Raw genomic sequence first — 144,179 nt, forward strand, 5'->3', positions numbered from 1 at the left:
ATGTTCAAGCACAGATCTTATGTCAGATGGTTTGTCATAGTCAATACTTTTAATACTTGCAAACTATAGAAACAAAATGTGGTAAGGACTCATTTACTTATATATTAAAAATGGGTGAATGGTCTGTATTCCCACCACAACAGTGCAAAATCTCAAAAGCATGAAGGATGATGAAGCAATCTCTATTCATCATGGCTTGCCAAAGCTTACTATAAAGAGATTGTTTCACTTTAAAGGATTGTTTGACAATCTTTCCTCATTGGGATACTCTTAATGTTAGGCAATGAATTAGCCAGCATAATTGCCAGCATTAATGCAATAAGTGTTAAAGAAACACTCCACGCTACATAACCACTGCAGTGCACTGTGGAGGTTAAGGTATCAGGATTGCCCAGGACCTTGACAATGCAAGTTGACAAACCATTTGCCACCTCCTCCATGAGAGCCAGAAGCTCTTCACATTGAGTGGAGCGTGGCAGTGCAGGGTTCTGCTCATTGGCTAAACGTCATGAGCCAACACTCTCAGCCAATTAGTTTTCTCTGCACAGCAATGTTTAGTTTAGGAGAGCTAATAGAAGTTTTTTTAGTTTTAATACCTACATGGATGGCACCATAACCTTTAGAGCACAATGTAGTGGGTATGGTGCTTGGAGTGTTCCTTCTATTAATTCATAGACTGTGGTATTTTCTTGTTGGATATACATATTAGAACATACCTATTTATATTTTGATTTAATAACTATTCTTTTTATATTTTTTTCTAAACACTATACTAAGTATCGTGACTGATCGATTAGTAGTGCATGTGTTTTTTTTCATGTATAGAGTAGGTAACAGTATTATTATACACGTGTTGTGCTTTAAATGGTGATTCTGATTCTTAGCCTCTCACATCCAAAGATAATGCATTGACATCATATATATATATATATATATATATATATATATATATATATATATATATATATATATATTTGTGTTAAGGGCTCATGATAGTACAGAAGATACAAACACTGATAAGTGTAGGATGGTATTAAAAGAGCAAGTCGGTTGTGGTGTGCCGGAACCGACGATGAGGTAGGCCTGTAAATAAAGAGGGCCCACCAAGAAGAAATGTAAAGAGAAAAGGAGTTAATAATGAGGAGTGGGTGGGAGGGTGATGCAGCGCTGACCTCGAACGATATGGAGCCAGGTAAGGGGTGTCCCTTAAGTAGGGAAGAGGTGTGTCATACGCCCCTCCCACAATTACAGGCCAAAAGGCCTTAATACTTGTGTTAAGGGCTCATGATAGTACAGAAGATACAAACACTGATAAGTGTAGGATGGTATTAAAAGAGCAAGTCGGTTGTGGTGTGCCGGAACCGACGATGAGGTAGGCCTGTAAATAAAGAGGGCAAAAGTAGAATATCACATTTATTACATACCAGCAATATACATACTTTAACCAGACATGTCTTGAAAGGCATTTCTTACTTCTTGTACCGGGTTAGGTATGTATCTAGAGTAAGCTGATGATTTCCAGCGCCCTAGTGACTTGATAACATGAACTGGAATGTTTGCACTGGATGCTGTGGAGGCCGCTCCTATGCGGAAGGAGTGGCCCGAATAATTAGCTGATTTGAGGCCCAGCTGTGTAAGTAAAGACCTGACGTGTGTCATAAAGGTGGTGGTAGTGAGTACCGAACCTTGTAGACTGAAAGTGGTTGAGATGGTGGTTCGTTGTTATGCTGGGTATATGAGTCCAGTAGTTTGACGGGGCTCCACCTGTTGTGAGTAGGATAGTACTTAACCTCTACTGAAAGTGCATGTTGACTGGTTTTGGAGTGAGGCAGAGTCAAGATATAATAGTCCATGTGTTTTGTTAAGTGTGAATGAAGTAGGATGTGAGTGGACTGTGTTGTGCTGATGGCGGTAAATTCTATTGGTCTCAAGAAACCATAAACAAGGCTACGTATATGGCGGTTTTAACGATGAGGTTTGTGTTGTTGGCAAAGGGTTTAAATCTAGTGAATTGTATAAGTCTTTAAAAATATGGAAATCTATGGGTAGCCTCTGGGCCGTACGTGGGGGTTTGGATCTCTGAATACCCCTTGGGATGTTCTTAATTGGTAGGAGGACACTTGATTTGTCTGGTTGTAAAGTTAGCATGTGATGTTGGATGCCTGTCAGATATGGTTTGATTGTGTTGTATGATAGTTTGAGTTTGAGGTGGCAAAAAGAAGCAAAGCCCAACCAGGATGTCATGATGAAAGGTTGTAAGATGTTGTGTTCAGAAAGGAATCTTTAAATCAAATGAAAGCTCTATCGTAAGTTTCCCGGGTATTAGTAGACAGTGCTAATTGGGACAATGTTCTGCTATGTTGCATAATAGCATCTAGTCCATTACTAGATGGTGGAATAGTGGGGTGTTCGTGGCTGTGAGTGCGGCTGACGGGAGTATTTGACGAAAAGCCTGGAAATTAAAGCGAGACAAATTGTCAGCAGCAGTGTTACATACACCTGGAACATGAACAAGAGAAAATTATGACATGCAGCCAGCCAAGTGAGTTTCCTCAAGAATCTCATAATAGTCAGTGATTTGGATCGGCCTTGTTTATAATGTGACAAGTTACTTGGTTGTCTGAGTAGCAACGTACAGACGATCCTGCCCATAAATGCACCCATGCCACAGCAACCGTCACGATGGGATATATCTCAAACAGAGCTGAGGTAGTGGAAAAACCCTCCAGGTCCTGAACTTCTGAAGGCCAGCTGCCCCAAAGCCATTCGTTCCTGAACAATTGCTGCAAAACCTGTGGTAGACGCCGCGTCTGACCAAATGGTAAGTGAGGAGTCAGACAATTTTGGAAGGAACATGCTTTTACCATTCAAGGTGGTTAAAAATTTTCTCCACATAATTACGCCTGCCGTGGCTTGGGTATCCAGGGGTGACCTGCGTCCATCATGTCTAAAAGTGGGAAATATGTAAAGGAGTTGTGAGATGAAAGCCCGGCCTTGAGGTATGATGCGAATGGCAAAATTCAGTGACCCAAGCAGAGACTGTAATTCTTGCGGTTGCAAGTACCGAGTTGTATGTAGAGATTATGTTGATCAGAATGTTTTCTACCTTGGGCATGGCAGGCTAGCTTGCATGGTGGCTGAGTCTAGTATGATACCCAGGAATGTGATGAAGGTATCTGGTCCTTCAGTCTTGGTGGAGGAGACTGGGACACCCACCTGTTCGAATAGACTGATGGTTTCTTTTAGGCTACTGGGAGGGGAAATATTCTCCTCGACCAGTAAGAAATCATCCAGATAATGTATAACTGTAGGGCATCTGGCTATATTTAATAAAACCAGCATAGGGTTTCGGCGAATACGTCGAAAATGGCCGGACTACTTTGGAACCTAAATGTTAAACGTGAGCAAAGTAGTAGTTCCCTGCCCACTTGATACCATGCAGGTGACACAGTGTAGGGTGGATAGGCAGTAACTTGAAAGCATTGTGATATCAGTCTTACTGAGCCATGCTCCGGCCCCTGCCTGCATGATAGCCGTAATGGCGTGATCTATGGTGGAATATTGCAGTGAAAATTCCTCAGAGGGTATGAGGGAGTTCAGACTAGGAGTGGCAGAGGTGTGAGGTGTTGATAGATCAATGATAAGTCTCTGTTTGTGAGAAGATTTCCCCGTGACAATACCGATGGGGTGTGTCCGCTATGTGGTGAACGGAGGGGACTGGAAGGGCCCCCATAGGAAGTCCTCTGCCACTTCCTGGCTATGAGTGTCTCCACCGCTGTAGGGTTTGTTGTGCGGATTGTAAATTAGGACATTCCAGGATTCCGGAAGGCATGTGTATGAGGCCTGTGTGAATCCTTCTGATAGACCCGAGATAATGAATTCCACCAAATGTCTAGATGGATGATGTGGCAGTAATATCGTAAGTACAGAAATGTTTATTGATGTTAAGTATAGTTTTGTATAGTATAGTTTTTATAGTTGCTGGAGGGGTCGCAGCGGCCGACCCAGCCATGGTAAGGGGTGTAGTGACCGATTCCCCAGGGGTGATACTGGCAGGCTAACTAGGCCTGAAAGGCGAAAAATTAATCTTGTTTTGTGACAGGTGAGGCCCTGCTAGTTGCCAAGTGGCTATGAGAGGCTCTGTCTATGAGTTGGCGCAAGGGGTTATTGAGGCCACCCGTCGTAGTGGCAGGAATCGTAGGCCTCTCAGTGATAGTAAAAGAAAACAGGGGGAGGGAGTGACAGGTGAGGCCCTCTCTATAATATTGCGAGGCGGCTAACTCACGTGTGGCCCGATGGCGTTTGCCTCCGAAACGTTGAGGCGGGGTGTTGGCCTCGCGGACCACTAAACGATAGGCAGAAATGCCAAGAAGGGAGGTACCTATTTGGGCCTATACCCCTAACTTGCCAGTACTCTATGGCCTAGAAGAATGAAACATATGTGAACTACAACGTGAGCAGGCTTACGTACCTGGTAGTATGTATGAAGTTTTGAGATTCGACAGGTATGAAAACCTGGATAAACCTAAAAAGGGATAGAGTGAGAATGGATCTTGTGAGACCTGTGTAATCTGTATAGGCTGGGATTAGGGCTTCTAGCAGTATGTGTGGGAGGTGTAAAATCTATGAGTATGATAGTGACATGACTGCCCATGCTTGGTGACAAGCGTTACGCTGAGTCCGATACCTGGCAGCAGGGGATTGGCCGTGTAATGTGTATATATGGAAGGTGATCAGATGATATGCATGTCACTAAACTGATCTGGGAATGCAAGGGACTTTTAATGTGAAGTGACAATATGCAGAATCATAAATGTTGCTGTAAAGTGACGTATGAATGTATGAACCAGAACGTGTGATTCAAAAACCGAAAGTCTTGTGAGACGTATATGCCGTGTTCTTGAATACTCGTGTTACGTCGTCTGAGTATGTCAAGAAAAGGCCTGAGTTTGTAAATGCCATGTGAAAGGACAATCTATGCAGAAAATGTTGTAACGTGACGTATGAGTGGTTGAACCAATGCGTGTGATTCAACCCGAAACCCTCTGTGGAAGGTAGGACCGTGTTCTTATATACTCGTGGTATATCGTATGAGCATGATAAGAAATGGCCTGAATAGTTAGTGCCATGTAATCGTAATGTACATGGTTGTAAAAACATCATATCTCCATTATACTCTTTGAAAATAGGACCGTGTCCTTGAACTCATGGTATGTCGTACGAGCATGACAGAAAAAGGAGCCGTAATGTAGGCTAACCATAACAGTAATATACATGTAATATCTGCATTGTAAAATAAAATAACTATTATTATTAAAACCATATATATATATATATATAATAAGCAAACTGAAACAAAATAGACAACCTAAGATCGTGTAAAATAAGTATTTGAAAGTTTAACCGATTACTGTGCAGGAAACGTATGATTGCTTGGATCAGTACGTGTGATTCAACCCGAGTATGCATGAAAAGGAATTAAATCCTTGTGTCATGGTTAACAACAAAGAAATGAGGCCTGTAACGTAGGCTAATTTAATTGTAATGAAATGGATAATTATATTACAAAAAAAAAAAACTCCAGTAAGCGTGGGAGTCCAATGTCTATACAGAAATGTTGAGCTGGTTTCATACCCTTGATGTAATAAGTGATACCTTAAAAATAGCATGAAAATGGTCTGTCTATTTAACCAAGCAACTTTTTAACCAAATGTAAATACATGAAATGATGAAATGTAACTCATGAAAAAGATCTATGTGAATACATAGCAGAATAACCGAATCTTAGTATGAAGGGAAACAGAAGTTAGCATGAATAGCTTAACCGTATGCATTTTAATGCAAACAGCAATCGTGCATAGAATATACTATGAATAAGTGCCGACCAGAAAACACAAACCGAAATGACAATCATTTAAATGAAGCAAGGTTGGTTTTTACATGTAATGCAATAATGTCTGAGAAGCCTGTAGTACACTGAATGACCGGTAGGGGTCAGTGTGTAGGCGAAAATGCAGTGGTTCGATGGTTTGTACATGAAATGCAATAATGTCTGAGAAGCCTGTAGTACACCGAATGACCGGTAGGGGTCAGTGTGTAGGCGAAAATGCAGTGGTTCGTTGGTTTGTACATGAAATGCGATAATGTCTAAGAAGCCTGTAGTACACCCAAAGACCGGTAGGGGGTTTAAACGAATGATATGCATGAACATGCAATGGTTTTAGAACAGACTTAGACAAAATGCAGCCGTAAAGTGAGGACCTGACCCGTGCATGGTGCCGTGGGACTGATGCCTGGCATAACGGGTAGGTTGACTTACAGTTTGTGAGTCACTTGGACACCATCCACGGCGATGGATTGAAGAAAGAAGGTGGTAGGCCGGAAAAGCCTGTGGCTGGATTCCTGACACAGTTCTGCTTAAAAAACCTCATGGAGTAATCAGGTAAAATGGCGTCTGGATGACCCGGAAGTGGAAATGATGCAGCGCTGACCTCGAACGATATGGAGCCAGGTAAGGGGTGTCCCTTAAGTAGGGAAGAGGTGTGTCATACGCCCCTCCCACAATTACAGGCCAAAAGGCCTTAATACATATATATATATATATATATATATATATAAGATCTAAAAGAATGGGCCATTCTCTCTATGGTGGCTTAAAAAGGACGGCAAACACAAAATAGGGCCTCTACAAAAACAAAACAAGAATGACCAGAATCAAACAGGTAGGTTGTGCCTAAAATGAGCCCAATTGTTTTTTTAATCCTAATATGCAATACATACATTTGCAATCAAAATTATTCAACCCCAACCTGGCTAGCCCAGTTCTCCACAATACGTTATACGATACGTATTTGCAAGTTAGCACGTTACTTCACACATCTAATAATAAATGGAGGAAGCCTGTAGTCCTGTCTATTTAGCCAGTTATATATGCAGTAAGCTATGAGATTCACCACATAAAACCTGCCTCGGCTCGCTTACCTATCTATTAGACGGGACTACCAAGCATGTTTATTGGTGTAACCAATGTTACACCTTGTATGCTATTATAATGTTTGCTTTGGCTGTCGTGGCATTGCAAGCCTGTTTGCACAACCTTGGACACCAAAAATAAATAAATAAATAAATAAATGATTTAACCCCCATTGAAAATCACGTTTATTGTCAAAAGTTACAGACTTTCAGCTATTTGCAATGAACTAATCAAACAAAAACAATTGAAATAGCTCAACACAACGAATGCTTTAGTTGTTTTCCCAAAATTCAACTGAAAATGCAACTTATAGCCTTTTCTATTACATAAAATACATCTTACCTATTGTGTCATTACCCCACTTCCCTTAGAACGCAAGCTTGTTTGAGCAGGGCCCTTCTGTTCCTATACATCCAACGTGTTTTGTTGTGTGTACTTGTTTGTTTGTCCACCTCATTGTACAGTGCTGCAGAATTTGTTAGCGCTTTATAAATAATACATTGGTCACACTGTGCAATATTGGATTTGAAAAGACGTTCTGCCCCAAAATAACAAGCAGAGGAGCAATTAGAGGAACACTCCAATGGAAACATTTTATGAACAATTTAGTAGGTATGCATTTTATTGTGCAGTTTTTCATTAGGGTATAGCTAAGAACAGATTGCAAAAGCTGCAGCTCTCTTGTCTGAAACCTTTGCAAGCCCTCCTTTTTTTCCCCAGCCCAGACTTTCTAAGATTGTCCAGTCACAGACTTCCCAATGCAGATGAGTGTGAAGTCTTTGCAAGGCAGATTCTCTGGGCAATTGCATGACTCTTGAGTTTAGCTCCACTGAGCTAAACAAACCAGGAAGTAACATAACGGGTTGTCTGATTGACAGCCAGGGTGATGTAGCAATGTTAATTTCTATTGAAATCTGCACTTTTTGAGGACACACTCTTCACACAGAAAGCACTTCAGCAAGTTTAAGTGCTTTAGGTGTGCAGAGTGTCCCTTTAATATAAAAATATAAAAATGACAGAGATCTTGTCATTTAGGAATGGTATTATTTTTCCCAAAAATATCTTTCATAGTATATGAATTTTTAGGGATAAGATTAGTGTGTTAGGCTTGAATTCCTAGTGTCTTATGTCTGCCTGAGATGAGTGTGTGTTAAAATCATAGGCTACTATTTCCAACTCTGTATATCAGCTGCCATTTGGCAATGTAAGTAACATCCATCTTGTATGTTGGACTGTGCATTACAGAAAATAATGCATGCATGACATCACCCACTGTGCAGTAAAGGGTTTGAAAAAAAAAAAGAGCACTGAGATAATGGGGACGATCATGTAATAAATAGAGGAATGAGGCATGTATAAAAGGAGCAACCCAATCACCATAACCACTACAGGTCATTCTAGTGGTTATGCTGCCAGTAGTGACCTGGCATCCTCCTATTGTAAGTATGCAGACAGTTTTTTGACTTCTTACTGTAGCACGCTACTTACAATGGGTGGAACCATGACACTCCTGGCACCTTAATCACTATGACAAACTGTAGAGGATATTGTGCTTGGAGTTTTATTTCAAAGAAACCCTATAGTGTGAGAAATAATAATACCAATCCCTCATACCATACTGTTAAAATAACTATTTAGGTCCCCAGTCCCATTAGAGTGCATTGGAAAGGTGATTTTTCTCACCTTTACTCATATGCAGTGCTGGTCTTGCTGCGGATGGCCTGGCTCTACCTCCATGGCTGAGATCATCAATCTTGATGATCTCAGCCAATCCAATGCTTACCCATAGGAAAGCATTGGGAGCTATTGCTCATTCACAGCAAAATGACACCCTGCACCAATCGCATTGCCTCATAGAGATGCATTAAATCAATGCATCTGTATGGGGAACAATCAGCGCCTCCATGCAGAGTGTCTGATTGCCACTAAAGGTGTTACTAGACAGAAATGTAAACACTGCCTTTCTCTTACAGTGCAAGGACATTCTATAGATACCACAACCACTACATTAAGTTTCAGTACATTAAGGAAATAGAATGGCATTGAGGGATTTGGAGAGCTCCTCATTAATCATGAATGTCCCACTGATGTCTTAAAATTTGGGGCTCTGCACTATAAAGTGTCAGGCACACTGTGTATTGTGTTTTCTCATGCACTCATATGATTAGTACTGTATGGTATTCGAATGTTATTTTGCCATCAGTAGCTGTAGGCAGACAAAGAGAATCTAATAGGTGCTACTCACAATGACTCCTATTTACTGCCAAATGAGAATAAGTAGATTCTTTGACAGAAGCTTGCTGTTAGAAAGATAATATTCTGTCTGTCTACACAGTGCGTCAGACTTTCTAACTTACCACATTGAAATCAAGAGCATAAAAAGTAGACGTTTTGTGAGAGAAACTTGGAACACTTCAGCCATATCCCTCAAGATGTTGAGGTCTTATTTGCCAAGAATGTGCAATATGCATTTCTCAGAATTATATGACCACAAAGTTGACATTTTATGGGCAATGCAGTAGCTGATGTTTTACTGCAGTCAAATTGTATAAATTGAACATGGAATTCTCCGTAAACAATTAACCGTACAATGTGTCTTTAGGAAACATTGTGTTTCTTGTTATGAATTTACCCTGAAGTGTTGTTATATAAAAAAAAAAACAGTGAAATCTATTGTCAGACTGTTAATTTATAAATATTTTTTTAATTTTTGTTTTTCATTTTGACAACACGTGTATAGTACAGATTCCTGGCAACTTTTGGCAAGTACAAACAAATAGCTTTTTTTTTAGCACACAAAACTCATAGATGTCGGTGCGGTTGTTCCAACTCACGTGGAGCATGGAATATAGACATCTGACAGTTGGAGGATATTGGAATTGAAGTGTGTTCCATCATACAGTGTATCCCTAGAACCATAAGTATAAAGGAACATTCACAGAGATCTGTACATGACTAAAACACACACACTCTGTTTTCCACAATGAGAAACCTGCTTGTCATGATCAGTGTTTCATCTCAGTAAGGAACAGAATGGACGCTGTGTATTGTAGGTGAGGAGGAAACAGAGGTGTTTGCATTCCTAATTTATTAAATCTTGTCAGTAAAGTAACATACAAAATCACTAGCTGTGAGGTTAGTTAAAGGTGGGGTTGCAGTGGGTCAAAGAAGAGAGATACAGCTATGAAAAAGATGTTTGGGATCATGAGAGTAGGTGGAGGTTACAGAAGTAAAATACTCTTGCTTGGAGATTGTACCGTGAAATTGTAATGTAGAAAGTCAGCTGTGTGCAGTGTGGGAACATCGTTGGAGATTGAGGGTCAGCTTGCTGTGCCAGGGTTGAAGGCAGTGCCGGATTAACAAAGGGGCTGATAGAGCTGCAGCTCCAGGCCCAAGCTCATAGAATAGGCCCATTGATTTACTTTTAGGGTTGCCATGTATTTCTCAGGTATTTCTTAGGGTTGCCAGGTATTTCTCAGAAGTATTTCTCAGGTATTTGAGGCTGCCTAGTCGGTGCTGGTATTGCAGTAATACTGGCAATATAAATGTCAGTCTCAGTATAAACTAAGATTAAATGCAATACTGGCACCGGCCAGTAGGGGTCGCTGTGTGTGTGTGGAGAGAGGCAGGGATAGGAAGTTACAGCATCTCCCTCCCTGCCTCTTGCCAACAGCTGAGGTAAGGCTGCAGGGAGATATGGGGACACAGACACTAGGGGGCACTGAGACACTAGGGAGACCTGGGGACACATACACTAGGGAAAATGGTGAGAGACTTGGGGACACTGGGAGACATAGGGACATTTGGTGACACTAAGGCACTAGGGGACACTTGGAGACCTGGGAAAACTGTGAGACTTGGGGACACTGAGACATTGGGACACTGAGAGACATGGGGACACTGAGATACTGGGGAACATGGGGACCCTGAGATACTAGGGACACAGTGGTCCCATGGCCCCTAGTCTCTGTGTCCCCATGTCTCCCATCCAGTGTCCCTAGTGTATCAGTGTCCCCATGACTCCCATCCAGTGTCCGTAGTGTCTCAGTGTCCCCATGTCTCCCATCCAGTGTCCCTGGTGTCTCTGTGTCCCCATGTCTCCCAGTGTCCCTGGTGTCTCTCAATGTCCCTAGTGTCTGTGTCCCTAATCTCCCAGAGTCCCCTAGTCTCTGTGTCCCCTAGTCTCTGTGTCCCCTAGTCTCTGTGTCCCAATAGCTCAGTGTCCCAATGTCTCACAGTGTCCCAATGTCTCTAAGTGTCCCCTAGTGACATGGGGACACTGGGAGACATGGTGACACAGACACTAGGGGGCACTGAGAGACATGGGGACACAGGGAGACATGGGGACACTGGGTGACTTTGAGACCTTGAAGACACGGGGCACTCCCAGTGTCCCCATGTCTCCCAGCCAGTGACCCTAGTATCCCAGTGTCCCCATGTCTCCCAGTGTCCCTGGTGTCTCTAAGTGTCCATAGTGTGCCAATGTCCCTAGTGTTTCAGTGTTTCCTAGTCTCCCAAAGTCCCCTTGTCTCTCAGTGTCTCAGTGTTCCAATTTCTCCCAGTGTCCCCATTTCTCCCATGGTCTGTGTTCCCTAGTATAAAAAAAATCTCAGGCACTCACTATGATAGATTTAAGCAGGTTTATTGGACACTGCAACGTCGACCTGTACCCAGGTCTTTATCAAATCGTCGATGTCCCCTATGTATCACAGTGTCCCCTATGTATCACAGTGTCCCCTATGTATCACAGTGTCTCAGTGCCCTGTGTCTCCCAGTGTCCCTGGTGTCTCTCAGTGTCCGTAGCATCTCAGATTTAGGCAGGTTTATTGGACACCGCAAAGCTTTGACCTTTACCCAGGTCTTTAGCAAGTCTCCAGTGGCTGGTGGTTAGAGTGAGCTGTAGTTGGTACAGCCATTTCTAGAGTGGTAGACAGTGGAGAGGGATTTGAGAGAGGAGAAAATGGAGACCGTAGAGAGGAAGAAAAGTGAGGCAGATCCAAGGAACTTAGATTTTTGATAGCCCAAGGTGAGCTAAATGCAATATATTAAGTGAGGGTCACATTGATAGTCCAAGTTAGAAGATGCTGTTGATCAATACATGCATGCCTTTTAACAGAAGCAATTTCCTCTAAACATCTAGTTGGCTTCACAATGGAATTGGGTTAGTACCTGGATCAATGAGCTGTCTATGAAGTCTATATCATGTTTTATAACAATGAATGCCTTACCAATTTAATGGCATCTATGGATTTTGCCAGCACAGCCTCTCGTTAGAGAACTCCTTCTATTTGTTGATTTTACTGTAAAGAAACCTTTGAACTGCTGTTGCTGAAATGTCTCATTGAGAATGCATTTGGAATGTGTGCGATTGTGCACACTCAAGTCTTACTCCTACTGACCTCATTTTATCACTGTAGGAAGCTGGAATGTAAGTGTTGTAGAAGTGTTTTTGTAAGAAATGCTGCTTAGAACTCGCAAAGACTGGTCCGCGTACAACCGTGAAAAAAATGGTCAGGAAACAAAGTGTACTCTATAAAATATAAAGATGGTCTTTTGGGAAAACCAACGTGCAGAATAATCTTGTGTAAATATCATCACATCTATCTGAGAAGCATGCCAAACCGCATTTCTTATAACCTAATAAAACAAAGTACATTTTTGCCTGAATCAAAATGGTACATATGATAGACTGTTGGACGATGAGTCCTCATTACCAATGAACAACTATCCTTGCTAACTATCCGAACTAACTATGCAGTTCTGGCAAGTAAACATTGATGTATGGCTTGTAGAGGTAAGTCATTTTTAATACCTGGTTAGTAGCATAGTACTTGCAATTTTAAGTCATGGTTAAAGCAATCAAAATCAAATTATTAGTTTTTTCTTTTTCTTTATTCCATGTTTTTGTTTTTGTTTTTATATAAATATCAGACTGTGTAGGGTGTTACACTTTGGATAAGTTGTCTTTAAGGTATGGTTGGACATACATATGGTTGGTAAGATATGGTTGGATATAGCTAATTTCTGGTATACAAGTTGTGTGTATTGTGTGTTCTTCTGTATCTTTTTGATTGTTCCTACAAAACAATCAAACTAACACACTGAGTCCTTATATATTGTAGTTTAAAAGCAGTCCCATCTCAATATTTGGATACAGTGTCATAATAACCAGAGGGCTGACATGTGAGTTAAGCTCTAATGCCTTTCTGCAGCTACAAGTTAAATTCCAAAACAGTATCCAGAGGGGATGCAGGTCTTGAGGACAGGAGGTCTACAGTTAGGTCAAGCAGTAGAGATTGGAAGCCAAGTAAACAGTTTAAAGGAACACATTAGGCACCCAGACCACTTCATCTCTTGTAGGTAGTCTGGGTGCTGTGTCTCAGTTAGACACGTGCGATTCGTTTCATTCCAAATTTAAATTCGGATGCCGAATTGCCAAAGTCTCGGATTGCCGAACCGAACCAAATGCCGAAGTGCCGAATTTCTGAAAAGTGGCAAAACAGGAGAGAGAGATTAGATGCAATACTGTCACCGGCCAGTCTAATTGCAGTTGCCTGCCTGCCAGCGTGTGTGTCAGGCTCACAGCGTATACTTTGCCCACTTGCCCAGTGCCACCACTCATATCTGGTGTAACAGTAGTGTACATTAAAAAAAAATAGAAATTTGACTGTGAAATAATAGCAGTCAGTTTCCTTCACACGTGTGCGTTTCAGGGCCTGCCAGGGCACAGTGTCACACCAGTGCAACTCATATCTGGTGTAACAGTAGTGTACATTTAAAAAAAAAAACTCGAAATTTGACTGTGAAATAATAGCAGTCAGTTTCCTTCACACGTGTGCGTTTCAGGGCCTGCCAGGGCACAGTGTCACACCAGTGCAACTCATATCTGGTGTAACAGTAGTGTACACTTAAAAAAAAAAAAACTCAAAATTTGACTGTGAAATAATAGCAGTCAGTTTCCTTCACACGTGTGCGTTTCAGGGCCTGCCAGGGCACAGTGTCACACCAGTGCAACTCATATCTGGTGTAACAGTAGAGTACATTTAAAAAAAAAACCTCGAAATTTGACTGTGAAATAATAGCAGTCAGTTTCCTTCACACGTGTGCGTTTCAGGGCCTGCCAGGGCACAGTGTCACACCAGTGCAACTCATATCTGGTGTAACAGTAGTGTACATTTATAAAAAAACAACACTTTTTTGACTGTGAAATAATAGCAGTCAGTTTCCTTCACACGTGTGCGTTTCAGGGCCTGCCAGGGCACAGTGTCACACCAGTGCAACACATATCTGGTGTAACAGTAGTGTACATTTATAAAAAAACAACACTTTTTTGACTGTGAAATAATAGCAGTCAGTTTCCTTCACACGTGTGCGTTTCAGGGCCTGCCAGGGCACAGTGTCACACCAGTGCAACTCATATCTGGTGTAACAGTAGTGTACATTTAAAAAAAAAAAACTCGAAATTTGACTGTGAAATAATAGCAGTCAGTTTCCTTCACGCGTGTGCGTTTCAGGGCCTGCCAGGGCACAGTGTCACACCAGTGCAACTCATATCTGGTGTAACAGTAGTGTACATTTAAAAAAAAACCTCGAAATTTGACTGTGAAATAATAGCAGTCAGTTTCCTTCACACGTGTGCGTTTCAGGGCCTGCCAGGGCACAGTGTCACACCAGTGCAACTCATATCTGGTGTAACAGTAGTGTACATTTAAAAAAAAACCTCGAAATTTGACTGTGAAATAATAGCAGTCAGTTTCCTTCACACGTGTGCGTTTCAGGGCCTGCCAGGGCACAGTGTCACACCAGTGCAACTCATATCTGGTGTAACAGTAGTGTACATTTAAAAAAAAACAACACTTTTTTGACTGTGAAATAATAGCAGTCAGTTTCCTTCACACGTGTGCGTTTCAGGGCCTGCCAGGGCACAGTGTCACACCAGTGCAACTCATATCTGGTGTAACAGTAGTGTACATTTAAAAAAAAAAAACTCAAAATTTGACTGTGAAATAATAGCAGTCAGTTTCCTTCACGCGTGTGCGTTTCAGGGCCTGCCAGGGCACAGTGTCACACCAGTGCAACTCATATCTGGTGTAACAGTAGTGTACATTTAAAAAAAAAAACTCGAAATTTGACTGTGAAATAATAGCAGTCAGTTTCCTTCACACGTGTGCGTTTCAGGGCCTGCCAGGGCACAGTGTCACACCAGTGCAACTCATATCTGGTGTAACAGTAGTGTACACTTAAAAAAAAACAAAAACTCGAAATTTGACTGTGAAATAATAGCAGTCAGTTTCCTTCACGCGTGTGCGTTTCAGGGCCTGCCAGGGCACAGTGTCACACCAGTACAACTCATATCTGGTGTAACAGTAGTGTACATTTAAGAAAAAAATAAATTTTGACTGTAATAGATTGAATAGCAGTTAGTTGTCTGCAAGCGTGTGTGTCAGGCCTACAGCGTCTACTCTGCCAACTTCTGCCAGTGCACAGTGCCACTCATATCTGTTGTCACAGTAGCTTGCACGCATAGTACCACTAATCGAAAATAAAATGACAGGCAGAGGCAGGCCACCCTGCAGGGGTCGCTGTGGTCGTGGTGCTGTGATTCCCTTTGGCCCTAGAATAATGCCCAGTGTTCAGAGGCCACGTACCCTGAACTCGAAAAGTTCTGAGGACATAGTTGACTGGCTAACACAGGACACCCAATCTTCTACAGCTTCCGCTCGGAACCTTGACGCACCATCGTCCTCCAGCTTAGCTTCGGGCACCTCTCAAGTTACCACTCGCCCGCCTGCCGCCACCACCACAGTCGCTTCACTTGATCTGTCAGAGGAGTTATTTACACATCAGTTGGAAGAAATGAGTGATGCGCAACCATTATTGCCAGAGGATGTAGATAACAGGGATATTGCTCAGTCAGGCAGCATTACACACATGGACGTACGGTGTGATGATGATGATGTTGTACCCGCTGCTGCTTCCTTTGCTGAGTTGTCAGATACAAGTGAAGCGGTTAATGATGACGATGCGTCCGTGGACGTCATGTAGGTACCCGCTAGAAGAGAAGAAGAACAGGGGGGAAGTTCAGATGGGGAAACAGAGAGGAGGAGGAGACGAGTTGGAAGCAGGGGGAGGTCGTCGCAAGGAGCTAGTGGCACAGTCAGACAGCATGCATCGGCACCCGGGGTCAGCCAGACAGCACGCCAATCAACGCATGTTGTTGCCACCACCAGAATGCCGTCATTGCAGAGCTCAGCAGTGTGGCATTTTTTTTGTGTGTCTGCCTCTGACAACAGCGATGCCATTTGCAACCTGTGCCAAAAGAAACTGAGTCGTGGGAAGTCCAACACCCACCTAGGTACAACTGCTTTGCGAAGGCACATGATCGCACATCACAAACACCTATGGGATCAACACATGAGTACAAGCAGCACACAAACTCAGAGCCGCCATCCTCCTCCTGGTCCAGCATCTTCAGCCACGTCAACCACTGCTGTCCTCCTTGCCCCCTCTCAACCATCCGCCACTCCGTCTCTCGGCTTGAGCAGTTCCTGCTCATCTGCCCACAGCCAGGTGTCTGTCAAGGACATGTTTGAGCGTAAGAAGCCAATGTCACAAAGTCACCCCCTTGCCCGGCATCTGACAGCTGCTTTGTCTGAACTCTTTGCCCGACAGCTTTTACCATACAAGCTGGTGGAGTCTGAGGCGTTTTGGGACACTGCAGTGGAAGGTACCCGGCTGAAATTTCTTTGCACAAAAGGCAATCCCCAACCTGTACTCAATTGTGCAAAAGGAAGTAATGGCATGTCTGGCGCACAGTGTTGGGGCAAGGGTCCATCTGACCACTGATACCTGGTCTGCAAAGCATGGTCAGGGTAGGTATATCACTTACACTGCGCATTGGGTAAACCTGCTGACGGCTGCCGAGCATGGAATGTGTGGCTCTGCAGAGGAGTTGGTGACACCGCCACGACTTGCAGGCAGGCCTGCTGCCACCTCCTCTACTCCTCCTACTCCATCCTCTTCCATAACCTCCTCGGCTGAGTCCTCTTCTGCTGCTGCGTCTTGCTCCACATCAACGGCACCCCCCCAGCTCCCCAGGTACTATTCCACATCCCGGATAGGGCAGTGTTACGCCGTCTTGGGGTTGACTTGCCTGAAAGCAGAGAGTCACACCGGACCAGCACTCCTGTCCGCCCTGAACGCACAGGTGGATCAGTGGCTGACTCCGCACCAACTGGCAAAGTGGTTTGTGACAACGGAAGAAATTTGTCGGCGGCATTGAATTTGGGCAAGTTGACACATGTGCCGTGCATGGCACATGTGTGTAATCTGATCGTACAATGCTTTGTGCATAAGTACCCAGGCTTACAGGACATCTTGAAGCAGGCCAGGAAGGTGTTTGGCCATTTCAGGCTTTCCTACACGGCCATGGTGCACTTTTCAGATATCCAGTGGCGAAACAACATGCCAGTGAGGTGCTTGATTTGCGACAGCCCGACACGTTTGAATTCAACACTCCTAATGTTCGACCACCTGCTCCAACAAGAAAAAGCCGTTAACGACTATTTGTATGACCGGGGTGCTAGGACAGCCTCTGCGGAGCTGGGAATTTTTTTGCCACGTTACTGGATACTCATGCGCAATGCCTGTAGGCTCATGCATCCTTTTGAGGAGGTGACAAACCTAGTCAGTCGCACCGAAGGCACCATCAGCGACATCATACCATTTGTTTTCTTCCTGGAACGTGCCCTGCGAAGAGTGCTGGATCAGGCCGTAGATGAGCGTGAAGATGAAGAGTTGTGGTCACCATCACCACCTGAAACAGCCTTATCAGCATCACTTGCTGGACCTGCGGCAACACTGGAAGAGGATTGTGAGGAAGAGGAGTCAGAGGAGGAATGTGGCTTTGAGGAGGAGGAGGAGGAAGACCAACCACAACAGGCATCCCAGGGTGCTCGTTGTCATCTATCTGGTACCCGTGGTGTTGTACGTGGCTGGGGGGAAGAACATACCTTCAGTGAGATCACTGAGGATGAGGAACGGGACGACATGAGTAGCTCGGCATCCAACCTTGTGCAAATGGGGTCTTTCATGCTGTCTTTCATGCTGTCGTGCCTGTTGAGGGACCCTCGTATAAAAAGGCTGAAGGAGAACGACATGTACTTGGTGTCCACGCTACTAGACCCCCGGTATAAGCAGAAAGTGCCTGAAATGTTACAGAATTACCGCAAGTCGGAAAGGATGCAGCAGTCCCTCCGAGAACGACTCGACCAACAGGTAGCAGACTACCTCACCTTAACTGCAGATATCGACACTCTGAGGAGTGATGAACCTCTTGACTACTGGGTGTGCAGGCTTGACCTGTGGCCTGAGCTATCCCAATTTGCGATAGAACTTCTGGCCTGCCCTGCTTCAAGTGTCCTGTCAGAAAGGACCTTCAGTGCAGCAGGAGGTTTTGTCACTGAGAAGAGAAGTTGCCTAGGTCAAAAAAGTCTAGATTACCTCACCTTTATTAAGATGAATGAGGGATGGATCCCAAAGGGACTGGCAGTGGGTGATACATTCCACTAAAAAAGGCCTGATGAGGGGGACGTAACAGGGATTAAACTGATAATAATAGTACTACTTAACACACCACTCCTATCTGGTGGCACATTAGATTGAACGCGCAGTGCCCCAAATTTGAAGTAGAAGGACCAACCAAGCATCTTTTTCCATCTCCCGGTTCCTAAAATCGATGCCATATACACGTCCCCTGATAGGGGACGTAACAGGGATTAAACTGATAGGAATAGTACTACTTAACACACCTTATAATAACACAGAGAGGCAATGCAGAGAGAGGAGTCTGAAGAAGAGGAGTCGGAGGAAGGTGGCTTTGAGGAGGTGGAAGACCAAACACAGCAGGCGTCCCAGGGGGCTTGTTGTCACCTTTCGGGGACCCTTGGTTTTGTACGTGGCTGGGTGGAGGAAGAGACCTTCAATGACATCAGTGAGGACAAGGACGGGACATGGCTAGCTTGGTATCCAACCTTGTGCAAATGGGGAGTTTGCGGTTGTGCAAATGGACTGTTTGCGGTTGTTTGCGGTGCGTTAAACGAGGAGTTTGGTCTGTCACTGTGAAGCGGGCATACCCTTACACTACCTGATCGATACAACATCATACCTGATGTTTTAAAGCACGTTATTCCAAACAATTTAGGAATGTTAGGTGATTCATGCCCTTTATGGATTAAAACCAGACTCTGCATCAACTATGTAATTTTCCATGGGAGTTTTGCCATGGATCCCCCTCCGGCATGCCACAGTCCAGGTGTTAGTCCCATTGAAACAACTTTTCCATCACTATTGTGGCCAGAAAGAGTCCCTGTGGGTTTTAAAATTCACCTGCCTATTGAATTCTATGCCGGTTCGCCCGTTTGCGAACATTTGCGGAAATTTGCGTTCGCCGTTCGCGAACGAAAAATTTTATGTTCGCGACATCTCTAGTTTTAATATATCTCACTTAGAAACATATGTTACAAATCACACTCAGTAGTAGTTTATCTCTGCTTAGACCCTGGAGGAAAGTCAAATAAGTATCAGTTTTAGTTCATACTTTTTTGACAGATTTAATTTCCTATAATATACTAATGTGTTTTTGCACCTATGGAACTGTTTATATTTGTTTGTGTTTCTGAGGGGGTGATATTCTCATAAGCACCCTGTTTACTATACACTGGTGTGTTTACAGGTTTTCATCTTCTGTGGAACTGTTTATTTTGTTCCTGTGGGGTCAATATTCTAAATAACACCTATAGTTAAAGGGAAACTCCAGTGCCAGGAAAACAATCCATTTTCCTGGCACTGCAGGTCTCCTCTCCCTCCCACCACCCATCCCCGGTTGCTTACTTACCAGAGGCAGCGACATGTCCCACGTCGCTGCTTCTTCCTCCGCCGCCGCTCCTCCTCTGCATTTTGTCGGCCGGTGGGCAAGACTTATCCCGCCCACCGGCTGGGGAGACCTAATGCGCATGCACGGCAATGCACATTAGAGCTCCCCATAGGAAAGCATTGAAAATGCTTTTCAATGCTTTCCTATGGGGAATTGAGCAACGCTGGAGGTCCTCACACAGCGTGAGGACGCCCAACGACGCTCTAGCACAGGTTTTCTGTGCTATGAAGCAGGAAGTGCCCTCTAGTGGCTTTGTAGTAGACAGCCACTCAAGGTAGAGTTAACCCTGCAAGGTAATTATTGCAGTTTATAAAAACCTGCAATAATTACACTTGCAGGGTTAAGGGTAGTGGGAGTTGGCACCCAGACCACTCCAATGGGCAGAAGTGGTCTGGGTGCCTGGAGTGTCCCTTTACCTATATACCTGCATGCACTGGTCTTCTTGTGTTCAGTGCAATTTGTTTGGTGGTGGGAATGGCTGGTTGGCTATTGTAATTACTTATAATGCTACATATTGTGCAATTGTTTGGAGGTCAGTTATCTTGAGAAAGAACCCTATGAGGTCTGACATTGAAAGTGAAAGTAGATTTGAAATAAGTCCTACAATATATTAATTATGCAGGCCGTTTACTGGCATTATCTTTTTTTCCTTTGTTTGTCAGTATGCCTATGAGTAAAAAATACTGTTAAGGGACTTTTTGTTCCTGTTCTGTAAGTAAATTATGTTCCCCCTTTGAAGTTTATTTAGGAAAACTCATTGTTAAAAAAACAAACAAAAAAAATCTTATTTTTTGCATGTAATCATAAAAAGTGCAGTTATTAAATTTTGCAGAAATACCTTCTGAGCCATAACAACATAACTTTCATTAGGTTCTACAGCTGATAAAGATATACCTCTTTTTTCCCAGCATTTACTTCCTTTTTAATGTTCAGCATTGTCCAGCCAAATGGTTCTCACAGAACAGTATTGTGAACAAATGTCCAGTCCAAAGCTTCTAACAGACATGGGTGGCTTTATTGCGATTTAGGGATCCATATATAAAAAAAAAAATTCCTACTTTTAAAGCTGTGTTAGTTAGTGCCGTTTTTACGTGTCCATTAACATGATAGTTTGCAATATAAAGCTGAACTAACATTTTAGCAGGATCAGCCAACCAGTAATTGAGGTGATTGGAGTTATATTCTGTATGTATATAAGCTGTTTAGCAAGTGGCTGCACCTCTATTTTATCATGTGTATAGTTTAACTTCATATTTACCAAAAGTTTAACTTCCACCAGCCTCCAAGAAACCAAAATTTCTCTCAGCATGATGGGAGTTGTAGCCTTAAAGGAGAACATATATTCTTACAGTCAGGTTGATGGGACATACATTTTCACCAGTCCCTTGGTTTTTTTTTTCCCCCTCCACATAGGAAAATATAGGTAAAAAAAACAGAAGCATTTATATTTATTTATCAGGGAGTTTATTACATTTCCTTAAGCGTCAGACAGCAGGAGCTATTGACACTGTATGTGTAACTCACCCAGTCACCAACCCTGACCAAGGCTCCTCGGGTTAGCATGCTGAGTGTGCAGACATTAGATGCAAAGGTTGCACAAAACCAATATAGCCTGCTAGGCAGAATAAGTATGAGTGAGTATTCTAGCTTGCTGATTGACAACCTAGAGAGGCCACATTTTTAAAATGAAAGGGTGCTGGGACATGGTCTTTGCATTATAATCACTTTAAAAAGATAAGGTAGTTATAGTGCCTCTAAGCGGATTTTGTTCTTAGTGCTTCAGAGTGTGGTCTGGCTTGTTCAGTGTATAGTTTTGTTTTATTTTTATATTTTGTAAATCTTTATTTAGGTTGTGCATAGGTTAAGAAGCAGATTTGCACTGCCACAACAGCTGGTGCAATCAGAACATTAGACAGAGTTATACATTAATGTGGCTTCATACACAATGCACTTTTTTATAGAAGAGTAAACAATAAGCTAGAGATACAGGTCTAGGCTGACATTACCAAACATTCCTACAGAAGGTTAACTAGATTCTAGACTGATGATAGGAAAAACAAAAAGTATACCTTGACTATTGTAGAAGATTCACTAAATTTAGAGTATTTCCCCCGGGAGGCCCCCACCCAATGGCAAGACATCGGAGGGAGACTGTGAGTGGCAAGAGGCATGTACACAACTGAGTAGGGTGAAGGTGGAAGCGAGCAGATGCTGCTTATCCTATGCCCTCCATGGGCAGAGCACAGTCCTGTATCCAGGTGCAATGCTGCAGGCCTGGCTGTCTTGAGTGGGGGTTGGAGGAAGAGATGGATCCGCTTGCTGCCTCTCTGACTCTCCGATGGCGTCTCTGCCAGGTTGGGACCAGGCGCGTTGTGCCGTCTACCCTCCCAACTGTGGATACCACTGCTGGCGTTTTGCAGGGTCCAGCAGCGTGTTGATTTGGGGCAAGCCGTCGTGCCATACTGCGCTTCATTGGAGCGTGCTTTCTTTTCCGATGGCATGCCGGAGCCCTCCCCCCGTGAGGAGCTGCTTTTCCTTGAGGGAGTTCCTGGTTTAAGAGGGTGCTCGGCTGTGGCGGAGTAGGCTGCTGCAGCTTGCTTTCCAGTTGCTGCCAAAAGTGGAGGAAGTGCATGTCCAGTCGGGTGAGTCTCTTGCTGTAAGCATCGCTGGAGACTGGGTGGCATCTTGGGTATGTCACTGATAGTCAGTGTTTCTGCACGTGTTAGGCTGCTCTTGTTCTGGCCCAGCTTGGGCTTTAGTGTGCTGTTGAGAGATGTAATTGTTGGGCTTGTGGAGGAGCTCGTTTGAGACACATCTAGCCTCCATGGCAGTCAGCCCTCCCCCCCCCCCCCCTGTTTTATTTTTTAAAACATTATGACGGTGTATTCAGGTTGATTGACTGACAGGGGTGTAACAGGGTTAATTCAGAAAAGTGTCCATTTCTATAGACTTTTGCACTTTTTGTAGATTTAAAAAAAAAGAGAAAACAATCTCCACACATAAAGCACTTCAACAGCTAAAGTGCTATAGGTGTTTTTTTTTTATCGGTTTTAATCGTAAAGGAACACTACAAACATTTAATTATTTCCCTAAAGCATGCACAATTCGACAGACATACAACAGTACCCATATTGTTATATTTTTATTTTTTATAATTTTTCTTTATTTCTATATACTTGTGGGCAGATTTTGGTATTTTCACAAAATATTACAATCCAGAGTTTAGAGATTAACACTGCCCCCCTACTAATCTGGATGCATTGAGTTCTGTAAATTTTTTGTTTTGTGATAGAATTGGTGAAAATTTACCCCTGAGATTGGGCTGAGCTGAAAAATGACTTCTGTTTAAAAACGTGGTACTATATTTAAAATGTGTCACATTCATAACATTATTTGCTTTTTGGGTGGTGAAATATAAATTGAAGGCTGCATCATTTTTCAAGAATAAAAATAGAAAAAACTTTATCATGCTCTGATCTCATCCGAAAATTTGGATTTTTTTCTTTTTGTATTCCTATTGCATTACTACCCTAAACTATGCAAGAGACGTTTAAACGCTAAGTTAAATATAAAAATGACTATGGTTATAAAAAATGTCCATTTAAAAAAAAAAATGAATAACTTTTAACCGCAGCTAGTTTAGCTTTTTTTACTTGTGTGTTAATGGAATTTAAACCATTAATCATGGGTCATAGTGCCTATCCATAGCATATGACTGTTGACATAATTCTCAGCACAATCACACACACACAGGGTTGTTCGCTAAAGTGAATTTTAAATTTAAGACCAAAGTAGCTGAAATTAAACTGTAACTGACTTGGAAAATGTTTCCAGTTCTGCTATTTTGGCCTTAAATTTAAAATTCACTTTGGATTCCCACTAATTCTCAATTTAGTGAATAACACTGACTTTTGTTTAATTCTTCACCAGAATGTTGTTACGAATGTTTTATACGGTAAGATAGTCAGATCTGTTGCCATACAATCACTGGAACTGCTCCTTTAAGTACAAATGTCCATATTATATTTTGTTTGAGTCAGATTGACTTGAAAGTGCCCGGTTGGTGATAAGGCAAAACAATATGAACACTTAACAGACTAGCATGATATCCAATCTTCGGCTGTCAACTTGGTGCTGTTAGCTATCAGGGAGTGTGCATTACCCTCTTTAGGAAACAAACTTAAAATGACATTGTCAAGGTACAACTTTGCCATTGATAATGGAAAATCTGCTGATTATGTGCAGTGTAATCTGCTCTCTGGAGGAATTGCCTTAAGAACCAACAATATTATAATAACATATCTCCCAAAATATTTTTTTTTTTTTAAAATGAATCTCAATATGCATTTGCGACAGAAAATGCTTTTAGAAAAAATAATAAAGATGTCAATTGATTTTTAATAAACTATATGCACTTGGAAATCAACAGTTTCAAATACAGCAAATATAGCCTTCTCTCATTTCCTTTTTTATATATAGAACAAAGAGTTTTTTTTTTTTTTTTTTTAAACCTATGGAAAGGAAATTTCACCTACAGCAGTAGGAGAGGATTCTTTACAGTACAAACAATAAAGATATCAAATTCATGGTTTAGAGAAGTTGTGCTATCAAATTCAATAGATGCCTTTAAAAGGCATAATTAATGTAACGTATACTATGTATTAAAAATAATCTAATTGATCCAAAACAATAGATAATTGACAGTTTTTAGTAAAGTTTTTTTTCTTAAGAATAGAGCTTAAATCAGTGTAATTGTTTAGCATTTTTTAAACCCCAGCCGGCATGCATTTATAACGTCATTCTAAATTTATTTTGATTTAAATATATATGTATATTAATATCAATATACAGAACAAATTTAAACCACTTTATAATTTTTTTTAATTTCATTTGTTTTAAATTTGTTTTTCATTTTTTCAATTGATTTATTATTTTATTTTATATATATATATAGAGAGAGGAGAACACCTGGGTTAGTTTCTTTATTGATTATGATGGTATATATGGTAATTTTGTGTACGGTATTTTGTTGTCTTGTTGTCTTTTTGACCCTGAGGAAGGTCCTGAGCGGGGACCGAAACGGTCGTTATTTTTAATATTACCTAATAAATGTTCATTTTAAAGTCCGGAGAGCAGCCTTACTTGTTGGATTCTTTATCTATTGGAGCTCTGGTGATGCGCCCGGCATTGGATCATTTTTAAAGTGTGAGTGCAGGGGATTATTGTATATATATATATATATATATATATATATATATATATATATATATATAATTAATATTTTTTTTAAAACACTTAATGGTGTATGTGTGTTTATGTGCATGTAAAAGTACTTAGATCATATAAATATATATATTTTTTTATAGTATTTCTTTAGAATTCTTTTGACATGGCCACTTTTATTATTGAAATAAAAAACAACTGGAAAGGGGAACGTGTCTTTAGTGCATTTATTTTTGTAAGTTAAAAGTTCATTCCTTTCTCTTTTCTTAATGTAGAAACACTGTAGAAATATTAAAAAATATATATACTTAAACCACCCAGTGTCTAAACATTTTATTAAACATAACAGTGACCCAAATTTTTTTTTAAATGTATAGGTATCAAAAAGTGTATATTTCCATGGAGAGGAGGAAATATTAAAAAGATTTTAGTTAAAACAGAAATGGAATGGGTATATAATTTACAAACTTTAACCCCTTGTTGTCTGAATGCAGACTTCGATCTGTTTAACTTTTATAATTTTTAAAACAGTTTTTATGCTCTCTCATCTCATTATATATTTTATTCCTCTTTCTTATTATTACTTTTAAATGTTACTTATTATTGTTTTTATTGTACTCATGTCACATATGTTTACTGTATTTCCATGAATCCTTTTCTTTCTTTTTAACATACTATTCCACTTTATCCCACTAGATGGCCACTGCCATTATCCCCATTCCCTTCCTAAGATGGCCTTTACATGCAGCCATAACTCCCTCTGCCCTCCCAAATATGTCCGTCATTTGCGGCTTTTCTATCTCTCATACAGATGGGTATTCTAGTACAATGATCTCCTCTATATGGCCATTGCCATATGCAACCACCCCACTCCATTTTATATTTTATGACCTTTCTAATATGGCCACCGCCATTTGACACTTTTGACCTTCTAAATATGGCTAACAGCACTTCGGCCGCCGACCTCAATATGGCCAACAGCACTCGCAGCCAATCTCTCTATCACTTGCCGATGATTGGCACTTAGAGAATGAAAGACACTCCCCTTTGTGTCGGCATTTACACGACTACATTTCCCATATATCATTGTGATCAATGACGCGTCCGTGTCATGTGACTAGTTTTCTACACTATTTTTACTCGCTCTAACCCTTGGTTTTTAATGCAATTTATGTTATTTAGCTCCTGTATTATCCAGAGATTGGTATACAATGTCTTTTATGTATTTTTTAAATGTACATAATATGTTGAATTTTGATTGGAAAGTGCAGATTTTAATGCCAAATTTAATACTCAATTATCTTTAATTGAGTAGCCAGGTTGAATGTTTTTACTCCATTTGAAAAAGCCTGCAAAGCTGAAACGCGTTATGAACATTTAATATTATGTATTTTATCTCATTAAAGGTTTTTTGTTCACTTTTCTGTGCTAATTATCTTTGTTATATGCACTTTTATCTATTTTTACTTCCTGGCATTTTTTGATTTTGTACTTCAAGCAATCGCAAGGTGGGGATAATACCACCAACGCCGAGTTCATAGAGCAGTTTGCCTGCTCTATCTTTGTGTGTATAATTGTATTTCCTTTAATTGGAAATCATTTTATATTATTGAGAGCACTATCTGTTGCCTTTTGTATTCCTTTCCCGAGTATGTGGATGTGGTGGACACTTGCTGCATATCCTTTAAAGCGGGGGTTATACCGCTGTACGCCCTTACCGCTAGAGCTGGCTATAGCTCTTCCTAATGTGATTGTTCCACCGCTATTTCATACTTTTATCTGATTGAATCCAACAAGCTGCACTATCACCTGTCCCTGTCTCTTGTTTTCTATATCATCTTGGTGTGGACTTGGACACTTGCTGTATATCCTTTAAAGCAGGGATTATACCGCTGTATGCCCTTACTGCTAGAGCTGGCTATAGCTCTCTGTAATGTGTGTTCAATCGCTTTTTTTTTCTCTCACTTACATCTGACTGTACTTAACAAGCTGCACTATTATCTACCCCTGTCTCTTGTCTTCTATATTACCTACGGCCAAGTTGAATTGAGGTCAATACATCCTATCAAGCACTGACTTTGATTCTTGAATTTTAAGGACTTATAGTGTAATAAACTTTTTTTTTTTACACTAGGCCTCTGTTCTAGATACATTTGTATCATTTTATTACTGTTATTTACCTGTGGCGCAGCCCTTTCCTTTTTTTTTTGTCTTTCTGTGATTTTTGTCAAAGGGTTTCTGAGGGATTCCCTTTGTTGGGGCCGCTGCCTTCCCATTTTCTGTGGGTTTAATTAGCGCTGACTTACTGTTCTGTATTTTAGATTATATGTTAAACAGTAAATTATTTTATAGAGTGACAACGTAGTGTGACAACGTAGTGTGACAACGTATTCCACAGTACTAAACAATTAAGTTCATGGTTGATTTGACTTTATAAAGCGACAACGTGCATTAAAGTGTACAAATGTTGCTGCATTTTTAGAATCCAGAGCCAAGAACATATTAACGTTATTTGAAAGAACTGAATTCCTTCAATAACTCCCATAGTTTCCAGACCAATAATGCAATGAGATCCACTTGAACCAGCAGGAATGTTTTCTTTTTTAATTCCCCCACAGCTCTTTTCCCCCTAATTATTATAAAGAAAAATTATATCTGGTTTAGACAAGGAAGGTATCAGTTTGTGGCAACAGCAAACATTCACAATGTGGCAGAAGAATGCTGCTGAGCTGTATTTCGTGGTCACAAAATGAGAAAAAAAAAACGTGTTTGCTTTTAATGCTATGACAGTGTCTGTGCAATTCTCATGCCATAAATATTTGAAAAATGCTCCATAAATATTAGCCCTCGACCTACTCAAACAACATAAAATATCAGTTAAAGAATAATTTTTTGGATTTTAAACTTCCCGTTTCTTTTTTTCAATAGAATATATCCCTTTACCCCCCACAACAACTGGACATGTCACTTCTATGGAATTTACACCATTGAATAAACATTGAAAATCCCCTTAAACTTGTATTAATCTTTTTATGCAATGCTGTTAGGAATGGTGATACCCTAACACGCAAACCTTAAGGAAACCGCAAACGAACACGCACTGGTCCACAGAGTAGCCAGGTTAGTGCCTAAAACAGATAAATGGAATGTTTGCAAGCAGACAGAGAATAAATGAGACAGGCCGAGGTCTAGGATAACAGAGAAACAGAGAATCGATAGTGAGGCCAAGGTCAGGATAACAGCAAGAATGGTCGCACAAGCCGAAGTCAGAAAACAGTAAATCCAATAAACCGTATAAATACACTCTTGGGTAACAAGAACCATGACAGGGCAAGGAAATAGGGGCAACTAGGAAGTGTGCATCAAAACTGTTTTGGCAGCACGAGAGGGACTTACACGATACTAGGCAGGTAATTAAAATGTTGTGGCTGATTAGTGTATATGAGTCGATATTCTATAGGCTCTAGTAAATGTGAGTGTGATAATTTGTAATTTTACAACTTCAGACTTTTTGATGCCATATTGCACTATTTCCACTTTTCTAATTATTTTTGAGTACTATGAAACATTGATACTCCTCAAACATTAAGGTGTGTTTTTTTTAAGCACATAATTTGAAGTGTTATCTATAGTGTACTACTGTAGTATCCTGTACTTGCAGCTAAATGTATTAATTAATAATCTGGCTGTTAGGATTTGAATGGCAAAATTGTAAATTGTAAATCACAACTGTTTCTTGTCCTCTCCCACTCCTCCCCCCATACTTGCCACTCCTAGCTGTAAATACCTTGATATAACTTCATCTCTACTCCCTCCCTAGGGCCATTTCCCATACCATCTTTGCTGCAAGCCTCCTCAATTCTACACGGCTCCTCCAGCTGTTTAAAATTCTCACGTGGGTGAGACGTGGGTTGAAGACGCAGATGTGAGGGGGAACACACATAATGATAGATGGGATGGGAAGCATAAGTGGGCGACAGGAGGGTTATGAAAAAAAGAGTGGAGGTCAGAATGGGGTGAAAGTGGGGATGTAACAGAGAAACCGGAGTGGTAAGAATGTTGAGACACAGAAGGATAAGAGTCCATTCAAAATAACACACACTTGCAACGTTCATAAATGCATATCTGCAATCGAACTGCATTCACAAGCTTTAATATATACAAATAAGGGAGAGTGTGTTTTAAGGAACACTAGAGTCACCTAAATTACTTTAGCTAAATAAAGCAGTTTTAGTGTATAGATCATTCCCTTGCAATTCCACTGCTCAATTCACTGTCATTTAGGAGTTAAATCACTTTGTTCCTGTTCATGCAGCCCTAACCATGGTCTAGCAAGCTATTAACATAGCAGGGGATAAGAAAATCTTAATAAAACAGAACTTGCAATAAAGGAAGCCTAAATAGGGCTCTCTTTACAGGAAGTGTTTACATAGTTACATAGTTACATAGTTAGATAGCTGAAAAGAGACTTGCGTCCATCAAGTTCAGCCTTCCTCACATTTGTTTTTTGATGTTGATCCAAAAGGCAAAAAAAAAAAAAACAACCCCAGTTTGAAGCACAATTTTGCAACAAGCTAGGACAAAAAATTCCTTCTTGACCCCAGAATGGCAGTCAGATTTATCCTTGAATCAAGCAGTTATTACCCTACATTGAAAGATTATATCCTTGAATATTCTGTCTTTGCAAGTATGCATCTAGTAGCTGTTTGAACATCTGTATGGACTCTGATAAAACCACTTCTTCAGGCAGAGAATTCCACATCCTGATTGTTCTTACAGTAAAAAAAACCTTTCCTTTGCCTTAGACGAAATCTTCTTTCTTCCAGTCTAAACGCATGGCCTCGTGTCCTATGTAAAGTCCTGTTTGTGAATAGATTTCCACACAATGGTTTGTATTGGCCCCGAATATATTTGTATAATGTTATCATATCCCCTCTCAGGCGACGTTTTTCTAAACTAAATAGGTTTAAATTTGTTAACCTTTCTTCATAGCTGATATGTTCCATTCCTTTTATTAATTTTGTAGCCCGCCTCTGCACTTTTTCTAGTGCCATGATATCCTTCTTTAGAACAGGTGCCCAAAATTGCACAGCATATTCAATATGTGGTCTTACCAGTGATTTATAGAGAGGCAAAATGATATTCTCGTCCCGAGAATGAATGCCCTTTTTCATGCATGACAATACCTTACTGGCCACTGCTGATTGACATTGCACATTGTTGCATAGTTTGTTGTCTGTAACAATTCCTAAGTCCTTTTCATGTGTTGTTATCCCTAATTCACTTCCATTAAGGGTATACGTTGCTTGTGTATTCTTTACGCCGAAGTGCATAACTTTGCATTTTTCAACATTAAATTTCATCTGCCATTTGAGTGCCCAGTCCTCCAGTCTATCTAAATCCTTCTGCAGCAAAGTAATATCTTGCTCACATTGTATTATTTTACAAAGTTTTGTGTCATCTGCAAACACTGAAACATGACTTTCAATGCTGTCTTCAAGATCATTTATAAAAATGTTAAATAGAAGGGGTCCCAGAACAGACCCCTGAGGGACACCACTTGCCACCTCTGTCCAGCTTGAAAATTTACCATTAACGACAACTCTTTGTATTCTGTTTTTAAGCCAATGTTCTACCCAAGAACAAGCATTTTCATCGAGACCGATTTCCTTGAGTTTGAACACTAATCTTTTGTGTGGAACTGTATCAAATGCCTTGGCAAAATCCAAATAGATCACATAGTTTATGGAAGGTTGTGCAAGTCACATGCAGGGAGGTGTGACTAGGGTTCATAAACAAAGGGATTTAACTCCTAAATGGCATGTTCTATACACCAAAACTGCTTCTTTAAGCTAACGTTGTTCAGGTGACTATAGTGTCCCTTTAAATAATGGGACAAAAACATTAAAAAGTTGAATTTGCCTGTCACATGTCACAATAAATTGTAACATGTAAGGGTTGGGAGTGCACATACACAAATCTACTGTAGATGCCAAAAGCTCTAATTACACATCTGCCTGGATGGTCGTTATTTTTGGACTGCCGTACAGCCATCGTCAATATTCCTCTAGTCGTATTGGTCATTACCCTGTATGACCCAGCAGGACAAAATTGGTGGCACACTTACAGATATTTTCATATTCTTTAATCATGGTAATCACTTGAATTATGAGTCCTTTCAGTAAAGCGGTTAAACAGGTGGCTTAATACTGTGTGGTTACAGAAGAAATTACATCATTACCATAACCCAACATTTAATCCTTAAAACCACATGGCTTGTCTTTTCTTCATGAAATGATTGTTTTGACCTCACATAGGTCCTTGAGTCATGTGTAACTAATAGACATCACAGGGCAGTGGGTAAAAGTGCAAATCTGGATTAACCTTTAGAGGTTTTCTAAAATTGTCTCTGGTGCCGTTTCCAGGCTGCTAAATATTTGAATGCAGCCTGTGACCATCTCTCCCAGAATAGAGAAGTAGAGAAGTATCTAAATCCCAGGCATGCCTATTAAAGGTCCTGGATTGGTGGTGGCCTGGTCAGACTCTGGTCTACAATCACATCTTCAGTTGCTGTGAATACAGCTGTGTATTTCTATAGGAGTGTGTATTTCTCTGTGTACTGGAAGGCATAGCTGTGTGCTCGTGTATATGGGAATGTGTAGCCATGTGGGACAGTAAGGATCAGTAAGCCACTGGCCCCTAAAGTAAATTGACTTTGACACTGCAGTTTTAAACCCAGGAATACCCAAAATCTGCATAAATAAGAATTTAATGTAGGGCATTTTCATTAGCTTGTTCTGTGTGTTTTCTAAAATCAAAGCGTTACAGAGAAAACCACAATCCTGTATACAGGGCTTAGTTTATGAGGTGCAACACAAAAACTTTCAGCACAGATCTTCCAGTGTTAGGGCCAAGTTCTAAGTATATTCTACAGCTATGAAGATCAATCATATCATACGATATAGATCATGTGAACATCCTTGTCATGTATTATTCAAATATGCACTTTTTACTCACATTTGCAATGAATAATAACATAGCTGCTCTTAACTTGCTGTGCTGTGGTGGTTATGGTGCCATGAGTGCCCTGGCAACCCCCTCCCCAATCGTAAATGAAACCATTTTAGAATTGTGTTTGACTTCTCTCCAAGGGTCCACCGGGCACAACCTCCAGACCTCAAACAGGCAGAGGTTCTGTCTGAGATAAGCATGGCAGTGTAGATCACTCAACTCATTGGCTGAGAGTGATCATCTCGATCTGACAGATAGCTATTCACTGCAGAGCTTTGCTCAGTAGAGTGAATGGGAGTTCCTAAGCAGGAGCTAACAGCTCTCTGAAGATTTCGGTGGAGGCAGGGAACTGCGCCTTATGTACCCCATGGAGTCATACTGAGCATTTTGTTAAAAAGTAGGTCCTGTTAGTCTATACTGATACGTATAACCAGCTCTTGTAATTTTGCAAAGCACACTTGTCAAGAGAGCTATATAACAACTATGCATGTTCGGGTGTTCCCACCAAGTTGTGCATCTAGAAGAGATACAGAAGAGGGATCTCCTCTGCATAAAACACACAGCAACTCCAGATGATGATGTTCGCTTCTGAAATTTCTTGCTAGGAACCACATGGAATTGCATTATTTTAATCTACAAAACGACAGATGACCAGCTTGGTATTTAGTAATGGATTAATCTCCTGAGGTTACTGATGGGTTGTGTCTTTTGTGTCATATCTGTAAGTTATATGCGAATAGAATATGTTGCGAAAACATAATATTCAGAGATATAAATTTGAATGCTGGTTAATAGCTTCTTGATGTAAGGTGAGATCTGACTGCAATTCTGGGGTCAAAAAGGAGTTTTTTTTTCCAAATTTGTTGTAAAATTGGAAGCGCTTCAGACTGGGTTTTTATTTTTTCTTTTGGATCAACAGCAAAAATAAATGTGAGAAAGGCTAAACTTGATGGACGCATGTCTCTTTTCAGCTATTTAACTATATTATTTCATACATGTCACCGGAAATAAGATAGTTCTGTTTGGATATCCAAATAAGAACTATTCATTGGGCAAGCTGCTAAGATTTATCTGATCAGTGTCCGTTACACTTTTCTTTTGCTTCTAATGAATATTCATTTAACAGCCAGAAACAAACTATACAAATTTGAGTAGTGGAGACATATGTAATGTATTTGAATGCTTTTTCAGATTGGAATAGATCAATTCAGATCATGGATTTCTTTTCTTTAATTTTATAGAATATTTTCTGTACTTTTCTATTCATCTTTTTTCCCCTTAATTTATTTTTTCTTTCATATTTACAGATCCCTGTATTATCTTGTCACATCCTGTTTGACTGCTGAAGTATTCTTTGATGTCTAATATGTGTCTGTATTGTATATTTAATAGGCTCTTTTCTAACATTAGAGGAAAGTACCTGTAGGTTCGAGTTACTTTCTTTTCTAGACATATTAAAATTTAGGACCCATGATGGTACGATGACTCATATCTATTAATACAAACTACGATGTTGAGTTGTTGCTTTGGCTAACTCAATTGACATTGCTAATTTTAAATGTCAATTACTCACTCTATTCGTTGCCATGTTAATAGATAATCGTTTGCTATTAAATTAAAAAAAAATCAGTGGGAAAGCTAGGAGATTCCCACACTATCGTTTGCTTTACAAGGTCATTATTCTGTAATGCAAATTTCAGATCTTTATAAAGCAAATATTTTAGATGTGTCATAAACTTGCTGACAAAGAGGTATTATTCAGCACGATGTATACTCCTAGCGCTGCAAATATTTTCGGCAGACTGTGAATAAAAATAAATTTTTAATGATTATATGCATTGCAGAAATAGATGCTAACCACTAAACCTTTTTGAGTTTTACATATTAGATGAGTATAATTTGATTCACCATTACATTGTGTTTTTTTGGTGAAGGTATATAGAGTGAACTTTACAAGACTAGGCAACATGGGAGGGAGTTATATCATGTACAATCATGAGAGTTGTAGTTCAGCAACATCTAGAGTGCCAGAGTTTGGAGAACCCTGCTGTAAAGAACCACTCCAAACACCTACCATAGCCATGAAGTTCTTTTAGCTAAGCGTCTAGCATACCCCAGGTAAGAAGTCAAGCTGTTCTAAAATAGTTTGAGACCATGATAACCACAACTGTGCACTGTAGTGGTTATGGAGCTTGGAGTGTTCCTTTAATTGTATTGTGGATCTAAAAATGTGTGTTCTGTTTGTCCTACAGGCATGCACCTACATCCTGGATTGGCATATTATCTGACTATGTTTATCACTGGGTGCTTAAGACAGACACAATTTCTCTTACGCGACCTTCAACGATTCAGTGTGTCAGGACAGTTAAGTAGTAGGTAAGCAGCTAATAACAGCTCCAGGTCCATAACAAATGTGTCTGCCTTTGCAGATCGTGTGATGATGCTTGTTGAGTACACATAAAAAGGCCAGTAAATTGATAGCCTTCCCTTCGGTTGGTCCTCTTTGTGGTTCTACCTCTATTATTATTATTGGCATTTATTTAATGCCAAGATATTCAGCAGTGCTTTACCATTTTAATGAGTGGACGTAACCAAAAACAAACACACTATTACAAGTGTTAACATGGAACAAGTGGTTATTAAGGACCTTGCTCAAGCAAAATCACATTCTAGAAGAGGTGAGGTATAAAAAAAAGGAAAGAGGAAGAGTAACAGGGAGGTAGGATCAGCAAGTGACCGTGTGGGAAGCAGTAGCCACTAATTATAGCCTTCATTTAATATTTTAGGATAAACATTTAAAAATATTTAATATTTTAGATTAGTGTTTTTTAAAAAAAAAATGTTTTTAAAGGTTTATCCAAAAATGTTATGTAATTTGAACAGCTTATTCAAAAATATAAAAATAAAAGCCATTGTTAGGGGGGATGATGTGCTGACATGCAGACGTGCTGATGTTGCGTGCGTTGTGAGTAGGGGACTGACTCAGGGAGTGGAATGGCGGATACATTAGTCTCAGGCTACACGCTGCATGATGCATGCATAGCGGCATGATCAAATTGACCAAGTGAACGACATTGAAAGTTGTCAGTTAGTGTTGCGGTGTGTTGTAGAGTGGGACTAGAATAGCACAGGGGAGAGATGAGCCAAGAATTTGTGGACGGCGATCCCCAGTAAGTCCGTGAGATGTTGGTGCCGGGGTGGACGCCAAGAACGGCAGAGTGCGGCTGGACCCGCAGCTGATTGTGGCATAAATCAGAAAACAACTATAAGATAAGCAAAATAATTATTATTTTCCTGCAGTATTTAATAATTACAACTGACCTACTTAGATCATATTGTGTATCTTGCTGACTTAAAAAAAAGTGTGAAGTTTCAAGTAGGTGTGGGGGGTGCAAATAAAGTAAAGGATTGAGAATAAAGGGGGAGATTAAACAAAGAGAAAGGGAAGAGTTAAAAAGAAAAAGGAAAGAAGTGAAAGGTAAAGACAAGAAGGAAAAAAGAAAGAAAGAAAAGGAGGCTGACATGGCTACAAAAAAACAGCAAAGAACAAAAATTAACCTCCAAAAAAAAAAAAAAAAGATCCTAAACAGGATAAGAGTCTCTCCACTTACTTCTCTGCCCACACTAAAGATTTAAGAGAGAGATCTACCAGAGAATCATAGTCTAACTTAGATATGTCACTAATGGACATGAGAAAATAAAATAAGGAAGTTACGGTTAAAGTCTTTAATGCCAGTCTACAGAATATTCTCAAAAAAATTAAGAAGGAAAGATTTTCACTTGAAATTAAGCAAGACATTAAAAATGATATAATGAAATTGACCAACAAGATGTAAATTATGGAAGATCTCGTCCGAAATATGGATTTTAAAATAAGATCTCTAAAAGATGGATCTATAAGAATGACAACAAAAATATCTTACCTTGAAAACAAAATAAATGATTTTAAAGACCGTTCTCGCAGGAAAAATTTAAGATTTCCAAATTTTAAAGAAACAGCCAAACAAGAAGATCTGAGGCAAATATTGAATGATTATTTTAAATCCCTGGGTCTCACCTTTAATGGCTACGATGAGAAAATTGACAGATCTATAGGTTAAATAAACCACTTACCTTGAGACATTGTCTGTTTCCATTCCTACGAATTCAAGGTTGTCATAAAAGTTGTCATAAAACAAAAGATCTAAAAGAAAATTGTTTGCACCTGAAATTGCCATCCTCAAAAAACACAATATAATATTTTGATTGTTTCCCTACCAAGTTGATCATTATAATCGATGGTAAAATGGAAATTTGAATACCCAGAAAAAATAAAGGAATGGATTATTAATGAGAAGTTAGACTAAAGAATTCTAATCAAATGAATAAGAGGGATTAGGCGATAAGAAAATGGTTAATTGCTGGGGAAAAGAGTTTTTTGTTTTTTTATTAATGCAAATTAAAATTTAGACTTAATAAGCCGCACTCCCTTGTAAATATGTGTGTCACTATATTGATATATATATATATATTGATAGCTAAAACAATTTACTTTCACGATTTACACAAATGTGATAAAATCTCTAAGAGAATATTTATCTGAGGTTACTAAAGTATAACAGTATCACTATAAATAACATAAGATAAAGTAATTGGGTAAAGAGATGGGCAAATTATAAAGAAGGAATAAATAGTATAGATTAATAATACTCATTATTTGTATACATTTTTTCACCAGATTTGGGTTATAATGTAAATTGAAATAGCCATCACTTTTCTGTAAATATGTGCTGCACTATTCCATCGATAGTTAAAACATCCTAATTTCACGAATTACATAAATGTCACAAAATCTCCAAGATAATATATATTAGAGGTCATTAAGTATAACAGTATCACGACAAATACACAAGATAATGAAAATGGGTGTAAAGACGGGCAAGTAATCAATAAGGTATAAATTGTATAGATTAATTATACTCACCATTTGTATACATATATATTTTTTATTTTTTTTCTCCTCTATTACTCTAGAGTTTATAATCTTTGGTCTTAAAATAATCTTAAAAGAAATCATAATTAAAATGCAAATCCACTCCCTGAGTCCCACCCCTCTTTGTGTGGAAATTTCACAGAGATTCCTAAATCATCCTATGAGACAATTAAGAATACCATGGACTTCGTTCCCTGATAAAATATTAATGTTTAATGTGTGTGGAGTAAATATATCTCCTCCTGTGTTTTTTGTTGTTTTTATATGTGTATTAAGTTATGTGATCGGTCCAAGATTAATAAATCGTAATTTAAAAACTAAAGAGAGGAACCCGATGGAAATGAAAAATACAATCAGATATATTGATGCTCAAAATAATGTCAATTAATGCACAAGGCTTAAACACCCAGAGGAAAAGACAAATGATATATGATTCCTTTATCGGAGAAAAAAATCCAGATTGGTTTCATCCAAGAGACACATTGGAAACGGTCTAAACCTCAGAAATGGTGGGGAAATAAGTTCAAATCTATTTATCAGGCATCCATAGAAAATAATAAAAAACGTGGAGTTGCGATTGTTTTCGATGTTAAAGGAACACTATAGGGTCAGGAACGCAAACGTGTATTCCTGACCCTATAGTGCTTAACCCGCTATTTAGGTGGCTTGCCCCCCCTTAACTCCCTTAAAAGGAATTTAAAACTCACCTTATTTCCAGCGCTGCGACCCCATTGGTGACATCAGAATACCAAGTTTCAAGTTGAAGAAGTAGAAAGAGAAGTAGATAGATTAGATGCATTTAAAACCCCTGGCCCGGACAGGTTTAGTAATTATTACTACAAAACTATGAAAAAGGAAATAGTTATACCCATTAACTGCTTTGTTTAATGAGATGGCGAGCAGTTCTAAAGCTCCTAAAGAATTACTGCAAGGTAATCTTTTACCTATATTGAAACCAAAGATGAAACCGATGTGAGTAATTATAGACCTATTTCTCTGATAAATGTGGACATTAAATTATACGCATCAATTTTAGCAGCAAGAATAAAACTTATAATCGATAAAATAATCCATCCTGACCAAGTAGTTTTCATTCCAGGAAGATGTACCAGGAAAACTGTACCAGGTGAATTCTAGCTGTTCTGGAACAATCAGGTCATCTTAACCTTCCAAATTTTCTTGATATAGTTTTACATTTCTTCAGATTTAAGGGATGGATTGTGGGGATATTTATGGGATAATAATAGTAAACAGTTGAGAATTGCCCACTATTTCAATTCTCAGATCCCAAAGATCGTTATCGTGTAAGTGAAATGTATTCCATATAAATAAAATCACAATTTGTTATAAAAATAGATACAATTTATTGTGACAATTTAAATAATAATAATAAGTAACATGCGTGACAATAATCAATGAATATTCAGTATAACATGAGTATGCAATACAATATGGTAATGTAAAAACATCTCCCAATGGCTAACACAGTCTTAATTGTCAAGACAATGATTTATGATGGGCTTCACAGAGACAAAGAAAAGGTTTCACACAGTTTGCAGCATAAAGCCATAAAACTTTAGCTGACAGTTAAAATAACCTTTTAACAACTTTTAATGCTGGCTAGACCTCCTAAGTAATTAAGACCTATTCTCATGTGATTTTAAATAAAATAACATTTAAACCAGTTTAGTCATTTCAAACCATTAGTCATTTCCTGGAACCATCCAATAAGAGAAATCTACCATGTTCTATAAGCAGAATTTTAACTTGCCTAAACAGATATTTTATCTTATTTTAGAGCAAATCAATACACCTGGATAAATATCACGATATGCTAACATGTGATATGTCACATAAATACATAATTATTCATTTCTATCTGCAGAATAGAAAGTTTAATAATATATTTATTTAGTAACTAAGATTTCTAAATATTGAAATCTTATCGTGATCTATCCAGTCATATATCATGCTATTAGAACATTTTAATTAATTTAGATTAATTAAATGAAACCAGTATATTTACCAGTTGAGTAGATATTTTCATTAGATTAGTAGGTAGTCTCAGGAACTTGTTTGGATTTCTTGCTCTGACTCTGCTTTTCTTTCTTAGCCTGCGATCCTGACTGCCTCCTTTGCATACCCTTTGCTTGCTCTGCATTCCTCACCTACCTCTCTCTTCCCTTTGTCTTAACTTTTAAAGGAAAAATTCACTAGGTGATAGACCAAAAGGGACACTGGAGGTGTGGTTACCTTCCAGATAACAATTTAAGTATTTGGTCTATAGAGGGCAGTCTTGTCCCACTAAACATACCTATCCAGGAAAGAGTTAACTTTTCCTGGTGGCTATTTTGACGTAATTTACCTTATCTTTATAGTTGTCTATAATTTAAGTTTACTGTCAGATCAGAGAGTTTCTTTGAAATTTCTTCAGACTATGTGTGGCGAAACCGACCTCGCCACGTGTCCTTGGAGGGGGCTGATTGCCCGCCTCTTGCCTTTGGACTATGGACCAGACTTTATGGGAATGTGATACCCCAGATAGCCATACCATGGAGCCTATTCATATAATGAAAGACTATGGGAAAGACTTTAGCTCCATGGCAATTGTACTGTGTGAGTAGGATCTGCGCGCTATTCGGTAGTTTTGTGCGTGCAGATCCCAGCTATCTGGGGATAGGTGAAATGTCTGTGTGTTATGTGTAAATGTGACTTTATGTATTTTAAAGTGTTTTATGTTGTTTTGCAACCATGTGGTTAATGGAGTCTGCCTTTAGTCCTGGGTAATTGGATTACTTCTCCAATTAACTCCAGGGCAGAAGGGAGGAAACCAGGGTGCATTGTGGGGATGTTTTTCTGCCAGCCAGAAAGGAACAAAAGATACTTTTAGTAACTTTTGAACCCCTGGTCGGATTCATGCCATTTTTTAATATGTTGTTCCCCTGAATGGATTGATTGTGGATATGTATTTTTATGTGAATGTGATGTATGGTTTTAAAGTTATGAAAGTTGTGTAAAAGTATATTTTACACTGTATGCATAATGGGATTATGTGTCACACTAAGGGGAGGGGATGTGTGGGAGGTAACATCTATGTCATTGGTTCTTTTATGCCTCCCCCTGGGTGTGGCCTGTATGTGTGAGTTGGAAATAAAAGCCAGGCTGGATGAGCCAGTCCCGAGTTCCTGTTTTAACCTCAAAGTGATGTGTCGTCTCATTATTGGGGGAAGGATTTATTGTATGCTGTTCCAGTTGACTGCTAGGGGTACAAGCCTATTCGTATGGTTCCTATTCAATGGTCTACAGCATTCATACGCTTGGGAGAATTTAAAGGTTTTCTTGGATTCGGTGATTATGGTGTCTGCCAGAGTGCTTGGAGCCCTCAGGAAGCACTAGGAGCATCCATTAACGGAGGTACCAAGTCGGGGTGCCAGGCGATCCGTTACATTGGTGGCAGCGGTGGGATGGCGTCCTAGTGTGAGGTAAAGCAGCTCGGAGACACAGTTCATTTGGATTTACAAATTGAGGGCAACGCTAGCAGTCGTGCAGCGCCCCTGGGAGCAGACAAGTATGGAAGGTTCTGGCTCTGGAGATGATTGGCTGGCCGAGGTGAGGCAGCGAGTGGCCGAGTATGGGGATGATATACCCATGGAGACACGCCGGGTGATCTGGAACCAGGTCATGGCCGAGCGAAACACAAGGCTGGACCGAGAATTCCGGTTGGCAAAAGAGAGGAAGTATGCTCAGCAGCAGGAGCGTTACAGCAGCCGGGTAGAGGCTGCATCCGAGGAGGTTAGCCGTCTTTCCCTGAGGCGGCGGGAGGAACTCGAAGTGGGGGTCCTCATAGACTGGTCCTGTGAGGAACCACAACAGGCAGGTAGAGATGGGACCAAGGTCACTCCACCGGGATGCTGGGCAGCCGGCCCAGATCCCCAGCAGCAGCCAGAGTTGCCAGGTGGGGAAGCAGGTGGCCCTTACTCACAAATGTTGAGGGGCCTCAAGGATTGGTCCTGGGAAGACCCACAGATGGCAGGTGGAGATGGGACTGCGGTCTCTCTACCGGCCCTACAGGGATGCTGGGCAGTCGGCCCAGATCCCCAGCGGCAGTGTGCGTTACAGGGAGCTGAAGGTGCCGTTCTTGCTCCCCAGCGGCAGTCTACGGTGCAGGGAGAGGAGCCTGTTATCCCCTCTCCCCAGCGGTTGAAGGTGTGTAAGGGAGAGGAGTTTGTTATTCCCTCTCCCCAGCGGCAGCACAGCTCACCAAGGGGAGACAGTAAGCCCCTCACCAGGGCAGATGGGACCGTGGTCTCTGCGCCCTGCCTACAGGGAGTACAGAGGGTCAGCCCTGCTCCCCAGCGGCTGAAAGTGTGTAAGGGAGAGGAGTTTGTTACCCCCTCTCCCCAGCGGCAGCTTAGCACACCAAGGGGAGACAGTAAGCCCCACACCAGCGCAGATGGGACCGTGGTCTCTGCGCCCAAGCTACAGGGAGCTGAGGGGGCCGTCCTCCCTCCCCAGCGGCAGTGTGATTTGTTGGGAATTGGGAGCCCAGTCTCCATTCCCCAGCGGCAGTGTGAATTGCAGGGAATTGGGAGCCCAGTCTCCATTCCCCAGCGGCAGGCTGAGTTACAGGGGGCAGAGGTAGTTGGTCCTACCCCCCAGCAGCAGCGTGATTTTTTGGGAATAGAGAGCCCAGTCTCCGTTCCCCAGCAGCAGGACACTGCATTGGGAGGAGAGACAGTCGGTCTCCCTCCACAAAGACTGAAAGTATGCCTGGGAGAGGAGATTGTTACCTCCTCTCCCCAGCGGCAGAGTGTTCTAATGGGAGAGGAGCTGGCTACCACCTCTCCCCAGCGGCAGCTTAATGTACCAGGGGGAGACTGTAAGCCCCACAACTGTGCAGATGGGACTGTGGTCTCTGCACCTACAGCACAGGGTGTAAGGACAGTCAGTCCTGTCCCCCAGCAACAAGGCTGCTTAGCCAAAGGGGAGACAGTCGGTCTCCCCCACCAACAGCAGAGCTGCGCAGCTAAAGGGGAGACAGTCGGTCTCCAGCAACCAGGCTCCAACCAGACTACTCCCGTGGTAGTGCTGGCAACAGGACAGAGTACCGCTGGTCTCTGCCCCCTCAGCAACCTACCAAGGCAGCCTACCAGTCCCCCACACAGCCGTGGTGAGGCACCTGAACCTGGACAAGATTCTCCCTCACCCAGGTGTAGTAACTGTTTATTGTGGGTGGGCTGCTCTGCTGTTTCTGTCTTGTGGGTGGGCTGCTGGACTAACAAGGGCACTGACCGGCAGGAGGTCAAGTACCCTGTTAGTCTGGGGGGTAAAGGGGAGAAGTGTGGCGAAACCGACCTCGCCACGTGTCCTTGGAGGGGGCTGATTGCCCGCCTCTTGCCTTTGGACTATGGACCAGACTTTATGGGAATGTGATACCCCAGATAGCCATACCATGGAGCCTATTCATATAATGAAAGACTATGGGAAAGACTTTAGCTCCATGGCAATTGTACTGTGTGAGTAGGATCTGCGCGCTATTCGGTAGTTTTGTGCGTGCAGATCCCAGCTATCTGGGGATAGGTGAAATGTCTGTGTGTTATGTGTAAATGTGACTTTATGTATTTTAAAGTGTTTTATGTTGTTTTGCAACCATGTGGTTAATGGAGTCTGCCTTTAGTCCTGGGTAATTGGATTACTTCTCCAATTAACTCCAGGGCAGAAGGGAGGAAACCAGGGTGCATTGTGGGGATGTTTTTTCTGCCAGCCAGAAAGGAACAAAAGATACTTTTAGTAACTTTTGAACCCCTGGTCGGATTCATGCCATTTTTTAATATGTTGTTCCCCTGAATGGATTGATTGTGGATATGTATTTTTATGTGAATGTGATGTATGGTTTTAAAGTTATGAAAGTTGTGTAAAAGTATATTTTACACTGTATGCATAATGGGATTATGTGTCACACTAAGGGGAGGGGATGTGTGGGAGGTAACATCTATGTCATTGGTTCTTTTATGCCTCCCCCTGGGTGTGGCCTGTATGTGTGAGTTGGAAATAAAAGCCAGGCTGGATGAGCCAGTCCCGAGTTCCTGTTTTAACCTCAAAGTGATGTGTCGTCTCATTATTGGGGGAAGGATTTATTGTATGCTGTTCCAGTTGACTGCTAGGGGTACAAGCCTATTCGTATGGTTCCTATTCAATGGTCTACAGCATTCATACGCTTGGGAGAATTTAAAGGTTTTCTTGGATTCGGTGATTATGGTGTCTGCCAGAGTGCTTGGAGCCCTCAGGAAGCACTAGGAGCATCCATTAACGAAGGTACCAAGTCGGGGTGCCAGGCGATCCGTTACACTATGTGTCTGGCAAATTCGGCTATAATTTCTAATATGACAGTTATAACTAAGTATGACCCCTAAACTTACAATGGGATCTTATACAATATCGAAAGTAAAATTAAATTATTTAATCTTCTCTGTCACAAATGTCTGGGTTTTAGAATTAATTATATTCCATTAGCATTTAGCTAACAGTCTGTCCATCCCCCATTCGCATCTCTTATCAACAGGTTTGTATATACAATACATTCCTTAGCTTCTGGCAAAGTGGTTAGTTTTACAGAAGGGATAGAAATCTTGTGTCTTTTGTTAACTTGAAAATAACAAAATGGAGTCTGCTCTGTTCAGAGTGACTGACAATATGTCTGCCAATATAAATACCCTGACAGGATTCACAATGCTATTATGGCATTGTACTCAGAGCCTACGGCTAGAACAGTAGGTGCTAATATTTCTGCAAAATGGTTTGACCTACACAATGGAACTAGGCAGGGGTGCCCCTGCCCCTCCTTCTTTATGTTTTATCGATAGAGCCTTTGGCCATTAATAAGCAAATACAATTATAAAAGGATTTTCTACTAAAAAGACAGAATCAAAAATCTCCCTTTATGCTGTTGCTATTTTGCTGTCATTAACATCTCCAGAATTGTCTCTTCCCTGGTTGATCCATGAAATAGATAAATATAGTGAAGTGTCAAATAATAAATTAAATGTATAAAAATTAATTGCTTTAATTAAAAATATAATTAATGCTATCATCAAAGATCTTATGGAAAAATATAATTTTACCTGGATATCAAATTAGTTTAAATATCTAGGAGTAACAATTTCAGCCCAGATTGAGAAATGTTATTTTGCCAACATAATTAGTCATGTATATAAGTTGCAAGCCGATACTTCAAAAAATTAAATATGGTGTATAATTGAATCTGAAGCAGTAGAAAAGGATAGACTTGAATTATATGTATCATTTAATAGTGGTAAAAAAGACACGGATCAAATATATAACAAATCATTAATGCTATCCCAGACTATTCAGGCTTGGGATGTATAAAAAAAAACATTTGAAATTAACACAAAAAAATAGCTAAAACCTGTCGACCAATTACTTTATAATATAATATCCAATATATCTTTTTGAAGAACTGGTCTAAAAAGGAACTGCGAATAGTCGACATTATACAGGAAGATCAAATACTGCTCTTTGCAGAAATCATGTTTAAATTCCAACTTCCTAATAAAGAGCCTTTTTACTTTTTTTTTACTAATAAAATTTATTTTAAGTAAGTCCTTATTGAGGAATTTGAATACAATTACGAATCTAACAGAAACAATATTCTCATATAAAAAAGTTAAAAACGTGACATCGAAAGCTAACAAACTAATAGTTTCCCTTGATAATAAACCTTTAAAGATTTTAAATAAATAGAAAAATGAATTATATTTGGAAATAACTGAAATTAATGGTGCCGTTCATTCAAAGCCATACAAGAAAACAGTCATTGAATAAACTCAGTTGAATGTCGATTTAAGATAATGTATAATTGGTACCCGACGCCCTATAAAATAATTCAAGATGTACCCAAATCAAATATCTATTTGTTGGCGATGTGGTGGTTTAGATGGTTAATTTTTACATATTTGGTGGCACTGCAAAATGGTTAAACCATTATGGGCTTGGGCGTATTGTTTGTTCAAATCTATAGTAAATCTAGACTTAAAATTGAAACCAGAAGTGGCTTTATTACATCTCAAGTGGGATTTAGCACCAACTCCTTTAACCCCTGAAGGACACATGACATGATTCCCTTTTATTCCAGAAGTTTGGTCCTGAAGGAGTTAAGGTGTTTAGCTATGCATTGTTTATTAGCAACCAAAATCATAATAGGTAGATATTGGAAATCAAGTCTTCCTTTTAAAAAAAAAAAAAAAACTCTTATCAGATCAATTAACATATCAGCTACGTATGGAGAGAGATTTATCTAGTTCCATTTTGTACTCATATAATAAGCTAAAGAACTATGGTAACTAAGTGGTAAAAAAAATATATAATTTTCTTGTTCAAGAATTGTACATATCCTTGAAAATGTTTTCTTAATGAGAGTGTGTAAATATATATTTTAACAGTCTCTGCTTCATAAGCCTTTTTATAAAAAAACAAAAAAGGAAAGAGAATTGCGCCCTAATAACAAACTAGATAAGCATGATATCCTTGGTCTGATCATGTTTTTTGTTTATTTGTAATTTTGTTCTTTTGTGATATGTGTGTGTGATGATTTTAAAAAAACACTGTATAGTTGTGGAATGGAAATATGTATTAGGAGATTTTGTCTTATAATGTATTCAATTCTATAGTGTTGTCTGTGTACCATATGTATGTTTGTAACCTTTTGAAAAAATGTAAAAAAGCTCATTAAAGAATAATTATAAATTTAAAAAATAAATAAAAATAAAAGCCATTGTTAGAGAAGGGGGCAGAAGGCTTAAGTAAGGAGAATTACCCATAGAGACAATAGACTAGCCCGTAGAGATGCATTTTAATTGATTTCTTAAAGGATTGAAAACTTGGGAAGAATCTGATGGGGGGAGGTAGGTTGTTCTATGATCTACACTTGAGAAATCCTGTAGAAGAATGCTGTATAGAAGGTGGGAAGATAATAATCGGGAGAAGAAAAAGAGGCAACCAATGATACATTTAAAAAAATATTCTGTAATAGTGTAACATGAATTTGTAGTGTATTAGGTTTAACATTGTGCAAGAATTCTTCCAGCAATGTTCAGCCAAGCAAAAGTATATTTGTAGTAAACCGGTTTAAACTAGTAATTAAAAAGTGTGAAAATTTATGTGAAGTGATAAAATGTTTAGGAATTTTAAAGAGTATATTTCATAAATCATATTGTGTCTTCTGTTGTGTGTCAACTAGTTTGTTTATGCTGACCTCTGTGCTTCCGATTCTGCTTCCTTGACTTCTGACCATGGCTTTTTATATATATTATAAAAGATTCTGGTAAAGATTGATCGATTGTTATCTTTACATTTACTTGTACAATTCAGCCATGTTTTTAATCATCTATTAACAGATATCTAGAAATTGCAACTGTGGTGCTGCAAAATCTTTACTTTTTAATGGTTTCTTTCAGATTAGAGTAAACCTCTAACTCTATCTAAACTGTTTGCGTAATAGAAAATAATAAATATTTTTCATTATTAAGCCCTTATGCTATAATTTTGTGACGCTCCCAATTATCTAGTTAACAAAAAAAATATTTTAACAGTAAAACCATTTATACTGTCTGGAAATATTAGACTTATCTTAAATTATGCACAATTTTCTAGCCCCCACAATATATCTTCCTTGAAATGAATTAAGCTCCCTGGCTTCATTCTCACTTATCGTTCTAACACATTTCTTATTTCCAAAAATCTAAATGTCTTTCGGGAAATGTATTTGAGACAGCTGATTATCATCTTAAATTACGTTTATCCATGGCTGTGTTTTCTCCTTGATATAACTGGACCAACACCAAAATTTATGGAGCAAGCTTAATCCCAGTTAATTTAGCAAGCAGTTCACAAGGATTTGGCAGTTCTATGTACAGTGGAGAGCCAGCAATAGTTCTGCTCTAGAACATTGTGTGGGATTCTAAAGGATTCCCTATTTTATTCCACTGAGATTAAGTTGTATGTTGACACAATAAAGCACATTCCTGAGATACAAACATTAATTTGCATTTCTAGTCAATATCTTAAGGAAATTAAAATACTTTTCTGGAAGCGAAGAAAAAAACAAGGTTTATTTATTCCACCAGGGGAACATCAAAATTAATATAGTTCTTAAAGTACTGCTTCACTTGACAAATACAAGCCCCATAATTAGTGTTTGTGTTTTGTTTCCATAAAAATAACTCTGAAAAGATCTGATGAGCTTATCTACTGGCCCTGAAAGTTGAATACCATTTTGTTGAATTAAGAGGTATATTTTTACTTTGAGGTCCTATCCTCTTATTAATGGGTTCACATTGCAATCCATATAACCCTAAATAATCAACATGCTCTAGATATTAATCAAACACCTTTCAGAACATGCAATTGAGGACACTAACCTCACCATAAAAAACAAGTTCCACAACTAGTCCCGTTACACATTTATGGAAGAAACTGCCCAACATAATAAACAGAAGAAAACAAAATGTAATCAAATAAACTTCAACGAATGCCAAAATATGACAAACGATGATCACATTACTGGATAAAGTTTACCATATTTTCCTACTATGTGTGACAATATATTACTGTTGGCTTTAAAATGAACTCTATGTTTATTAGAAAATAAGGTCAAACCTAACACTCTCTTTAAGGTCACTTTATAAAAATATATAGCCTGTAGGAATGTTCATCAATTAGGTGTCCAACTGTTCTCTTCTGTTCAGAGCCTTTTATTGGGGCCATTCCTCAAGTTAACGCTTCGATCCCTCTTGTTTTAAAGCCTGGTATGAAGGAAATATTGTTTCAGTCTGAGACATTAAAAAAAATGGTAAACCAAGGAGAAATAACATCAACAAAAAAAGCAAACATGATCAAGACCACACAGATTTTCGGGGGCCAGATATTGTTTATCATGTAAACTGAATTTGTAGTATGTGTACTTCTGGTTACTTGGGCTATAATTTGAATATTTGATATAATTTATCATTATATTAATACATGAAATTGTATCAGACCTAATAAATATTTACTTTTCTGCCATTTCAAATCGTAGTATAACCATTTGATATGATGAAATATGTTTGGTTATTCTTAATGCAAGGATCTTAAACTTTGCTGCCCCATACCCTCTACATGTCTTAATTATCTTGAAACTAGAAATGTCCAACTCCAAGCAGGTAAAGTAAAATAATAGGATAAGTGGCTATTGTTGGACATAAGGTCAGAATAACATTCCCTCTGTCAAAACACACAGTGGGACAGGTGCATGACAGAAACAAAGATAGACTTGCACGTATTCCATAATTCTTTCATACCCTAAGGCCATCTCCCAGTCTCAGTCAACCCTCAATGGCACCTCTCAGGAATGCAGAACACTTGTTTTTCTTTTGGAACAATTCAAAAGTTCATGTAGGCATGGCATGGGGTAATTTAAAAAAAAATGTGAGTATAGCAAGGAACCATATTGTGCTCACAATTGCAACAATGCTTTGTGTATTATTTACATTTTATGTTATCTTTCTAATATATTACTTTATGGGATGCTGGCTATCTACATAATATAGTAATTATACTGTAATCTAACTACAAGTGCCCTGCTGTATGTTGTTGTTGTTTTTTTTTTACTTTTACATTCTTTATTTTTAATGCATAAAAAAGTAGTTACAGACTTTATTTGGGATGCCATGACAGCATATACAAACTATATAAAGGCGTGACATGTACTTTAACCCCTTAAGGACCAAACTTCTGGAATAAAAGGGAATCATGACATGTCATGTGTCCTTAAGGGGGTTAAAAAAAATAATAATAGGAAGAAATAGACGAGTGAAGGAAACAATAATAATGAGAAAAGTAAGACAACCTTCTGATCATTTAGCTTATGCCCACCAAAGGTAGGGTGCAGTCCCAGGTAATATGGTGAGTAGACAGGCTGAGTGACTCAGACGTGGGCAACACAGCATCCATAAGATAGGGCATCTCCTGTGACACCCTCTGTTCTCCTCTCCCTGCTTTATCCCGTTTGAGGGTCCCTTCGCTGGCTTTGTGAGCACCTAGCCCCAATGCAGACCTGCAATCCTTGCCCCTCAGGCACTGCCTTCTCAGCAACCTGCATGCATTCCTAGAGCCTGACCGAAACCTGCCCCCACTGTATGTGTTTTAAAGGTGTTTTACTTACCTTTACTCTTTCGCCACACTGCTTTAATTGTTGTCACCCCGCCTCCTCAGCTGACATAATCAAATTGATGATCTCAGCCAATCTAATTCTTCTCTATAGCTAGGTCAGTGCTTATGAGTGGCAAAATGCTGTGCTGCACTGATCAAGTGGTTTCTATGAGACCAAATGATTGAAAAACTGAGGTTGACTCAGTTAACAGGTCCATGTAAGCATGCTGTACATTCAAAATGGCAGTGTTTTACATAGCAGGGTTAGACCACTTCTTTGCAAGTAAGTGGTCTGGGTGTCTTTAGTGGTCCTTCATTTACAATCATGGCTTAACTATTCTCACTATAAAAAAAATGTTTCTATGTACCCTGGTCTGAGAAAGTATATCATTCTTGGATGAAGTTGATGCAATAATACCATGATGTCTCGAAGGAAGGCTTTCATTAGCCATACCAGACCAGTCTTTCTGATATTATCCTAAATAATTAGAAAGAAGGATGTGTCACATAAACCACTTTCATTAGGTCAGTGATTCCACTCTCAAAGAAGCTGTTCATTGTTGTAATTTATATTGTTTCTGGATAACATGATCGCTGGTCCTCTGAAATATTACAATTTTTTATTTATTTTCTTGAGACTATAGTTTCATTATAACTTCCTGATGTTATAGTTTACTGTGCTCTACTTGTTACAATTCCTTTTTTTTTCCCAATTGCTGCTTCAGATCTGCAGTGATATTTACCAAAGTGAAAATTGTGGGGAATTCAAAGTGACTTGAAAATTTAAGGCCAAAGCTGAAGCATAGCTGAAGAATTTTTCCATTTCAGCGATTTTGGTCTTACATTTAAAATTCACTTTGAATTTCCACTTTAGTATAACCCTGGAAATTTGAGGAGTAGCACTGCCTTGGTGCTGTTGCCCGCTTTGCCTCCCACGATGATGTCACAGGAGGTGTAGCGGCAATATAATTTATCAAATGTCATGGAACATTCAGTTACAAATTCTAGAATTTAGTATAATGATCATATTCTTTCCACCCTATCACTAATGCATGAAGTGTTAATCAGAAGAAAACATCAGGTTTTTATTGTTTCCAAATAACACTTTATTAAAAGTGCTTTAAAAAGTTGTAAACACAAATAGCTTGAGAGTACAACAACATGTTGTTTAATGATGAAGTCATGCTGTTTTTCCAAGGATTTTGCTGTTATTGTCCATATTTCCATCTAGCATTGTTTCAGAGACACCGCACTATGTTAGAAGGTTTGGCACACTTTAATCCTAATTTTAAAAATATGTTTCGATACTATTTTTATTTTTATCCCCCATTTTGAGGGTGTTGGCATACTTGACTCCAATCCCTATTGAAATATTATTATTTTTAATTTTCTAGTCCATTCACTACTAGAGAATGTGCACAAGGAAAAAAACATTTTTTAATTCGCTCATGTTTGAATTTTGTGAACATTCTGAAAATATTGATTCAGATGAATGGAAATTTGCTAATTTCTGCGTTTCGAACATTATTATTACAACATCTTTATTTTGGTATTCTTAGTAGTAACCAAAATGATGTAATTCTGTTCCATTTTCCATCAATTGAGAAATGTGGACGCTTCGACGAAATTGGATTTTGAACGAAACAAATTGCCCACGTCTATTCACTTTTAAGAAATATAGTGAGCGCTCAACTCCAGGTAGGTAATCCCCTGTGTTATAAACATGCACTATTTAAAGCAGGGTGCTAGAATGGGTCAAAAACCTTGTAACCATATCAAGATTATACATACAAATAAAAGAAACCCACAGCACACCATTTCATGCAAAATATTTATTCAATTAGATACAATATATCATGTTATAAGTATACAGTCAAACGTTCAATAAAGATAAAGTGCAAATCATCTACACCTTAATCCACATAAATAAAGTGCAACAAGGTTACATTTAGAAACTGTATACTGGCTGGAGACAAACATACCCCAACGTTTCAGACACATGTCTATTCACAAACAGGTTTTTTTTTTTTTTTTTTTTAAATAGGATATTTAAATGAAACATGGAATGTATAGAAAACATATTAATGTATGAAAAATTAAAAAAAAATGTTTTATTCAAATTGTTGATACATAAAAAAAAATAACATTTTGGATATTTGCACATATCTTTTTAATCTATTCATCCACGTTACAGATTTATAGGTAGATACTATTCAGTATTTGTGTAGTACTATGCTATGCAGGATTTGTACTGTATAGTATTCATTTTAACACACATAGTAATAGTTTACAATATTTTTTTAATAAATCATGAATTACAGAAACGGTGAGTGAACAAAGTATGATGTTCAAATAGCTAATATTTTAAATTCATCATACAAACCATGTTATAGAAGGTTTAGTAGGTTTGACAAAAGTGATACAAAATCCTGCTAGTGTATATGGGTAAAAAAAATTTTGTTTACTTCATCTTCCTAAAAACACCACCAGAATGCAAAATAAGTATCCCTGCATTTTGGATTAAAGGGACACTCCAAGCACAAAAACAACTTTGGCTTAATTAAGTAGTCATGGTGCATACATTATGCCCCTGCATTGTCACTACTTAAATATCTGCTATTTTTTAAAATCTATATTTAAATGAGTTTGTTAATGCAGCCCTGGTCACATCTCCTCTATATGTGACCTACACAGTCTCCCTTCAAAAATCCTGTAAAGAGATATCTAATGTTTAAACGTTCTTTATCGCCCATTCTGTTTTATTTAGAATTCATCTCCTGCTCTAATAATAGCCTGCCAGAGCCTCCTGTGCATGATTAAAGTTAAATTAACAAAGCAGGAGATAAACACTAAATCAAAACACACAGTGCTCTCACATCTGATCAAAAAATGAATAGTTTCATGTAGGCTGTATCAGTCACAGACAGAGGAGGTGTGGCTAGGACTGCATAAACAGAAAGTAAAGTGATTTACCTTTTAATTGGCAGAGACATGAGCAGTAAGACTGCAGAGGCATGATCTATACACTAAAACTGCCTCATTAAGCTAAAGTTGTTTTGGTGCTTTGAGTATTCCTTTAATGTCCATATAGGCATAGTAACATCAAATATTATTTTCTACATAGATTATCACAAGTTGCTATTGCAGCCTGCATTGATCCCCCAATCCCCCTCCCCCAGCGGATACAAAAATGAATCCATGAAGTTCAATTAATAAACAATGGTGTACTATATTACAATCCAGCATCTGTAACCAATCGATAATATTTTCTGACTGTCATCAGTAGAATCATGAGGCCGTTTTCAAACTATTCCCAATCCTAATGTTTAATTTTCTTGCCAAAGTGTGAAAATATCGACTTCTAACCTGGCCTGCTTTGTGACTTGCTCATTAATCTCACAATGTCAAGCCCGATAGGCCTATACTGCAAGGTTAATGACAAAAGAAAACCTGGCACTTCAATTACATTATAGATTGAAGGTTACAACAACCAAATACATTGACGTGGCAAAATAGGTAACAGGTATGTTATTATTAATATTATCTATATAGCGCCATCATATTCTGTAGTGCTCTACAATGGTTGGACTAACAGACATGTAATTGTAACCAGACAACTGGACGTACAGGAACAGAGAGGTGGAGGGCCCTGCTCAATGAGCTTACATTCTAGAGGTATATCAACCTATTTTCTTCCATAAGGACACTGCACTGTGTGTGTTTTTTTGTGTGTTTTTTAAAGGCATCTGAATTAACTTTTCAACAATCCTGCCCATGTGTTAATGTTATGTTATCAATTTTGCTATAAAAACAGTGCCCTATGCTATAACTCCCACTAGTATTGGCTGGTAACAATGGCTATTGTATTCATCATCCCAAATATATAATATGGTGTCCAAAATCCTTATGCACATTTAAGTAACTGGAGGTTTTTGTATAAACTTTGTTTTATATGACCCTAAGTTTTGCATACTGATTAGAATGTCTATACAATATTTTATAAATGTACTCTCTAGCAAAAACCGCATTAAGCATACTTTCTTTCCATTTGCCAGGTTCTCTCTCACTAGCAGAGACCCTCCAAGTCCTCATACGTTCTCCTTTACAGGATATGTATTGCATGGAGGTAATCTCACACTATTGGATTCTGTGCCATACTCAAAGCACGCATTAAGAAATACACAAAAAAAAAAATTCAGCTTTATTCCAAATAATTACGAGTGAAAAAATACACAGCAGGAATGTGGAATTTGTATCACCCGAAGCCCGTGACATGCAGTTCTGGGTGCCGGGCAGGCAGTTTTTTTGGCATGCCTCGAATAAGTGACAGAGCTATTAGAACGAGAACATTGTTTTGGGGCATGACGTAAGAGCGCTATCCTCTTAGCGCTTGCAGACTGCAGTAGATGCCGAATCTGCAGGTTCTTTTGCTCTACTGATTCAGCATATTGCGAACTCCCAGCATGCATGTAAGTGCTGGAACTGCAAGTAGCAAAAAACCAAAGTTGTGATCTGGGACATGTGCTCCATGTATTGCAGCCCAAATTGATTAAAGGGTTGGCTACATATAGCCAGCAGACACATATTATGTACAGTGAGCACACACCTAACGCATTGCACCCAGCCGAAACACAACACACACACTTTAGGGGAGGAGAGAGAGAGCTACACAATAAATTCAGATTTTTTTGCAAAGTAAATCAGAACGGAAAAAAAATAGCCTGTAGTGATTATAACTGAGTTGGAATATTTTTTCCAGATCAGCTATTTTGGCCTTCGTTATTTCTTTCAGAATTAATCTGGGAAAATGTTAATAACCCGGCCAATATCCACACTATCCAAGTCTGAACAGGGTTCCCAAACTTTCTAATTTTAAATGTTGTGTCAGGACAGGTAGATTGGACTGCCACTTTAATTTTTTTAAATGTCCACACCCCTCCACAGTGATTGCAAAAAAATAAAACAATAAACAAAGGGGTGACAGGAAACAAGTAGTTGTTTCACATACACAGAGATACTTATTCAACAATAATGAGAGACCAGATAAATAGCCACAACTGAGCTTTAGAGCTTACAATAATCAACAAAAAAACGTTTTTGCAAAATTTAGAAATTGTAATAATGACTCCAATACATTTACCTTCCTGTATAAGCCACTCTGGGTATACTTGCTAACTTTTACCGAGTTTGTTAAATGTTATTGATTTAAGAAAAAGCTGTGCTTGTGTGAGGTAAAGAAGGATATTTTGTTGTCGATACCTGCATAGTTACACTGGGATACATTTTTAGACATTAAATGGTACGGGGGATAAATACACAGATCTTGTGGTGTTACAGGGGAATGTACTCTGCAAATATTAGAATGTAGGTGTTTGTGTTGCTAATGATGTGTCACTGCGTAGGTTTTTGTATTTACAACTTGAGTTAGGAGGAAGTAAAGGTGGTTCTGCAGATGCTTAGCTAAGCATAAACAGATGTGTGAAAAGATTGTACTTGAGTCAACCTAGATTGCTATGTACCAGGTCTGTAGCTACGGAAATTGTTGAAAGTTACTGAAATGTTTTATGTATGGCCAAGCTAGACACAGTTTCTACAGGATCAGTCCAGGTTATTCTGTACGGCCCATCAGTTTAAACACAAGCCTTATTCCATCTCTGCCCCTATCGTCACATCTGTCATTTGTTAACAATCTAAACGTAATGCTTGCAAGCATACATCAGTCAACGTAATACTTTCGCTTTACCCTAATGAAGTAATAATGTATCTACATTTTCAGTTTCTTTATGCCGAACCAAATATGCCGTTGTGCGTTTGCAATGTTTTTCTCCGTTTTCATGTACTACAATAACACTGCTGTGTTTCCAGTTATTGAATCCTGATGTAGCGAAGGGAGATTCTGTCTTAGAAAATAGGCGATATACAAACCAGTGTGAACGACCTTGGGATGGTGAATAGAATAGCCATTCACTTTGATAAATACCTTGTCTGAGAATACTCTCCTCCTCTGAATGTGTTTAAAAGGTTGCTGTTATGATTCTGACATGATGTTGGGCCATTACGAATCCAGTAATCCACTGTGTTAGTATTGCTAATATCCCATACCCCCGAATCTGTCTTGGATCACAAATCCCCTTACTGTTACAGATTTGGGCATTTCCTCTAAAGTGTATTTGTCAGGGAAAAATAATGTATCATCTTACACCAAGCCAATAATAGCACGCTCAGTATAAATCAGTATACTAATGATTGTACCTCCCTGTAGCATCGAGAAATCTATTTCGTAGGTGGATTATTTGTTTCTGGCAATCCCTAATTGAGTGAAAGAGTCACCCACTTGTGTAAGATAGCTAGGACCATCAGATGTGCTGGACACTTGTTTGCTGGCCACACCTGTATCACAGAGTAGTATGTAGGGGCAGGCTGAATCTCCGTTTGGCCTGCCTCCAACGAGTAAAAAGGATGGTGCCTAGGGAGGGGCTGGCTTTGTTAGTCTAACTGGAACACCCAATCTTGAATGTAGAGGGGTTGTGATCGATTTAGTCACATACCTCCTATATATAAGTATAACTATGGCACAATGAAGTATGTATTAACTCTCACTTTGTCACACATCTATTAAATTAAAAAGCAACCTGTATTTATCTCACAGTAGATTATTCATATATTGCATTTGTTATATAGAAATAATTCACAAAGCCTTCCCTTCAATTGGGAAGGAGCATATCCACTAAAAGGTCACTGGACATCATTACCAAAATAATGAGTTGCCCACAGGATCAACATGTGTCCTATGTGTCCTCAACAAAAAAAGTACGAAATGTTAAGATGCAACCAAAGTTGCATTCTCCATGTGAAAAAAAAGATAGATTCTCCCAGTATTCTCTAAGCAGAAACACCTACTCAGGGCAGGAGAACAGGTGATTTTCCAGGGAACAGCTGGAGTAGCTCAAGAATCTTAATGGAACCATAAGATTTCCAAATGAATAGTAACAACTGTGTGATCAATGTCCGGAATTTGTTGTTGTCTGCCAGGAGTTCGCCCTCCTCCAACATGGACAATGTCGAACCGGAAGTGACGCAGCCTGATTAAGACAGGCATGTGGCATGTCTTTCAGATATATTTGTGAACCTTTTTAAATGTGAGTAGCTTCTGTATCACAAAGATTATATAAGGGGAAAAAAGTAATTTACAACAAAACCGATCGAAAAACATCATTTACTTATGTGTGTTTTTCATTTAATTGTTTGTAGATTAATTCGTCAATATAATATATATGTATATTATGAAAATACAGCAGTATTAATTTAAAAAAAACATTGTAACATTGGATCTTCTGATTAGCTTAAAATGTAAAAAGATCAGTGCAAAGTATCATACATAGCTCTCACAAGAATTTCATAATTTCAATAATGTGACTCCGATGTAGTCAACACAACTGTATAGACATACTCCTAATATAGTCAATAGACTGGTGAATATTAAAACTAAGTTGACCATGAAGGGCATTGCGTTAAAATGTTATTAGACACTGAAGTCAAATACTGAACTGATGGTTATGAGTAAATATTAGTAAGGAGGGGAGCAGTGAAAGCAGGTTGGAAACAAAATATCTCTAGAATCCAGCTCGAAGGTAAAAAGAAAGCTAAGTTAAGCGAAGAGGGGTAACGAGATAAAAGAGGCGGAAAAAGTGGGCAAAAGTGCAATCTCAAGGCGGACGTTGTGGGGGAGGCAAACACTATTTAAGGCACTATATACTGTTGTATACTTAATGAAATATTCCAGAGAGGGACAGATCACTGTTGCAGATGCAGGGTGGAGTAGGGGAAATCTATTTTCGAAATGTTCCAATTTTCTTTTGTTGTTTCTATATTATTTTTTTTATTTTTATTTTTTTTAATTCTTTATTTTTGTTTGTGTACGATAAAAGAACAATTGGTCTGTTACGCCACAATAGCTGCAAGAGACCATTTAACAACAAGTTATAACATGGCATAAAGATTGTTGTGCACAATTTTTAAAGTATAATACAAGTTTAAAACATGGCATGTCATAGGGTGAAAAACCGAAGAGTTACTTATGGCTTACGCGTCCTTAAAATCAATCTATTGCAATGTGGTAGCTTACAAGCGATGGGCCAGTGTGCAGCGATTTGTGTAAGCTAAAAACGTATAGGTGGCAGCAATTTTAATATTAATCCTAGGGAGTTTTGTGGGCTGCCTGTCTATAGGGGGTAAAGTATAAGCTCTGCGGGTGTTGCAGAACCAAGGCAGCATACCTGGCTTTGATCTTAGTTGTACATGAGTATGTCGAGCTAGAGATCATTTGATCTTGAGTGAGGCTATATAGGGGCTATGAGCTCCTGTAGGAGCAATCTGCAGGGACTCACAAGGCCCAATGTATGTATACAGGCGAGGGTCCTACAAGTTATGAAAAGCGAACATAAGATAAAATAATGAAAAAAACATTGACAAGACAAAATTTGCCAAAGAGGCAATGTGAGACCACTACAAGGACCTAGATAGCTTTGCGCCTCGGTGTCCGGCACGGTAGTGTCAGGACGGAGGGGGTTTGGACCGCTGGACCAGCATCAGAATGCTTGTTAAGAGGGTCTATATTTCACACAGCATTACATCCCAACAATAAACGAGTATAACGATTAAAACATTATGAAATAGGACCAAAGCTCAGGGTCTGTAGTGCCCGTGGCTATTGGCAATGTGAGTGGTGAGGTTTAGGCATATGGCCGCCCCTTTGAAAGCGTTGTCTGGTGGGCTTGGTTCAGTCATTAGTTGTCAGTTTTGGCAGTATATGTCCTGCAACTGTAGGCTGTCTTCTTTCCATCTCGTTGTGTTTTTACGTCACATCTATGACCAGTCGATTGGTAACGGGGAGAGTTAGTAAATGGCATGCGTTACAGGTCAAGTTCACTGCACTGTTTATGAAATACGCTTTAACAACAAGTTATACATGCTCGTGAGATGTGTGGTTGCTGGACATAGGCTAAAACATAAGCGAAAACATTCCAGGGCAGGCTAAGATGGGGGAGCTGATATGTGTCCAGCTGATGTGCCTCTGATGTAATACTAGTCAGAGCTAAACAATTATGCAGTATACGTTAAACATTTTAGGGTCCCCGTTTTTAGAGAGTTAATCTCGAACATCAGAAACATTCGTGTGGTTAACATAAAATTAAGCCGAAGCTATGTAATTATCAAGGCAATAGCAGTATGCAAGCAGATATTACTTATCTCACGGGTGGCACATAGAGAGTGGCACATAGAGAGCATGCAATAGGAGGCATAATAGGTAACTTAAGAGGAGTGAAGTCCTGACTGTTGGGAATATCGGAGATTTGTTCCATATCGAAAGTCAGGAGGAATAAGAAGCAGAAAAGCGTCCGGTTGGTATGTGGACTGTATGGCAAGTTCCCTCTTGTACAAAGAGGTGGACGGTCCTTGAGTCCTTGCGGTGTAGGCATCTTCATCCCATGCCCTCCTGAGGGTGTGTTGAGTCCTGAAACCAAGGTGGGAAAGGTGGTGGAGTTGGAAGGTACCCAAATAGTCCCCCAAGGCGGGTGTCTCCGCGTCCATGGTGCCGGGCATTATCGTTGGTATAACTTGTGCGTATAACATCGCAAGATAACTTTTAAACGCAAGTGAAACAGAGTTAAGTTCAGCAGGTGCCCCCCGTCGAGGGCGCTCAGGTAGGGGCCGCAATCCGTGAAGCGCGGGCCGTTTCTTTTGGTACAAAAGTCACTGCCGTGGCCGGATTCCATTCGTGGGTCGTGGATGGCATGCGAGGTTGTTGTAGGGAGTCTGGAGGGAGGCCCAGAGGGCCGAGGTGTGCCGTCGCCTCCTGCAAGTTCGTGATAAGGTACGTTTTATCGTTCTGGGTTACCTGAAGCTTGTGTGGGGAGCGCCAGTGGTAAGTTATGTTGTGTGCGCGTAGCAAAACGGTAAAAGGCCTCAGGGTTGTGCGCCAAGCCACAGTCCCCCTGGAGAGATCGGCATATAGCGAGAGGGCCATATCTTCGAAGGTGAGGGGTGTGACACCCCTGGCGGCCGCCATCACTGCCATCTTGTCTTGTCTTTTTTGAAATTTGACGATTAAGTCTCTGGGTGCTGCTTGAGGGGCTGTGGGTGGCTTTGCGCATCTAAACATGCCGTCCAGCACCACTCCTTTAGCCTGTTTCGGCGGGAGTAGTTTGCCAATTAGGAGTCGCATGAGGTGGGGGAGTTCGGACTCCGGTACCGTTTCCGCAATGCCTCTTATTTTCAAGTTTTGGGCGCGGCGTGAGTCTTCTATTGCCGCCATATGCTGTTCCAGTTGCAGGTGTTTTGTTTGTAATGTTTTTACCTCCTGTTGGAGCGTGGCAACGAGCCCCGAGTGGTTGCGGCAGTCCTGTTCCACTGTGTTCAAGCGGTGCGTTAGGCCTTGAATACTTTTTTTCATGTCGGCCATGTCTGACTGTAGATTGCCGCGAAGCTCGGCCAGCAGCTTCCTCATTTCTGCCTTGGTGACCGGGGCAGAGTCTGGCTTTGGTTGAAGCTGCGGCGGGCTGCGCATTGCAGGCGGGCATGTTTCTGCAGGATCAGAGAGATCTTCGTCGGAGTCGTCTATGCCCTCCATGTAGGCGTCTAAGTCCGGCTCCAGAGCGCCACGTGCTCGCCGCCATAGATCCCCTATGCTAGCACCCGGCCGGGGCACGTCAGATTTTGGTTTTTTGTTTTTTCTGCCCATTAGATTGTTGTCCGCAATAGTAGGCTTGCCTTGATGGCCCTTTGGGGTGTAAATTATTTGGATTTTGCTCGTTTTAAGTTTGTAGATCACAGAGCTCTCATGAGATGCGACCAGTCAGTTCGCGCTGTTGGCTCCGCCCCCCGTTGTTTCTATATTATTAACTATTGTAAATTATTAATCTAGAATAGCTTTTATCAATTACAATTTAATATTTATTTATAAAATATTGTACCAGGATGGATACATTGACATTTCTCTTGTTTTTTTAAGTATTTTAGAAGTACAATATTATCAAATATCAATTATATTTATTAACATCTTTTATAAATTAACATTTAAAATAAAACTATCTATCTGTTTGTGTAAATCTTTGACAGTATATCTAATTACCATACTTAGACAGAAAAAAATAAAATTCTAAAGCCAAACGGCATATCATCTACTTAAATACTGTCAATTTTAAGAGTGGCAACCTTGCTCTCCGGGTGACAATCCGGTTTCAGTTACAATACTAAATTTAAACTACTGGCATTTTTTAGTGATGAAGTTGTGAGAATAGTGAATACAGTATTGAATTCCAAGTGTGGATAAATATGTTGAATGGACTGCAATCTGACTGTAGCCATGCTCTTTCTTATCTGAAAAAAAAAACTCTATGGGCTGGAATGTACTGCATGGTAATACAATAGAGAGCTGTGAAGAGATCTGCATATAATTCTTTGCTTTTATCTGTCATCCTATTCCTTATACAGCAGTAGTGTTACAGATGAGCTGATGGTGTCACCTTTCTGGAAGATGGCATGAATTTATCTGCTTCCCACAGGGATCTAATTCACATGTTGTAGATGACTTTGTAAGTAAAAAAAAAAGAAGGTATTTTAGAAGGCTTGTGGTAATGACAGCAAAACACAGTTTGGCACCTTTTTACCTATAATTAGAGAAATATGTATAGGTCACAAATATAGAGCACGTATAGGGTCATCTGTAGAAGAAAGTTTATGCAAATAAATTATTAAGCAGAACTAGAGGCAGATTGAATAGTAGAAAAGATTGAGGTAGGAGTTGAGAGAGGAAATTATCGGAATTTCCACAATGAAAGATTATTTATAGGGGATAAAATAATATGAGCATAGAAATGTTTTTAGAGCAAGGATCTACGAAAGTCTAACACCACCAATAGCACATTCTGAACCATTCGAAATGCTCTATTACAAATGTAGGACTGTGTTTTGGGAGCTTGCTCAGTTTTTCCAGATAAATTATACAATTATTTAAGTGATTAAGAAAGAGGCAATCTGCTTTAAATCTTGTACTGAAGATGCTTGTGGATGTTCCAGAAATGTTTGATGATGTTTGTTGATCCATGAACCTGGTTTTTGAAGAGGCAATGGAATTTGTTTGACTTCATACTGGTGTTCAATAAATAATTCTAAAGACATTATCCTCCCAGGAGAATTAGCACATTATAAGGGAATAGTGTTTGCATCAAGTTGCATAGTTGGTTCTATCAAAAGAAGCACTCACTCCTTGGTTGTTCTTTGACTATGTAATGTAATCTTCGGACATAATGATTTTAACAATATTGCTTCTGATATCTTAATGGACCCACATTACATCAGCAGTTTGTAATAGACATTGTTAACTGAGGCATACCTTGGATTTTTCCAAATTTTAAAGCTATTTCAATGTAGAAAATGGGGTGAAATTATGACCTAACAAATCTTCTTTTCACTGTTTAGGATTCCAATGTATTTTTTTTCTTAGAACAGGTAGCACATCTTTATCCACCGGTCTTGGAGAGAAGCAGATGCACAATCTCTATCTTTAGGTACATTTCAGCTTAGTGAAGATCACAAACTTGATTTTTTTATTGAGACAGTATTTATATAAAGGATGCTGAAGCCATTCATTTATGTTTCTTTTGATGCTATAATTTCATGGTCTTTAATTACTATACTTTGTCTGAAGTTGCTCACTTTTATTATTTGTCCATTTAAGGAATAGATTGTCCTAATAGTGAAGATTTTTTTCTCTGGTCAGAAAAACAAATTACCCATTGCAGGTTTGGCGACAGGTACACTTGCTATTTAGGCACAAATTAGTTGGGTTCTTTGTAAGCTTCTTCATTACTTTTAAATACATTGACAAAATTGTAATGTAACACCATATGAAAGGTTACATTTTATAGTATTTTTCTCACATCAATAATTTGTAGCCATAGTTGTCATTTGTACTTAGCATAGCCATAGCCCCCAGCATTTTAGACCTCCATCTCTGTGACAGACCCATCTGTCTTTTAAATACTTTTATTCCTCCTTGGTTCGTCTGTTTGTTCGGTTAATTGCCTGTCCGTGCACCCTGTTCGTTTATATCCCTAACTACCGAATGAACTGCCGAACGACCGGCCACCCAGCATGGAAGTGTGCTGCTAGTTAACCTCTTGGCCTCAATAGAATGTTGTGGTTAACTGCAGACATGTTCTAATTGATAAGGGTAGGCTGGGTGGTCGTCGTTCTTATGCCGAACACGAGGCGGCGGCCATCTTGGGCTTACGAATGCCCAGCGGTGTTCGTCAAGAATCTTATGGAACTAAAAACGGACACTGAATTACACAAACACCGCTGAAGCTGCCTACCTCCTCCCTACGATGGATTATGTATACGAACGCCATCCTGTTCGGTAGTTTTAATTCACTAATGGACTCCCCTCAGATAGCTATCCCATAGCCTATTCATATACCGAAAGACTATGTGCACAACATTGGCTCCTGTCACGGTAATATACCCCAACACGCAGGAATAGTCCAGATAGTCAAGAGACAAGAAAACAAGATTCGTCTTACCGGACCTTAGAATGGCCGGACTTAGACGAGTACAAGAAAAGACAGAGTCCAGAACAAGCCGAGGTCAAGGGAACGGAGAGACAGCGTAAAGTAGAACGAGCCAGGGACTGGTACACAGGTGAGCAAACCGGCGGATAGACAAGCAAGGATAAAGAGAGAACGGAGTCAGGAACAAAGCCAAGGTCAAGCACCAAAAAACCAACTGAACGATACAAGCACTAAAGGGAACTGAACAGAAACCACGATAGGGCAAGGTACAAAGGAAACAGGTGAGTATAAATACCCTAGTGTTCACTTTGATTGGCCCCTGTCATATCCACGCCCCCAAAACGTGAGTGTATGGGGAACGTGGCATGACAGGGGCCAATGGGAGACTGATTCTAATTTTGTCTCCCACTGTCCCTTTAGGAGCGCGTTGCGTGTCTCTGGCACTGCGCGCTCTTAGTGTCAGGCGGGACACGTGACCGCTTCTCGCGGTCACTGCCCGCCTTCCTGAACACGTCGTCGGACGAGCCGCGCGCGGCTCGTGCAGGAGCAGGACCGCGCGCGGCGAGAAGAGAGGACCCCGGCCAGCCCCTGGAGAGGGTAAGTACTGCTACAGCTCCATGGCGATTGGACTATGTGTATGGGATCTGAGCGCCATTCGGCAATAATGTGCCCTCAGATCCAAGCTATCTGAGGATATGTTGAACCCATATATTTTCTTCATTTATTGTAATGTTATATAATTTTATGTATTTTCTCCCCCACGTGTAAAATGGAGTTTTGCCTCTATCCTGGGAGATAATTGAGTTACTTCCCAATGATCTCCAGGATAGAGAGGAGGCTTCTCGACAGCAAAAGGGGAGTGTTTATAGCCAAAGTATTTCTATTGGCTACTGTATCATATTTGTCCCAGTTTTCCACCAGGTCCCCTAGGGGAGTGTCCACCTGGTGGAATACCGCATAAATACCGGGCAGGTAGCCCAGATTAAACAGATCTCTGCTTAACCCTCAATACAGAGCTTGGTCTCGTACTTGGGGGTATTGGATTCGTATGGTTTACTCGTTCGGCTGTTTGGTTCGTGAAGGATTTGCATGGTTCCTGTTCAGCTAATTGGAGCTTTCGTTAGCTGCTTCTCTATTCAGAAAGGGAACATCTTCCGCGGTATTAACCCCTCTTATACCGGGGTGTACCGTAACAATCTCTTTATCTGATTTAATAATGCTGGATTAACATCTTTGCATTATGAACATCAATTCAGTCAAAGTGGATAACCTAGAGAGGCTTAGAAAACTGAGCTAGCCTGGGTTGTATGGAATTGACTTTAATATTGTGAAAGTAGACGTTTAGCTAAACAAAGTGACTGTAAATGGGGCATTCATTGGCAGAGATGTTGCTAGCGTGGGCATTAGGGCATTAGTCTTAAATATGGGGTTATTTAGCACTAGATCCCTACAGGTGATGGAGGGACTGTAGGCAATCAGCACTTTGTTTTCTTTTTACATAAGGCAGCTGATTCTCAAGCATAGCGCTACTCCAGGTTTTTAAGAAGGATGGGAAGATCTCTTTCGGTGACAGTCAGAAGGGGGGTGCTGGGCAGGGGGCTTCCCTGTACAACTTCAAGCCTGTACATGGCTTGACAGGATTGCATTATGTGCCTTTTAATGGAATGTTTTTCTTTACAGCTATTTTTCACATTGAAATTCAGGCTTATGTAGTTTCAAGGTTTGCTGCTAGGGTGCAGCTTTAGAATAAAGACCGTTGAGTTTTGCTTTGGGCTCAAGCCCCATGTGTTTTTGTTAGCTAGCAATGTCCGTGGGTACTTGTGAAAACCATTAATTTTATCAAACCAATCTGAAACAGGAGACAGCATCTAGTGTCCTCTTTGCAAAATAACCAATACGTGTTATCATTATGTTCCTTACAGTGCCATTCTAACGACTAGAAGTCAGTGAAGCAGTTTAAAGCTAGATGTAAACAGACAGGGGCCTAGAAACCAGTTATTTATTGTGTCTCAAACTTACTTAACCTTCCTTCTCTATTAGACCAAATAAAAGTGTTATGTAGCCCCTGGCGAATTGTTAAAATGTACACTCTGGTAAAATATAAGACAAGGAGTTAGCTGTTCATGCGTAAACTTGTTCTCTCTCACAAATTAACTCGGATTTTCTAATATGTCTTTCGTGTGGCTCTGATTTATAGAACAAACCTTTCGGGTTAATTCCTCAACCTTCTGATGCTTCAGGATTATTTCCTCACTTTTCAACAAAACTGTTTCAATATTTGTTTCTTAAAGGCAATATTATTGTGAACACCTTTGGTTGTAAAAAAAATATCAGAGCATGGATCAGAATATCCAATGCTTATTACAAATAAAACTATGCAATGCATGTATACTCAGGAGAGTATGTAAAGTGTAAAATAATTAGCCAATAATTAGCCAAATTGCCCACAGACTTATAGATCAATATTGTTATAAAATATGCTTTCTAGATTTTGTTTTACGGCTTTATGTAAATTTATTTTCTAGATTTTGTTTTAAGGCTCACAATAACAATTTTGTGTAAGGAGCGAAACTCTACGGAAAACCAAATATGAAAAACAGGGTGCTAACCTAGATAGACACTCACCTAAATGTCAAAACACAATAGTATACAAACTACAAGCTACTGAAAAAACAGTTAAAGGGACACTGTAGGCACCCATACCACTTCAGCTAATTGAAGTGGTATGGGGGCAGTGTTCCTTTTGCACTTAGTACTGCAATGTTAACCATTGCAGTTCCAGAGTGACTTCAATGTTTACATTGCAGCTCAAAGTCTGCCCACAGTGGCTATCTATCAGACAGCCACTAGAGGGCTTCCTGAATCGAAATAGACCCTTGGTACGATATCTGACGCTCTCGCTCTACCTGAGGACCTCTAGCGTCAGATTTTTTTCCCATAGGAAAGCATTGATATTGATTCAATGCTTTCCTATGGTGATGTCTAATCGGCGCGGGGCAAAGAATCTGCACAGCGCCGAGGGACATCAACGCTGGCAAAAGGTAAGTAAATAAAGAGTTTTTAACCCCTTAAGGACCAAACTTCTGGAATAAAAGGGATACGGTTAAGCAGAGGGAGCTATAGTGCCAGGAATACAGCTTTGTTTGTCCTCAAAGCCAATTTATAAGTCCAAACTACTGGTAAATATAAGCTCTCAAATAGATAAGCAGAAGAAGCAAATAGTACAGATGCTTGTGTTTAAATACTTTGTTTGCGCATGTGCGATGCGCTTGAATAGCGACAAAAGCACCATATTAACTGAAGGAAATTACTCTAATATAAAACATATATAGATATTGTGTTCCTTGTGTTTGTGAAAGATTCCTGGCCTTGTCCTTACATACAGATAATACACACTCTCTTCAAACTACTCATCCTCCAATAAAATAGGTTGCGCATGGACAACTTGTTCACATGGCAAATGTTTAACGAAATCAGCAGGATTAAATGAACAAGCATGTAATTAGGATACTTGATCATCGGCTTCTGGTAGAGATCCATAGTGACCTGTCCTGCACTCACATGCAGTGCCACATCAAAAAAGTGCTTACTCCAATGTAAAGAGAATTGTGTCCAAATAATGATCCATCGGGTCTTTGAAATGTAGGAGTGCCTCCACGTCCCCTGTTCAAAGGTAGAAAATATCTATATATCTAAGCCAAAGATGCACTTGTTGTTTAAATGCTTAGTTCAGACATGTTTCCTCAAAGACTGCCATTAAACACGTTGGCATAAGTTTGAGCCCCATTACACCCCATTGCTGTTCTCTGTGTCTGCAGGACATATTTGTCCTCAGATAGAAAGTTCTTATGCAATACCAGAGGTAACAATTCTATCAAAAAGTTTTTGAATATATGTATTGCTGGAATCCAATTCCTGCATTGCTACAAACACTGCTTTAATGCCCTCCTCATGTGGTATAGATGCATACAGACTATTCATTTCCATTGTACACAACAGATTGCCAGTAAAGATGTCATTAATCACTTCCAATTGACAAATGAAGTCAGTGGTATATTGAACATATGATTGCATCCTGCTCAATAAAGATTATATATGAGCATCTGCAAATTTAGATAAGGGTGGTAACACAGACCCACTACCAGGCACAATCGGGTGATCTCGTGGATCCATAAGATTTTTATGGATTTTAAGCAACAAATATAGGAATGGAATACATGGATTATCGATGTGCAAAACAAATCATAGTTTCTCCACCCTTGATCAAGGGTTACCTGCCTGATTTGCTCCTGTAATCCTTTCATAGGATCAACATCAAGCAATCTTTAATGATTCACATTACTAAGCTGTTTTTTTTTTTTACTTTGGCCACATATTTACTAGTATCCATCACCATCAGTGCTACCTCTTTGTCAGCAGGTCTGGTTGATATTGTCAAATCTTTCTTCAATCCCTTGAGTGTCATCATCTCTCGTCTATTCAAACTGAAGCCTCTCTTACTTTTCCACCAGATCATATCTAAATCCATTTAACATGGTTTGATGAAAGTCTCAATGCAAGTATTGGACAAGGGGGGAAGGAACTTATGTTTGGGTCTACAATTATGTCGATCAAATTTAACTAATTCAGCCTTCTCAGTCAGCATCCCTTTATCCACAGGAGATTCCTGCATTCCATCTCAATGTCTAACATTAGTTTGTCCCCAAAATTAGTTGGTACAAAAACAAATCCCCTTTCCAACACACTACCCTGCAGTGGAATCAATGTTCTGCTCAAAATATTAATGACCAACATCTCGACTTGTGCCTCATTGTCCCTGGGTATCTCCTCCTCCGTTTTGTAGTAACCACCTCTGTATTTTGGGTTTGGCCTTCTTTTCTCCCTGCCAAGTCTGCATCTTTATGTTCTTCCTTAAAAAAAGATTACTTTGACTGGATTCGGAATCACCGGATGTAGCTTTGGGTTCTGATGGACTTGTGTCAACAACACCTCTTTAGTTGCGAGGTTTACGTGAGTCTTTCCAGGAATATACTTTGCCCTCTAATTAGTCAATTGTCTCTCTTCACCCCTCAGTAACACTCTATAGAGACATCTATGGCGTAGCCGGGTCGCCCAGTTAGGTCAGGGCGAGCAGAAATGGTGAGGGCTCACCCCAGTAAATAATAGTATGCGTGTAGGAGCAAGGCCTGACTGGGAGAAAAATTCGGCCCGGGCATTTTTTTATCACAGCAGCCCACTAAGAAGGGGGCGTGGCAGAGAGGGTGTGTTTCTTCATCACCAATGACAAACACACCCCTCTCAAAGTGAGCATGTTGGTTCAATGCTCTTCCAGGGCAGACCATGTGCAGAACTCTGCTAAAGAGCTCTAGCATGAGAAAAAATGCCCTGTATTTGTTCTGCACAGTGCAAGCAAATTTAATAACATGCTTGCATTCTGTTTCCTTGCAACTTGTCTCTGGTGTCTCTATAAATGGATACCAGGAGACAAAAGGGCCAGGAAAGAGTATTGTGCATGTGTTTGGAGCCTGCTTGTGGGATTGCGTGTGTGTAGAGTGAGCTGATTGTGGTGTGGTATTGTGTAATAAGGTCGGTTTTAATCGTGTTGTGTTTTTGGTGTAATGTAATGCATATGTGGCTAGGGGCTGTAGAGAATGTGTGTATAGGGGATGTAGTAAGTGTGTGCATACAGGCTATATTGTGTGTGTGTGTGTGTATATACGTGATGTAGTGTTTTTAGGGGTTGTAAAGAGTGTGTGTTTAGGGGTGTAGTATGTGTTTGTTTACAATGAATCTAGTGTGTTTATAAGGGATTCAGAGTGTGTATTTTAGGAATGTAGTGTGTGTGTGTAGGTGGTGCAGTGTGTGTGTATACAGGAGTCTAGTGTGTGTTTGAAGGACCCAAAATGTGTAGGAGATCTAGTGAGTGTGTGTATATAATGGATTCAGAGTGTATAAAGGGATCAAGTGTGTGTATATGATCCAGAGTTGGTTAAGGTATCTAGTGTGTGTCTGGAATGTAATGTGTTTAGGAGTGCAGTATGTGTGTGAGGGGTGCTGTAGTATATATATATATAAATATATATATATATTTGTGTTAGGTGCTTATGATAGTACAGTGTGAAATACCATAGATAAATGTAGGATAATAAACAGAGCAAGTCGGTTGTGGTGTGCCGGAACCGACAATGAGGTAGGCCTGAGAAAGAAGAGGGCCTACCCAGGAAAATAAATAGAAAGGAAATAAATTTTAAAATGTGGTGTGGTGGGAGGGTCATTCAATTCTGACCTCGAATGGTAAGGAGCAAGGTAAGGGGAGTGCCTTAAGTAGGCTGGAGGTAGCAAACCAGCCCCTCCCACAAATCCAGGCAAATTGCCTTAATACTTGTGTTAGGTGCTTATGATAGTACAGTGTGAAATACCATAGATAAATGTAGGATAATAAAAAGAGCAAGTCGGTTGTGGTGTGCCGGAACCGACAATGAGGTAGGCCTGAGAAAGAAGAGGGCAAAATTGAAATAAACAAATTCATTTACAGACAACCAATACATATACATTTTATCAACCAGACATGTTTTTGAAAGCATCCCTTAATTCTTGTACTGGGTTAGGTATGTACCGTGAGTAAGCGGATGACTTCCAGCGCCCCAGTGTTTTGATAACATGAGTTGGGATGTTTACACTGGAGGCTGTGGACGCGGCTCCCATACGAAAGGAGTGCCCTGAGTAGTTGGCTGCGTTGAGGCCCAGTTGTGTGAGCAAAGACCTGACGTAGGTCATGAAGGTTGTAGTGGTGAGTACTGAACCTTGCAGCTGTAGTAATGGTTGTGAGGGTAGTAAGTTATGATGCTGTATGTAGGCATCAAGAACCCGGACTGGACACCATCTGTTGTGCGTGGGATAGTATGGAATGTTTACGGGTATGTGCTGACTGGTTTTGGAGTGAGGTAAAGTCAGGATGTAATGATCTATATGTTTTGGCAAGTGGGAATAGAGGAGGAAAGGAGTAGTTTGGGTCGTGGAGGTTGTAGTGAATTCTCTCGGTCTTAGAAATCCATAGAAAGCTATGTATATTGCTGTTTTGATGATAGAGTTTGTATTGGTGTCCAACGGTTTAAGTCAAGCAGGTTAGATAATGCTTTAAAGATATGGTTATCTATGGGTAGCCTCTGGGCTGTATGTGTGGGTTCTGATTTCTGAATACCTCTGAGTATGGTCTTAATTTGGTGAGAGGCCATGAAACTGTTGTTATTTGGGTGTAAGATTAGCATGTGGTGTTGAATGCCAGTGGGATAGAGTTTGATGGTGTTATATGACATTTTAAGTTTAAGGTGGCAAAAGGAAGCAAACCACAAAAAAGATGTCATAACAAATGGTTGCATGATGTTATGTTCCAGAGGGAATCTTTTGAATAGTGTGAAAGCTCTGTTGTATGTTTTGTGTGTATTGTTTGAAAGTGCCAATTGGGACAATGTCCTGCTATGCTGCATGATGGTTTCTAGTCCAGTATGAGTTGTTGAAATGTTGGAGTGATGGTGGCTATGGGCGCCGCTGACTGGAGTGCTTGATGAAACGCCTGAAATTTAAAGCGAGACAAATTGTCAGCAGCTGTGTTACATACACCTGGAACATGGAAACAACATAGGAAAAATTATGACAAGCTGCCAACCAAGTGAGTTTCCTCAGAAATCTCATGATCGTAATGGATTTGGAACGACCTTTGTTGATGATGTGACAGGTTGCCTGGTTATCTGAGTAGCAACGAACTGGCATGTTTGCCCATAAATGACCCCATGCTACGGCAGCCGCCACGATGGGATAGATCTCAAAAAGCGCTGATGTAGTGGAAAAACCTTCCAAATCCTGAACTGCTGAAGGCCAGCTGCCCCAAAGCCATTCGTTCCCAAAATTGCTGCAAAACCAGTGGTAGATGCCGCATCTGACCAAATGGGGGGAGATGAGTCAGTCAATTGAGGGAGGAACATACTTTTACCATTCCAAGTGGATAAAAATCTCTTCCACATGTTTAGATGTGCCGTAGCTTGGGTATCTAAGGACAACCTGTGCGTGTCATGTAGGAAAAGTGGAAAAAGATGCAATAGTCGTGATATAAAGGAGCGGCCTTGAGGTATGATGCGCATAGCAACATTTAGTGATCCCAGCAGAGACTGTAGCTCTTTGCGGTTGCAAGTACCGAGCTGAAGGTAGCTGTTTAAGTAAATGAGAATATTCACTATCTTATCGTGTGGTAGGCTCGCTTGCATTGTGGCGGAGTCTAATTGGATACCCAGAAAAGTGATAACCGTGTCTGGCCCCTCTGTTTTCTTAGGGGAGATAGGTACACCTAGTTGCTCAAATAGCTTAGTGGTAGCTTTGAGACTAGTAGGAGGGGAAGTGTTCTCCTCGACCAGTAGGAAATAGTCCAGGTAATGTAATACCGTAGGGCATCTACCTATGTTCAATAGTAACCAGCATAATGCTTCGGCAAATGTGTCAAAAATAACTGGGCTACTTTTGGACCCAAAGGTTAACTGGGAGAAAAATTAGTAGTTCCCGGACCACTTGATGCCATGCAGGTGCCACAGTGTGGGGTGGATTGGTAGTAATTTAAAGGCGTTGGTAATGTTGGTCTTACTGAGCCAGGCTCCAACCCTTGCTTGTATGATAGCGGTAATGGCGTGATCTATGGTGGTGTATTGCAGGGAAAATTCCTCAGAGGGGATGAGGGAATTAAGACTGGGGTTGGCCGATGAGTGGGGTGCCGATAAGTCAATGATGAGTCTCTGTTTTTGGGAAGATTTCCCTGTGACAATACCAATGGGGTTAGTGCGCCATTCTGTGAATGGGGGAGTTTTGAAAGGCCCCAATACGAAGCCTTCAGCCATTTCTTGAGCTATGAGGGTGTCAACCGCTGTGGGGTTGTATTGGGCGGATTGTAGATTCGGGCATTCCATAGTTCTGACTGGTAAGTGTAGGATACACTTTAGCTGTGCCCTAATGCACTAATGCCTGTATGCAGTGGCGGCTCTAGACTTGGCGAGGCCTTAGGCGAGACTCATACATGAGGCCCCCACTAACACCATTATTGAAAAAATAGCAGTTGATTTGTGTGTATAAGAAGCTGTAGATATATTGAAGACTGGATATAGAGAGCTAGTCTATGTATACATTGTTGCATCGTCTACCTCTGTGTGCCTGAGAATGTGTGTCTGGCAGTGAGTATCCTTGTATATGTATGTATGTTTCTCTGAGCATGTGTATGTTTGTGTACTGCCTGTGGCCTTTGGCACTGAGTTTATGGCGGAGCTATTTTATGACAGTGTGTATAATTATTGCCTTCAGGGGGTGACAGGGTGAGTAAAGGGGTAACTGTGGCAGGGTGAGTGGAAAAGAGCAGGAGCCAAAGTGTATGGAGGTGGGTGCCAGAGTGTTGAGGGTTGACAGTGAGAATGAAGGGAGGTGCCCGAGTGCGGAGAGTGGTGCCCGTGTGTGCGGAGGGAGAGACCGTGTGTATGGAGGGGTATCAGTGTGCCTAGAGAGTGGTGACAGAGTGTGTGTGGGAAATGACATACTGTGAGGGGTGGTGACAGAGTATGAGGGTGGTGACAGTGTGAGAGGGTTACATTAGTAAAGGGGTGTGACAGAGTGAGAGGGGTTGACAGCGTGAGAGGGAGGGTGACATAGTGAAGGTGGGTAACCGAGTAAGAGGGGGGTGTCAGAGTAAGAGGGTGGGTGACAGAATAAGAGGGTGGGTGACAGAATAAGAGGGTGGGTGACTTAGTGTAAGGGGGTGAAAGTGTGAGGTAGGGTGACAGTGTGTGGGGAGCGACAGGGTGAGGTGACAGAGTACGGGTGGGTGACAGTGTGGGGGGGGGTCACAGAGTGGTTGACAGAGTAAGAGGGGGTGACAGGAGGGTGACCTAGTGTGTGTGAGGGGGGAGACCTGGTGTGAGAGGGAGGGTGACCTAGTGTGAGAGGGAGGGTGACATTGTGTAGGGGGTGACAGAGTAAGAGGGGGTGACATTAGTGTGAGAGGGGGTGACAGAGTGAAAGGGGGGTGACAGAGTGTGATGGGGTGACAGAGTGTGATGGGGTGACAGAGTGTGATAGGGTGACAGAGTGTGATGGGTTGACAGAGTGTGATGGGTTGACAGAGTGTGATGGGGTGACAGAGTGTGATGGGGTGACAGAGTGTGATGGGGTGACAGAGTGTGAGGGGGTGACAGAGTGTGAGGGGCTGACAGAATGTGAGGTGGGGTGACATAGTGTTAAGGGCTGACAGTGTGAGGTGGGGTGACAGTGTGTGGTGGGGTGACAGTGTGTGGTGGGGTGACATAATGTGAGGTGGGGTGACATGGTGAGAGGGGGTGACAGTGTTAGGGGCTGACAATTTGAGGTGGAGTGACATGGTGAGAGGGGATGACATAGTGTTAGGGGCTGACAATGTGAGGTGGAGTGACAGGGTGAGAGGGGATGACAGTTAGGGGCTGACAATGTGAGGTGGGGTGACAGGCTGAGAGGGGGTGACATATTGTTTGGGAAGTGGCATGGTGAGGCGACAGAGTAAAGGGGGTTATATAGTGTGGGGGGGTCACAGGGTGGGTGAGTAAGAGGTGGGGTGACAGGGTGAGGGGGGTGACAGGTGGGGTGAGAAGGGGTGACAGGGAGGTAAAAGGGTGAGGGGGTGACAAGGTGAGAGGGGGTGAGAGGGAGGTGACAGGTGGGGTGGCATGGTGAGAATGGGTGAGGAAGGTGACAGGTGGGGTGGCATGGTGAGAATGGGTGAGGAAGGTGACAGGTGGGGTGGCAGGGTGAGAGGGGGTGACAGGTGGGGTGACAGATGGGTTTGCTGGGTGATATGTGGGGTGGCAGGGTGAGAGGGGTGACAGGTGGGGTGACAGGGTGAGGGAGGCGACAGGGTGGGGGGGTGACAGGTGGGGTGGTTGCAGGGTGAGGGGTGTGACAGGGTGAGGGGGGTGACAGGTGGGGTGGTAGGGTGAGGGGGGGGTGACAGGGTGAGGTGACAGCGTAAGGGGGGTGACAGTGGGGGGGTCACAGGGTGGGTGACAGAGTAAGAGGGGGTGACATGGTGAGAGGAGGTGACAGGGGGTTGGCATGGTGAGAGGGGGTGACAGGGGGGTGGCAGGGTGAGGGGGTGACAAAGTGAGGGGATGACAGGTGGGGTGGCAGGGTGAGGGGGGTGACAAAGTGAGGGGGTGACAGGTGGGTGGCAGGGGGAGGGAGATGAAAGTGTGAGGTGGTGTGATTGGTTTAGGAGGGTGACAGGTGGGGTGGCTGGGTGGGGAGAGTGACAGGTGGGGTGGCTGAGTGAGGGGGGTGACAGGTGGGGTGGCTGAGTGAGGGGGGGTGACAGATGGGGTGACTGGGTGAGGGGGGGCAGATCGGGCAACAGGGTGAGGGGGTGGCAGGGTGGCAGATGGGGTGACAGGGTGAGGTGGTGATAGGTGGGGTGGCTGATTGAGGGGGGTGACAGGGTTACAGATGGGGTGACTGGGTGAGGGGGTGGCAGATGGGGTGACAGGTGGGGTAGTTGCAGGGTGAGTGGTGTGACAGGGTGAGGGGGGTGACAGGTGGGGTGGTAGGGTGAGGGGACAGCATAAGGGGGTGACAGTGGGGGGTCACAGGGTGGGTGATAAAGTAAGAGGGGGTGACATGGTGAGAGGAGGTGACAGGGGGTTGGCATGGTGAGAGGGGGTGATGGGGGTGGCAGGGTGAGGGGGTGACAAAGTGAGGGGGTGTGACTGGTTTAGAAGGGTGACAGGTGGAGTGGCTGGGTGGGGAGAGTGACAAGTGGGGTGGCTGAGTGAGGAGGGGTGACAGGTGGGGTGTCTGGGTGACAGATGGGGTGACTGGGTGAGGGATGTGGCAGATGGGGTGACAGGGTGAGGGGGTGGCAGATGGGGTGGCAGGGTGAGGGGGTGATAGGTGGGGTGACAGGTGGGGTGGCCGGGTTACAGATGGGGTTACTGGGTGAGGGGGTGGCAGATGGGGTGACGGGGTGAGGGGGTGACAGATGGGGTGGCAGGGTGACAGATGGGGTGACTGGGTGAGGGGGTGACAGGGTGGCAAATGGGGTGACAGGGTGAGGGGGGTGACAGGTGGGGTGGCAGATGGGGTGACAGGTGGGGTGGCATGGTGACAGATGGGGTGACTGGGTGCGCGGGTGGCAGGGTGGGGTGACAGGGTGAGGGGGGTGGCAGATGGGGTGACAGGGTGACATATGGGGTGGCAGGGTGACAGATGGGGTGGCAAGGTGACAGATGGGGTGACTGGGTGAGGGGGTGGCAGATGGGGTGACAGGGTGACAGATGGGGTGACAGGGTGAGGGGTGGCAGATGTGGTGACAGGGTGAGGGGGTGGCAGATGGGGTGACAGGGTGAGGGGGTGACAGGTGGGGTGGCAGGGAGAGGGGGTGACAGGTGGGGTGGCAGGGTGAGGGGGTGGCAGATGGGGTGACAGGGTGAGGGGGGTGACAGATAGGGTGACAGGTGGGGTGGCATGGTGACAGATGGGGTGACTGGGTGAGGGGGTGGCAGATGGGGTGGCAGGGTGAGAGATGGGGTGACTGGGTGAGGGGGGTGACAGGTGGGGTGGCAGATGGGGTGACTGGGTGAGGGGGGTGACAGGTGGGGTGACAGGGTGAGGGGGTGGCAGATGGGGTGACAGGGTGGGGTGGCAGGTACCTTTTTTCCCTGGCAGTCCAGTGGTGGCAGACTCCCTGGTGGTCCAGTGGGCTCTGCGATCTGCACATGGTGAAGGTCTCGCGATCTTCAGTCAGAGCGTTGCTGTGGTAACCCGCGGCAACGCTCTGATTAGCTAGAGATCGCGAGACACTTCAGTCTGCAGCTCACACCCGGCGGAGCTGCAGACTGAAGGCTGGCTCTCCCGGTCAGACTGACAGGAGGGGCCTCGCACCCGGCGGCATACAGGGGAAGCCGCCGGGCCCCCTCCTGTGTCGGGTCCTTAAGGACCCGACATGTCAGTCTGCCCTACGGCGGTTTAGGCGCCCGCGAGGCCCCACACAACGCGAGGCCTTAGGCGGCCGCCTAAACCGCCTAATTAGAGAGCCGCCTCTGCCTGTATGGAAGCCTTCTGTTAAACCAGATATAAGAAAGTCTATTAGGTGTCTAGATGGGTGCTGACACATAAATGCAGTGAATACTGGCATATTAATGGACGTTAGGTAAGGCTTGGAATACATTTTATTTGGACACATGGTCTTTGCATGTGCCCTAAAACATTTTGAACAGACATGCAATAGTCTACATCCACTGTAATTACAAGACCCAACATTAAAATTATTACATATCTGGGACTTGCCCAGAAATTTGATTGGGCGTCCCAGTTTGTCTCGTGACAACTTTTCTGGAACCCCAGAGGAACTAGCTCCTTGCGTGGAGGCATGTTCGTCCGCCGTGTTGGGACAAAAGTTTGTAGTATGGGCTGTGGAGGAGCAGTATGCACAAGCCGGTGTTCTTAGACCTGCAAAGTGTCTGCAAAAAATGACGGTATCAATCCTTCCCCAGTTGGATCGTGTTCCGTACTGGGAGAAGGCTCCAGACACTTTTGCAGAAAAAGACCTATGGTAGTCATAGAAGGCTGAACCACCATATTTGTTGCCCAGGTCTACCAGCTTGTGCATATAGAGATCAAACTCCTCTCTTCTGTTGGGATAGACCGCACAGATGACATCCCTGTAAATACCAAAAGCTAGTACAAATTCAGGGATAGTCAGTTTCCTGTTTAGGTGGGCATCCCTAGACCTGACAACAACAGATACATCATCATAAGCATACGTTTTATTCTCAACAATATCCTGGGAGGCAATTAACAGGGAAGCCAGGTTGACGTCTTTACCTTCCAGGATATCCCTTTTTATATGCTCAGGTATCATATGAGCCGGGCTAACTTCCTGCTCATCCAGGGTGATGGCTGGAGCAACTAATGGCAAGTCAACTGGTGCTTGTGAAGCCCTGCTAGAATAAGGGCCGTGGTGACCGACTCAAGTTTCTCCAGCCTAGAGTTGACCTTGCTCATGGACGCCATGAGTGAGGATAACATGGCATGTATATCTCCTGGGTTGGACTGGCTAGGTCCTTCCCCGGCATCCATGTTATTTGTAGATGTGCGTAGCAGTTTGAAAAGTTCCTTGCTGTAGCGGGGTAGGGGATTTGTCGTCTCCTCAATTCCGTGGTTATACGTGGGATCATCCAGGATCTCAATTTGTCATCTCCTCAATTCCGTGGTTATACGTGGGATCATGCTGGACTGGCTAGCTCTCCTCCTTGTGTGGGAGTGACAGCTCTAGCCGGGGTGCTAGGCAGGGAGAAATCCTCTACCCCTTCCTGAGACATACTATAAACAAAACTATTAATTAGTATAGGAAACCACCAAATTGTACTGGCAGGCTAGCTAGGCCAGATGGCGAAAACATTATACTTGTTTGGTGACAGATGAGGCCCTGCTAATTGCCAAGCGGCTTGAGAGGCTCTATCTATGCGTTGGCGCGAGGGGTTATTGAGGCCACTCGTCGTAGTGGCAGGAGTTTTAGGCCTCTCGGTGACTGTAAGACAGAAAACAGGGGAAGGGAGTGGCAGGTGAGGCCCTCTCTCTGCAACATGCGAGGCGGCTAGCTAACGTGTGGCCCGATGGGTGTTTGCCTCTGAAACGTTTGAGGCAGGGTGTTGGCCTCGCCTTCAGGATCATGGGTGCCCAAGACTCATTCAAGCACATGGGAAGTGAAAGCTAGCCTGTCTGGTCTGATCACACAGAAGAACTACTATAGCTCAAATTGATGAAAAACTTAATGCTGGCCATGATAGAAATGTGTCAGAACATACAGTGCATCACAGTTTTCTGCTTAGCCACAGACTGGTCAGAGTGCCCATGATGGCCCCTGTCCACCACTGAAAGTGCCTTCTGCGGGCAGGGCCGGCCTTAGGGGTGTGCGAGCTGTGCAGCCGCACAGGGCGCCATGGAGCAGGGGACGGCCTGCGGCCAACACAGCTCACACATGGCCAGCCAAAAATAAAACATTTGCGGCGGGGGTGGAGCTTCCTGTGCGATGGGGCAGAGCTAAAAGCACTGGATAACTGCTGCAGAGGAAGCAGGAAGGAGTCCCTGCTTCCCCACCAAAACAGTCTACAGGAGCTGCACTGCCTCCACAATGAACTCCACAGGTAACTGTGTGATTGTCAGTGTGAGTGTGACTGTCTGCCTGTGTGTCTGTGAGTGTGACTGTCTGCCTGTGTGCGTGTCTGTGTGACTGTCTGCCTGTGTGTGTGTGTGTGTGTCTGTCTGTGTGTATGACTGCCTGTGTGTGTGTGTGACTGTCTGCCTGTGTGTGTGTGTCTATGACAGTCTGTGTGTGTGTGTGTGTGTGTGTCTGTGTGTATGAATGTATGCTTATGTGTGTGTCTGTGTGTATGACTGCATGTGTTTGTGTGTCTGTGTGTATGACTGCCTGTGTGTGTGTGTCTGTGTGTATGTGTGTATGACTGTCTTCCTGTGTGTAAGTGTGTGTATGACTGTGTGTGTCTGTGTGTAAGACGGTCTGCCTGTGTGTGTATGTCTGTGTGTATGACTGTCTGCCTGTGTGGGTGTGTGGGTGTGTGGGCGTATGACTGTCTGCCTGTGTGGGTGTTTGGGTGTATGACTGCCGGCCTGTGTGGGTGTATGACTGCCTGCTTGTGGGTGTGTGTGTGTGTGTATGACTGTCTGCCTGTGTGTGTGTGTGTGTGTGTGTGTGTGTGTGTGTGTGTGTGTGACTGCCCGCCTGTGTGTGTGTGTGTCTGTGTCTATGACTGTCTGCCTGTGTGTGTGTATGACTGCCTGCCTGTGTGTGTGTGTGTGTGTGTATGACTGTCTGCCTGTGTGTGTGTATGACTGCCTGCCTGTGTGTGTGTGTGTTTGTGTCTGTATGTATTACTGTCTGCCTGTGTGTGTGTGTATGACTGTCTGCCTGTGTGTGTATGTCTGCCTGTGTGTGTGTATGACTGCCTGCCTGTGTGTGTGTGTGTGTGTGTGTGTGTGAGACTGTCTGCCTGTGTGTGTGTGTCTGTATGTATGACTGTCTGCCTGTGTGTGTATGACTGTCTGCCTGTGTGTGTATGTCTGCCTGTGTGTGTGTATGACTGCCTGCCTGTGTGTGTGTGTGTGTGTGTGACTGTCTGCCTGTGTGTGTGTGTGTGTGTCTGTCTGTATGTATGACTGTCTGCCTGTGTGTGTGTATGACTGTTTGCCTGTGTGTGTATGTCTGCCTGTGTGTGTGTATGTGTATGACTGCCTGTGTGTGTATGACTGCCTCTGTGTGTGTGTGTGTGTGTGTGTGTGTGTATGACTGTCTGCCTGTGTGTGTGTCTGTGTGTATGACTGCCTGTGTGTGTGTGTATGGCTGTCTTCCTGTGTGTGTGTCTGTGTGTGTGCATGACTGCCTGTCTGTATGACTGCCTGTGTGTGTATGACTGTCTGCCTGTGTATGTGTGTGTGTGTGTGACTGTCTGTGTATGTGTGTGTAACGGTCTGCCTGTGTGTCTGTGTGTATGTATGACTGCCTGCTTGTGTGTGTGTGTGCATGACTGGCTGCCTGTGTGTGTGTGTGTGACTGTCTGCCTGTGTGTGTTTGTTTGGCTGTCTGCCTGTGTGTGTTTGTTTGGCTGTCTGCCTGTGTTTTCGACTGCCTGACTGTGTGTGTGTGTGTGTGGCCATCTGACTCTGTGTGTGGCTCTCTGCATGTGTGTGTGTGTGTGTGGCTGTCTGCATGTAAGTATGTGTGTGTAAGACTGTATGTGTGGCTGTGTGTGTGTGTGTGTGTAAAACTGTATGTGTGGCTGCCTGTGTGCGTGTGTGTGTGAGAGACATACTGGCACACACACAGATAGGCATACTGGCACACACACAGAGACATACTGGCACACACACAGAGACATACTGGCACACACACAGGCAGACATACTGGCACACACACAGACAGACATACTGGCGCACACACACAGACAGACATACTGGCGCACACACACACAGACATACTGGCGCACACACACACCCAAACTTTACACTTTTAAAACCAGTAGACAGGGGCTGAGTAAGGGGACAAGATCTGTAGTGGAGGGTATACGCAGTAATTGGGGGTTTAGGAAATGTTGGGAGGGATAGGGGCTGAAGTAGGTTGATGGCTACAATTTGGGAAAGGGGCTGAGGAGGGGGGACAGGGGCTGACTAAGGGGACAGGGGCTGAGGGAGGGGATGGGGCTGAGGAGAGGACAGGGGCTTACTAAGGGGACATGGTTGAGGAGGGTACAGGGGCTGACTAAGGAGACAGGGCTAACTAAGGGGACAGGGGCTAACTAAGGGGACAGGGGCTGAGGAGGGGAAAGGTCTGGGGAGGGGTGACAGGTCTGGGGAGGGGGGACAGGGGCTGACTAAGGGGACAGGGCTGAGGTAGGGGACAGGGGCTGAGAAGGGGACAAGGGCTGAGGAGGGAACAGAAGCAGAGAAGGGGACAAGGGGCTGAGGAGGGGGGCTGGGGCTGATGTAGGGGACAGGGGCTGAGGTAGGGGACCTGGCTGGGGAGGGGACAGGGCTGAGGAGGGGACAGGGCTGAGGAGGGGACAGGGCTGAGGAGGGGACATGGGCTGAATAAGGGGACAGGGCTGAGGAGGGGTCAGAGGCTGACTAAAGGGACAGGGGCTGAGGAAGGGTGACAGGGGCTGACTAAGGGGACAGGGACTGAGGAGGGTGACAGGGGCTGAGGAAGGGTGACAGGGGCTGAGGAAGGGTGACAGGGGCTGAGGAAGGGTGACAGGGGCTGAGGAAGGGAGACAGTGGCTGACTAGGGGGACAGGGGCTGACTAAGGGGACAGGGCTGAGGTAGGGGACAGGGGCTGAGAAGGGGACAAGGGCTGAGGAGGGAACAGAAGCAGAGAAGGGGGACAGGGGCTGAGGAGGGGGGCTGGGGCTGATGTAGGGGACAGGGGCTGAGGTAGGGGACAGGGCTAGGTAGGGGACAGGGCTGGGGAGGGGACAGGGCTGAGGAGGGGACATGGGCTGAATAAGGGGACAGGGCTGAGGAGGGGTCAGAGGCTGACTAAAGGGACAGGGGCTGAGGAAGGGTGACAGGGGATGACTAAGGGGACAGGGACTGAGGAGGGTGACAGGGGCTGAGGAAGGGTGACAGGGGCTGAGGAAGGGAGACAGTGGCTGACTAAGGGGGCAGGGGCTGACTAAGGGAACAGGGCTGAGGAGGGGATCTAAAAAAAAACTAAAGTGTATTCCCCCCTCCCTTACATTAGGCCAGGGAGGGGTGGGTGTGGGCAGGAGCCAGGAGCAGCAGCCAGCAGTCAGTGAAGTCGGCCTCTCCTGATGATGTCAGGAGGAGGGGGGGTGACTTCCCCCTGTTCTTCTCCTAGACTCCCCAGTGGTCCTGTGAGAAGAGCAGTGAAAGTCATGCCCCCTCTTCCTGACATCATCAGGAGAGGCCGGCCGACTCCACTGGTTGCAGGGAGAGGGAGCCAGAGGCAGGAGATTCAGATTTTTCATTTTTTGCTGGATGAGGGCGGCCCTGCCTGTATCTGTGTATGTGTGTTACTGCCTGTACCTGTGTGTTTCTGCCTGATCCTGTGTATGTGACTATCTGCCTGCGACCAGGGCCGGCGCTACCATTAAGGCGAATAAGGCATTCGCCTGGGGCGCCGGCCTCTTGGGGGCGCCCACTGGGAGGTTTCCCGGTGGGCTGCCCTGCTGCTGTCTGGGGATGCTGTGCTGGGCGAGCAGCTCCTTAGCCACCCCCCAGCGCAGCCATTCAGCTGCTGGGCTCCCTCTGCAGCCGATTACCTGCTCAGGGAGTGGGGTTTACTGTAACCCCATCCCCCGAGCAGAGCAATGTGCTTCCTGCAGGCTGGGGGAAGCCGGGATATGAACTGGTATCCCGGCTGCCCCCTGTCTGTGAACACAGGAAGCACTCAGAGGGGAACAGGAAGCAGCCTGTGCTCACAGTGCACGGCTCTCCTGCTCCCCCAGCAGAAAGAAAAACAACATCCTGGATCCTGCTGCCTGGACCTCTTCACAGCACCCATGTATGGCATGGGGGATTGTTTATAGTATGAATGTTTGTAAATTGGTGTGTGTTACATTACTGTGTTTGTGTGTGTAATTAAAGTGTGACTATATGTAGAGTGGTGTGATTTTGTGTTTGACTGACAGTGTGTGTGTTAATTAGAGTGTGCAAATGACACTGTGTGTGTGTGAGAGAGTGTAGGTGACACTGTGTATGTCAGTGAGAGAGTGTGTGTGTGTGTTAGTGAGAGTGTGTAAGTGACACTGTGTATGTCAGTGAGAGTGTGCAAGTGACAATGTGTATGTCAGTGAGAGTGTGCAAGTGACAATGTGTAGGTCAGTGAGAATGTGTGTGTGTTAGAGTGTGTAAGTTAGTTAGAATGTGTAAGTGTGTATGCCAGTGAGAGAGTGCGTGTATTAGTGAGATTGTGTGACACTGCAAAGGTAATTATTGCAATTTTTAAGAAACTGAAATAATTACTATCCTGGGTTAACGTTAACTCCTCTAGTGGCTGTGCATTGAGACGTCCAGCGTCAAGCAAAACCTAGTGTCTTGGAAATACCACTGCGAGCGCGGCCATTAAGGAGCGAAGGCGGACCCAACCCAGCACGAAAGACATAGGTGCTGGACCCAGGTAAGTGACAGAAGGGGTTTTAACCCCTTCTGCACCACAAGGGGGGTGCGTTTGACAGAGGGGGAAGCTATAGTGCCAGGATAACAAGTTTTTTTCCTGGCACTATAGTTTCCCTTTAATGCCTACTCAGTGCGTCTCTTTCCCTAAATGTCTCTTCACTGTAATTCAGAGTGTAGCGGAGAGCTGATTTCTCGCAGCTATTCTCCACTTTAGATCCAAGGGAGGCTCAGGAACAAGTCATTAGTAAATCCACAGCAGAGTTTCCAGCAGGTAAAAAGGTTCAGCGAAATCCCCACAGCACTCCCAATAACTGGACGACACACAGTTTCAGGAGTAGAACTGACAATCGTTTATTCCAAGGTTTCTTATAAAGCCTGCTCCCATGCAAGGGAGGGAACTACAGTAATTATGACAGTAACCAATACCATTCTTGTTACCTCCCACACATCTCCTCCCCTCAGAGTGAGTCATAATCCCCTTAAGTTGTACAGTACTTTACCCCAAACTTGGATGTACCCCTAAACCATCACATATCCTTAATATCAGGGTACCGCTAGGTAGCCCTGATCTGGGTGAATATAATATCCAAAATTCACCCAGATCGGACCAGGGGTTCGGTAGTTACAGGCAGGGGAAGTTTGACCGACCGCACACGAGTTGGTATCCGAAAAGGGTTCCACGAGAATGGGCCCTGCGGTCGGTCTCCGTTCGGCAGTTAAAACAGGCATTTATAATTGCCATCCACATTTACATTCACCTAGATAGTGATTCCCTCATTCGGTACTTTATTACTACCGAATGGGGATTCGTTATGTTTCTCCGTTCGGCAGTTACGGAGCTCTGGAGGTCTCAGCGGTGTTTGGTTGTTTGAGTGTCCGATTTGAGTTCCAGGCACTCGACGACCAAACACCGCTGGGATTTTCATGCGTAAGATGGCCGCCGCCACGTGTACGCATGCCGAATGGCGGCCACCCAGATACAATGCTAATGAGCCGGTTAACTTGCGGTTGGAAGGAATGTGAACTTTAATAGCCGGCACACTTCTCTCTGGGGTGGTCCCTCCGTTCGGTAGTTTCCATAAGTATATAGTACGGATGGAAACTACCGAATACCATACAATTCACATAATACACACACGAATAGCAATTTCAACATAGGGAAAACATATACAAACATAGTCACACAGGCATTTTGCAGGACAGGCTCACTGCATTCCGCTACACTGCTCCCCCTTGCCCACAAGCCGGCATACACAGTCTGATCCCACACGGATCGGCTTGGGGATGACCGGGGTGCTCACGGATCATTTCTCCAGATCAGTTTGTCGCGACAACCCGTCGGCGTTTCCATTTTGCTTACCCGGGCGGTATTGAATGTTAAAGTCAAAAGGCTGCAGCGCCAAACTCCAGCGCAGCAGCCTGGCATTGTCCCCAGCCACCCGGTTCAGCCAGACTAACGGGTTGTGATCCGTGAGCAGCGAAAAAGCCTGTCCGTACAAGTAGGGTTGCAATTTCTTCAAGGCCCACACCACAGCCAGGCATTCCTTCTCGATGGCGGCGTAGCTTACTTCCCGGGGTAAAAGTTTGCGACTGATGTAAGCCACGGGATGTTCTCCGCCATCGGCCCCGACTTGGCTCAATACTGCCCCCAATCCAAACATAGAAGCGTCTGTGTGAACAAGAAAACGTTTAGTTGGATTGGGAGCGGCCAAGACAGGGGCATTAACAAGTGCATCTTTCAAGTGTTGGAATGCCTGCTCACACTCCGGGGTCCAGGTTACTTGGCGGGGAAGGTTTTTACGTGTCAGGTCCGTGAGGGGTTTGGCCAGGGCACTATAATTGGGGACAAATTTCCGGTAATACCCTGCTGTCCCTAGGAAGGCTAACACCTGGGTTTTAGTTGTCGGGGTAGGCCACTGTGATACTGCCTCTACTTTGGCGGGTTCCGGCTTCTGCTTACCACAGCCCACTCTGTGGCCCAGGTACTGTACCTCGGCCATCCCAATACTACATTTAGCTGGTTTTAGGGTCAAACCAGCCTCCCGGATCCTGTCTAGAACCGCTCCTATATGGGCCAAGTGTTCCTGCCAGGTATCGCTAAATATGGCAATATCATCGAGATATGCGCAGGTATAGTCTTGGAACCCATCTAGGAGGCGGTCCACCATCCGCTGGAAGGTAGCCGGCGCGTTTTTCATCCCAAACGGCATGACCTTAAATTGGTACAGGCCGAATGGGGTGACAAAGGCGGACTTAGGGATGGCTTCCGGGGCTAAGGGAATCTGCCAATACCCTTTGCACAGATCAATCGTGGTAAGGTATTGTCCCCTGGCCATCCGGTCTAGTAATTCATCGATCCTAGGCATCGGGTATGCGTCGGATACGGTCTTCTCATTCAGTCTCCTGTAGTCCACGCAAAAGCGGGTCGTGCCGTCCCGCTTTGGTACGAGGACCACTGGAGATGCCCAGGGACTATCTGAGGGCTCAATCACTCCTAACTGTATCATCTCCTCAATCTCTTTGCGCATATTCTCCCGGACCGCTTCAGGGATGCGGTATGGGGTCTGGCGCATGGGAAGTTGACCGGGGGTGTCTACTCGGTGGGTGGCCAGAGGGGTGTATCCAGGTACATTAGAAAAGGTCTCCTGCTTTTCCTGCAGGAGTTGTTGTACCTCGATACGCTCCTGTGGGCTCAACCGATCCCCCAATACAACTGCTCCTAAATCCCCAGCCAGCTGTCCATCTTCTAACAGATCGGGGAGGGGTAGGCTGTCGCTCTCTTCAGAGGTGGGGGCGCAGATAGCTGTCACCTCCTCTGAACGCTCCTGGTAAGGTTTCAGCATGTTCACATGGATCATGCGTCGCCCCCCATTCCCTGCGCAGTGGCCAATTATATACGTGGTGTCACATCGTTGTTCTACCACTTTATAAGGGCCTTGCCAGGCGGCCTGTAGCTTATCGTGTCGGACAGGTTTTAAAATTAAAACTTTCTGTCCGACCTGAAAGCTGCGGTCCCTGGCGCCCCTATCGTACCAGGTGCGCTGACGCGTCTGAGCTGCCTGTAGGTTTTCCTTTACCGTCTTGGTGAGTGCTTCCAGGCGATCTCGGAGGGCCAACACATATGGTACAATAGGGGTACCGTCCACGCTACGGTCTCCCTCCCAGTGCTCTCTAATCAAGTCTAGGGGTCCCCTTACCCTCCTCCCAAACAGCAGTTCAAAGGGGGAAAATCCTGTAGATTCCTGCGGCACCTCCCTGTAAGCAAACAGTAAGTGCGGCAGGAATTTTTCCCAGTCTCGGTGAGTCTCGGCGAAGGTTCGGAGCATCTGTTTTAAGGTGCCATTGAACCGTTCGCAGAGCCCATTAGTCTGGGGGTGGTACGGAGCACTAATTATAGGCTTAATTTTGCAGAACTTCCAGAGTTGTTGGGTAACCTCTGCCGTGAACTGAGTGCCCTGATCCGAGATGATCTCCCTGGGTAACCCCATCCGGGAGAAAATCTGCATCAGCGCCTCAGCCACCGTCTCTGCATGTATATTCGTTAAAGCTACCGCCTCGGGGTAGCGAGTGGCATAGTCCACTACGGTCAGGATGTACCGTTTGCCCGAGGGGCTAGGTTTCCGGAAGGGGCCTACAATATCTACGGCAACCCTATGAAAGGGTTCTTCAATTATGGGTAGGGGTGCAGCCTCGCCTTACGCTTATCCCCCCTCTTTCCCACCCTCTGGCACGTGTCGCAGGTATTACAGTACCTGCGTACCTCCTGGCTAATCCCTGGCCAGAAGAAACTTTGGGTCAATCGATATCTGGTACGGCTGACCCCCAAATGTCCGGATAGCGGAATATCGTGCGCTATCCGGAGTAATTCGGTTCGGTACCTCTGAGGTACCACCAGCTGCCTTGTAGCAATGGGGTCTGACCCATCTATCTGTTTACTTGTTTCCCGGTACAATAGCTGTCTGTCCCATACAAATCTTTCCCCCTCTGCCCCCGGTTGGATAGAGGTGACCTTGTCTCGGTATACCTGTAAGGTAGGGTCAGTGATTACCTCGGCTACAAACTCGTCAGGAGGGGCCCAAGGGATACAGTCTAGGGAAGGGGAGGAATTTCTTACCTGGACCTCCGGCAGTGCGTTGTTTTGTTGGGTGCGGGCCTGTTGCCTGGTGACTACTGGGTGTGCTTCTTCAGTAGTTTGTGGTTCAAATGCGGAGGTGAGTTTGCCCAGATCATTCCCCAGGACCACCTCAGCAGGTAATTGCGGCATTAGTCCCACTTCCACATTCCCGAACCCCGCACCCCAATGCAAATGTACCCTGGCTGTGTCTAGCCGATACACGGCTCCCCCTGCAACCCTGACAGCCACAGTCTTATTCAGCTTGGCCTTGTCCGAAACCAAATGGCTTTGCACCAGGGTGATAGTGGCTCCCGAGTCTCGGAGCCCCTGCATAGGCTTCCCTTCCAGATATACGGTCTGCCTATGGTGCTGGCGGTTATCCGCATGTGCCTGTAAGGGGTTGGCCTCATGCAGCACTTCCCACTGTTCCACAGTCGTGACTGGAACGGCAGAGCTGTAGGGAAGTGGTACCTCGTCCTGGTAATGATGTGCTGCTGCTCTTGGTGGTGGTGGTGGAGGCCCTGGTCGGATCCAGGTGTTGCGTTCCCTGGACTGCGGACAATCTCGCTGGTAATGTCCCCACCTCTGGCATCGGTGGCATTGCACAGAAGCAGGTGTGCGGTATCTCTGCTGCGCTGCTGCTGGTGCTGATGGAGGAAGGGGTCTTGGTGGGGGTTGAGGGTTAGGAGAAAATGAATTTACCCCTAGTGGCCGCATGGCCGGTTTGGTACCCACTGCCTTGGTTTGTCTGCGAGCATCCATAAAGTCATCTGCCTTTTTGGCAGCCTCGGTGAGGGTGGTGGGGTTACGATCCCTCACCCATTCCTGTAGTTCTGAGGATATACCCTCATAAAACTGCTCCAACAGCAGCATTTGTAACAAGTCCTCCATGGACCTCGCTTTACTCGACTGCATCCACCCAAGAGCTGCCCTTTCTAGTCGGCAAGCCCACTCTGCATGTGAATCTTTGTCCACCTTTTTCAATTCCCTGAAACGTCTCCGATATGCCTCTGCTGTTATTGCATACCGGGCCAGGATAATCTCTTTCACCCGGTTATAGTTCCTAATTTCCACATCTGGTACAGTGCGGTAGGCTTCCGCTGCCCTTCCTGACAGCCGTCCTGCTAATATGGGTACCCACTCTTCCCTTGGTATGTTATGCAGTGTACACAGTCTCTCAAAGTCCTGGAGGAAGGCATCTATATCCTCCTCTGCTTCCACATACGTTTTAAAAGCTTGATAGGGAATTTTGGGCTTACCCTCTTGTGCCACAGCTCCTGCTGTACTTCTTTCTGGTGTTTGTGGTCTCCTATTTCTCTTCACAAACTCCTGCACCTCTGTCATGGTTTTAGAGATGATCTCTGTGGGTGGGTTTTCCCCATAAAAGGCCAGTCTGTATTGTAACTGCCTTTGGAACTCCTCCTGTTCTGTTTCAGGTCTTTGTTCCGTGGCCTGGACCTCCTCTGCTCTGTATTCTGCCATTACTTCGGTGATAAGCGTTGCTTTGGATTTGCTGCTGGCAGAAACACCTTTCGCTTCCAGAAGGTCTTTCAATGTGGTTCTTTTTAGCGTAGAAAGGTCAATCTCCATTAATCCTTGTTCCTCTGTGAGTCTGGATCCCAGCGCTGCCAACCAATGTAGCGGAGAGCTGATTTCTCGCAGCTATTCTCCACTTTAGATCCAAGGGAGGCTCAGGAACAAGTCATTAGTAAATCCACAGCAGAGTTTCCAGCAGGTAAAAAGGTTCAGCGAAATCCCCACAGCACTCCCAATAACTGGACGACACACAGTTTCAGGAGTAGAACTGACAATCGTTTATTCCAAGGTTTCTTATAAAGCCTGCTCCCATGCAAGGGAGGGAACTACAGTAATTATGACAGTAACCAATACCATTCTTGTTACCTCCCACACATCTCCTCCCATCAGAGTGAGTCATAATCCCCTTAAGTTGTACAGTACTTTACCCCAAACTTGGATGTACCCCTAAACCATCACATATCCTTAATATCAGGGTACCGCTAGGTAGCCCTGATCTGGGTGAATATAATATCCAAAATTCACCCAGATCGGACCAGGGGTTCGGTAGTTACAGGCAGGGGAAGTTTGACCGACCGCACACGAGTTGGTATCCGAAAAGGGTTCCACGAGAATGGGCCCTGCGGTCGGTCTCCGTTCGGCAGTTAAAACAGGCATTTATAATTGCCATCCACATTTACATTCACCTAGATAGTGATTCCCTCATTCGGTACTTTATTACTACCGAATGGGGATTCGTTATGTTTCTCCGTTCGGCAGTTACGGAGCTCTGGAGGTCTCAGCGGTGTTTGGTTGTTTGAGTGTCCGATTTGAGTTCCAGGCACTCGACGACCAAACACCGCTGGGATTTTCATGCGTAAGATGGCCGCCGCCACGTGTACGCATGCCGAATGGCGGCCACCCAGATACAATGCTAATGAGCCGGTTAACTTGCGGTTGGAAGGAATGTGAACTTTAATAGCCGGCACACTTCTCTCTGGGGTGGTCCCTCCGTTCGGTAGTTTCCATAAGTATATAGTACGGATGGAAACTACCGAATACCATACAATTCACATAATACACACACGAATAGCAATTTCAACATAGGGAAAACATATACAAACATAGTCACACAGGCATTTTGCAGGACAGGCTCACTGCATTCCGCTACACAGAGTTTAGTGAATAAACATCTAAAGGGAATGTAGTTGCATTCATGGGGGGGCGGCAAAATGAATTGTTGCCTAGGGCGGCAAAAATCCTTGCACCGGCCCTGCCTGCGACTGTGTGCATGTGGTGGATTTGACAGTGTATATGTATAACTGTGTGCATCTGACTGTGTGCACATAACTCTGCAAAAATATACACCTGCATTCACACACAGGCTTAAATGCATGTTTTTATCTGAATTAAATAACCATCACACACAGCCAATAAACCCTGCACAAATATCACATACAACCAATACACGCATATTTCCCACACTGTTAATACACCCATTAAAATATCACACACAGCCAGCACATAGCATACATATCACACACAGTCATCACACCTACTACCACATACACAGACAGGACAAACATTACATCATACATGGATTATGGGGAGGGAAGCGCTGTGAAGATTTTTCGCACAGGGCGCCTAAGGCCGGCCCTGTCTGCGGACATGAACATCAGAACTGGACCATGAAAAATTGGAAAAAGGTTGCCTCCTCTGACACATCAGGTTTTCTTTTAGAGCAGGTGGATGGCTAGGTCCATGTGTGTCATTTACCTGGGGCAGAGCTGGCTGCAGGATGCACTATGGGAATAGGGCAGGGCGGTGGAAGCAGTGTTATGCTTTGGACAATGTTCTGCTGGGAAACCTTGGGTCCTGGCATTCACATTTGATACGTACAACCTACCTAGAAATTTTTGCAGACCACATATACTGCTTCATGGCAAGTATGTTCACGTATGGCAGTGGCTTGTTTTGGCAGTATAATGCATCCTGCCACACTGCAAAAATTGTTCAGGAATGGTTTGAGGACATGACAAAGAGATAAAGGTGTTGCTTTGGCCTCCAAATTCCCAAGCTCTTAATCCAATTGAGCATCTATGGGATGTGCTGGAACACATCCATGGAGATCCCAACTCGTCATGCAATTTGTAGGACATAAAACATCTGCTGCTCGTGTCTTAATGCAAGATACTAAAGGAAACGTTCAGAGGTCTTGTGGAGTCTATGCTTCCATGCATCAGAGCTGTTTTGGCAGCATGAGTGGGCCCTACACAATATTAGGCAGGTGGTTTTAACCCATTCATGTTACTTGTGCTATGTTGTCCCTCAGGAGGTCGGCTTAAATGCCTCTCAGTAACTGCTTGGGAAAGTATCTGAGGGCTTTCCCTATGCCTGGCACTCCCTCTCACCAACCTGCATGTCCTGTCTTCAGTAACAGCACATCAACTGATCCTTAAGGAGCGGAGTGATGTCAATATGTGAGGAGCACTGGTGACACTAGAAGGGCTTTCATCACTTGGGGCATACTGTGTCATTTTATGAAGTCTCCTACATGTGGTTTTCATAGCTGGTAAGTATGGGCTGTCTGCATTATGGGGAGAAATGTTTGTGGGAGGAATGCATGCTCCTCTGCGCTATATTAATCCCTTTCTGCACGTTTAGAGCGTTGTAGCTTTACTATGGCAATGCTCTGAAGCCTTTCTGGTGTAGACCTACTGCACATGCTCTGTATCATCCTGATGTGCTACACTGGGCCACCAGGGATCTCCGCCCTATCCTTTTACATAATCCAGAAGGAGGAGGGAATTAGCTTTTTTTTTTTTCCTTCAAAATTATTGTAACCGTTAATTAGCTATACCCTATGCTTCCTTCCCATTTAGGAAGAGAGCCTACAGTATATACCCTCCATACTCCATGTTACACAGTCCCTGTATAGTTCCATATAATGTGTGATGTATTAAGTTTTGTGTTCCACAGTAAGACCATTTATTTGTACTTGCTCCCAAGGCGTTTCACCATTTCACTTTTCCACAGACAGAGATATATACCTCCTTAACCTACTTGCGTCGTAAATCTGTAAAATTATTACACTGGCGATCATTATCTTAGTTAAGTGGGTTCCACGAAAAATAATGTTTTTAATAATAAATAATGTTCTGAGAGAAGGTACTATTTGTTAAAGAATTACAAAGGAAGATATCTCAATTTTTCATGCTAATGTACGTCTCAAACTCCTGTGAGGCACCATATGTTGAAAGATTCAATGACCCTGACCCCAAGACACAATATACAATAAATAATGACATAACATTACCTTGTCCATTTGTAAAAAAAAAAAAACGGCATTTCAGACAGCAGTTGGTATGTGTAGCTTTTGAAGATAAGTAACTTGGATGATTTGACTAGCTCTGCTTTTATGCAGTAAATTGTTTTGTTTTTTGTTGTGTAGAGTTACCCAGTCTAAACCCTTAACTCTCTCGTGAGTCCAGTACTATAACCAAAAACCTACTTAATTTCATCAAAGTTTTTTAAAGAGAACCTTCTAGACAAATATGTTCATCAAAAATATTTAATCCAAAGGCATGTGTGTCCTAATATGACATGTTCAATTCCTTAACACTTATTTTGTCCACGCTATGTCTCCTTGACAAATGTTCTTTAATATGGTACACTAGACCACAGCAGTGCATCACATGGGTTACTAAACCACAAATCTGTTATAACATCTTAGGAATGTCTAAAGTATGTTAAATCTAAGAGAATATTTTCAGGAGCTTAGCTAAATAAACTGAAAAGCATTACCCAAATTGCTTAAGAAAGCCGTTGTTGTGGTGCATAATATTTACGAACATATTTTAACTGGCGTCACATGGTAATGAGATGCTAAAAATCAAAGGAAGAATTTTACGCAAAGGGAGATAATTAGCACAGTCTGGATTTTGCTTAATCGTATAATAGTGCCGGTAGTGTTAATATGCAAGCAGTAATTTTCATTTTTTTTTTTTTTTTTTAAATGCATAACTTACAAAGCCAGACATTTTCAAAAACCCTATTTTTGGTAATTGAACGCAAGGAAAATAATTATACTATAATTTTTAATAGTTTATTTTGTGTTGGTTTCCTTCTTGTTGTTTTTTTAATGACTAAGTGAAGCAAGCCACATGATACCAGCCAAGCTACCAAGTGGGCATGAGCACCATAGAGCTGAAAAGACAAAAGTCGTATTATAAAATAAAAGGTACAGGAACACTATAGTGTCATGAATAAAAACACGTATTCCTGTCACTATAGTATTAAAGGAACATTATAGGGTCAGGAGCACAAATGTGTATTTCTGACCCTATAGTGTTTCTCTGAAAAGGCAGTGTTTACATAAAAATAAAACAATTATAAAGAAATGGCACCGGCTTAATGCGTCATTATGACTGTAGACTATAATGTAAACCCTCTTTGTGAATAAGCAGCCTCGCTAGTAAACTGTAGCTTAACCCTCTCAGTACCGCAGCCAAGGGAGGAGGGGTGGAACACAGTTTTTGGCTGAAGCACTTAAACATACATAAGCACCTACACTAAAAAGTTGAATTACCACAATGTAGATTGAAAACTAAATGGCTATTTTTATGCAAAAATATTTGATTTAAAAAAAAAAAATCTCCAATTTAATTATAGTCACAACTGAACTATTTTAGCCTGATTTTAGAATGTGTTTATCAGTCCACTATAATTTGGTGGTTCGTATTTAAATCCCTACATGCAAAAACACTCATGGGTATGTGTAGAACCCCCAAAAAATTCAAAGGGGACCCCCATGACAAACAAACAAAATGTATGAGGATGCCTAAAGACTATAAGTTAATGTTTTAATTGTATAGCTAATTAGAACATTCACTACTTTGTTTAAGCAAAAATATCTTAGTAGGGAAGGGGTTAACTTCTGCCCATGGAGATTTTTTTTTTATATAGATAGATTTACAAGATTTACAACTCCGTAACATAATTCTGTTAAGTAACCTTAAGAATGACCCTAGCGTGTCTATGTGCGACCACAATCTGTTGCTATGGTGGGACGCCAAACAAAAACAATCCTCGAAGAATTTACCTGGAGGCTTTATGCTATATTTTTAAATCGGTATATAATTACATATTTATATTATCTATTTTCAGAAGTGTTTGCACGTTATTCAACAATTTGATGATTAATGTTATCCAAACTTATGTTCCATAAATTACATATTTATTGCAAAATCATATTTATTTTTTATGTTCACCTTATATAGAAGGGATTTTTTTTTTCTTTTTCTTTTGTTTTGTAAACTTCTCAATATCAAATTTTGTCTGTTTTCTTTGTCCATTACACTTTTTTAATTTTATACGTAATGTTTACATTTCCACACTTTCTGTTTCTGCACACACAGCATTTTGTACTGAGCTACAGAATGTGTTTAAAAATATTAATAATGTCTTATCAGGAGCGATATACAAATGAGGTGATTTTTAAACTTGTTTTTGTTGTTTTTTTTTTTTATTTGTTTTGGAACCTTTCGATTTGATGAGTACAATATAACAGTAAGGCACAATTATTATAAAATCATGCATTTTCCTTTGATTCCTTTCTTAAATTCTGCTTTATGAAAGGTTTATTCTCTAAAGCAGGAATTGAAAACTGACAGTGGAATTGAGACATTTAAGCCAAAAGGTATTAGCCAGAACAAATACGGATTGGTTAATTTTTACAATATGACTTTTTGGCTCAAAATCTTCAGTTCCCTTGTCCACATGCCATCATTTCAACATTAGTGAATACACCACTTACTTTTTCTTTATTTCTTTATTATCTCGTTTAGTGCAATTGATGTCAAGGTAAACAGCAGTTTGAAACACTTTGATCAAAGAGTATAACAATAATGCTTTGATTATATATAGTTTATTCATAAGAGAACATCTACAGAAGTTCACAAATATGTTTAAAATAAATGTAACTTCTACTACTTTTAATTGAATCAAGCTGCGTGCATTTTACTCTATAGTGGGGTTTTCAACTATATTTATCCTCATCTCTGGAATATAACCATTCAATGACCACATGACTTTAACGCCCATTGATGGCATAGACCACTCTGTTGTTGTCCTTACAGACGCCAGCAAAGGGAATCCCTCTGAGGTGGGATCAGGGTATGTTTTAGGAGCAGGATTATAGTTTGGATTAGGGGTAAGGTTATAGATAGGATTATTGATTGGTTGGTTTAAGGGTTGGATTGGGGACAAGATTTGGGGAAAAGATATACATGTGGGATATCATTGTAATCGGGAACAGTAGCAGATTACAAATATGGGGTGTGCTGCAGTGGGGAATACGTGGTATGGATTTCCATAAAATAAAACACATGTCAAAACAGAATCACAAAAAAATAAATATTATAAATATTTTGACTATATAATTTTTTACTATATTTTGGTCTGTGATAAAATGGTTAAATTAAAAGTTTTTAAAAATGCTTTTATATAGTCGGGATGGGGCGGGGGGAGGAGTAGTACCTTCCACAAATATATACTTTTTAAAGATGTTTTGATCTATTTGACTACTATAAAAGTAGTAATCTCAGCAGGCCAAATTTTGCATATTGTATTTGCATATTGTATTGCTTTTAAACCATAGTTAAATATCTGATTTATGAGAGAGTATGAGGGAGTGTGATAGTGATAACACCAAATTTAACACACCTGCTCCCCATTCACACCTGAGACCTTGTAACACTAACAAATCACATGACACCAGGGAGGGAAAATGGTTAATCGGGCCCAATTTTGCCAACAGTTTAGACATTAACCCCTTAACGCCGTTACGGCGTGCTATGCCATCACGGGTTAAGTGGGCTTTAACGCCGTTATGACGGCATAGCACGCCGTAACGGCTTGCAGCCCCAGGAGGTAAGTTATACTTACCTCCGCCGCGATCCGCTTCGGGAGGACTGCCTCACAGCCCAGGCAGCCCTCCCACGGCAAATGAGGCCCCCGGGGGCCATGTGATCGCTCTCAAAGAGCGATCACATGGCCCTCTATAGCTGGCTGTGGATATGCCAGCAGGGGGACTGTTTGAAATATCAGACAGTCCCCCTGCTGGTGGGAAGAATTAAAAAAAATAATTAGACATGTGTAAAAATAAAATAAATGCATTTTTATATATATATAATATGTATATATATTATATATATAATATATATACATATTATATATATGTAACGTCATACAAAGTGTATTTTAATATTAATTTAAGTATATATATTAATATTAAAATACACTTAGAATGACATTACATATATATAATATGTATATATATTATATATATAATAGATGTACATATATATATTATATATAAATACGTATAATTAAAATAATAAATAAATTAAATAATAAAATAAATAAATAAAATATTGAAACAAAATTTAATATAAATTATATATGTATATGTAATTTCATTCTAACTGTATTTTGTTATTAATATATATATATATCGGTAACAAAATACACTTAGAATGACATTCTATATATATCTATCTATATATAAAATGCAAATAACCGCAAATATATATATATAGATAAATACATATAATTACATAAAAGATTACATCAGTATACACGTAGAATTTAAATACCTATAAATGCATATATATTAAAATTCTACATGTATATTTAAATAATCTTTTAACGTAATTATGGGATTTGATTAATTAAAATTTGATTGACATGCATGACAACACAGGGAGAAAGTGCAGAGAATTTAATTTGCAAGCACTATATTTGACCCTGTAACTCTCCAAGACACCATAAAACCTGTACATAGGGGGTACTGTTTTACCCGGGAGACTTCGCTGAACTCAAATATTCGTGTTTCAAACTGGTAAATTGTATTACAACGATGATATTTTAAGTAAAAGTGACGTTTTTTGCATTTTTTACAAGCGAACTGCACTTTTATGGTCTATATTATTGTTGTAATATGTTTTACTGTTTTAAAACACTAATATTTGTGTTTAGTGAAGTCTCCCGAGAATAACAGTACCCCCCATGTACAGGTTTTATGGTGTTTTGGAACGTTAGAGAGTCACATATAAGGCTTGCATTTCATTTTTTTCACATTGAAATTTGCCAGATTGGTTATGTTGCCTTTGAGAGCGTATGGTAGCCCAGGAATGAGAATTACCCCCATGATGGCATACCATTTGCAAAAGTAGACAACCCGAGGTATTGCAAGTGGGGTATGTCCAGTCTTTCTTAGTAGCCACTTAGTCACAAACACTGGCCAAATATTCGTTTTTTGCTTTTTTCACACAAAAACAAATATGAACGCTAACTTTGGCCAGTGTTTGTGACTAAGTGGCTACTAAAAAAGACTAAACATACCCCACTTTCAATACCTTGGCTTGTCTACTTTTTCAAATGGTATGCCATTATGGGGGTAATTCTCATTCCTGGGCTACCACACCGTCTCAAAGGTAACATTACCAATCTGGCAAATTTCAATTTGAAAATGTAATGTTCTATATTTGACCCTGTAACTTTCCAAAACAACATAAAACCTGTTAATGGGGGGTACTGTTGTACTCGTGAGACATCGCTGATTACAAATATGTGCATTTTTTTTGCAGTAAAACCTAACAGTATTATGACATTCACAGTTAAAATGTCAGACGGAAATGCAAATTTAAAAAAAAATCTTATTTTCTCACATTTTTTTTACTTTTATTCATAATAAATGATGTTCCATATATGAATAGTTAATGATAGATTAAAGCCCTGTTTCTCCTGAACAAAATGATATATAATAAGTGTGGGTGCATATAATTTGAAAGAGGGGAACTATGGGTGAACAGACACATAGCGCAAATTCCAGTTTTTGTTTACGTTTTGTTTTGATCAGAACGTGCACTATTGACTCCGTCCTGAAGGGGTTAATGACTGTTTGTTGAGTTATTTTGAGGGGACACTGTTATACAGGCTGTACACTTACTACTTTACATTTTAGCAGAGTGACTTTTGTGAGATACTGTATATCACTTAACATAAATAATATCGCTTAATAAAAATCAAGAATGCTAAATGAAAGAAAATAACTAATTTATTTTATTAGAAAAACGTTAATTAGAAAAAAGTAAAAAAGCAGAGTCTAGTTAATGCACTAGTATATTGTAGATATTAAGATGAACAAAAGTAAGGATGTATGCACATGTATGTATGTATGTATGTGTATACACACACTGAAATAAGTACCCTAATTTCTTTGATGAAATAGGGTCCATCCCAGTTTTCCAGATGGATAAATAAAAGTAATTATTTCATATGTGTGTAGTACTATGGATGAAATTAATGAAAAGTTTTCAATTACATAAGAAATGCGTAAATCACTTCACAAACAGATGGTTCGCCACCCAATGAATATTTGCACATCACGCAGATTTCTACTTTCCCTCTTTCATTGTTCATTATTTAACCTCCTCTTGGCACGATATTGCATGAGTCAAGGTATTTTAACCTCAGAGGCAGCTGTCAGACAATGAACTATGTCCTACTGTTAAGCCAAGAGGGTGGACTATGTGAGTCACTAACCTGCTCAGGGCATATCCTCTGATTCTAGATCAAGGGTTTGAGGTTAATTTATAATTTATTAAAGCATTCACTAGTTTCACATGGAAAGTATCTGTGTAAACTGATAAAAGTAAACTTAAAGGAATGGCCTGATTGTGAATAGAAATATTGGTTAAAATAGAAGGGATTGGATTTGTCTTAATAGTTATGAATCAGATTTCACAAAATATATATACATTAGTATAATATGGGACTGACCTGGACCACTACATTATGGTTACATGGGAACTTAAATTAAACTTTAAACTTTAAAATGATACAAAAGTTCAGGTGATCACGTCAGAGCAAGGGAATGACTATGTTAGATTGAATAGGCATATTAAATTATTTTCAATGGACATATTTCTATGAGCTATGGAAGATTAACCCCTTAAGGACCAAACTTCTGGAATAAAAGGGAATCATGACATGTCACACATGTCATGTGTCCTTAAGGGGTTAATCTAATTTATATATGTAAGTATTTGTTTAGTTATTCCAGTTGTCTAATTCGTTCACACCATATAACTCTAAGCTATGTTTATAACTACCAAGTATTTCTTGATCTAAAATATTGCCACAACATTTTTATTTAATCTTGTAATGTGTAGCTAGTATAAGAATGTATTGTGAAACAATAAGTTTGTGTCTGTCACCAAATCCTGCTAATTCCACCTTAAAAAAAGCTTTGCTCTTATCAATGTCTTTTTTACACAACATGCTAATAAGGGCTTGTACATGCTCAACTTAATTGGTGGGTGTAACGGCCACCCCGCTGGTGGAGGGGTTTCTGCCACCAGAGATGTCTTTTCCCCCTAGAGTGAAGAACGCTGAAGTATCCCAAAGCATCAATTCAACGGTGTTGAAGCAGGTAGAGCTTGTACAGCATGTCCCTACAAACACAAGGTCCCTACAAACACAAGACAAGGCAAAGCTCTATGTTGAGGGTAAAGCTGGTACTGATTTTAATGGTGCCACACTTGGCCTTATATGACAATCCCCATGCAAGGGGCACTCCCACATGGACTTTGTGGGTATCTGAGTTACAATCTTCATGATTGCGTTTGACTAAACATGATGGCCACCGCCACGTGTTCGTCCATACGAACAGCGGCCACCCAGCTGACCACTTGGAACATTCAAGTGTTTGTGGTTTCGGAAGGTGTTATAGAGGTCAAGTGGGTTAACAAGGGGCACACAACAGTACTGGAAGGTCTAGGTATTCGGTACCTAGTTCGGTATGCGAACCAGATGAGGTAATCCGTTTGGTTAAGTTCATATACCGATCAGTCAATAAAAAATACACTATTAATGGGACAGGGGATTCTGTCACAGTAGGTCCAGTCTCACCTTCCAATTCTGCTACTGTTCCACGCTATCAGTTGGTTGCTCTTCCTATTTTGTGTTTATACACCATCTCCTCTAGATTGTAAGCACAGTTGAGCAGAGTCCTGATTAACATAGCATTCCTTTCAAAATTTGTCATAGCTTGTCTCATTTGTTAAATTGCCACTTTTATTTTGAAAAGCACTGTGGAATAAGTTGGCGCTATAAAAATGCCAGTAATAATATATATTATTGTACAAGTATAATATCTCAACTAAATTTACACAATTTAATTATTGTATTGTCCATCCTTTAAAGAAGTATTGAAGTATTGCGTGAGGAATAAAATGTTATTGAGGTAATATGCTGGAACAGGAAAAGGTTGCCTAGTCCAATTTTGGATTAGGACCTGAACCTGCTCCTGCGCCTGCCACCAAGACTACTACTCTCCATACCACTTCCAAGAGCTACTGCAACAACCTGCCACCAAGACTACTCCATGCCACCAAGACTACTGCTCGCCATACCACTTCCAAGAGCTACTGCAACAACCTGCCACCAAGACTACTACTCTCCATACCACTTCCAAGAGCTACTGCAACAACCTGGTACCTCCAGGCTACTTTCTAAGCAGCCTGACCTCACATAATGATACCGCACAACCATTAGCTAATTACTGGACAGAGTGATAAATAGTTCTCTCAATCTTGTAACCAAGGTTTATTGAACAGACAGAACATTTGTACTGTACAAGGTATTACATACAAGGAAGTACATACAATTAAAACAGTATGGGAACTGCAGTGACACAGTGGGAACCAGAGTCTTATAATAAAGCACTTCTCTATAAGCTCCTAACAATCGCTATATGAAAAGTATTTAAGTAAAAGTGTTAAAAAAATTATAGTTTTTAAAAAATAAAAAAACAAGAAAAAAATAAAAATGCAAGCTATTTCTAATTAAACAGCATTTTGAAAAAAAACAGTATCCAACATTCTGTAAACAATGTAGCTGGACTCAATCTGGCTTCAATGCAATATAAAAAGCTTTTTGTGGAGGCAGATTCCTACTTACATTGTGATTTATTTCTTCTTACTATGTAAATGTAATAAATAGTATTTTACTGCCCTGCTGTCCAAGTGGTAGACTCTAAAATATTCTAAGATGATCCAGCTGTGAAAATGTTTCTTGCTGCACCGGGGAGGTCTTCACACTGTTGTCAAATGCAGCATCACTCAAAACATCTGCATGTAGACAATCCAAGGACAATGGAAAAATCTTCCTGAAATGATGACCTATTTGTAAAGACTATACAAAATGGAGTTTTTGGTTTTTAACGGATAAATTATTACTTAGCTCTTGCATTAGTCATGGTATTTTAATTGCCAAATTAGTTTAGTAATGTAGATGCAAAATAATGAGGTATTGCAGATTTTTGTAATACCTATTTATTGGACTAAAATTTGTAGTGACGAGCTTTCATACGTTCCTCCCTTTGACCACAGTGAAACAAGCAAACTAAGATAATTATAATGCAGTGATTAAAAAACAAAAAAATGTCCTTGGTGTCGTAAAACTACCCTGGGATGGGACTATTGGGTAAAGAAAACAACAGTTAAATGAAGAGATAATAGTTATGGAGGGGGAGAGAGCTAACTGACTTAAAATAATACACAAGCCTGTGTGTGTATATACCCATATGGTAAACATTATGGTTGTAGTGTGAAAAGTATATACCAACTTAATGAGAAGGACTTAAGTCTAAACCCACATTTAGAAAAAACAAAATAATAGGTCGCGCTGTACAGAAATAATACAATTTAAAGGTAAAATGAGAAATATAAAATAGATAGAAATTTTACTCACATATAGATATACACTAAAATAAATATAAGAAAAAACGTAATAGTCCCAATATGTGGTGGATCCAATAGGCTGATGGAAACTTGATACTGTAGTCAAGATAGAACGCTGGGTCTTCTATGGTATAGGCAATCTTGGTTCAATGATGGGCATGCAAAATAGAAAGACAGGGAGACTCCAATAGTGCAGACTGTATTGGCATAAGAAAAATAAACTGAAATAGGTGTAGGGGAGGTATTTCACTCACCTATGCAAGAGCATGTACTTGCTCAAGTGTAATCAGCATTCAGTGGCGTTTATCCCCCACTGGCGGGACATAGATGCGGGTAATTCCTCGAAGTAAAAAAAAAAAAAATATATAGAATATAGTGCTCACTGTATATAAATATAAAAGTAAGACTTTAAAAAATAGAGAACGTACTCACATTTGAATGAGCAGGATATACTGCTCAATATGATGGCGTGGGTGGTATAATCCCCACCTAGGATTCTTTAGACAATAGTCAGCTCCAAAATGACGTGTAACCAGGTAAAAGAGGAAAAGATAATATAATATAAAATATACGGATAAAATAAAATAAAATAAAATAAAGGGTATATGGCAAGTGTATGGTGAAAAAAAGCCAATATTCCTTTATTAGTACAAGTATAAAATATATATATAAAATTAGCCAAAACGTGTTTCGCCACACAGGGCTTTATCAACTGGCAATAATATAAAATAACCTGGTAAAAATGAAGCTTATATAGGTTTGAAGAATACATAATGGTTTGAATTATGGCGCCAAAATGACGTCATCAATACAATGGGAGAAGTACAGAAATGTTAAAAAACATAAACATAATTTAACAGTAGCAAGAGTATTGAATAATAATGCAATTTATAACTGAATGCAGTAAAAATTAATTAAAAACGAGTAGTTATAATGATAAAAGAGAAGGAAATAGATGGTCATGTGATCGCGAGTTGCCGTGATCACATGGTATGTCCCAGTGCTTGTTGGGACATGTAGTGCATATGATGGTGAGCTGGGGAGACTGGAAGGGTAAAGGACACGTGACCGCGACCGCTCGCGGTCACGTGATATAACATGGAAATTAAAAAGGGTTTGGTGTCTGGACGGAGGCTGGCTTCTGAGGGCACACCTCCGTCCGATGGTAGCCAGTAGGGAGGTGGGACACGTGATCGCGAACACGCGCGGTCACGTGTTGTGGCACAGAGCATCGTGGGAAGTGTAGTGCCCAGGGATGCAGCCCTTGATGGAAGTGAAAACAACACGTGATCGCGAATACGCGCGGTCACGTGGTGTGGCACAAAGTGTTATGGGGAATGTAGTATCCAGGCATGCAGCCCTTGAAAAATGTAAAAACGGCCAAATAAAAGGATATGAAGTATCTAGAAGATATGTAAATAAAGGGAAAAGGGGGACTTAATGCTGAAAAGCTAAAAAATATATGGTGAAGATAAAAGAGAGGAACTATACACATGTAGAGAGAAAGAGATAAAAAATATAATATAAAAAAGGAGAAGAATAATGGGTAAAAATGAATAATAATAAATAAAGAAAGGGATGGAGCAGGGCAATCTGATATAAAAATAAGGATATCTGATATATATAATAAAAAAGGGGAAGGGAGATAATAAGATAAAAATATGTATAATAAAAAAACTTATAAAATAAATTTAAAGGGGCAGAGGTAATGCAAATAGTGGTAAAAAATAAGTTATTACAAAAAATTAAAAAGATCAAACTCAGCATTAAGTCCTTTTGGGGAGAGGGTCTTTAATTGAAAAACCCAATACATTTCCCTTTTCCCTAAAACATTTGTGATATCTCCACCTCTCCAAGGAAGGGTAACTTGTTCAATGCCAATAGCTTTTAAAAGAGTCGGATCTTTGTTATGATTTATGAAGTGTTTGGAGACTGAGTGATTTTCATAGCCTTTTTTAATATTACGGCAGTGTTCTGCCAGTCTCACTTTTAAACATCTCTTGGTCATGCCCACGTACTGTAATCCACATGGGCATTCCAAGAGATATATGACTCCTTTTGTATTACATCCAATAAAATCTTTTATGGGGTAGGAAATTTTAGTGGCGGTGGAAGAAAAATGGGTAGATTTGGAATTTGTAGTGTTATTTGTAGTTCTACATACAATACATTTGTTACATTTAAAAAACCCTTTAGGCCTAGATAGAAAATGTTCTTTATGATGTCCATTTGTTTTAGTATAGTTTTTGGTCAAGATTGATCTAAGGTTAGGGGCTCCTCTGAATATGACATTAGGTCTGTCTGGGACATGGTCTTTTAAAAGGTCATCCTGTTTAAGAATGTGCCAATGTTTATTTATGATTTTTTTTAAAATTTTATTCTTATTGTTGAAATCTAAAATAATAGGGAGTTGAGGGGGGTCTGTTTTTTTAGCCTTATATTTTAGGAGTTCCGTTCTTTCCTTCTCTTTTACCACCTCCAAGGCTCTATCTAGTTTTTCAGCTTTGTAGTTTTTTTCTAAAAACTTGTCTTTTAGTGAAGTAGATTGGATGTTAAAGTCACCTGTTGATGAGCAATTTCGGTGGAGGCGAAGAAATTGGCTTTTTGGGATACCATCCAACCAAGGTTTATGGTGACAGCTAGTTTGGTCTATAATTGTATTTGTGCAGACTTCTTTAAAAAAAGTTTTGGTATGAATGCGACCGTCTTGAATAAAAATATTCAAATCTAAAAAATTGACTGACTTGTTGCTAGACTCTGATGTTAAAACTTTAACATCCAATCTACTTCACTAAAAGACAAGTTTTTAGAAAAAAACTACAAAGCTGAAAAACTAGATAGAGCCTTGGAGGTGGTAAAAGAGAAGGAAAGAACGGAACTCCTAAAATATAAGGCTAAAAAAACAGACCCCCCTCAACTCCCTATTATTTTAGATTTCAACAATAAGAATAAAAATTTTAAAAAAAATCATAAATAAACATTGGCACATTCTTAAACAGGATGACCTTTTAAAAGACCATGTCCCAGACAGACCTAATGTCATATTCAGAGGAGCCCCTAACCTTAGATCAATCTTGACCAAAAACTATACTAAAACAAATGGACATCATAAAGAACATTTTCTATCTAGGCCTAAAGGGTTTTTTAAATGTAACAAATGTATTGTATGTAGAACTACAAATAACACTACAAATTCCAAATCTACCCATTTTTCTTCCACCGCCACTAAAATTTCCTACCCCATAAAAGATTTTATTGGATGTAATACAAAAGGAGTCATATATCTCTTGGAATGCCCATGTGGATTACAGTACGTGGGCATGACCAAGAGATGTTTAAAAGTGAGACTGGCAGAACACTGCCGTAATATTAAAAAAGGCTATGAAAATCACTCAGTCTCCAAACACTTCATAAATCATAACAAAGATCCGACTCTTTTAAAAGCTATTGGCATTGAACAAGTTACCCTTCCTTGGAGAGGTGGAGATATCACAAATGTTTTAGGGAAAAGGGAAATGTATTGGGTTTTTCAATTAAAGACCCTCTCCCCAAAAGGACTTAATGCTGAGTTTGATCTTTTTAATTTTTTGTAATAACTTATTTTTTACCACTATTTGCATTACCTCTGCCCCTTTAAATTTATTTTATAAGTTTTTTTATTATACATATTTTTATCTTATTATCTCCCTTCCCCTTTTTTATTATATATATCAGATATCCTTATTTTTATATCAGATTGCCCTGCTCCATCCCTTTCTTTATTTATTATTATTCATTTTTACCCATTATTCTTCTCCTTTTTTATATTATATTTTTTATCTCTTTCTCTCTACATGTGTATAGTTCCTCTCTTTTATCTTCACCATATATTTTTTAGCTTTTCAGCATTAAGTCCCCCTTTTCCCTTTATTTACATATCTTCTAGATACTTCATATCCTTTTATTTGGCCGTTTTTACATTTTTCAAGGGCTGCATGCCTGGATACTACATTCCCCATAACACTTTGTGCCACACCACGTGACCGCGCGTATTCGCGATCACGTGTTGTTTTCACTTCCATCAAGGGCTGCATCCCTGGGCACTACACTTCCCACGATGCTCTGTGCCACAACACGTGACCGCGCGTGTTCGCGATCACGTGTCCCACCTCCCTACTGGCTACCATCGGACGGAGGTGTGCCCTCAGAAGCCAGCCTCCGTCCAGACACCAAACCCTTTTTAATTTCCATGTTATATCACGTGACCGCGAGCGGTCGCGGTCACGTGTCCTTTACCCTTCCAGTCTCCCCAGCTCACCATCATATGCACTACATGTCCCAACAAGCACTGGGACATACCATGTGATCACGGCAACTCGCGATCACATGACCATCTATTTCCTTCTCTTTTATCATTATAACTACTCGTTTTTAATTAATTTTTACTGCATTCAGTTATAAATTGCATTATTATTCAATACTCTTGCTACTGTTAAATTATGTTTATGTTTTTTAACATTTCTGTACTTCTCCCATTGTATTGATGACGTCATTTTGGCGCCATAATTCAAACCATTATGTATTCTTCAAACCTATATAAGCTTCATTTTTACCAGGTTATTTTATATTATTGCCAGTTGATAAAGCCCTGTGTGGCGAAACGCGTTTTGGCTAATTTTATATATATATTTTATACTTGTACTAATAAAGGAATATTGGCTTTTTTTCACCATACACTTGCCATATACCCTTTATTTTATTTTATTTTATTTTATCCGTATATTTTATATTATATTATCTTTTCCTCTTTTACCTGGTTACACGTCATTTTGGAGCTGACTATTGTCTAAAGAATCCTAGGTGGGGATTATACCACCCACGCCATCATATTGAGCAGTATATCCTGCTCATTCAAATGTGAGTACGTTCTCTATTTTTTAAAGTCTTACTTTTATATTTATATACAGTGAGCACTATATTCTATATTTTTTTTTTTTTTTTTACTTCGAGGAATTACCCGCATCTATGTCCCGCCAGTGGGGGATAAACGCCACTGAATGCTGATTACACTTGAGCAAGTACATGCTCTTGCATAGGTGAGTGAAATACCTCCCCTACACCTATTTCAGTTTATTTTTCTTATGCCAATACAGTCTGCACTATTGGAGTCTCCCTGTCTTTCTATTTTGCATGCCCATCATTGAACCAAGATTGCCTATACCATAGAAGACCCAGCGTTCTATCTTGACTACAGTATCAAGTTTCCATCAGCCTATTGGATCCACCACATATTGGGACTATTACGTTTTTTCTTATATTTATTTTAGTGTATATCTATATGTGAGTAAAATTTCTATCTATTTTATATTTCTCATTTTACCTTTAAATTGTATTATTTCTGTACAGCGCGACCTATTATTTTGTTTTTTCCACATTCTTTATTGAGGACTTTAGAGGGAACCTCATACCCATAGGTTGCAGCTTCTCTCTTTTCTCTTCTCCTTTAGACCACCTAGCGCTGAGCCTATACCCCCTTTTTAAACCCACATTTAGTCCATTATTATCTTTAGTGTTGAAAAATATTATTATATGGACACAAATGCTTTCCTCTCCTTTGAATTTTGAAATTCCCTTTGAGTATTTTGATTTTAAGGTCCTCAATGGAATGGTCTTTCTGCGTGAAGTGGTGTCCAGCTGGTGTGCAGTTTTAGTCTTCCTCATGGTGTGTTATAGCTTGTGTGTGTTCTTCCTTTTATTTTATTGTTGAATAGTTTTACCAATGTAACATCCCTGGTCACATTTTCTGCATTTAAACATTTCTTAAAGAACAGGTGAATGTTCCTTTGGCATGCTTCCCAACCAATTTGATTTCAGTGGAACCATCCTGATTTTTGAGTCCTGGTTTGACTTTGTTCCCTGGTGTCCTGCGAGCATATTATTTGACACATTCATGCTGCACTTAAGGGCACTGAAACAGGGCTCCATACATGTCCTGCCCTCAGTAGGCCGCCTGGATGATTGACACACAGCTTAGCGTGCATTAATGCCTGGTTTACCTGCCAGTAATTTGGGTGGATCCGTTCCATGTGGAACTAGTGACATAATCTCTTCACTGTCCTGTCCTCCAACCGGTGTCCCACTTTATGGGAAGCTTATGTTGGGTTTATGCTTATTTGTGCATATATGCTGACCCTGTTTGTAGTGTAGTTCATTACAGGGTGTAGAACAATTATCTGTAGTTTCCTAATAACCAGTTTTTGTTGCAAATTAGGTGGACATTTCCATCAAGATTAGCCATTAATAGTGATGTCGCGAACATAAAATTTTCGGTTCGCGAACGGTCGAACCCGTCGAACCGCCATAGACTTCAATAGGCAGGCGGATTTTAAAACCCACAGGGACTCTTGCTGGCCACAATAGTGATGGAAAAGTTGTTTCAGGGGACTAACACCTGGACTGTGGCATGCCGGAGGGGATCCATGGCAAAACTCCCATGGAAAATTACATAGTTGATGCAGAGTCTGGTTTTAATCCATAAAGGGCATAAATCACCTAACATTCCTAAATTGTTTGGAATAACGTGCTTTAACCCCTTAACCCCTTAAGGACACATGACATGTGTGACATGTCATGATTCCCTTTTATTCCAGAAGTTTGGTCCTTAAGGGGTTAAGGACACATGACATGTGTGACATGTCATGATTCCCTTTTATTCCAGAAGTTTGGTTCTTAAGGGGTTAAAACATCAGGCATGATGTTGTATCGATCAGGTAGTGTAAGGGTTACGCCCGCTTCACAGTGATAGACCAAACTCCCCGTTTAACGCACCGCAAACAACCGCAAACAGTCCATTTGCACAACCGCAAACTCCCCATTTGCACAAGGTTGGATACCAAGCTAGCCATGTCCCGTTCCATGTCCTCACTGATGTCATTGAAGGTCTCTTCCTCCACCCAGCCACGTACAACACCAAGGGTCCCCGAAAGGTGACAACATGCCCCCTGTATTTTTTTTTAAATGTACACTACCAGATATGAGTTGCACTGGCGTGACACTGTGCCCTGGCAGGCCCTGAAACGCACACGTGTGAAGGAAACTATTATATTACAGTCAAAAAAGTTGTTTTTTTTTTAAATGCAAGCTATTGTGACACCAGATATGAGTGGTGGCACTGGGACCACCCTAAAAATATTGGATATCGCTAAAAATCATGATCACTGTAACGGACCGTTTCAGCAGACAAGGGGTTAAAATCCGTATAGGCGATATTCCCCTTTCAGATATAAAGGCAGCTTCAGTAAAACACCAAACTCCCGAATTGAATACAAGTGAATGCACCAAACTCCCGAACTGGAACCTCACGAATAGCTGCTAGCAGACGAACAGGAAAAGCTCCCAAGCGGCTTACACTCCTGGCAATCAGTCTCTATCAGCATACAGTGAATCCCCCCAAAGACGAGACAAGGCTCCGTGTTGAGGGTCAAGCAGTGGTCTGGTTTATTATGGGCTACCCACCCAGTATTTATGCAGGTCTCCCACTTGGTGGACACTCCCCTAGGGGACCAAATTGGAGACTGTAACAAAAGACAGACAGGTATCAATTTAGGACATACAGTCACAATACTTTCCCACAATGCATCCTGGCTTCCTCTCCTCTGCCCTGGAGATAATTGAGAAGTAATTCAATTATCTCCCAGGATAAGGCAAATCGCCATTTTGCACATGGTGAGCACAAAAACATAAAAACACTTTAAAATACACAAAGTCATATTTTATACATAAAACACAGACATGTCACACATCCCCAGATAGCTGGGATCTGAGCGCACAAAATTACCGAATAGCGCTCAGATCCTATTCACACAGTTCAATTGCCATGGAGCCAAAGTCTTTAATTACACGAATAGGCTCCATGGCATAGCAATCTGGGTTAACACATTCACATAACAAAAGTACCGGATGAACATGTATTCGATCTGTACGAATAAGAACCAGGTGGTTGACGGCTCAGCGGTGTTCGTACAAATAAGTGTCAGTTTTTAGATCCATGGTGTAAGCGTTGAACACCGCTGGCCGCTCGGGACTTTTAAAATGGCCGCCGCCACGTGTTTGGTAAACGAACAAAGACCACCCTGTATTCGTCAATTAAGCTGCGGTTAACCGCAGCTTCAAGGAGGTAAATTGGCGGCACACTCCAGCTCCCAGGTGATCGTTCCCCGGCAGAAAGGCACGAATAAGCCTTTCTGCAGGGAAAATAAAGTCTTTTAAAGTCTTGTCCATAGTCCAAAGGCAGCAGGCGGGCAACCAGGCTTCTTCAATGCAATGTGTCGAGATTGCTCTCGCCACAATCACTATATACTTTCTCTACAAACCTCTAAAACGAACCAAACTACTCATCCATCCGCTATACCACTTTATCCCACCTAGAACTAGTGCCCAGTTAAAATACTTGACTCTTACTTACTCACACTCAGTCATGCCACACACATTTCACCACTACTCTCACTGAATCCCTCTGACTATGGCTAAATTCATCTTCTACATCAGAACACTACTCCTAAGATTGGGTTGTATCCATGTCTCGGGTCTTTCATTTAGAATAGGGGCAGCTTCGGTCTCCTTCAACACTGACACTCCAGTGCATATTATTAAAAGATTGGGCAAATGGAAATCCTCAGTCTAAAACCGATATATTCCTCATCCCGAGAAAGAAATGACGAAAGCTTTTAAAAGTTTGGCTTTGTAAATTTGATGCAACAAGTGTGTTTTTCTTTAATACCTTTTCACCCTCTTTGCATGAACCCGATTTACATATATTACTAATATGTTTCTGAACATATATATTATATTATTCACTCACTCACTCTCTGGGCCGGCCTAAGACATCATGCTGCCTAGGTCCAACCAGGGCCTGTGCTTGGATTTTTAGGTACATAGGCGAAGATGCATTTTTCCGTCCCCCCCCCCAAAAAAAATCTTCACCTATGTGCCTCTTAACCAGCCCCTCTCCCCTCCCCGACAATTAGTGGTCCCTTCCCTGTCCCTTAGTGTTCTTCTCCCTCCCCTCTTTTCCCTGTCTCTTGGTGTTTCTCTCCCATTCCCTCCCCGTCCCTTGGTGCACCCCACACCCCTTTAGTGGTCACACTCCCCTTCCTAGTGTGCCTCCTACCTCTATTGTTGCATTGCTGAGCGGAGCAGATCCCCTAAAGGAGCTTCAGTTTTCTGTACCCGGCCGGACTGACAGGGAGTGCTCTCTCTGTGAGCACCTCCTGTCAGTCTGGCCAGGTACAAGAAACAGAAGCTCCTGTACCGCGCTCCGCTCCGCTCCACTCTGTACACACTGACAGTCACACACTCAATGACAAACACACAGACGTCACTGACAGACACAGACTCATTGATCTGACACACACTCATTCATTGACACTGACAGACCCACACTGATTGACACTCATTGACAGATACACTGATAGTCACACACAGACTCAATGACAAACATACTCTCACTGATTTGACAGCCACACACTCATCATACACTGACACACTCATACACTCACATGCACACACACTCATACAATCACTCACAGACACACACAGACGCACTCACTCACACACACACACACACACACTCAGTCACTCACAGACAGATGCTGTCACTCACAGACACACACGCTGTCACTCACAGACAGACTCTGTCACTCACAGACACACACGCTATCACTCACAGACACACGCTGTCACTCACAGACACACACTCCACACTCTGTCACTCACAGACACACACACTGTCACTCACAGACAGACACTCACACACAGACACACGCTGTCACTCACAGACAAACACGCTGCCACTCAAAGACACACACGATGTCACTCACAGACAGACACTCACACACAGACACACTCTGTCCCTCGCAGAGACACACACTGTCACTCACAGACAAACGCTGTCACTCACAGACACACACACTGTCACTCACAGACGCACACACTGCCACTCACATGCACACACACTCATACAATCACTCACAGACACACACAGATGCACTCACTCACACACACACACACACACAGTCACTCACACACACACACACTCAGTCACTCACAGACACACACGCTGTCACTCACAGACAAACACTCACACACAGACACGCTGTCACTCACAGAGACACACGCTGTCACTCACAGACAAACGCTGTCACTCACAGACACACACACTGTCACTCACAGACACACACACTGTCACTCACAGACACACACACTGTCACTCACAGACACATGACATACATTCACTAATTATTTTAATAAATACAAATGTTCCACCCAGCCCCCCTACCTGGAGAGCTGGTGTGGGTGATGGATCATTCCCTGTGGTCCAGTGGGGCTGCTGGGCGGCGTGCGGCAATGCTGTGATCAGGCACGGCGAGGGAGCTCTAATCTCACCGCTCTGCTCCCTTGCGGGCTGTCTGCTGATACCACCGAAGCCGGAATATGATGTCATATTCCAGCTCCCACTGCATCAGCAGACAGCGCGCGAGGGAGCAGAGCGGTGAGATTAGAGCTCCCTCGCCACGCCTTATCACATCACAGCACTGCTGCGCCGGGGTCCAGATGGTGGCCGGCAGGAGGGAGAGCTTCCCTTCTGCTGGCCACTGAAATATTGCGCCCACAGAGCCCGTGCACCCTAAGGCATCCGCCTGTGCCGCCTTATGGACGCGCCGGCCCTGGGTCCAACGATAAATGACTATGGGGGATAATGTATAATAAACACAGGTTACTGGCTATGGGGGGGATAATGTATAATAAACACAGGTTACTGGCTATGGGAGGGCTAATGTATAATAAACACAGGTTACTGGCTATGGGAGGATAATGTATAATAAACACAGGTTACTGGCTATGGGGGAGATAATGTATAATAAGCACAGGTTACTGGCTACGGGGGGATAATGTATAATAAACACAGGTTACTGGCTATTGGAGGATAATGTATAATAAACACAGGTTACTGGCTATGGGGGGGATAATGTATAATAAACACAGGTTACTGGCTATGGGGGGATAATGTATAACAAACACAGGTTACTGGCTCTGGAGGATAATGTATAAACACAAAAAAATTAATAAAAAATAAATAATACAAAAAAAAAATGAATGCAGCTTCAGAATTAATCTAAATTGTATGCTGTCTAGGAGGTGGGAGGGTCTGGGAGGGAGGGTCTGCTGCTGATTGGCTGGAATGTGTCTGCTGACTGTGAGGTACAGGGTCAAAGTTTACTCAATGAAGACGAATAGGGGGCGGACCGAACATCGCATATGTTCGCCATCTATGGCGAACGCGCACACGCTTTGTTCGCCAGGAACTATTCGCCAGCGAACCGTTCGGGACATCTCTAGCCATTAAAGCTTTTTTCTGCTGCTAATCCAAAACAAGATAAAGAACTCAAAAACAGAAATACTACTTCTTGACTCCAAAATGGTTGTCAGATTTGGAGAAAGAAGCTGTTTCCCTGTATAGTGAATATTATTTTCTCTTATAATTATAATTTGAACAGAGTTGTGGTTATTCACTAAACTGGGAGTTGACATGGGCATTCCAAACTTTAGGTTTAGATACCTGAGCTGCAAAATAGTGGAGTTAGCACTCACAATGGGAGAGACCTTTTTTAGTGCTCACAGTACAACCGCCATATGAAATGAATAAAACGAATGAAGTGCTCTCTGCTTGAAATGGTAACAATTGTAAATTCACAATTAAATCGACCTTCATTTATAGAGTACCATATGCTCTATGACATCAGCTTGGGTGGTATGATCCCCACCAAACATATATGTAGGTAAATGCAGCAGCGGCTCTAGAGACTACTCTGGAAAAATAAGATGTCAGGATAAATTTAGAATAAAATGCAGGACCAAATAAGATAAAAATAATAAAAAAAATTCTGATGGTAAAAAACATTTTTTTTGTGATATACCATACAAAAATAGATCAAACAAATAAAAAGTGTCCTTCTATACAATCACAACGCATTTTGCCCTAAGGCTTTTTCAAATGCTAATAAATAAAGCCATTTTTTTATATGGCTTTGAAAGTCGCAGTATTATTTTTATTTTCTTCAAAAGTCGCAGTATTATGATGTCATCAAGTCAATAGATCCCAGGTTTGGTACATTATTTGACTAAGGCTATGGTCACCTTGAGAATAGTATAATTAAGACTGTTGTCACATAATTGTGTCCAGGAGTGGGCTTCCCTAAGGTGTGGTTAAGTTTGGAATTGATCTTCTGCCAGTTTAGAGAAGGAAGCTCGATCACCTTACACATACAAAGTGGGGTAAAAGTGACATGACCTTTAGATGTATATAATAAAAGTTAAACTTGAAGCATAAATACATAGATACATTATTCCAACCTTTTCAATGGTTGGACAACATCCGTCAAAGTCAAATGACTTTTGCCTCCCAGTATATAAACAATCCAAATCCCATACATTAGATGGCATTCTGACCTCTTTGCTGCTGTGTTATTCCACTAGAGTCATGGGTCAAATTGTGTGATTTTCAAAACATTCCAATTCAGAAGCCTATGTGGAATGTAGTAAAAACTCCTTAACTCTTAAAAATGTATGGTAACATTGCAGTTTTACCTCTCGTTTTATTGTAGTCATTATATTGCTATATGTATTATGTACTGTTGATTTAAAATGTAACAGAATTATTTTGTAGAAATGTGTTGTTTCTACTTAGCATTTTGCTATTTAAGAAAAGTCAATCTGTTTCTAGTTTATTTCTTATATTAGACATACAGTCCAGTCTAGCAAAAAAAAAAAAAAAAAAAAAATTCCACTTCATTTTAGTTAAGTAGAAATTCATGAATGTTTGTATAAAATCTTCTCCAGTTATGTAACTACCCGAAGATGTGGTTTCATTTCAAAGACATGGTGCAACAAATATGGCAATAGACATTCTTTTCTAGACCATTATTGAGCCTTCTCTAATCCTACATCTGGACTCTTACCCAAGGGACATTTAAAAAAAATGTTGGCAATGCCCGTAAGATGTGTTGCGGTAATGACATACGTTTTTTTTTTCATTACTGTGAATCTGTCAAGACACATTTTCTATAATAATCAAATGTAATATAGCATTTAATGCAACTGGAATATTCCAGTACTTTAATATTTATTCCGTTGCTATTTTAACAAGTAGGATTACAATATAGTAATTATTTTTAATTTGCCATTACACAATCCATGACACCGTAATTTTATCAGTTTTACATACGGCATTTTAAACAGAAGTGGTAAAAAATTATAATTACATAATATAATCAGTGTTCCCCCATTGTTTTATTTTGTATACATTGATTATATAGAAAAGGACCGTGTTTTCTAAAAATGAAAGAATAGAACATTTGTAATCATATACAGGCAGCTATTTTGAAAATAAATGTGGACAGGATGCCATACCCTGCAGGTCTATGGCAAACAATTCAACATAATAGATTTCACTCTATTCTTTCAACCACAGAGCTCTGTGGCACGGAACAGTCTGTGCTTCCTCTAGGGACAGAAGAACAAAATAATATACATTTTTCCAACTTGCATGAGAATCTGCATAACTTACTTTATTAAGATGTCCCAGGTGTTTATGAGATTATGATGAATTTATAAAAACGAGATCATTCATCCTATAGCTTCTGGCAACTGTTTTTTATTTTTGTAAAAATTACTATATATTTCCATAAGATGCCCATAAATAAGCATGAAAGCAAAAAAAGTACAATTTATCACCTTCACAATATTCATTGCTAGACATAAGATAATTTTGAAATGTCAAATGTCAAAAGTGTTAAATAATTATAGATATAATAGGACATACTTGAAAGCAAAAGAGAACCTCAATGTAGAAATATAAACTGGTAAAACAGATTAAGAATAAATACATTCATAATTAAACTTTAACTCAATCTTGCAATATTTTATATAGTCAAAGATCAGTAACATACAAATGGTCATGTTTTCCAATTGTTTTCTTCGTCCACATCAGCTAATGGACTTAACGGACTAACAATTATCCCAAATACAAAGGCTTAAATGTCCTCTCTGCAAAGATCATTGAGTATAAAACCCAGTTACCTTCCCTGAGTGACTTATAATTGCGTAGTTTACAATAATTGCTAAAGTCCAAAACCTACCCCCTGGGTCTCTGACATGAAATGGGTGATTTTTCTTTCTCCAGTTTCAGTCTAAATTGTGTGCAGTATTCACATGACAAGCACACAACTTGGAATGACCCCTCTTCTCGTCCCCTAAACTGTGGCTGTGTGCATATAAATGAGACCTTGAGGGACCAGAAAACAGGGAGGGAAACCTCTACCCTGTCACCGTCTCTTAGGTAGAAAATGGTCACCTAGACTGGGTAAAGAGGGGGTAACCCTCGGGAAATGGCACAAAATAAAGAAAATAAATCCTTAGGTTGTCTGACTAAGAGACAACCATGAGGAAAAGTACCCAGTCCAATTCCAATGGTTAATGTTTATAGGAAAAATAATAAATAACTTTATTAAGGTATATAGTAAAATGTATACATAAGATTCAAATCTAAATGGATAGAGAATAGCCCACCATCAAAAATAGGAAGAGTGGCTAAAAAATAGCCTACTATATATATTCCTTCTAAAAAGAAAGGGAAAAAACTAAATGATGCTAGGGCTACTCCTGGGAAACACCTACAAGGGTGTACTGATCCAGACTCTATCTATAATAGAAAAAACACACAAAACTAAAAAGTAAAAACTAATGGTAACCTATCTCAATAGTGAGAGCCAGAGAGAAACAGTGGAGAGACCAAGCACGAAATAGAAAGTGGCTAAATAGTAGCCTACTAGAGAAAATTGCTACCTTTCTGAACAAGAAAGGAGATATACTAACTGGAGCTTAGGCTTGGGGTATAAAAGCAGTAAGAGAGGAAGGGAGAAATAAAGGAGAGAGGTAGTTATATAGGCATGTAGGTTACGTATACAAAACAACCATAAGATATAAACCTCTCCCCCCACTTGTAAACTCCCAGCAAACGATCACTCTCTGTGCTAAACCCTATGCTCCTAAGAAAACAGAGATCATCCGTGCAAGGTGCTCAAAACGTGAGTGAAGTGATGGCTAAAACCCGACGCACGTTTCAGCGCGTTCCACACGCCGTCATCAGGGGTAACGCTAGTGCAGCCAGCCCAGCAGTCTGTTTTATACCCTGCTTATTTGACCGGCATCGGTAGGTCCACCAATCACCGATCATCCGCTAATGACGCAAACGGGGCGTGTCTAAAAGCTCCGTTGCGTGACTCATTCGGCGATCGGGTGGACTGAGAGCATTGTAGGATTAACCCATAGAGTACCCAATTGTGATCCAGGGTTAACCCATAGGGTGCACAAAGGTAATACTGCATAGAAACTGTTAAGTACACTGTATATCTGCAGAAATAACACTGAAGAGTAATTGTCAGGGTACCTGTGGTCTCTACCTCTGAAAGAGGTAGAGACTTAGCTGTTCCTCCATCCAGACGGCCTGATGGCTCCCTTCTCCACGGTCTATCCGGTCATGCAAGGCCGGCCGCGAGGGAGTGACTGCCTTTTACAGCATCTAGGCAGGAAGTTGTCATCAGGACACTCCTCCGGAACGACCTGTCACTCAATTGCTGCAGGACCAATCAGGACGCCTCGGAGGCGTGGTTACTGCTCTGAACAGGGTATTTAACAGAGCTTCTTTCATTAGCTCATTGCCCTGTCGTGGTTCTAGCTTGTTCTAGTCACTCAGTGCTTGTGTATTCTATTATCCCTTTTGGTTTTGACCCGGCTTGTTTACCTTACTCTGCTTATCTCTGTTACCCTTGATTCGGCTTGTCTCTCGCTTACCTGTCTTCTGTTACCCTCGACCTCGGCTTGTCTTTGACCATTCTATACTGTACTACTTACGTTAGTCCGGCCATTCTAAGGTCCGGTATACGTATCTGGCTACTGTTTGTACTCTGCGTGTTGGATCCCTGTCCCGATCCTGACAGTAATTTAGCAGATAAAGCTATATAACCGGCTTAATTATATTGTGTTATGCCTGTACTGATGTGAAGTAACAAACTGTATCCACTTCTGTTTCAAATGGCATATACACTGTATATAATCATACACAAGTTGTGCCAGTAATGTACATGTATCAATTACGGCATAAACAGTGTAAAAGTCAAGTTATGCCTGTTTGATGTACAAAGTAAATTGTACCTGTACCAATTACAAATGGCATAAACAGTATACATAATTATTAGTAAGCAGATTAAACAAGTCAATGCTCAATACGAAAAATAGGGTATAAATAAATAAAGGGGCTACTTCCCAGGAGTAGCCCTAGCATCATTTAGTTTTTTCCCTTTCTTTTTAGAAGGAATATATATAGTAGGCTATTTTTTAGCCACTCTTCCTATTTTTGATGGTGGGCTATGCTCTATCCATTTAGATTTGAATCTTATGTATACATTTTACTATATACCTTAATAAAGTTATTTATTATTTTTCCTATAAACATTAACCATCGGAATTGGACTGGGTACTTTTCCTCATGGTTGTCTCTTAGTCAGACAACCTAAGGATTTATTTTCTTTATTTTGTGGCTGTGTGCAGTTGACGGCTGGGGAGAAAATGAACAGTTAAGTGTTATTTAAAATATACAAATATAATAAAAGGAGGTGAAAAATAGACATTTTTAAATCAGTGATAAATTCTATAGAGGGATTTTCCTCAGAAACGTAATGTCATCCAAACTCACACAAAACTTCCCACAGAGACCCGAACAAGAGAGAGTGAGAACAATTTGCCTAGGCACACCCCCTGTGAATGCCAATGCTTGTGAACAAACTGATGGTCACATAACGCTGACTATGCAGACCATGATCGTTGATACCAAATGTCTACCACGGGCGAACCGGGCGAACCGCCATAGACTTCAATAGGCAGGCAAATTTTAAAACCCACAGGGACTCTTTTTGGCCACAATAGTGATGGAAAAGTTGTTTCAAGGGGACTAATACCTGGACTGTGGCATGCCGGAGGGGGATACATGGCAAAACTCCCATGGAAAATTACATAGTTGATGCAGAGTCTGGTTTTAATCCATAAAGGGCATAAATCATCTAACATTCCTAAATTGTTTGGAATAACGTGCTTTAAAACATCAGGTATGATGTTGTATCGATCAGGTAGTGTAAGGGTTACGCCCGCTTCACAGTGACAGACCAAACTCCCCGTTTAACGCACCGCAAACAACCACAACCAGTCCATTTGCACAACCGCAAACTCCCCATTTGCACAAGGTTGGATACCAAGCTAGCCATGTCCCGTTCCTTGTCCTCACTGATGTCATTGAAGGTCTCTTCCTCCACCCAGCCACGTATGACACCAAGGGTCCCCTAAAGGTGACAACAAGCCCCCTGGGACGCCTGTTGTGTTAGGTCTTCCACCTCCTCAAAGCCACCTTCCTCTTCTGACTCCTCTTCTTCAGACTCCTCTCTCTGCGTTGCCCCTATCTGCGTTATTATAAGGTGTGTTAAGTAGTACTACTCCTATCAGTTTAATCCCTGTTATGTCCCCTATCAGGGGACGTGTATATGGCATAGTTTTTAGGAACCGGGGGATGGAAAAAGATGCTTGGTCGGTCCTCCTACTTCAAATTTGGGGAACTGCGCGTGCAATCTAATGTGCCACCAGATAGGAATGGTGTGTTAAGTAGTACTATTCTTATCAGTTTAATCCCAATGTCACGACTACTAGTGTGGTCCAGCACGCAGAAACTATTTAAACATATACATAGGCAAGAAAAGGAAAATAAAAGGACAGAGCGTAAACCGGACCTTAGAATGGCCGGACTAATACGGTAGAGACAGAGAATGGTCAAAGGGAAAGCCGAGGTCAAGGAAGCCAGAAAACACACAATACCGTTTACACAAGCCAAGTCAGGGAAACCAGAATTCAGAATAACCAGAGAAAAACCAAGATCAGGATACCAGGAAATCAGATTCACAATGATAAAGCACTCTCAGGAAACCAGGAACAGGAAATCACCACAGGGCAAGGTACTGGGGTGAGCTAGGGATTTAAATATCATGCGGCGGGCCGGCAGCCGCGACACCCTGTTACGTCCCACTCATCAGGCCTTTTTTAGTCAAATGTATCGCCCACTGTCAGTCCCTTCGGGATCCATCCCTCATTCATCTTAATAAAGGTGAGGTAATATAGACTTTTTTGACCTAGGCGACTTCTCTTCTCAGTGACAATACCTCCTGCTGCACTGAAGGTCCTTTCTGACAGGACACTTGAAGCGGGGTTCTATCAAAAATTGGGATAGCTCAGGCCACAGGTCAAGCCTGCACACCCAGTAGTCAAGGGGTTCATCGCTCCTCAGAGTGTCGATATCTGCAGTTAAGGCGAGGTAATCTGCTACCTGTCAGTCGAGTCGTTCTCTGAGGGTGGACCCCGAAGGGCTGTGGCGATGCGTAGGACTTAAAAAGGTCCGCATGTCCTCCATCAACAACACGTCTGTAAAGTGTCCTGTCCTTGCCGGCGTGGTCGTGGGAGGAGGAGGATTACTTTCACCTCTTCCCCTGTTAGATTCCCGTTGTGCTGTGACATCACCCTTATACGCTGTGTAAAGCATACTTTTTAATTGATTTTGGAACTGCTGCATCCTTTCCGACTTGCGGTAAGTCGGTAACAATTCAGGCACTTTCTGCTATACCGGGGGTCTAGTAGCGTGGACACCCAGTACAGGTCGTTCTCCTTCAGCCTTTTTATACGAGGGTCCCTCAACAGGCACGACAGCATGAAAGACCCCATTTGCACAAGGTTGGATGCCGAGCTACTCATGCCCCGTTCCTCGTCCTCAGTGATCTCACTGAAGGTATGTTCTTCCCCCCCAGCCACGTACAACACCACGGGTACCAGATAGGCGACAGCGAGCACCCTGGGATGCCTGTTGTGGTTGGTCTTTCTCCTCCTCCTCAAAGCCACATTCCACCTCTGACTCCTCTTCCTCACAATCCTCTTCCAGCGTTGCCGCAGGTCCAGCAAGCGATGCTGATAAGGCTGTTTCTGGTGGTGATGGTTACCACAACTCTTCCTCTTCACGCTCATCTACGGCCTGATCCAGCACTCTTCGCAGGGCACGCTCCAGGAAGAAAACAAATGGTATAATGTCGCTGATGGTGCCTTCGGTGCGACTGACTAGGTTTGTCACCTCCTCAGAAGGACGCATGAGCCTACAGGCATTGCGCATGAGCGTCCAGTAACGTGGCAAAAAAAAATTCCCAGCTGCGCAGAGGCTGTCCTAGCACCCCGGTCATACAAATACTCGTTAACGGCTTCTTCTTGGAGCAGGCGGTCAAACATTAGGAGTGTTGAATTCCAACGTGTCGGGCTGTCGCAAATCAAGTGCCTCACTGGCATGTTTTTTCGCCACTGTATATCTGAAAAGTGCGCCATGGCCGTGTAGGAACACCTGAAATGGCCACACACCTTCCTGGCCTGCTTCAGGACATCCTGTAAGCCTGGGTACTTATGCACAAAGCGTTGTATGATCAGATTACACACATGTGCCATGCACGGCACATGTGTCAACTTGCCCAAATTCAATGCCGCCAACAAATTTCTTCTGTTGTCACAAACCACTTGGCCGATCTCCAGTTGGTGCGGAGTCAGCCACTGATCCACCTGTGCATTCAGGGCGGACAGGAGTGCTGGTCCGGTGTGACTCTCTGCTTTCAGGCAAGTCAACCCCAAGACGGCGTGACACTGCCATATCCGGGATGTGGAATAGTACCTGGGGAGCTGGGGGGGTGCCGTTGATGTGGAGCAAGATGCAGCAGCAGAAGAGGACTCAGCCGAGGAGGTTATGGAAGAGGATGGAATAGGAGGAGTAGAGGAGGTGGCAGCAGGCCTGCCTGCAAGTCGTGGCGGTGTCACCAACTCCTCTGCAGAGCCACGCATTACATGCTTGGCAGCCTTCAGCAGGTTTACCCAATGCGCAATGTAGGTGATATACCTGCCCTGACCATGCTTTGCACACCAGGTATCAGTGGTCAGATGGACCCTTGCCCCAACACTGTGTGCCAGACATGCCATTACATCCTTTTGCACAATCGAGTATAGGTTGGGGTTGCCTTTTGTGCAAAGAAATTTCAGCTGGGTACCTTCCACTGCGGTGTCCCAATAGCTAAAAAAAATTTGAACGCCTCAGACTCCACCAGCTTGTATGGTAAAAGCTGGCAGGCTAAGAGTTCTAAGCCAGCTGTCAGATGCCGGGCAAGGGGGTGACTTTGTGACATTGGCTTCTTACGTTCAAACATGACACCTAACTGTGGGCAGATGAGCAGGAACTGCTCAAGGCGAGAGACGGAGTGGTGGATGGTTGAGAGGGGGCAAGGAGGACAGCAGTGGTTGACGTGGCTGACGATGCTGGACCAGAAGGAGGATGGCGGCTTTGAGTTTGTGTGCTGCTTGTACTCATGTGTTGATCCCATAGGCATTTGTGATGTGTGATCATGTGCCTTCGCAAAGCAGTTGTACCTAGGTGGGTGTTGGACTTCCCACGACTCAGTTTCTTTTGGCACAGGTTGCAAATGGCATCGCTGTTGTCAGACACACAAAAGGCAGACACACAAAAAAAATGCCACACTGCTGAGCTCTGCAATGTGGTGGTGGCAACAGCATGCGTTGATTGGCATGCTGTCTGGCTGACCCCGGGTGCCGATGCATGCTGTCTGACTGTGCCACTAGCTCCTTGCGACGACCTCCCCCTGCTTCCAACTAGTCTCCTCCCCCTCCTCTCTGTCTCCCCATCTGAACTTTCCCCCTGTTCTTCTTCTCTTCTAGCGGGCACCCACGTGACATCCACGGATGCATCGTCATCATCAACCACTTCACTTGTATCTGACAACTCAGCAAAGGAAGCAGCAGCGGGTACAACATCATCATCATCACACCGTACGTCCATGTGTGTAATGCTGCCTGACTGAGACATATCCCTGTTATCTACATCCTCTGGCAATAATGCTTGTGCATCACTCATTTCTACACATCTAACTGATGTGTAAATAACTCCTCTAAAATACCAAGTGAAGCGGCTGTGGTGCTAGTGTTGGTGGTGGCGGCAGGCGGGCGAGTGGTAACTTGAGAGGTGCCCAAAGCTAAGCTGGAGGAGGATGGTGCATCAAGGTTCCGAGCGGAAGCTGTAGAAGATTGGGTGTCCTGTGTTAGCCAGTCAACTATGTCCTCAGAACTTTTCGAGTTCAGGGTACGTGGCCTCTGAACACTGGGCATTATTCTAGGGCCAAAGGGAATCACAGCACCACGACCACGACGGCTCCTGCGGGGTGGAGTGCCTCTGCCTGTCATTTTTTTTTTTGATTAGTGGTACTATGCGTGCAATCTACTGTGACAACATATATGAGTGCCACTGTGCACTGGCAGAGTAGACGCTGTAGGCCTGACACACTCGCTTGCAGACAACTTACTGCTATTCAATCTATTACAGTCAAAATTGTATTTTTTTTTAAAATGTATACTACTGTTACACCAGATATGAGTTGCACTGGTATGACACTGTGCCCTGGCAGGCCCTGAAACGCACACGCGTGAAGGAAACTGACTGCTATTATATTACAGTCAAAAAAGTTTAGTTTTTTTTAAATGCAAGCTATTGTGACACCAGTGAGTGAGTGGTGGCACTGGGCATATGGGCACAATATACGCTGTGAGCCTGACACACAGGTGGCAGGCAGGCAACTGCAATTAGATTACACAGAAAAAAAAAAAGCAGACTGATGTTCTAACACTAAAAAAGGCTTTTTGGGGTGCTGTCCTTACAGCAGAGATCAGATGCGCCCTTCAAGACTGTAGTGGACACTGAATACTACCTAGCTATCAATTTCCCTATCAAATCAGCAGCAGCTACACTGTCCCTACTCTCACTAAGAATGCAGCTTCACAATGAATCTAAAATGGATGCTGTCCAGGAGGTGGGATGGTCTGGGAGGGAGGGTCTGCTGCTGATTGGCTGTAATGTGTCTGCTGACTGTGAGGTACAGGGTCAAAGTTTACTCAATGATGACGAATAGGGGGCGGACCGAACATCGCATATGTTCGCCATCAGTGGCGAACGCGAACAAGCTATGTTCGCCAGGAACTATTCGCCAGCGAACCGTTCGGGACATCACTACTGGTGTGCTATGTTGTCCTTAAAAGGATGGGCCTAAACGCTGGAGGACGGCAAAGCATACCCAGCTGTTGTCCCGCTGCCCTGCACATTGCTAGGATTTTCCATTATTTTCCATATTCTCTTTAGTTTACATTATGGTAACTCTAAAGCAGTGTTTCCCAATTGGTGTTCCGCGGAACCCTGAGGTTTCACCGTGATTTACCCAAACAAAATGGCCACCACGATTGTATTGATAATCAGGGGCCCGGTCAGGTGCCGCGGCCCTTTAAGAGCACGACCAGGCACCTGTAGTATCGGTCGCCTGGGTGGAAGTGATAGCAGAGTTGCTGCCACGCGGTAGGGTGGGAGTAGGGAGTAGCCAAGAGACAGCTGCCAAGAGAGTGAGCAGCATGGATGGCAGAGGAGAGGCTGGAGTGAGCATGCAGCAGCTAACTCACATCAGCCTCAGCCAACATCACCATGACCACAAGCAAGCCACCCTCCTGGACACACAAGGTAAGTTAACAGGAGGGTGGTTCTGATGTATGTCATATTGTGTGTGTGTGTTTATGTGCCAGTGTGTGTATGTGTCACTGTGCGTGCCAGTGTGTGTGTATCTGTGAGTCAAGGTGTGTGTATGTGCCAGTGTATATCAGTGTGTTTGCATGTGCCTATGTGTGTGTGTGTGTGTGTGTGTGTGTGTCACTGTGTGTGCCAGTGTGTGTGTATCTGTAAGTCAAGGTGTGTGTATGTGTCACTGTGTGTGCCAGTGTGTGTGTATCTGTGAGTCAAGGTGTGTGTATGTGCCAGTGTACATCAGTGTGTTTGTATGTGGCAATGTGTGTGTGTGTGTGTGTGTGTGTGTATCTGTGTGTCACTATGTGCCAGTGTGTGTATATGTGTCAGATACATATGCACACACAGATACACACACACACACACACACATACACACTGTGTGTCAAGGTGTATGTATCTGTGTGCCAGTGTGTGTATCTGTGTGTCAGATTCATATACACTGACACACAGATACACACACTGGCACATACAAACATAGATACACACACCTTGACACACACCGGCACATACAAACACATATACATACACACAGATATACACTGTGTGTCAAGGTGTGTGTATCTGTGTGTCAGATTCATATATACTGACACACAGATACACACACTGGCACATACAAACACAGATACACAAACCTTATACACAGACACACAAACAGAGATACACACACTTTGACACACAGATACACCTTGACACACAGATACATACATATATACATACACACACACACACAGACACACACACACACTCACAGTGTGTCAAGCTATGTGTATCTGTGTATCAATGTGTGTATCTGTGTGCAACTATATGCCAGTGTGTGTGTATCTGTGTGTCACACACAGACACACACACCGGCACATTGAAAAAAAAAGTTTATACAACCGCGCAAATTATTTATTATTCTTACTGGAGGAGGCGGGGTTCCATGATGTTGATAAACTATGTCAAAAGGTTAGATGGGAAAAATTAATTGGGAACCTTTGCTCTACAGCAATCTGGCAGGATTTATATACTTGAAGGTCCGGACACCAGTAAGGCATTAGTCTTGAAATAGAGTAGGTTAAGGCTCTGGTCAAGAAAAATGTTGGTTCCAATATGTTAAATGGAGCTAATTTCTTCACCCATCTTACTGCCCTCAAATTCTCTATTATACATGCATGCATATATGCTCTGCCAGAACTACCTCATTGCCATCTTAATCAATGCTGTTGTGTTGGCAGTCACTAACATCATTGGTGTCTTGCCTTTGTTATGTTTGTACCCAATACTAGTATTAAATTATAAAGTCAGATCAGCAAGTAAGTACATTGGCATTCTCTTGACCCACCGATCGTATAAATAAGTGCAAGATTAGGCATAATAAGCGGTATTAAGAAGGTCCTACTGTAGAGGTTTGTATTTTAAATCTTGTGTGATAGAAGTTGGACATCACAGAAGACTCACTAGGATACTTACATATTTACATAATGATCTAGGTTAAAAAAAAAAAAACTAAAGTCCATCAAGGCTGGCCTTGAAACTGACTCTTTAATGCTGTTGATCCAGAAGAAGAGAAAACAAAAGCACAATTGTAGCCATTTCCAGTTATACCACAAAAGGGGGGAGGGGAACTCCTTAATGGACATCCGATTTCTCCTTGGATCAACGACCTGTTCACATACTGTACATTTCAATACATTTCAATTATTAATTGTATCCTTGAATATTCTATTTATTCGGAAAGGCATCAAAGTATTTTTTAAAAATATATATATATATATCTATGGAGTTTAGCCATAAGTAATAAACGGAGAAATATCAAACATATAAAACAAATTATAAATTAAATTTAAACAAAGAAGAGACTTGCCTGAGAAACAGGCTCCTGTCACCTACCCTATGGAGGACAGAAAACAAATACTGATGTCTTAAAGATTTGATCTCTTTTCCTGTGACCAATTAGCCAGGAAAGTAATTTTCCATGTATGCGGCAATGGAACGGGAGGAAATTTGCTCATAGAAGGTTCTCTGGTCCGTTATGCAAAAAAAAAAAAAAAATATATATATATATATATATATATTTAAAAAAACAAAATCATAAAACTCTAACAATGTGTCTATTTTTGCAAATAGTAAACTTAAAAAATATCCCTGTGCAAGTATGACTTTTGTCTAAAACCTTGACACTATGTAGCAGGCTTTACAGCTCTCTCTGTAATGAGTATTTCAGATTAGTAGTGTTGACAATCCAGCAGATAAAGTCATGCTCTGGCTGACTCATTCGGGCTACATAATAACACCAGGACCAGGAGCCAAGGTCAATATTTTTATGTCTCGTTTACAAATCTCTCCCCCCCAGTCCCCTTTGGAGACCTCCCAGCTGTCATTGGCTGTGGAGAAATATACTCTTTTAGGTTTCAATACCAACCACGGATCAAATGGAGAACTGGTTGTCTTGTTCTCCGACTAATGCCACCAAAGTCTTAAAAACCAATACCGTTGCTTGGGAAAAAAAAATAAAATTGATACCACATAAAACATTTCAGCTTACCCTTATGCAGGCTTAGCTTTGGGATACTAAATAAATCTTTAAATGTATGTTTTTCTTTTAATGGTGTTGAGCATTTATGGAAAAAAAATAGCAGTCAATGAGTACACATTACAAATCAATGTCTTGGATCTACTAATTTCAAACGTGCAAACTCAAAATATCATACATAGCAAAAGTTACTTAAAGCGACAAGATGTTCTCCGATATTAATCAGAATATGTCATGTTCTGATTAAAACTCTTACAGTGTAATAATAGTTGAGTGACGGCAGCTGCTATTAGTAAGAATTTTAATTGGCAGAAAAATAAGTCTTTTTGTGCATATGAAGAAGGACTTCCCCCGTCTAGGAACGCACAAGTCCTGTTCTGCCTACAATATAGGTTTTTCTTTTATTTTTTGACGAGAATTTTTATTTTGGCGTTGGTCTCAGCTGAGTTGCGAGCGCCCAATATATCTTTCGAAGAATTTTAAGTAGCAGGAAACTGTCTTTTTGCACCTAATATGATGCATTAAACGGATATATTTCCAGATATCAAAAGTCTACCTAATGACTTTTAGTGCTGTGACATATACAATTTCTACTTGACTCTTTTTCGTATATTGTAAAATGAATTAATCACAATCCATGATATTTTGCACCCTGGACCCTTGCTAATTCTAAAATTGGTACAGGCAGCTTTGCCAAGAAGTCATAGCAAGGACTGCAATACTATGAAGAATATATGGTGCAAATGTAGGGAGATGTAGATTTTCAGGTGTTTTTCAGTCTTTATTTTTCAGGAGGAAAAAAACAGTTAACGTTAGAGAGACTAGTGTTAGAGAGTTACATAGCTGAAAAGAGACTTGCCTCAGCCTTCAGCCTTCCTCGCATTTGTTTTTTGCTGTTGGTCCAAAAGAAGGCAAAAAAAAGCCCAGTTTGAAGCACTTCTAATTTTGCAACAAACTGATAAGTAAAAACATATAACTCTAGAGCCAGCTAACAATGCCACTTAATATGGAGATGAAATCGGAAGTAAGGTCACTAGGAAGTAACCATATCATGCTGGAAAATTATTTATAAAAACGGATTTGGTTATGTCTTTTTAGTAAATGACGCACATGTGAATTTTTATTTCTACATTAAAAACGAAAACCTAAAAGCATTTAATGGATAATTATGAGGTTACTTCAAAACGAAGATTTTTAGTGTGATAGGATTGATACTTTGACGTTTAGAATGGCATATCACATTAATTTTTAAATAGAGCCATAAATTGTAAGGGATACATAATTACTATTATTAGCAAGGCCTCACGACACTAAAGCTGCTATTTTGTTTTTTCCTTTTTTCATTGTTACTTTGTTCAATGCTATTTTCTGTACATGCAGTTTTATTGCAATCTGTACATGCAGTCTATCAGTATTTACAATAGAGTATTAATGGGGACATAGAATCTATTGAACAAACATTTTAATTTTAACTCCCTTTCCACCCCCCCCCCCCCCCCCCCGCCCCGAAACACCTTTACCCAGCAGTACACACCCAGGCGATATGTATAGGCGCCACATCAAAATTCACAAAGCCAACCACGGATCCTTAAGAATCCTGTTGATGAGAATTGGCAAGGTGCATGCAAACAGTGGTCAAGAGAAGGTCACTCGTAGATCAAAGAGAATGAGAGAGTATGCCTTTATTAATGACATAGGAAATGGAATAAGGAGTGGAATTGTTTAAGGACTTTGAGCAAGCTCCACTACCTTGAGTTGGATGCTGAAGGAAATGGGAATGCAATGAAAGGACTGGTAAAAGAGTAAAACGTGGAAGTAGCAGTGAGTCGGGAAAATAAGCCCAGCAGCAACATTCATTGCTGATTGAAGTGTTCCAATGCAGGTGTTTGTAAGATCGATGAGAAGCGAGTTGCAGTATACAAGGCAAGAAATCACATGGGCAATATAACTTTAAAAAGCAGTACACCGACTAATGCTATCAAGGTTGAGGAAAGGACAAGATAGTGATGTATTAGTAATCATTAGAATGGTAATATGGCTTTTATTTATTTCAAACACTACTTACATTCTAATTCTAATGATTATAATACAACTATTATAGAGACTAGAGCGGTGGAATGGTCTACAACTCACCAAAGGTAATAGGATATTAAGAAGGTAGCATAAGAATGAAAGCTGTAATTCACATGGAGGAACGCTTCAGTTGACCAGATGATTAACCCCTTAAGGACTATGGGCGTACTATGCCGTCCTTGAAAATGTGACTGTAAACGCTGGAGGGCGGCATAGTATACCCAGCCGTCCTCCCGCCGTCCAGGCCCACTGTATTCACCTGGATCGGCGATTTTATTCATATTAAATTATGTTTCATATATAAATATTTGATATGAAATGAAAGACCTGTTTCTCCAGAACAAAATGATACATAATAAGTGTGGGTGCACGTAATATGAAAGAGGTGAATTACAGTTGTACCACATATATTGCAAATTCCAGGTTTTGTTTATGCTTTGTTTTGATCACAACTTGTAGAATTGGCTCCGTTCTTAAGGGGTGAACAACATTGTTGTGATTCACTGGGGGTTATTTGATTATTGTCTAATGAATGGAAAAAAAAATTGTAAACAATTCGGTCTTACAATATGAAAAAATGCCTAAAACATATAAGCAAAATTCCCAAGTTATGTGAAGTTCTCAAGTTATGCCAAAAACAAATATAGCTTTCTGTGAAGAAATTACACCCTTTTGTTCACAAGCTCTATTTTATCTCGTTCGGTAGATAAAACTTCCGAACACTGACCACCCCCCTGGCTCATTAACTATAAAGAAAACGGCAAGATTAAGTGCTCTCCCTGTGTGTTGCACGAAAAGAGGCAACGGGACTTGGTAGTTGAGTGTCTGGAACTTCAAATCGGATACTCGACTTCTCGAACACCAGTCAACTTTGCGAACGTCTGCTTCTTTTCACCGACCAGCCAGGAGAGCGCTGTTAGGCAGGTTTTTCCACACAAACTAGGTGAACAAATGCTACCCATGAGCCAGGGAAATCGTTTGTGGATTTGTTCTGTTTGGAACGATCGACATGGACCGACTGGTCAAAACTTTAGCCCGGTGGCGATTTGGCTGTGTTCATGGGATCTGAGCGCTATTTGGCCAACTTGGGCGCTCAGATCCAAGCTATCCCGGGATATGACATTTATTAGGGTTCCTATATGTTTTTTATGTAATATTTTGTAATTTCTATATTTTGTATTTTATGCAGTCATTGTGACTTCTGTGGGCGTTTTGTGGCAGTTTCGGTGGGAATGTACTTTGGAGTTGCATAAAAGCTGGTCAGTTGGCCTGAATAAATTTATTCCTGTTGTACCTTTCATCTAGTTCAATATAAAATAGAAATGGATCCAGAGACAAGGTGCAAATAGATGTGTTCTATAGGTGAAAAGCTGCCACTCAAATAGGCTCACCCCAGTAAAGCCTAAGAAACAAGAAATAAGAAAAAAAGGGGAGGGTGCAAATCCCCCCTAGTGAGGGCGTTAATCAATACTGACAAGTACGTGAATGTATTAAAATATCAAAATTTATTACATAGAAAGAATAAAAAGCAATACTGAACAATAAGAGACCAGAGAGCCAACACCAACCACTGAGCTAACAAATACAAAGATGTAACAAACAACCCTGGGTCGCGACTCCTAGGGCTGAATATACTTGCGGCTCCTAATGAAATAGTGGTGATGAAGTCTCTGGACTGCTGTGTAAAGACTCAACGCGTTTCGTCCTGTGTTTTTCGGGACTTCCTCAGGAGCTGTAGATGCTGTAATATCTTCTCCAAATCGCTCTCTTCTTATACCTTCTGAATCTTCTATCTTCGCGCTAAAAACTGCCGTAGCGCATGCGCATACCGACATAGAATTCCATTCAGCTACGGGTACCTCCAAGGACCAGTAGCTATCAGGAAGTCATCGGCGCGCATGCGTGGTCAGTTCAAAGCGCACAAAACTTTATTGGCACTGAGTGTGGACACTACACAGCACAATATGAGTTGTAAGTGACCAAAACTCATTACATACATGCCCATAATAGTAAAAAGAGTCCTTAGATTATACCACAAATGTAACAAGTATATATAGACATTAGGAAAGTTGATGAGATCTACGAAAAACTATATATTGAATTAAAACATCATAAAAAGATTTAATGATAATGTTGTATGTATTGTATATTTGTGGTAATCCTTACAATCTAGATATATATTGTATACCCCTTCCTAACATTACTGATGAAAATAATTCAATACAAAGTTTAACTATCAGGGTGCATTCCATCTCTATATATAAACAATAAGATGATAATAATAATAAGAAGAATAATGATGGTGATCTTTACAATCTAGATATAGGGATTATATATCCCTTCTTATTATTTTTGATAAAAATAATTCCATACAAAGTGTGTTTTTCAAGGTACATTCTATCTTTATACATGAACAATAAGATGATAATAATAAAAATAGTAACAATAATAACAACAATAAAATAATGAACAATCAAAAACTGCCGTACTAATATTGTTCATATGTATACTGTATAGAACAGAGACGAAGTACTTTGTTTTACTTTGATAAAAGTAAAACAAATAACTACTAACTCTGAGAAGAACTCCTTTGATATGGCATTTATCACCAAGTATAACAATAAAGCAAATAAAATGGATAAAGTTCTTAAGAAGTATTTGCCGATTTTATTGCAAGACAACTATTTACATAAAATATTACCTAAAAAGCCAAAAATTGTATATTAAAAGACTGACAGTCTAAAGACAATCCTAGCACCAACTATGCTCCCAAAACCAGTACTAGAAACTAAACAAGAAACCTTTTTAAGAAAGAAACCAAATGGTTTCCATAGGTGTGGAAACTGCAGTACCTGTAAGTTTCAAAAAAGAATTACCACCACTTTCAAAAGTACCGTCACAAGTGAAATATTCACGATAAAACACTTTATAACATGTAGTAGCAAAAATGTAGTATACTTGCTAGAATGCGTATGTGGAAAACAATACATAGGCCGGACCATTCGCAAACTACATGAGAGATTGTTAGAGCATCTTAATGGTATAAAGAAGAAAAGTGAAAAACACAGTGTACCTCGACATTGTAACGGTTGTTCTGCCTTTTCTCTTAATAGTTTTGTATGTATAGGTATCGATTTAGTTGTTCCAGATTGGAGAGGCGGGGATACCACAAAGACCTTGGCCAGAAAAGAAACTGAATGGATCTACAAAATGAAGTCCTCTACCCCTCTAGGTCTGAACACCGACCTAGATATTCTGCCTTTAATGTGAAAAATAGCATTTTTTATTTTTATTTTTATATTTTTTATATTTATTTTTATTTTTATATATTTTTTTATTTTTATTTTCATTTTTTATTTAATCTACTTCGTCTCATTTTTTTCTGTTCTATACAGTATACATATGAACAATATTAGTACGGCATTTTTTGATTGTTCATTATTTTATTGTTGTTATTATTGTTACTATTTTTATTATTATCATCTTATTGTTCATGTATAAAGATAGAATGTACCTTGAAAAACACACTTTGTATGGAATTATTTTTATCAGCAATAATAAGAAGGGATATATAATCCCTATATCTAGATTGTAAAGATCACCATTAGTGATGTACCGAACTGTCCGCTGGCGAACAGTTCCCGGCGAAATTAGCGTGTTCGCGTTCGCCGCGGCGGGCGGACACATGCGCAGTTCGATCCGCCCCCTATTCGTCATCATTGGGCAAACTTTGACCCTGTGCCTCTCGGTCAGCAGACACATTCCAGCCAATCAGCAGCACTCCCTCCCTTCCACACCCTCCAACCTCCCTCCCAGCATCCATTTTCGATTCATTTGGAAGATGCATGCTTAGTGAGAGGAGGGAAAGTTTAGCTGCTGCTGATTAGATAGGGAAATTGATAGCTAGGCTAGGGTATTCAGTGTCCACTACAATCCTGAAGGACTCATCTGATCTCTGCTGTAAGGACAGCACCCCAAAAAGCCCTTTTTAGGGCTAGAACATCAGGCTGCTTTTTTTTTTTTCTTTCCTGTGTAATGTAATTGCAGGTGCCTGCCTGCCAGCTTCTGTGTGAGGTTCACATTGGATACTGTGCCTACTTGCCCAGTGCCACCACTCATATCTGTTTTAACAATAGGTTAAGCTTTACATTTAAAATAAATATATATTTTTCACTGTAATAGAAGAGCAGTTAGTTGTCTGCAAGCGTCTGGGTGTCAGGCCTACTTCAGCGTGTGCTCTGCAGACCTGTGCCAGCGTGCTTTGACAGTTGCCACTCATATCTTGTGTCTCTATAGCGTGCTTTTACAACCAAAATTTTGTTTCCACTGTAATAGAAGAGCAGTTGCCTGCCTGCCAGCTTCTGTGTGAGGTTCACATTGGATACTGTGCCTACTTGCCCAGTGCCACCACTCATATCTGTTTTAACAATTGGTTAAGCTTTACATTTAAAATAAATATTTTTTTTCACTGTAATAGAAGAGCAGTTAGTTGTCTGCAAGCGTCTGGGTGTCAGGCCTACTTCAGCGTGTGCTCTGCAGACCTGTGCCAGCGTGCTTTGACAGTTGCCACTCATATCTTGTGTCTCTATAGCGTGCTTTTACAACCAAAATTTTGTTTCCACTGTAATAGAAGAGCAGTTGCCTGCCTGCCAGCTTCTGTGTGAGGTTCACATTGAATACTGTGCCTACTTGCCCAGTGCCACCACTCATATCTGTTTTAACAATTGGTTAAGCTTTACATTTAAAATAAATATTTTTTTTTCACTGTAATAGAAGAGCAGTTAGTTGTCTGCAAGCGTCTGGGTGTCAGGCCTACTTCAGCGTGTGCTCTGCAGACCTGTGCCAGCGTGCTTTGACAGTTGCCACTCATATCTTGTGTCTCTATAGCGTGCTTTTACAACCAAAATTTTGTTTCCACTGTAATAGAAGAGCAGTTGCCTGCCTGCCAGCTTCTGTGTGAGGTTCACATTGGATACTGTGCCTACTTGCCCAGTGCCACCACTCATATCTGTTTTAACAATTGGTTAAGCTTTACATTTAAAATAAATATTTTTTTTTCACTGTAATAGAAGAGCAGTTAGTTGTCTGCAAGCGTCTGGGTGTCAGGCCTACTTCAGCGTGTGCTCTGCAGACCTGTGCCAGCGTGCTTTGACAGTTGCCACTCATATCTTGTGTCTCTATAGCGTGCTTTTACAACCAAAATTTTGTTTCCACTGTAATAGAAGAGCAGTTGCCTGCCTGCCAGCTTCTGTGTGAGGTTCACATTGGATACTGTGCCTACTTGCCCAGTGCCACCACTCATATCTGTTTTAACAATTGGTTAAGCTTTACATTTAAAATAAATATTTTTTTTCACTGTAATAGAAGAGCAGTTAGTTGTCTGCAAGCGTCTGGGTGTCAGGCCTACTTCAGCGTGTGCTCTGCAGACCTGTGCCAGCGTGCTTTGACAGTTGCCACTCATATCTTGTGTCTCTATAGCGTGCTTTTACAACCAAAATTTTGTTTCCACTGTAATAGAAGAGCAGTTGCCTGCCTGCCAGCTTCTGTGTGAGGTTCACATTGGATACTGTGCCTACTTGCCCAGTGCCACCACTCATATCTGTTTTAACAATTGGTTAAGCTTTACATTTAAAATAAATATTTTTTTTTCACTGTAATAGAAGAGCAGTTAGTTGTCTGCAAGCGTCTGGGTGTCAGGCCTACTTCAGCGTGTGCTCTGCAGACCTGTGCCAGCGTGCTTTGACAGTTGCCACTCATATCTTGTGTCTCTATAGCGTGCTTTTACAACCAAAATTTTGTTTCCACTGTAATAGAAGAGCAGTTGCCTGCCTGCCAGCTTCTGTGTGAGGTTCACATTGGATACTGTGCCTACTTGCCCAGTGCCACCACTCATATCTGTTTTAACAATTGGTTAAGCTTTACATTTAAAATAAATATTTTTTTTTCACTGTAATAGAAGAGCAGTTAGTTGTCTGCAAGCGTCTGGGTGTCAGGCCTACTTCAGCGTGTGCTCTGCAGACCTGTGCCAGCGTGCTTTGACAGTTGCCACTCATATCTTGTGTCTCTATAGCGTGCTTTTACAACCAAAATTTTGTTTCCACTGTAATAGAAGAGCAGTTGCCTGCCTGCCAGCTTCTGTGTGAGGTTCACATTGGATACTGTGCCTACTTGCCCAGTGCCACCACTCATATCTGTTTTAACAATTGGTTAAGCTTTACATTTAAAATAAATATTTTTTTTTCACTGTAATAGAAGAGCAGTTAGTTGTCTGCAAGCGTCTGGGTGTCAGGCCTACTTCAGCGTGTGCTCTGCAGACCTGTGCCAGCGTGCTTTGACAGTTGCCACTCATATCTTGTGTCTCTATAGCGTGCTTTTACAACCAAAATTTTGTTTCCACTGTAATAGAAGAGCAGTTGCCTGCCTGCCAGCTTCTGTGTGAGGTTCACATTGGATACTGTGCCTACTTGCCCAGTGCCACCACTCATATCTGTTTTAACAATTGGTTAAGCTTTACATTTAAAATAAATATTTTTTTTCACTGTAATAGAAGAGCAGTTAGTTGTCTGCAAGCGTCTGGGTGTCAGGCCTACTTCAGCGTGTGCTCTGCAGACCTGTGCCAGCGTGCTTTGACAGTTGCCACTCATATCTTGTGTCTCTATAGCGTGCTTTTACAACCAAAATTTTGTTTCCACTGTAATAGAAGAGCAGTTGCCTGCCTGCCAGCTTCTGTGTGAGGTTCACATTGGATACTGTGCCTACTTGCCCAGTGCCACCACTCATATCTGTTTTAACAATTGGTTAAGCTTTACATTTAAAATACATTTTTTTTTTCACTGTAATAGATGAGCAGTTGCCTGCCTGCCAGCTTCTGTGTGAGGTTCACATTGGATACTGTGCCCACTTGCCTAGTGCCACCACTCATATCTGTTTTAACAATAGCTTAAGCTTTAGATTTTAAAGAAATCATTTTTTTTCACTGTAATAGAAGATCAGTTAGTTGTCTGCAAGCGTCTGGGTGTCAGGCCTACTTCAGCGTGTGCTCTGTAGACCTGTTCCAGCGTGCTTTGACAGTTGCCAATCATATTTGGTGTCTCTATAGCGTGCTTTTAAAACCAAAATTTGTTTTTCACTGTTATAGATTGAATAGCAGTTACTTGTCTTCAAGCGGGTGTCTCAGGCCTACAGTGTGTGCTCTGCAGAACTGTTCCAGTGCACATTGCCAATCATATCTGGTGTCTCTATAGCGTGCTTTTAAAACCAAAATTAGTTTTTCACTGTTATAGATTGAATAGCAGTTACTTGTCTTCAAGCGGGTGTCTCAGGCCTACAGTGTGTGCTCTGCAGAACTGTTCCAGTGCACATTGCCAATCATATCTGGTGTCTCTATAGCGTGCTTTTAAAACCAAAATTTGTTTTTCACTGTTATAGATTGAATAGCAGTTACTTGTCTTCAAGCGGGTGTCTCAGGCCTACAGTGTGTGCTCTGCAGAACTTTTCCAGTGCACATTGCCAATCATATCTGGTGTCTCTATAGCGTGCTTTTAAAACCAAAATTTGTTTTTCACTGTTATAGATTGAATAGCAGTTACTTGTCTTCAAGCGGCTCTGTCAGTCCTTCCTTCAGCGTGTGCTCTGCAGAACTGTTCCAGTGCACATTGTTTTAACAATTGGTTAAGCTTTACATTTAAAATAAATATTTTTTTTTCACTGTAATAGAAGAGCAGTTAGTTGTCTGCAAGCGTCTGGGTGTCAGGCCTACTTCAGCGTGTGCTCTGCAGACCTGTGCCAGCGTGCTTTGACAGTTGCCACTCATATCTTGTGTCTCTATAGCGTGCTTTTACAACCAAAATTTTGTTTCCACTGTAATAGAAGAGCAGTTGCCTGCCTGCCAGCTTCTGTGTGAGGTTCACATTGGATACTGTGCCTACTTGCCCAGTGCCACCACTCATATCTGTTTTAACAATTGGTTAAGCTTTACATTTAAAATACATTTTTTTTTTATGTTGCACTCATTAGAACCAAACACTGTGGGGTGATTTCACCAAGGACCACACGACGGAACAGGATCTGATTTTTAGGGTCCTTCAAATTGAAAAGGAGGATCCGGTATTTATTCTTATATCTGCTGTCAGTACACAGGAAAAGTTTAAATATTTCTTGTTCTACGTTCTCTGCAACTCCACGCACCTACTCATCCAATACGTGAAGATCTGGGGTTTCTCTGACTCTCCTCAGTAGTGTATCAAACAGAGTCTGCACTGTGGTAACACGGACATCTTCAGGACATAACTCAACTATTTGCAGATAGGCAGTCTGCAGCTTCTCTTTTTCACCTGTTCTCTTCTTTCTCTTATGCGTATTCTTGTCTATATGCAGGTGGTCTCTTGCCTTTCTTTTAACCAATTCGTTCCTTCCATATGGTTTCAAAAGATCTCTGGCATCATTACTTTCAACGCAAATAACGTCATCATAGTTAGTCTCCTCATTATTCACCGGGAAGAGAGTGTTTGCACTGACTACCCACAGCATGCTCTTGCCATTGCCTACTCCACCTTCAACGACAGGGTGCAAGTCCCAAGGAGAAGGATCATTCACTTTATTATCTGTCTTTATTTCACAAGTAGTGCCTGGAACATCCTCATGGGTCACAAGATGTAAATCTGGACTAATGTCAACCCCAGGGTCTGGAAAATCATCAATTTGAAATTTTTCGAATAATCCCAGTGGGCTGCCACATTCTTCCTCCTCTGATGGTATTAAAGTTTGCAGAGATTCACTATGGGGTGGTGTCAAGCATTTTGGAGAACAATTAAGCATCTCCGTCCCAATACGTTTCAGATGTCTTATCAGCTCTTCCACCCTATGCGATACTATGGGCAGGCTACCCGTGACGTCATTACTCACGTCCCTATTTCACGCGGACACTCTGTGTCAGTGTGTATCATGGTCTCTGTGGACAGGGAACAGTCTCTATTCTGCTCTGTGTCAGTGTGTATCATGGTCTCTGTGGACAGGGAACAGTCTCTATTCTGCTCTGTGTCAGTGTGTATCAGGGGTTTTGAGGACAGGTGTCAATCCATATCTGCCAAGTGACCCTATGTAGGGGGAACAGTCCCTATTCTGCTCTGTGTCAGTGTGTATCAGGGGTTTTGAGGACAGGTGTCAATCCATATCTGCCAAGTGACCCTATGTAGGGGGAACAGTCCCTATTCTGCTCTGTGTCAGTGTGTATCATGGTCTCTGTGGACAGGGAACAGTCTCTATTCTGCTCTGTGTCAGTGTGTATCAGGGGTTTTGAGGACAGGTGTCAATCCATATCTGCCAAGTGACCCTATGTAGGGGGAACAGTCCCTATTCTGCTCTGTGTCAGTGTGTATCAGGGGTTTTGAGGACAGGTGTCAATCCATATCTGCCAAGTGACCCTATGTAGGGGGAACAGTCTCTATTCTGCTCTGTCAGTGTGTATCAGGGCTGGGCTTTGAGGACAGGTGTCAATGTTAGGTGACTTCTGCCCTTTATGGATTAAAAGCAGACTCTGCATCAACTGTGCAATTTTCCATGGGAGTTTTGCCATGGATCCCCCTCTGGCATGCCACAGTCCAGGTGTTAGTCCCCTTGAAACAACTTTTCCATCACTATTGTGGCCAGAAAGAGTCCCTGTTGTTTTTAAAATTCGCCTGCCCATTGAAGTCAATGGCGGTTTGCGCGGTTCGCCGGTTCGCGAACATTTGCGGAAGTTCGCGTTCGCCGTTCGCGAACCGAAAATTCCAGGTTCGCGACAACACTAATCACCATCATTATTCTTATTATTATTATCATCTTATTGTTTATATATAGAGATGGAATGCACCCTGATAGTTAAACTTTGTATTGAATTATTTTCATCAGTAATGTTAGGAAGGGGTATACAATATATATCTAGATTGTAAGGATTACCACAAATATACAATACATACAACATTATCATTAAATCTTTTTATGATGTTTTAATTCAATATATAGTTTTTCGTAGATCTCATCAACTTTCCTAATGTCTATATATACTTGTTACATTTGTGGTATAATCTAAGGACTCTTTTTACTATTATGGGCATGTATGTAATGAGTTTTGGTCACTTACAACTCATATTGTGCTGTGTAGTGTCCACACTCAGTGCCAATAAAGTTTTGTGCGCTTTGAACTGACCACGCATGCGCGCCGATGACTTCCTGATAGCTACTGGTCCTTGGAGGTACCCGTAGCTGAATGGAATTCTATGTCGGTATGCGCATGCGCTACGGCAGTTTTTAGCGCGAAGATAGAAGATTCAGAAGGTATAAGAAGAGAGCGATTTGGAGAAGATATTACAGCATCTACAGCTCCTGAGGAAGTCCCGAAAAGCACAGGACGAAACGCGTTGAGTCTTTACACAGCAGTCCAGAGACTTCATCACCACTATTGCATTAGGAGCCGCAAGTATATTCAGCGCTAGGAGTCACGACCCAGGGTTGTTTGTTACATCTTTGTATTTGTTAGCTCAGTGGTTGGTGTTGGCTCTCTGGTCTCTTATTGTTCAGTATTGCTTTTTATTATTTCTATGTAATAAATTTTGATATTTTAATACATTCACGTACTTGTCAGTATTGATTAGCGCCCTCACTAGGGGGGATTTGCACCCTCCCCTTTTTTTCTTACTTCATCTAGTTCAGGCTGATGTTTGGGAATGTGTCTGATTACTTGGCGGATTTACTTGTATGCAGTAATTTTGTCTGGAAAACGTTCAAATCAACTCCCGAACGTGTATCCAAACAAACGAACGGGTATCCGAAATACCAGCAAGCAGCAGAATCAAATGGAATTCCCAAGCAAGGAGAACTGGTGAATGGCCCAGCAGTACGAGAAGTTAAGGAGAACTACTGCTGGAAGCACGGGGTCAGTCGGCGAGCAACAAAAAGAAAGCAACACTCATTGCCAAATTTATGGAGGGCGATCAAGCCAGCGGTGCAGCAGATGTAAGCCAGAAGGAAGCAGAGTATCAGCGCAAAGTAATGTGGAGACTCAGCCTGTTGGGGCCAAACCCTTCGCCAGAAATTGTGGCGCAAAGCTTGGCACAGGTAAGCGCAGAACAGAGGGCCCTGCAGACGAACCTGTGCCATGCAGAGACGGCATTGTTACCCGGATCTATAAATAGAGGGCAGTGTAGAAAAATCAATTATGCTGCTTTCAAAACGTTTGTTGACAGGGAAATGGAGATCAACACCTATTTGCAGGACTTCGAGAGAAAGTGCGCTTTAGAGGGGCTAGAGCAAGAACATTGGGCTGCGATATTGAGCAGCAAACTCACCGACCGAGCGGCAGAAGCATACCGGGCGGTTCTCGACTCCGCTATTCACAATTATGAGCGGATAAGAGACATCCTGCTCGCCCGATATGGGCCTTTCGGATGCACCATGCAGCTCGAAATTGGATGTAGTGCTGCCAGGGAAAGACTTTGGTGGATGCGGTGCAATTGTAATTATTGGAGCAATTCTTTGAGCACACACCAACGGAAACCTGGGACTGGGTGAGGCATAGGAAACTGGGTACAGTGGAGGAGGCAACTCGGTTAGCGGATGAGTACCACGATGGGAGAAAAGTAGAATTGAGTGGCGGGCAAACCACGTTTAAGCTCCCTTATCCAGCGCAAAGTCCTCTGCCACCACCCAGACCTATCTCCTACCCTCCTGTATCGCCGCCAACACCCATTCAGCTCCTGCCTTCCCTTTGTCACCACTGCCAACAGCCAGGGCACTATAAGATGAACTGCCCTCAACGGAACCAAGGTAGTTTGGAGAAAACAGCACCACAACAGTCCAGGCCACGGCACACTGCTACCACCAAAAGGCGCCCAAGGACATAGCGAAGAACAATGGATGGTGCTACAAGAAACCAACCCAGTCCAAGCAGCAGGTGACAATTGGGGGCACCATCGGCAGTGGGTCACCGTTGTGTCACCTCTGTCTCTTTCTACTTTTTTGTCTTTCCTCCCATTTATGGTTTTATAATTGGGGCTGATTTGTGCCACTATGCATTGTACTATTTTGGCCCTACTATCAGAAAGTCATAATGTTCTGTTATTTCTTATTCTGTATTTATTTCACCCAGACAAGATGCAATGTTCTGTGTGTTTACTGTTCTGACATTTGCACAATGTAAAATCCCACCGACCATATCTCCTCCTTAACTGTCCAATTGTACTATTCTATATATTACATAGATAGGTAAGACTAGTCTGTCTCCAATTAATAAGGAATATACACTCCATGATAGGTGATAAGCAGACTTTAATTGCAATAACCATATACAGGAAACAAAACAAAGGTCACATTGTGCGATTAAAACAATATTTCTTCTATCTGGTTATTCCAATTAATGTCTCAGGGTGCCCAGGCTTCTTCCTTATTAACAGCATTGTTAGATGAGGTTTGCAACCTCTTGTCGTTGCAGTCCACTTGGCTATTTTATTGAACTAACAAGTCTTCCTGTGTGTAGTCTCCACCTTTTTGTGGATAGTCAGTGTGTTGCAACTGCACCCGTCAATATGGCGCCCTGGCCAGGTTAATTGATCACTATAGGGTCAGGAACACAAACATGTATTCCTGATCCAATAGTGTTAAAATCACCATCGAGCCCCCCTGGGTCCCTCATGCCTCCATAAATATAGCAAAATCTTACTGTATTCAAGCCTGAAGCTGTAACTCTGCATGCTGTTGGACTCCAAAAGACAAGCTGTCTGCTGACATCATCAGAAGTGGTAGCCTGATCCAACAGTGCTTCTCCGTAGGATTAGCTGAGACTGACAAGAAGGCAGATCAGGGGCAGAGCCAGCACAATTCAAACACAGCCCTGGCCAATCAGCATCTCCTCATAGAGATGAATTGAATCAATGAATCTCTATGAGGAAAGTTCAGTGTCTGCATGCAGAGGGAGGAGATACCGAATGTTTGGATGCATTTTAGGCAGCCATGACCCAGGGATGATCTCTAACAGCCATCTGAGGAGTGGCCAGTGAAGTTATCACTAGGCTGTAATGTAAACACTGCATTTTCTCTGAAAAGACAGTGTTTACAGCAAAAAGCCTGAAGGCAATGATTCTACTCACCAGAACAAATTCAATAAGCTGTAGTTGTTCTGGTGACTATAGTGTCCCTTTAAGGTCCCCATTAGGAAAACCATTAATTAGTATAATGCCAATTTAGAAATATATAATTAATAAATTACTACAACATTCCGGACTCAACATTAGAGTCTGGGCTTACCATAGCAACGCTCTGACTAGTTGAATTTATGTGGTTTGCACCTTCTGAATGTGCAGACCACACGCTAACCCATTGGACCATCAGCGATGGGGTCGACAGCACAACAGGATTATAGACCTCCCTGCAGAAATGCAAGCTGTAGGGAATTAAAAAAAAAAAAACTTTTTAAGAATAAAAACAAACACCAAACATACACACACCCCACATAAAAACACTAGTTTAACACTACAATCATTGTGATTATCCCCACAATCAGACTCAGCCACCACACCTAACCCAATTAGATGTATTTCTTAGGGTTGGAGCAAAAAGGGGGCACCAGTGGATCCTAGCTACACCCCTATCAGTGTCATTAAGTTAATCTGTTATATCTGCCTGTGTCTACGATCTATTTTATTTAGACCTTATCAGAGTCTGGGGACAAGATACCAGAATAAATCATAACATGACACAAACCCCTTTTCTTAAATTAATTTTAGTTATTCTACTTGATGATTCTCTCCAGTTTCCAGAATAAAATTTCAATATAAGAAACACAAAACTATATATGAAAAATGGGAAACATGAGTTTTCAATTATTGCTACTGTATTTTTTAAGGAATGCAGTGCCCTCCTGGGATTTTGACATTTACCATATGTGATTGATAATTTATTGACCATTATCTATTCAGACTTTTGACCTTGTGACCACTAATTTGGTTTCTGAACCCATGTAATGATGCTATAATTCCATGCTCTCGTCAGCCCTAATAAAAAAAACTGTTGTGAAAAATCTGCAGAAGACCCACTGCTAGACTTTTAGTTATACCTTGTAGTTGATATAGCCCATACTCTTGGATCTGTGTGAATGATATTTACATGTAGTACACAGAACAGAACACAGGAAGAAGTATTTAAGAAAATAAAACAATACATCATAGGCTATATATTAAATTTTCCAAAGAATGTCTTTTTCATAAGCTCAACTTAATACTATTGAACTTTCTGAATAATGTCACACGTCTCATTTCCAACACTTCAACATGGTGTCTGTTACAAAGTTTTACATTTTATATTGACACCCAAAACGTATCAGACAGACTATGGGCACTGTAATATACACTGAAAAGTCTCAGTTCGTGTGTTTGGACTATATGGTTCGGGAACCGAACAGCCGCACGAACTGGAGACCACCCTGTAGCTTGTTAAGCCTAATTGCTACTTTGTAGCAATTTACACCACAGTGTTCTAAGTGTTCGTCTGGGTGGCCGCATGTATGTACGTAGCGGGGAATGTGGTGCGACTAAGAGTAAGGAGACTACCCCAATTCTCCCCCTAATAATGACAAACAACGAATATTGGATGAAACAGGCCACAGCATTTATTAAACTTACAACTGTAGGACTCATCCGAACTTTATTCTTTTTCTTTAATTCAAATATAAATAAACATATAAATATATACATACCATAATTAACATATAAATTACACTTATTGCCCTACAGCCTCCAACTTAAATAACCGTCCTTGCCAACGAACTTAACCACTGCACCAAAACTTTACCCACTGGTGTCTCGCCTCCCCCCTCGTCCAAACCAAAAATTCCCATCATCTTAAATGCTCTACCACCAGCCGGCTTTTTGCTCGGTGGGCACGTCCTATTCGGTAACTTAAAAGTTTACCTTACAGAGCAGGGGAGGCATGTCCATCTCCTGACATTCCATCTGGTCCCCAACCCTGTTGGCAAGGACACGCTCCCCGCTAGCTGTGACGGAACAAAAACAGAAAATTAAGGTGGGTGGGAGGGAAGATGTTTGCTGGCCAGAATCCCAAAAGGCACTGAGGTAAGATGATCCCTGCCCCACTACAAACCCATAACCACTCCCCTAAACACATCTAGCCAATTACTAGCACCATCCCCAATCATACATGTGCCCTTGTCCGTTTAGCTGTGCTGACTCCCCAGGGCCTTGTTTGTACGTAGCGGGGAATGTGGTGCGACTAAGAGTAAGGAGACTACCCCAATTCTCCCCCCAATAATGACAAACAACGAATATTGGATGAAACAGGCCACAGCATTTATTAAACTTACAACTGTAGGACTCATCCGAACTTTATTCTTTTTCTTTAATTCAAATATAAATAAACATATAAATATATACATACCATAATTAACATATAAATTATACTTATTGCCCTACAGCCTCCAACTTAAATAACCGTCCTTGCCAACGAACTTAACCAGGTGCCTATGCACCAAAACTTTACCCACTGGTGTCTTGCCTCCCCCCTCGTCCAAACCAAAAATTCCCATCATCTTAAATGCTCTACCACCAGCCAGCTTTTTGCTCGGTGGGCACGTCCTATTCGGTAACTTAAAAGTTTACCTTACAGAGCAGGGGAGGTTGAGACCCACCATGTCCATCTCCTGACATTCCATCTGGTCCCCAACCCTGTAGGCAAGGACATGCTCCCCGCCACAAACCCCGCTGTTTTAAACCTAAAATCAGCAGGGAGC

The sequence above is a fragment of the Pelobates fuscus genome, chromosome 13, assembly GCF_036172605.1.
Source record: "Pelobates fuscus isolate aPelFus1 chromosome 13, aPelFus1.pri, whole genome shotgun sequence".
NCBI lineage: Eukaryota > Metazoa > Chordata > Amphibia > Anura > Pelobatidae > Pelobates > Pelobates fuscus.